This window comes from Mytilus californianus, unplaced genomic scaffold, assembly GCF_021869535.1.
Source record: "Mytilus californianus isolate M0D057914Y unplaced genomic scaffold, xbMytCali1.0.p SCAF_7, whole genome shotgun sequence".
NCBI lineage: Eukaryota > Metazoa > Mollusca > Bivalvia > Mytilida > Mytilidae > Mytilus > Mytilus californianus.
The window spans coordinates 91,427,061-91,533,624 of NW_026262723.1; the positions used below are offsets into that span (position 1 = coordinate 91,427,061).

General features: G+C 32.9%; 2 protein-coding genes and 1 long non-coding RNA gene across 6 annotated transcripts in view; 1 reads left to right on the forward strand and 2 right to left on the reverse strand.

The window, feature by feature from the left end:
- Positions 1 to 2,403: 2,403 nt before the first annotated feature.
- Positions 2,404 to 79,987, forward strand: LOC127708645 (trinucleotide repeat-containing gene 6C protein-like). 3 transcript variants are annotated; one of them, XM_052213687.1, is made up of 14 exons: positions 2,404 to 2,480; positions 6,778 to 6,841; positions 31,242 to 31,304; positions 36,884 to 36,949; positions 57,406 to 57,490; positions 57,930 to 58,064; positions 59,367 to 60,865; positions 62,954 to 63,055; positions 64,722 to 64,862; positions 64,968 to 65,051; positions 67,543 to 67,600; positions 73,413 to 74,813; positions 76,547 to 76,623; positions 77,575 to 79,987. In XM_052213687.1, the coding sequence occupies exons 5-14, from the start codon at positions 57,481 to 57,483 to the stop codon at positions 78,013 to 78,015; spliced, it is 3,948 nt and encodes a 1,315-aa protein (XP_052069647.1). In that variant the 5' UTR covers positions 2,404 to 2,480; positions 6,778 to 6,841; positions 31,242 to 31,304; positions 36,884 to 36,949; positions 57,406 to 57,480; the 3' UTR covers positions 78,016 to 79,987. The 3 variants fall into 3 exon arrangements, with proteins under 3 accessions (XP_052069647.1, XP_052069648.1, XP_052069649.1); XM_052213688.1 differs by lacking the exons at positions 2,404 to 2,480; positions 6,778 to 6,841 and adding an exon at positions 20,474 to 20,725; XM_052213689.1 differs by lacking the exons at positions 2,404 to 2,480; positions 6,778 to 6,841; positions 64,722 to 64,862 and adding an exon at positions 20,481 to 20,725.
- Positions 54,054 to 56,537, reverse strand: LOC127708759 (uncharacterized). The gene is made up of 2 exons (XR_007985365.1): positions 56,402 to 56,537; positions 54,054 to 55,933 (listed from the first exon to the last, which is right to left on the reverse strand). It is a non-coding gene; the product is annotated as an uncharacterized LOC127708759 (long non-coding RNA).
- A 16,129-nt stretch (positions 79,988 to 96,116) lies between the features above and the next one.
- LOC127708721 (enoyl-CoA delta isomerase 1, mitochondrial-like) overlaps positions 96,117 to 106,564 on the reverse strand; it is a 14,193-nt gene continuing 3,745 nt past the window's right edge. For both annotated transcript variants that reach the window (XM_052213840.1, XM_052213841.1), the window contains exons 2-8: positions 104,558 to 104,659; positions 103,592 to 103,719; positions 101,642 to 101,788; positions 99,363 to 99,458; positions 98,569 to 98,588; positions 97,894 to 98,072; positions 96,117 to 96,331 (exon numbers count right to left, since the gene is read on the reverse strand). In XM_052213840.1, the coding sequence (XP_052069800.1) occupies positions 96,162 to 96,331; positions 97,894 to 98,072; positions 98,569 to 98,588; positions 99,363 to 99,458; positions 101,642 to 101,788; positions 103,592 to 103,719; positions 104,558 to 104,659 (842 nt within the window). In that variant the 3' untranslated portion in view covers positions 96,117 to 96,161. The remainder of the gene's footprint in view (positions 96,332 to 97,893; positions 98,073 to 98,568; positions 98,589 to 99,362; positions 99,459 to 101,641; positions 101,789 to 103,591; positions 103,720 to 104,557; positions 104,660 to 106,564) is intronic.

Consider the following 106,564-nt stretch of genomic DNA (forward strand, 5'->3'; position numbering starts at 1 on the left):
AACCCCATCCTGATGTTGTTGCCCAATTTCCAAGTCTATCTACGTCTTCCTGTATTTTTTTACAATCATAGACGGTGTTGATTTCTCTATAGCAAACACAGTCATCGGCAAATAGTCTGGTATCGGATTTAATGTTTTCAGAGTTGTTGAAATGTACCAGAAATAATATACGACCCAAATACAGTGCCTTGCGGGATACCTAAAAGCACTGATGTTGTTTTTGAATTGCAATTAACCATCTTCTACTACGCATGGTGTCCTCTGTATTAAGAATGAGTCTATCCAATTTAATATGTTTGTTCGTACTCCATATCTACTGAGCAAGTTACATTTTAGAGGTTCGTGAGGTATCAAATGCCTTTTCAAAATAACGTATAATGTATAATGGTGTCAGTCTCGCACTGTTTCCCGTTGTCTATGGAAGTTAGCCAGTCGTGTATTACACTTACTATAGTTGTATCTCACAGCAGCTATGATGTTCTCTGAAGGCATGCTGTTTGTTGTTGAGTATAATTTGGTGTGATTTCAAAGTGTTGCATTAGGTTTGAGTATATGATGCATGTAATAAAGGTTAATGGTATGATACTAAACCCCTAACGGGAAGGATTGTGCCTGATATTCATATGATGGAGATATAACCTTTCAATCAGTTTAATTGAAGTCTGGAGCTGTCATGTCCGTTAACTGCTAGTAGTCTGTTGTTATTTATGTATTATTGTCATTTTGTTTATTTTCTTTGGTTACATCTTCTGACATCAGACTCGGACTTCTCTTGAACTGAATTTTAATGTGCGTATTGTTATGCGTTTACTTTTCTACATTGGCTAGAGGTATAGGGGGAGGGTTGAGATCTCATAAACATGTTTAACCCCGCCGCATTTTTGCGCCTGTCCCAAGTCAGGAGCCTCCGAGTAGCCTTTGTTAGTCTTGTATTATTTTTAATTTTAGTTTCTTGTGTACAATTTGGAGTTTAGTATGGCGTTCATTATCACTGAACTAGTATATATATATTTGTTTAGGGGCCAGCTGAAGGACGCCTCCGGGTGCGGGAATTTCTCGCTGCATTGAAGACCTGTTGGTGACCTTCTGCTGTTCAGTGTTTTCTGTTCTATGGTCGGGTTGTTGTCTCTTTGACACATTCCCCATTTCCATTCTCAATTTTAGTGATACTGGTCGATAACTACTAGGTATGGATCTAGCGTTCTTTTTTAAGAGAAGGCAGATATTCGCCTGTTTCCATTCACCAGGGATGGTACCACAATCAATGGATTGTTGAAAGAAGTGAGCTAGGATGTCTGCCGGATACCTCTGTTGACATATTTCCTTCAATACACGGGAATAGATACCATCAGTTCCAATTGCCTCGGTGGCATATGCATTCTTTAGCATTTTTTATACTCATTTGCTTGTTACATTGTTGTTCCTCATTTTGCTACCTAAACATTTAGTTATGCTTAAATTACTTGTATAGCAGAGATATATAAATGTATTATATGTCTCTGCTTGTAATGAATTAAAGGCAAAATCAACCATTTACTTAACGACTGCTTCGATCACCCCCGTGAGATGCTCGGAAATCTGCCATCCCGTGCGACACATTAAATTTCGATGAAAAATTAACCTAAATACCAAGAAATTGGCATTAAGTTTAATTCTCACGGTACATGATACGAATTTATTTCCGTTTATAATATACGGACTCGGAAATAAGTCGCCGAAACCCGAGACATATATATAAAAATACTTGCATTTGAAGCCTCAAAATCTTCGACATGAAAAACTGAGAAGAGGTACGAAAAATTACAGCACTGAGGACGATTACGTACTTCCATAGGCGGATTCAGGGTGGGGACCGCCCCCCCCCCTTTTGTGGGAAAAATTTGGTTGATTATATAGGGAATCACTGAAGCATGACTGTAGCGGGCCCCCTCTTTTGGCAGTCAGTGGGCCCCCTTATAAAAAGTTCTGGATCCGCCACTGACTTCTGCTTTCTGGAAAACTTGAGATTATATGTCATACCTTACGTGCAACTGAGACTACTATAACACATAATTATATATAGTTATAGTCTATAGTAGTCTCAGTGTGCAATAATGACAAAAAAGACAATTAGTCTCGATACTTTTATCAGGAACATATATACTGTTCCCAGCTTTTATTTACCTTGCTCTGATATATATATCGTATGGATAAGAGCAAGGACACATTAAATATGTGAAAAGAGTTTATAATATCAAGGAATAAATATACAATTCCTTGATAATATCAAAGAATATTTACTAAATAAAAATTAAAACACAAAAACACGAAATATTTAGAAAAAAGGGGGTCCATTCCCCAAGCGCCTGTGATGAAAACCAAAAGTGCAACTCAGGGGCAGGTAATTTAAAAAAAAAAACATCAGACGGAAGCCATATTGTTTGTAAACCATGAAGAGTGCTCAGCGACCATCTGTTTTGTTTACAAACATTCTAAGCAATGTAAATAAGAGAATTCTGCATTTTTATTTTTTAAAGTACAATATATCTCAATGCATTAATATAGTACATTATAATTGGCTTAGCTTTAGTTAAAATGCATAATTTGTATTAGGAAAAAAGAAGTGTGAGAGCCATACATACTTTTTTGAACGCACAAATAAAAAATCTATTTCCAAGTTTTCATTCAAGCATAACTCGCCATTCAGTCGGACATTTTAAAATATTTCCACTAATTGCAACATTTATGTAATATTGAGACATTGCAACATGACTTTAAGGAAAATATTATGAGCCTTAGGAATTATAGTTGTCTCGTGCCACTAAAAGCAAACTCGTACCAATAAAAGCAAACCTGTAACACTGCAAACTGGTACCATGGTAAATTCGTACCATTGCAAACTCATACCAACTTATTTAAATGCATTCAACATGATCAAAAGCCTTAGTTTCCTGGTCAAAAGCAATTAAGATACCACTAAGATCATTCAAATGCATATACTCCAAAATACTTTCCATTGACAATACTGAGGTTGTCTGATATTAATATTTCAGGTCCTGCGCCTGTTTGATTATTATCTAACAGTCTGTTAATCACTAGATAAGTTTTTGCTTAGGAACTTTGTAAGAATTTTATAATTGACACATAACAGACTTATTGGTCTCCATTGTTTGAAGTCTTTTCTACTACCCTTATTTTTATAAATTAATGATATAAGTCCTTCTTCATTGATTCCGTCAATTCTCTGTTCAAATACACAATATTCAATACTTCAACCAGGTCTTCCCCTATTATATTTCAGAATTTGGTATAAAAGGAATTCCTGATTCCATCAACTCCAGGAGATTTATTATTCTTGAATTCTTTTAATAATTTAAGACATTCATCTTGTGTTATAAACGTATCAAAGTTTTTTTTTTTATCTTCTTCTGTTCTTCTGATCAAGGTCTTCTAAATAATCAGGCATTGATTGTCTATCAATATTTTGTGACTTATATAAATCGGAATAAAATTCTCACAAAAACTTTTAATGAAGATTTGCAAAAATAAATCACAAAACATTCGTATATTGTATATTTTTAATGGTACAAGATCGCGATGATCATGTACGAGTTGACTTTTAGTGGTACAAGTTGACGTGGTACGAGTTGACTTGCTTCCGGCCTTAGTGGCCAAGGGGTCTACGCTCATCTATAGCAGAGATATATAGACATATAATACAATTGTATTATAGTCTTGACCTACATGTATAATGGTTTACTTTTATAAATTTTGACTTGGATGGAGAGTTGTCTCATTGGCACTCATACCACATCTTCTTATATCTATTAAGTGATTACTGCACAGCCTGTAAACAGTCATGCTCTCTCTATGGCCATTGGGCTACCAATAACAACTGATAACCATGTCATAGCTGAGTGGACTTGAACACCGGCAATGCACCATTAAAAGGAAAATCTAAATTTTGCTGATCAGTACTTGTTAGTACAATATTTATTTGCACAATTACATTTACAATATAAATGTTATGGTGATGGATGGCTGTTTAACAACCAGTGGCAAATTAAATGCATAATCAGGACGATACAATATGGTATGAATGTCAGTCCTGTTTTTTACTCGACCAATATGCTTAGCTGGATTTTTATTGAGCAAGTACACAAAACCTTAACAGGACACATTTTCGGAGTCCACTAGTCTTTGTACTTATCCCTATAAATGCTGCATGCAATATTGAGAAGCTTCAAATACCAATTTTCAAGTCTTTGGTTTGACCTAGCCAGAGTTAACTTAGATAATTTTCTGAACTGGTGCCTATTGTTTACCTTTAATACAAATTTTGAGTAAGGGGCAAACGATTTCAAAATTCCAACAAGAATCAGCTGTTTCAAAGGAAGCTCTATTTTTAGAAAGAAAGTAGATTTCCTAAAATTACAAAATTGTATAGATAAACTATATATGTAACAACAATTTATTGATTAGGGGAATTAACTTACTCTACAGCAAAAAAAAAGGGGTTGAAATACATATTCAAAATGCATAGTTTTTACATGATATTGGGTTTTTGACACTGAAATAGACAAATGGATTGGGTTTTTGATTGTTTTTATTGCATAATCAGGCAAATATGCAGCTTATCAGGAGCTCTATTTATTGAGAGGATCAATAAGTTTACATGAACTGTTTCTGAATTTACAAGCTCTTAAACAATATCACTGTATAAATTAAGATGTGATATCCTATAAGTTAAAAGTTTTCTACCAGTATCAGGTTTTCCAGGGTATTTTGGGAAAAAGGAACCTAGTCAGTTTTAGGAATTTTTTACGTGATTTTTTAGTGAAATTGGGATTTACCATCTTTTTTGTCTTCAAAGTGAAAAGGGTAGTTTCAGTAAGGATAACTTCAGGATTTTTTTCCTCCCAAATTTGGGTCAAAGTAGGGATTTTGCTATTGAGAATTAACCCTGTGGAATGCTAGAAAAATCTATGAGTATAGTTCAAACCAAATTTTTGTTTTTATCATGAAAGAATTTAGTAGAAATTTTAAATAATTTGAGGTAAAAAAATCCCTGATTAAATAATTTACCAGTTGCAATGCACATAGATTAAATTCATTTTATGATCATTTCTGAGCAGTCCCAATGGTATACATGTATGAGCATGATGAGACATTTATCAATATCTCATCATGGTTTTTGAGGAAATCCAAGGCTATCAAGTTACTGTTGTGTCACAATAAAACCCAAAAATATATGGTTTCAGACTAAAAGGCAAATTATCCTTGTCAATTTTTGCATTTACATGTAGAAGAATTGTATTTTGGAACATCTAGATCACCAAGTCGCTAAATGCTATGCCCATACCTCTAGATCTGTTGGTCTTTGAAAGCAGTGACTCCTATGAAAATAAGCTGTGTATTTTTGTAGCAGTAACACATATAAGAGTCAGGGTGTGAAAATATCAAACTTCTTCACTTGTCCATTGACAACTGCTTTACAAAAATCTATTTCCAAATCACTTTTCCCAGACATGTAGTTGTAATGTATTTACTTGTCATTCATATTACACAGACAAATGCATATAATATTTGCCACTGGATGTTACACCCCAATCCAATATCATAATCACATGCACATCTTTGGTATATGTAGAAGTAACTGTACAACTGCAACAAAATAAAAAGGTTCTGCCTTGTTAACTGTAAGATGAATTTAAAATATAAAAATAAGAAGATGTGGTATGATTGCCCATGAGACAACTCTCCACAAGAGACCAAATAACACAGAAATTAACAACTATAGGTCACTGTACGGCCTTCAACAATGAGTAAAACCCATACCGCAAAGACTATTATTTACCCTTTTATGTGCACAGACATATTTATACCTTGTGCAGAAATCAAAATGTTTTTGACCTCTCCATCCATCAGTCAGTCAGTCCTGTTCTTGTCATCGCAACTCTTACTAAAACCACACAACAGAATTTCATGAAACTTTGTAGTTTATGAGGACAAAATATGTAGATGTGCATATCCACAAGAAACTTTTATCACTTGACTTTTGTAGCAGTTATGAGTCTTTGAACTTAGGAATCTGGTGATATTTTGTTTGCCCAGAGACATTGTGGGGGTATGGGGTATGTAAGCATGCTCACAAAGGTTCTTTAATTGCAGATATATTAATTGAGTATTATATATTGCAAAGTGACTACCACCTTTCATTTTAGTGCAAAAGCATCTCATTCTGGCACATGCACATCAGGATTGAAATAAGGTCAACAACCAATGACAAGTTCAAACACCTACAACATGTACAATTTATACATTCACGTTTATTCCCAACTATTTAAGGACTTGACAATTTACTTTGATGACCTAGATATCATTTGGATTTTTTTGTTACTGGGTTGATGTCTCATTAACGTATTACTGTACATAACAACTTTCACTCATATCTATAATTGAAAATTAAAAGTTTTCAAATTATGTTTACTTTAGAGTGTAGTATATTCCCAGAATTTTATTGATTATAACCCCAAATTTTGAGGATGTCATAATCCTGTAAATTTATTGCGAAGGAAATAAAACCTCTCCCCAGAATAAGGATTTATTTCCTTCTCAATAAATCAACTTCACTTTTGGATACCATTTCACAAATAAGTCCTCTAGTGTTTTGAAGTTGATTGCAAATAGGTCTCAGATGTGGTTTGTGGAATTCTGTCTAGGTTATTGAAAAAAAAGAAAACAGTAGATTATAATAAACTCTGTGAAGTGTTACATGTTTCTGTCTTTTATTTTCAGTTGGCAAAGAATTCGTTTCACCCAGTTTTATAGGCAAGAAAGTAATTGTACCACAACTACTGAGGTATGTTTTAAATACAAAAAAAGAGTGATTACCTTTTGCTCTTGTTTTTTCATAACTGATCCTATACAAAAAAAGATGGTAAAAGTGAATGTTTTCTTATTCATTATATGTATGTTCAATAGAGAATATCGTATGGCTTTTTCAATATCACACCCGTATCAACCCGAGACACCAATATAATCCCAAGAGCTCTGCTCGAGGGATTATATTGGTTGAGGGTTGAGGGTTGATGCGGGGTGTGATATTGAAAAAAACATATTATATACCTCTAATACATGTTTTTTTCTTGAGAGAACATAATACAGATTAGGGGTTTGATAAAGCTTTTGTAACCGTAACTGATATCGATATCATCACGGATGGTTGATACAGCACGATTGGCATTGATTGTATTACACAAGCAATATACCTGTATTTACTACTAAGTATATAATAATGATGTTTATCACTTGTTATTTCACATGATTTGTAGCTGAAAGGCTGTTAATTGCTGTGTAATGTAAACTTATAAGATATACCAGTTAAATCTGATTAAAATACAGATCTGGTGTCCAAGCTTTGCTTACAAGGATCTGACAACACTCCATTTTTATACGCCCGTTTACGGGACGTATTATGGTATACCGTTGTCCGTCTGTCCGTCCGTCGTCAACATGTTGGACATTAACTCAAAAACGCTTTAATCAATTTGCATAAAACTTTGGTGAATTGTTTATATTTATTGACGTGAGCTCCCTTTCGTTTTTTATAAATTTTAGATTTTACGTTTCCGAGTTATGGGGTTTTATTCATTAAAAAAAGGGGGATTTTCCAGCTTTCGGACAATAACTCAAGAATGCTTTCACCAACTTGCAAGAAATTTTGGTTAATTGTTTATATCTGTTGACATGAGCTCCCTTTTGATTTTTATAAATTTTAGATTTTACGTTTCCAAGTTACGGGGTTTTATTCATAAAAAAAGGGGGGATTTTCCAGTTTTCTGACAATAACTCAAAAATGCTTTCAGCAGTTCTCATGAAACTTTGATGAATTGTTGATATCTATTGATGTAAGCTCCATTTAGAATTTTATAAATTTTATATTTTACAGTTCCGAGTTATGGGGTTTTATTCATTAAAAAAGGAGGGATTTTCCAGTTTTCAGACAATAACTCAAAAATGCTTTCAGCAATTCTTATGAAACTTTGGTGAATTGATTATATCTATTGATGTAAGCTCCCTTTAGAATTTTATAAATTTTATTTGTTTATAGTCTGACAACAGATTTACTAAGTATTGCGCAACAGCATAGTGTATTGCACAACAGCAAGAAATCTCTTAATTGAATATAAATTCAATTCATATAACCAATTTCAAGTTCTTTGACTACATTTATTCAGAAACCTATAATATGTCTAATATTTAATTACAATCCAAATTCAGACCTGTATCAAGCTTGAATATTGTGTCCATTTTTGCCCCAACTGTTCAGGGTTCGACCTCTGCGGGCGTATCCAGCTGCGCTCAGCGAAGCAGTTTATACTTTCTGTTCTGGTACTTATTACATTAGCCAATGAAATTTCAGCCTTAAAAATTATTAATCTAGCAAACTAAAAGTGTCCAAAAGGTAGCAATACACAGTTAGGTGTGTGGTTTTGCATTTTGGGCCAGGTGCATTTTTCAAATATGAATGTTATTGTGTAATAAAATTCATTTAAGACAGTTGATGACTATTTAATCCTTCAAAGTGGGTTAATAGGTACATCAAGATTATTATTTACATGTTTTATGGGCTACTTTCTCTTTGACTGTCCATACTTTTATATCCAAACTGGCCATAGGTCCAGAAATTATTGTAATGTTTACAAACTTTTTTTCACACAAACTTTTGATGCAATTTTACAAAATATGAGACGAAAGACATATCATTTTAAAGGAGTAGGTCCGGTAAGGGCAGATTTTGGCCTCAAATTTCAGGTTCATCTGATGAAAGATTTTGATCACTTTTTAAACACTAAAGTGTCTACTTCAGTCGATTTAATTAGTTTATGTGACAGATTTGAACTGATTTTATCATTAAAGACGCTCAGATTTAAGCTTAAATATGAAAAATCTATCAAATATGCCATAATATGTCACTTTTCAGATGGTTTTTGTCAAAAATGAAAGTGGCAGCAACCGTGTTCACTCTCAACCTTTATATATGTTATGTATTATCATCAAATACATCTTGCATTTAAATATTAAGAATGAACACAAATGCGGCCACTTCCATTTAAGACGGAAACCGTCTAAAATTTAACTATAATGCTAAAATTGTGAAGATTTTAGTAATTTAGCATGACTTAATGATGCTAATATCCGATATATATGCATTGTATTGTCAAAAACTGCCCATATTTATGTAGCAGAAGTATTCTACTTTCCAATAAATAGCTAAAAGTTTACATTTTAACAATTTTGTAAAACTGATATATTTTGGGGCCAAAAAGGGGTCTTACTGGACCTACTCCTTTGATCTCTTGATAGATATATATAAACAGTTTCAGAAATGTATCACTCCAAAGGATTGAAATTCTACTTTTGGCCAAATTTTGGGGAAATTTGTGACATCTTCGCACCCCTTTTTGCAATATTTGATAGCAAATTAATGCAGATGAATGATATTTGAAGTAGTATTAGCTTTGGCACATCATATTTCCATGGTGATTAGTTGGCCCCAACCCCTTAGTCATGGTTAGATAATTAATGGTCTTGACTTTTTAACTTTTGCATAGTTTACATGTTAAAGTTTGTGGTTAGGTCAGTTTAAGGGGATCCACTGAAGATAAGTCAATGATATTTAGTATGCAGGTCCCATTGAACCCTATTGGAATTCAACATTGCATCATGTTCTCTGTAAAAATTGACCAGTCTAAACTTAATTTTAGCATAGATCTTCTCTTTTTAATTGTTTCACTATTTGTCATGCGTGGGCCTTTTATAGCTTATACTCCTTTGGTGTGGGTTTTGCTTATTTTTGAAGGTGGCACAGTGCTCTATAGTTGTTTACATCCTCATCCTGTGGTCTTTGGTTTATAGTATTTTCTTGGCAATCATACCACATCTCCTTATTAGCACAGAGGGCCAGTGTTTGCTTTTGCCATCACTTGGCGTCCGGCGTCATCGCCTCTGAAACTACTTGGCCAATTGGCCACAACCCTTTTTGGGTATCTAGTTTAGAAAATGTGTCCAATGACCCTGCCTGCCAACCAACATGGCTAAAAATGCATGTAGAACATAGGGGTAAAAAAAAGTTTTGTCTGCTATCTTCAAAACCACTATAGATAGAGAATATCTGGCCATTGCAGAAATGTTGAGATTGATGAGCTCTACCTTCTGTCTATTTACATCAAAATTGTCAGATAACTTCTTCAATCTTGAAGGAGTTATGTCCGTAAAAGATGACTTTTACCGTTTATTTTTCAATTTTTCATTTTTCGCCAATTTTTGCATGGTGGAAATCGTCAGCTCCTTATTGGAACAGTTTCGCTTTAAATCAATGGCCTGATTTTTATCCTTTTTTTGCATTTTTGCCTATTACATGTATTATCTTGAAAACTATAGAAACTTTATCTACAAATAAGTCAATAATGTTGAAATTGTCAGTTTACTCGTAATATGAGTTTTTGCCGTAAAATGATGATTTTTACCATTTTTATGCCCCCGCCGTAGCGGTGGGGCATTAAGTTTTACCCTTGTCCATATGTACATACGTCCCAAAATTGGTTTCCGTTCTCTAACTTGAGTTTGCCTCAACCAAATGTAATGAATATCATACACAATGCTTATTACCACAAAACACAGATCAAGTTTGAATTTTGGTGGCGTCACTTAAACCGTTCTAGAGTTATGCCCCTTCATAAATGGAAAAAAAAAGGAAAATTTTTATTTTCTTCTAAATATCAAGTCATTTTTATACGACCGCAAAAAAATTTTTGTGGTCTTATATTGGTATGACGTTGGCGTCGTCGTCGTCCGGTGTCGTCGTCCGAAGACGCATTAGTTTTCGCACTCTAACTTTAGTTTAAGTGAATGGATCTCTATGAAATTTTACCATAAGGTTCAATACCACAAAAGGAAGGTGGGGATTGATTTTGGGGGTTATGGTACCAACAGTTAAGGAATTAGGGGCCAAAAAGGGGCCAAAAATAAGCATTTTCTAGTTTCCAGACAATAACTGTGGAACGGTGTATGGATCTCTCTGAAATTATACTACAAGTTTCCATACCACAAAGGGATGGTTAGGATTTGCTTTGGGGGGTTATGGCTCAAACCGTTTAAGAATTAGGGGCAAAAAAGGGGGAAAAACAAGGTTGTCCTGGTTAATGGACAAATACTTTAGTACAAAACATAATTTAAAGCAGTGTAAGGGAGATAAATCAAATACATCATTGAAATTATCTCCCTTACACTGCTTTTAAATTATGTATAAAGTAATGGTTAATGAACAATTAAGATAATTTAAAACAGTGTAAGGGAGGTAATCCAAATACAACGTTTTGGTTACTTCCCTTACACTGCTTTTAAATTATGTTTAAAGAAATGCATATTTATAAAGGAAGACCAGTAAAAATATCTGCAAATGTTGCATCTTTTTTTTTTACAAAAAAATCCATATGAAAGATTTGACACTATATTTTAAATTCTATTATAAAATAGATTAAGTTAGCACTATGGTAAATTTAAATGGGTAATTATGGTTGCAAACTCCATTGGAAATTTGAATTGAGATTATGACCATATCTTGAGGGAAAGAATTTTTTTGGTGAAAAAAGGGGGGGGGGGGGTAAAAAGAAATTGTGGGGGGTCAATTTTTTCTCATTTCAGATTTCAGAAATTAAAAAGAATTATTCTTCAAATATTTTTTTTTTTTCAAATTTCAAGAAGTAATCTTTAATTGCACAGTATGGCGCATTAGATTTGTAAGATCTTTGACCACATTTATTTATTTGTTATGCCGAATCTAACCGTGTATTTAGATTTTTAATTTTGGGTCCAGTTTTCAAATTGGTCTACATTAAGGTCCAAAGGGTCCAAAATTAAACTTTGTTTGATTTTAACAAAAATTGAATATATGGGGTTCTTTGATATGCTGAATCTAAACATGTATTTAGATTTTTGATTTTTGGCCCAGTTTTCAAGTTGGTCCAAATTGGGTTCCAAAATTAAACTTTGTTTGATTTCAACAAAAATTGAATATATGGGGTTCTTTGTTATGCTGAATCTAACCATGTATTTAGATTTTTTATATGTGGACCCGGCTATCAAATTGGACCATATTGAGGTCAAAAGGGTCCAAAATTAAACTTTGTTTGATTTCATCAAAAATTGAATTATTGGGGTTCTTTGATATGCCAAATCTGACTGTGTATTTAGATTTTTAATTTTGGGTCCCGTTTTTTAAATTGGTCTACATTAAGGTCCAAAGGGTCCAAAATTAAACTTAGTTTGATTTTTAACAAAAATTGAATTCTTGGGTTCTTTGATATGCTGAATCTAAACATGTGGTAAGATTTTTGATTATGGGCCCAGTTTTCAAGTTGGTCCAAGTTGGGGTCCAAAATTAAACTTTGTTTGATTTCAACAAAAATTGAATATATGGGGTTCTTTGATATGCTGAATCTAAACATGTATTTAGATTTTAGATTTTTGGCCCAGTTTTCAAGTTGGTCCAAATTGGGGTCCAAAATTAAACTTTGTTTGATTTCAACAAAAATTGAATATATGGGGTTCTTTGATATGCTGAATCTTACCATGTATTTAGATTTTTTATTTGTGGGCCCGCTATCAAATTGGTTCATATTGAGGTCAAAAGGGTCCGAAATGAGACTTTGTTTGATTTCATCAAAAATTGAATTATTGGGGTTCTTTGATATGCCAAATCTAACCGTGTTTTTAGATTTTTAATTTTGGGTCCCGTTTTTAAAATTGGTCTACATTAAGGTCCAAAGGGTCCAAAATTAACCTTAGTTTGATTTTAACAAAAATTGAATTCTTGGGGTACTTTGATATGCTGAATCTAAACATGTGTTTAGATTTTTGATTATGGGACCAGTTTTCAAGTTTGTCCAAGTTGGGGTCCAAAATTAAACTTTGTTTGATTTCAACAAAAATTGAATATATGGGGTTCTTTGATATGCTGAATCTAACCATGTATTTTGATTTTGGACATTGGACCATAATAGGTAAATTTAAAAAATTGAAGTTCTTAGACCACATTCTTTCTGTATCAGAAACCTATGCTGTGTCAAATATTTAATCACAATCCAAATTCAGAGCTGTATCAAGCTTGAATGTTGTGTCCATACTTGCCCCAACTGTTCAGGGTTCGACCTCTGCGGTCGTATCAAGCTGCGCCCAGTGAAGCATTTTATTAAATTTGGAGTTATCTTCCTTTGTCCATGATTATAGTTTAAATACATAAAAATTGCTGAATTTTTTGTTTCCGTTCTCTAACTTTAGTTTGTCACAACCAAATGTTATAAAACTTATACACAACCGTTCTAGAGTTATGCGTGTTTACAAATAGAAAAATTGCTGAATTTTTAGTTTCTGTTCTCTACTTAAGTTAGCCTCAACCAAATGTTATGAGACTTACACACAATGCTTATTACCACAAAACTCAGATCAAGTTCAAATTTGAGTTGCGTCACTTTTACTGTTCTTCAGTTATGTCCCTTTTTAACTATATGATATGCAAGCGGGGGCATCATCTGTGTCCACATATGGAGTTTTTTTTGTGGACACTATCCACATTTATTTTTATTGTGTTTTTGCCCAATATTTTAAAACTATACTAGGTAGAGATTTTTAAAGAACAAAAATGATCCCAAAGGCAAGATCTGCAAACAAGTTGATATTGCTGAAAATGTTGGTCAACTCTTAACATGAGTTAGAGCCTTTAAATGACAATGTTTACCATTTTTTTGTGTTTTTAAACGCCCGTTTATGGGACGTATTATGGTATACCGTTGTCCGTCTGTCCGTCATCGACATGTCGGACAATAACTCAAAAACGCTTGAACCAATTCGCATATAACTTTGGTGAATTGTTTATATATCTATTGATGTGAGCTCCCTTTCATTTTTTATAAATTTAAGATTTTAAGTTTCCGAGTTGTTTTTTTTTTTCATTGAAAAAGGGTGATTTTCCAGAATTCGGAAAATAACTCAAAAACACTTTCACCAATTTGCAGAAAACTTTGGTGAATTGTTTATATCTATTGCCATGAGCTCCCTTTCGATTTTCATAAATGTTAGATTTTACGTTTCCATGTTATGGGGTTTTATTCATTAAGAAAAGGGTTTTTTTCCAGTTTTCTGACAATAACTCAATAATGCTTTCAGCAGTTTTCATGAAACTTTGGTGAATTGTTTATATCTATTGACGTAAGCTCCCTTTCGTTTTTTATAAATTTTAGACTTTACGTTTCAGAGTTATGTGATTGTATTCATAAAAAAGGGGGTATTTTTCAGTTTTCGGTCAATGCTTTGAGCATTTATCATGAAACTTTGGTGACTGGTTTATATCTATTAAGATAACCTCCCTTTAGTTTTTCATGAATTTCTGATATGACATTGAGAAGTTATTGAACTTTATTCTTTGAAAAAGCGACGGTCATATCATGTGCTCATGGCGGAGCTGTTTATTGCCTATTATCTGGAAAACTGTATCATTTTGTTTTGAAGAGATAAAAAGTGGCAGCCTGAGGCTTTTAATCGTGATTGGTTTCAAATTCCATCTTATAAGAAAATCCAGTGCTGAATATTTTTCATAAAAACTTTAATGAATAATTCCTCATATTGCTTTGATTGGAAGAAAACCATTTTTTTTTTGTCTATTTCTTCTCTAAAACTGCAAGGACTAATATTTCTTTAACTTCATTTGATTTGGAGCTACTGTCATTTTTTGCTGGCAAACATGTTAGCAGTATTTGAAATTGTAAACAATGCATTAGGGGATATGACATTTTCTTTTTTGATGCCCCCGCCGTAGCGGAGGGGGCATTAAGTTTTACCCTTGTACGTCCGTCCCAAAGTTGGTTTCCATTCTCTAACTTTAGTTTGCCTTAACCAAATGTTATGAAATTTATTCAAAATGCTTATTACCACAAAACACAGATCAAGTTTGAATTTTGATGGCGTCACTTTAACCGTTCTAGAGTTATGCCTCTCTACAAATGGAAAAATTGCTGAATTTTTCGTTTCCGTTCTCTAACTTTAGTTTGCCTCAACCAAATGTTATTAAACTTACACACAATGCTTATCATCACAAAACACAGACCAAGGTTGAATTTTGGTGGCGTCACTTTAACCGTTCTAGAGTTATGCTCCTTTACAAATGGAAAAATTGCTGAAGGTTTCGTTTCCGTTCTCTAACTTTAGTTTGCTTCAACCAAATGTTATGAAACTTATACACAATGCTTATTAACACAAAATACAGATAAAATTTGAATTTTGGTGGTGTCACTTTTACAGTTCTAGAGTTTGCCCCTTTACAAATGGAAAAATTTCTGAATTTTTCGTTTCCGTTCTCTAACTTAAGTTTGCCTCAACCAAATGTTATGAAACTTATACATAATACTTATTACCACAAAACTCAGATCAAGTACAAATTTGGGTAGCATCACTTTTACCATTTTTCAGTTATGTCCCTTTATAAATTTATATGATATGCAAGCGGGGGACATCATCTGTGTCCCATGGACACATTCTCCATTTATTATCAAGAAGAACAAAGGCCATCTTGAATAAACTTGGGGTGCCTATAAAGTACAAAACAAAATAGAAACGAAACAAAAGAGAAAAGAAACTAAATGAAATGAAAAAAAAAAAAAACATAGAGAAAAGAAATCAATCAAAAAACAAAACAAAACAAAGGAAATAAAACGAAACAAACTAAATATATATCGAATATATTATAATAGGGAAACGAAATACATATATTCTCTCCTTTTTGCATTCAAAGCCTTATAATTGAATTTTGATAAGAAGCATTTGGATGATAGTGATCAAATAGTGTTTAACATCCAGTGACAATTATAACATGCATTTGAGAATAATTTAAATTTTGATGTAACACGTCTTCTGATTGGCTGAAAGTTTTTTGTTTATCAGCTCATAGACATAATTTTGTCATGTGATCGTGACGTCATCAACGTTTTTTTCATGATTTACTCTTAAAATTGGAATTTAGAATTAAATTATAAGGAATGACTGTAATATTTTTTCTGTCTATTCGAAATAACCTAGAAAATATGGTGCACACTATTAAATAACCCGCTACACGGGTTATTCAGTGTGCACCACTTTTTTGATGTTATTTCTTCATAGACAGAAAAAATATTACAGCCATTCCCTAAATGAGTACATGTTATGGTGTTTATGGTGTAAAATTAATTTTGTTTTATATTTCATTCATAAGGGTGCAATGGCACCCTTCAGAATTGTATTAGCTTATCTGGCCAAAAGTTAAGGGCCATCTGACCTTTTGCCTTCACTTTCTGTCTGTCTGTCCCTTCAAGTAAATTTTACACATTTTCATCAAACGTGGACCAAAATATAGCCAAACTCACAAGAATTCCTGATCGTTCATGGAAGGCCCTAAACAAACAATTTTTATTCATTTAAGAAAAGATTGATTTAAAAACATCGCTTGATTCTAATTGACAAACCCCACTCAGAAACTACACAGCGGATGTGAACCAAATTTTGTCTAAATTATCAAAGCACTTTTATTACAAGGCATACTTCTTTATCTAAGTAAGAGCAAGGATTTGTTTAGTAATACAAATCCTAGGTAAGAGAGCAAGAAGGAAATAATTTGAATTAAAATTAATTGTTATGGAGTATCTTTTTCATAGACGACAGATATGTTCCAATTGTCTTAACCACAATTCCTGCCCCAAAGTTGGTTATTGTGTGAAACCAGCGTCAATTTTGAGGATTTTTTGGCCTATTTCTTGACCTGGAAGTTAGAGGGATGCTGATAGATGTATCCCACTATAGTCTGCATGTGGACCCAAGTGACCACATTAACCACAACAAAGCATAGGTCTGAGTTAAACTGATCTGGGTACAGCAGTCTAAAGAATGTCATTTGCACAAAAAATTTGGAATTTCTTGATTTTTTTTTATTTTTGGCTTCAACTGGACCTGCAACCAGAAGTAGTCGTTCACTAAGTGAATTTCAATAATAAACATGATCAGTAGTTATATTCCTGCGGGTTAACACTATTTTTGAAAGATTTAGGCCTCTGAACTGCGTGTGTAGGACACAGAAGGGAAGCCCACCCCTCCAGAAAAACCAGTTTTAGCCGATTTCAATTTTCCAAGTTCGTATTTGAGCTCAAAATGCACCTTAAACCTGTGAAACATGTTAATCAATAGCCTTAGGTTGAAGGAAAATGCATCAACTTTGAAATTAATGTCAGACAGTTAACCTCTAAAAGTATGGAGACCCATTGGAGCCAAAAAAAAGGTATTTTGGGTAGAGGCCTTATTTTACGGCCCCTGCATGATAAGGGTTAATATTCCATTGGTCTCTTCCGCCTCTCTTGGTTCTAACTGCTTGAGTGGTCACGTGGTGGTGTGCAGGACTGAGGTAGCCATTTCAATACCTGGCCATGCCGTACGTAGTCAAACCAGAACTTGAAAATTGTTATTTTCTGCTTCCCCACTATTTGCAGTATTAAGGAGGAAGAATAACAACTTGTCTGCTCAGAGTCGGAATAATGTGTCCTGGTATGGTGAAATTTCGTCTTGCGTACTGTTTCCTAGTGCAGTAATACGTATAAAATCAGGGTTCATATTAAAATACCATAACATGTTCTTGTTCCAATATACATGTTATATTTGTCACTGGATGTTATCACTATCATCCAAATGCTTCTTGTTAACAATCCACTCTATTTTAAAGGCTTTAAATGCAAAAGGAGAGAATACAAAGTCATACTTTATTTCGTTACTATAAAATATTTGATTAATTTTGATTTGATTTCTTTATATTTCTTCACGATTTTGTTGATTTCTATTATTTTTTTTATTTTTTTTCGTTGGTTTCCTTTCTTTTTTTTTAGTTTAGAATTATATAGGCAGTCCAAACTTGGCCGTAATTGCAGGTTTAAAAAAAAAAATCTTAAATTTGTTTCTATTTGAAAAAAGCATTGTTGCCAGAGATCATTCCTAACCTGGTTGATCAGTTTTGGAGGCTGTTCATTTCTTACATCAAGATAAGATCCAAGGGAGTGATACAGCTAGGGCTCTTTGGAGCTTTTAGTTATACTATTCATATCCATAAACACTAAACAGGATCTTCAAAACCGACTTGATATACTGCATACTTATTGTATTGATTGGTGTCTGGATGTTAACTTGTCCAAAACAAAAGCTTTAATTTTTAACAAGCCTGGAAAATTTTTGAAGGAATCACTTTGTTTAGATAATGAGGCTATAGAATGTGTTAACAGATATAAATATTTAGGAAGAGTCTTTACTTCTAGTGGTCTATTTCAGCAGGGGAAAGAAGAGCTATATATTCAAAAAGTCCTTAAAGGCAAAATTTAAATTACAAAAATCCATGTCAGCTTGTAATCCAAGTATTGATACTGCAATTCATTTATATGATCACACAATAAAACCAATTTTATTATATTGTAGTGAAATTTGGGGTACATTTAAGATTAACTCTGCTGCTTGCAAGAAAAAAAAGTGATTATCTATTTGAATTAATTTACATAAATGATTATTTGGAAAAATCACATTTCAGATGTCTAAAGTATATTCTTGGTGTAAATAAAAAAGCCTCAAATTTGGCAGTGTTATCAGAGGTTGCAAGATTTCCTCTTTATTTTTCTGTCATTATATCTATGGTAAAATATGTACACAGACTTAACAAATTGGACGATGGGTACTTTATGATGCTTATGTTTGTAATAAAATTTTAGATGCAGGAAACATTAATTAAGGTATTCATCTATGAGATATGTACTTCAATCACTTGATATACAAAATTTGAATACAAAGCTCAATAAATTAATTAAATTTGTAAAATGTAAACTTTGCAACAGTTTTAAAACATTTTGGGTGGTAAAAAGATCTGATACCTTATAATCACAAGGTAATAGTAAATTAGAAAATTATTTCAACCTCAAGACTGACTTCGTAAAGGAGGCTTATTTATCAATTAAAGATTTTAATATAAGAAGAGCTATATGTAAAATGAGAATAAGTGCTCATGATCTTAAAATTGAGAAAGATAGATATAGTAAAAAATACATAGAGAGAACTCAGTGTCTATGTCATCACTGCCTATCACATGGATAAAATTCTATTGAAGATGAGACCCATTTTTCAGTAAGTTGTCCTTTATATAACAAACAGAGAAAATTATTATGGGATAAAGTAAACAGTTTTTGTACCAATTTTAAAGAATTACCCAAGGATAAAAAATATTTCTGACTGTTCTCAAATGAGCATTTACCAACTCTCATGTGCCTAGGAAATTGTATTATTAACTGTTTAGAAATAAGATCCAGTTGGATACAAAATATATAAAATAATAATTGATTATTATGAAATTATTGTAATAGTTATGTAAGACATATGATGTGTTAGGCTCTGATCCTGTCCATAACATGATAGTATTATATTAGGTTCTTGTTTTTTTTTTCCAATCATATTGTGCATAATATTGTTGTAAAATGATGCCCTTTATGGGTTCTTGATTAGATTAATAAAATTCTTATCTTTATCTTATCTTATCCACATTATTGTATTTCAAGCCTATACTCTGCATATAGCATTCTGAAAATAATGTTTGTTGAATATTTGCACTTTCAAAAAAATACTGTATGTGATATTTTATGAGCTCTGTGTGACCATGGTATGACAAAGTTACGATTTTAAATTTAAACATGACACTACAGGATGTCATATGCCATAAATAGTATCTTCGATATTGGGTCATTGATAAATATGTCATTAGTCTAACTCTTTTTTTTAAAGTTTATGTTACTTATTGAAATTCTTGGAAGAGGATATAAAGATTTTAAAGGAGTGTACATGTCATTATTTTGTATATATAATAAAACTATAATAAAATCAAGGACGTATATATATATATATATATATATATATATATATATATATATATATATGTGTGTGTAGGTTTGAATGTTGTTTTCAATTTAGACTTGTTTATATTTAGTCAGTAATATACATGAAATACTGAAGACAACAAGTTTTGTGCAGTTTAATTTCTTTTTCTATATTGAATTGTGTTTTAATAATCCCATGTGCAAACAATATAAACGTCGTTGGTAATTTGCGTTCGATTTTCTCCTGCTTTTGGCCTCCCACGCTTGTTGATATATTTTACCGTTATGGAACCTCTACACAATGTCACAAATCGTGATTAGGAATGGAAAATTTTTATCGCTTGTAACACGTATATAATGTTTTTTTAATAAAAGATATAGAGTGTGTAAAAATTAGCATCAATATTCTGACGAAGAAAATGATTTCAAAATTGTTTTGCGTCCGTGCAGTTTTTTTCTCTCAATTCTCGGGCACTTGTTGTTTATCATGTGACAGACTGGCGCATGCGTAATAACGAATAAACTAAATGTAGCTCGCCATGGGGCTGCTACACAGGTTGCCCTTGTCGAGCGAAAACACTAAATATTAGGATATTATAAGACTTTTAACAAGCAATAATAATGTCTCATAACCGGTGCTATATTTATGTATTGTAAGTTGTGACAATTGATTTGTAATTAACTTTCAAATCTGTGATATTCGTGCAATCTCGACAGGGTATTGAAGAATTCGCCTTCAACAAACATTTCATTCCGTACAAGCTAAGGTATGTTGAAATACATTTTAATATTTGTGCTCTTGATGTAAATTTTGTGAAATATTAAAGGATACAATGATATAATTGAAAGAATTTTCAAATAAGATAGGAGAGTAAGTAAGAAAACAGATCCAAGTCGAATTTTGTAGACATTCCGAGTGGGTTGTGGTCAAGGTTCAAAGACTGTTGCTGGCTTGGATACGAATATGCATGTCAAGCATAAAACGATATAGGTAAAATATCGAAACTGAACATGTGGAATGTTTTATTCCCTGGGTCGTGTTATTAAAATAAACCGCTAGACCAATCGTTTATTTTGACTGCCTAACGCAGACGTCAGCCATATTGACAATCGTAATGGAATGGCTGCCGGCGACATTATAAATTCAAAATGGTGGCCATGTCCTTGCATAGACCCAAATATTGGCTTTATTCCATATCCTGATGACGATTGATATATGCCCTTTCAAGAAATTATCTCATTACAGAGTTAAGGAACTATTTTTTACTGTCCAAGAAATATCTGCTTTTGTACAAATATATGCAACGGACAGGAATATAGTTTCAATAACAGGACTTTCGATTTGAAATACAGAGCCTGGAAGATTTATAAATTATATCTTTTTTCCATATAGAATTTTGAAAGTTGTATATCAAATTTTAATTATAAATGAAATGGACATATTCTTAGGGTCAAGTCATCTTTTGTAGCCTCCCCCTAAAAAAATAAATGCTGAGTGGTTTTGGTAAAAAAAAAAAGAAAAATGCACTGTAGTAGGGGCCTACCCTAGATCAGAAAGATATTTACATGATTTTTTAGACTAATTATGCATAGATAGGGCTGATTCCTATCATCAGAGTTTCCTGTAGGTAGATATTATTTTTCTTCAACTTGCATTCCTTGTTTTAACAAATTGCAGTGTTGTCGTCTTGTGTAAATTTGGGATCTAATGTTACCTTCAATATAAATTTCAAGTGTACCTTAATTTATCAATCCACATCCTATTTGAAAATCGACATATTTATTAGTGAACTCTTAATTAGATTAATGATTTTTACATTTATGGATACATGTACTTTAAAATTTCATTTTGTCAATAAAACTTTGTTACTGCCCCTTTTTGTGGTTCCCGAGTGCCAATAATTATATTTTTATCCAAAACATTGTTATCAGTTAAGTTAAACTGTTCAACAATGTGTACAACAGGAGCATAAATTCTTTAGTGAAATCAGTGTTTTCCCTAAGATATTTAAAATAATGGTCCCATTACACATTAATTTGACAGCCATGACAGATGGCAACGCTGGACATTTATAATCTAGTTTATGATGGTGTACCCATTTAAACTATAAACTTAAGATAGACATCAGGCCTCGACAATAACGCTTGTCCGATTGTCCGGTACCAGAGGAAAAAAAGGTCGGACAAGTAAAAGCTATATCAAGCTTGTCCGACGGGACAAGTAAAATTATTCTGCAGAAAATAAATTTAATCCAACTTTGATGAATAAAGTAATTATAAACAAAAAACAAGAAAAGAAGATTAAAAACAAGTATTAATTTGACCTGTTTACTTGCAAACCGATAATTTTAAACTGGTTCTTTGTCAGGTACTTTTTAATAGGTAAAAGGCATAATATCTCGGAAACCAGTTTTACTGATCCGAATCAGCGATGCGCTTTGTAGAAAAGGTAACTTTACAAGACACCAGCTCGGAAACGATTCATTCGGATCACAAGTTTAATAGACAGTTTGGCACCGTAGGAGACATATTTAATAGACATGATTAATAGACCGTTTGGCAACGCAGGAGACATTTCGGGACCAAGACAAATCAGTACCTGGTTTTCCTACCTTATTCTGTTGCTTTATAATAAATACCATACCGGTAATTTTTTTAACAAAAATATTTTTTAAATAAAAATGAAGAAATTATTTACCATAGAATTCACAAAATCATATTTGATCATATGTAGAAAGAAACAATACTTGCAATACGGTGACCTATAGTTGTTAATTTCTGTGTCATTTGGTCTCTTGCAGAGAGTTGTCTCATTGGCAATCATACATCATCTTCTTTTTTTTATTGATTGCATTTGAATAATCTTTTTTCAACTTAAACAACCAGGATACAAATCCAATGAGTGTACATTGACAGGCCTATCAGACGGTGCCTCATGTGCAGAGTCTGATGATACTTTGGCATTGATGAAAACTAGAACCTAAGCCCTGTGACATGACTAGATTCAGTTGTTCTCGACTCGTATTTTTGAAAAGTATTTCAAAAGATATAAATCAAATTCTGTTCTATTGTTTTAATTCATTTTGTTCCTTGAATCAACTTAAAATGCCAAAAAGGTTATTATTAAGATTTTTTTTGGACAAGTTACAATTTCATTCGGACAAGTAAGTTTTGGGTTGTACTTGTCCTACTGGACAAGTTGAAAAAAAAGTTATTGTAGAGGCCTGGACATTGAGGTTTTTCACAATTTCTCCTTATGCTTGTTACAAAGATGAATAATATTCTTGATTGGCAAAATATACACAGAGTACTCACAAGGATATTTTGAGGGGGAATCTTGGGACTCGTCACTTTTTGAAATGGTGAGTCCCAGCTTGTTCTGATGAGTCCATAGTCTATTTACTGAAAGTTCTGAGCAGAACCGTCTTAAATATCTTGTGTAGCTTTACTTCCTCAAATGGAATGTTCTTATACCCCTTCCATTCCAAACCTGCACAATATGGATCTTGCTCATTAATGTTTCCTTCAGCTTTTTGAAAGGGGTAGGGACATTTTTTTCTCGAAGGGCATTCACTGCCACTCAGCTTGATTGGCTTCTCATTTCTGGCACCCTTTGAGTGGAGGACTACACTTTTAGGGCACCCTTTACATAGATAATAAGGCACTGTACTGTTATGGATAGAGTTTTAAATTAAAATAGATCATTGTTTCATGTTTACTGATTGACTGGTAAGAAATAAAGATATGTATACAATGTATTTGGCTATTAAATGGATAGTAGCTACGATTTTCATTAAAATTATTTTTTTAATCTATATGTCGGATTTTGTACAAAAAGTTAATTAAGTATAAATAAAACCATCACTGTTTACTTTCCATTTAGCATTTAGAAGCTCTTTAACGTTTTACACCTGAATTTATTTTTTGTCTACCAGACAAAAATTCGATGTTAAGCCAACCCTTATTCATTTGACCTATGTTGACCTTAACCTCGGCAGTCCTCAATGCGCAATCGCACGTTGTCCCTCGAAGGAAAAAAGTCGAACAGAGGAATGTTATCGCAGGAATGGAATGTGTATTTATAGTTTCTGCTGGAAAAAGGAACAGAAAAGAGGTGCAGATAAGTTATTGTGAATTGGAAATAAATAACGGCGATGAGGTTGGTCATTAATTAGAATCACTTAAAAAAGTAGTCGACAATACGTCGGTTTGCGAAATGTTTACATTTCTAAACCATTCCAGATCACATGAAAACAAATCGTGATGTGTTCAAATCGTTATTGTCCAAAATACGTTTATAAATTTACAGGCAGTGATCTCCCAACTTAGCAGAAATTGAAAATAATCTTCTTGCAATTTAATATTATTCTTCCAGTGTATACTTCATGTTGGTCCCAATTCAATTCACAAACACGTGAATACAGTATCGGCATTGTTTTGTCATACAAATGTTAAAACAAGTGTATGATATTGCCCTCGATTGAGAACCTTGGGTTCAAATAATATGCAGGCTTTTGTTATATTTTGTTGTTTACATAATTTGATAAATGGTGTACTAATGTCAAATATGTACGTTTAATTTTAAGAAATTATCAAATATGTAAGAAAACAAAAAGCACATGTAAATATCTATTTATATCTTGGTCATTTCACTCACTGTTTCGGCAAAATTCAGGAAGTAAACCTGATGCATACATGTAATTAATGAGATGAATAGACACACAACACAATAATAATAATAAATTATTAACACTTCTGAGGTTAATTTAAACATATCAGCAATCTAAATGTTAATTTTTCGTACATATCTTTGATTTTAGCAGCTTTAAAATTTGGTCCTAATTTTGTCAAAATCATAGCTACTATCCCTTTAATTCAATTCCTTTTTGTAATAAAAATAATCACTTTTTGACTCCCCAAAAAGAATCTTGATAGTGTAACAGCCTCATTTTAATCAATAACTCCGCTAATAAACTTTGATACTGAATCCCTGTTGTCTAAGGATGTGTTGTGAAAGTGTCAAAACTCGCATGACGGTTGACCAAGAGCATATCCATTGCTTTAGCTGCACAAAGGAATTAGTGCCATATACCTTTTTGATCCATTACCTTGACTCATTACTATACAAAACTTTATTGTCCATTCATGCATTTGTCTGTCCAGTTCTGTGTTTGTTTTTCAGTCCCCTACAGACGAAGTCGAAGGGGACTTTAGGCCAGACTTAAAATATTTCTGTTTGCCCATAGTCCCCTACAGACGAAGTCGAAGGGAACTTTAGGCCAGACTTAAAAATATTTCTGTTTGCCCAAACCCTACCCACCAGTCTCAGGTGTGGGTAGGTAGGTAGGGAGGGAAATTCTTTTTTTTTTTAATACTTTTAGAGAAAAATAGGGGAAAAAAATTATTTTACCTTGTAAACAACTTTTAAAATGAAAGACTATTGTAGAGTGTTGTATAAATTGTCAGACACATATATGCCAGGATCTATATGTACTATAAAGATCTTTTTTATTAACAGTTTTTTTTTCAGCATTCCACCTCAATGTAAATACAGACAAACCTTTTTAAAACGTTTAAAACGTTGTCGTCGTCCGAAGACAGTTGGTTTCCAGACAATAACTTTAGTATAAGTAAATAAATATCTATGAAATTTAAACACAAGGTTAATAACCACAAACGAAGATCAGGATTGATTTTGGGGGTTATGGTTCCAACAGTTTAGGAATTAGGGGCAAAAAAAGGGGCCTCTAGTTGAAACACAAATTTTTTTTTTCCCAAAAAGGGCAGGGCACCATACCACGCCAAAACCTCCTGTAGGAAACACTACTCATACTTGAAGGCCATACTATGACCTGTAAATGTTAATATCAGTGAGGCAAACCCCTCATACCACATCTCCTTATACTACTAATACAACAAAGTTATTTGATTTTATATGCACATGTTGGAAAAATATATTGAATTTTATTAAATTCCATTGTGGTATCTCACAATGAAAATATTCAAAATGCAAGCAATGTAGTATTGTGTAAATTAAATAGATATCAATTTGTATTCTAACTTCATATTTTCCTATTGTCATGATTGTATTTCAAGTTTCACTTTGTTTTCAACATATTCTTCTGACTAATACATCGAATTAGAACTAATCCCTTTATTAAACTACAGTTGTGTGCACTATAACCAGTTCAAAACATAACATGATTATCAATTTAAATACTTTGGTTTGCAAGCTTCATAATATTAATGGCTATTGACAACTTTATTGTTGGTAAAAAGGTAAATATTAATTTCCTCAGGTTCTTTCACATTGGGGTAAGACAATCACCTTATCAATTACATCATTTATTTTGTTTCTCTGGGATTTAGCAGTAGTCACAAGCAATTGATGAAAACAGAGGTAAAAAAAAGGCAAAAATATGTTGTTATATTAGTTCAACTATCATGGTTGACCAAAGGGTTAGTGAAATTAAACCCTTCACCAAATTCAGAGCAGAAAGAAAACCAAATAGGCTCTCAACAGGTTTTCACTAAGGCGAGTCCATGAGCCTTTGGCTTGACCTATCTGGATGTCATTTCCTTCCTTTTTTTATGCCCAAGCCATAACGGAGGGGGCATTAAGTTTTACCCTTGTCCTTCTGTACGTACGTCGCAAAATTGGTTTACGTTCTCTTACTTTAGTTTGCCTCAACTAAATGATATGAATATTATACACAATGTTAATATCCACAAAACACAGATCAAGTTTGAATTTTGGTGACTTTTACCATTCTAGAGTTATGCCCTTTTTACAAATGGAAAAATTGCTGAATTTTTTCGTTTCTGTTCTGTAACCTTAGTTTACCTCAACCAAATGTTATGAAACTTATACACAATTCTTATTACCATAAAACACAAGATCAAGTTCAAATTTTGGTGGCGTCACTTTAACCATTCTAGAGTTATGCTCCTTTACAAATGGAAAAATTGCTGAAATTTTCGTTTTCTTTCTCTAACTTTAGTTTGCCTCAACCAAATGTTATGAAACTTATACACAATGCTTATTACCACAAAACAGATGGAGTTTGAATTTTGGTGGCATAACGTCCACTGTTCTAGAGTTATGCCCCTTTACAAATGGAAAAATTGCTTAATTTTTCTTTTCCGGTTCTCTTACTTTAGTTTGCCTCAACCAAATGTTATGAAACTTATACAAATTGCTTATTACCACAAAACACAGATCGAGTTTGGAAATTCGGTGGCGTCACGTCTACCGTTCTAGAGTTATGCCCCTTTACAAATAGAAAAATTGCTGAATTTATCGTTTCTGTTCTCTTAAGTTTGCCTCAACCAAATGTTAGGAAACTTATACTCAATGCTTATTATCAGAAAACTCGGATCAAGTACAAATTTGGGTTGCATCACTTTTACCATTCTTGAGTTATGTCCCTTTATAACGTTGTATGTAAGTGGGGGCATCATCTGTGTCCATGGGGACACATTCCCCATTTATTAATAATGGAGACCTAAATAATAAAATTATAATGCCATAGAATATCTACTTACCATTGGACTCTCCTTGACCAAAAAAGACGAGTCCTTGAACTCAACTTTAAAAAATCCTTGGTTAGATTCCTACTCTTCAGAAGGAAAAATACCTTCATCAGAATGCACAGAAAATTAATTGGTACTCAGAGACAGTAAATCCTGACATTGTTTAAGGAATTCTTTCTCGCTGCAGCAGAGGGGGCATTAAGTGTTACCCTTGTCTGTCTGTATGTACGTATGTGATGAAACTTACACAAGATGCTTATTATCACAAAACGCAGATCATTGAATTTGGGTGGCATTGCTTTTACCGTTCTAGAGTTATGCTCCTTTAAAAATGGGAAAATTGCTGAAGTTGTTTCCATTCTGTAACTTAAGTTTGCCTCAACCAAATGTTGCGAAACATATACACAATGCTTATTACAACAAAACTCAGATCAAGTACAAATTTGGGAAGTGTCATTTTTACTGTTCTTAAGTTATTTCCCTTTATAATGTTATGCAAGTTAAGCCATCATCTCCCCATTTATCTATAATTAAATGGCCACTTGGCTTGAAGTAAGAAGTAGCTTTCAAAAATGAAAAGTGATATATAACCGAAAGGGCTAGATTTCACAATAAAATTTTGCTGCCACAGGACTGATGCTAATTTTCTTTCTTGAAAATATTTTATAGATTCTTTTAGTCCAGTAGAATTTCTGTCAGTCTGATATCATAAAATCAATATCAATCATGGTTGCAAAGACTTTACCAATCCCCTTATTTGTATCACATCATGTAACATGAAAAACATCGAACTAGGGGTATATAATAAATTGTACAATATGGTTTTTATATGCCCGTTTACAGGACGTATTATGGTATACCTCTGTCCGTCCGTCCGTCGTCAACATGTCGGAAATTAACTCAAAAACGCTTTAACCAATTTGCATAAAACTTTGGTGAATTATTTATATCTATTGCTGTAAGCTCCCTTTCGTTTTTTATTAGTCCCCTACTGACGAAGTCGAAGGGGACTTAAGGTTTGCACTCCGTCTGTCTGTCTGTCTGTCTGTTCATCTGTCAGTCCGGCAAATCAGCTTTCCACACTTTTTTTCTTCGTTCTTGAAGATATTGATTTGATATTTGGTATATAGTTTTTATCATGACAAGTTATAGATCAAGTTCAAATTTTGTTCCGGTCTGATGATTAAATCCAGAGTTATGGACCATATCTAATGTTAGAGTACTATGTTAAACCATATTTCTGTACAAAGGGAGATACATGTAACTAATTTTTTAAAAGACATTAGTGGTTTAATTATTTGAAGAATTTTTTGGCAGGTTTGTCAGTTATTTAGTATAAACTAATTTTCTGAATGCTATATATATATAAAAAAAATTATGAAGGGAAATCCTTTAATAAGATAATAATCTATTTTTATTATGTATATATTTCAATAAATAACATTGTGTAGATAAAAGTTGTTGATATTTTATAGATAAGTTACAAATCTACATTAGTTTGTGACAAATGAAAGAAAAAATATTTTGGAACTATTAATTATATTTGATTATAATTTGAAAATAGATATACACTGTATTACATCATATCTAATTTTAGAGAACTATTAATCATATCTAATGATTTCTTCATCATGCTTATACGATATTGATTGATAATTGGTATAGAGTTTTATCATGACACGTCACAGGTCAAGTGAAAATTTTTGTTTCGGTCTAATAATTTTGTGCAGAGTTATGGTCCTTGGACTTGAAAAATTCACTCATATAATCAGTTTTCCACACTGTTTTTAGTCATGCTTGAAGATATTTACATGATATTTTACTTTTTGTTTACACCATGGCAAGTTATATAACAAGTTAGCATTTTGTTCCAGTATAATGAATTTTTACCCGGTAGGGGACAATGTATTGCCATGCAATACTCTCAGAATGCTTGTTAATTTTAGATTTTACATTTCTGAGTTGTGGGGTTTTATTCATTAAAAAAAGGGGGATTTTCCAGTTTTCGGACAATAACTCAAGAATGCTTTCACCAACTACCAAGAAATTGTGGTGAATTGTTTATATCAATTGACATGAGCTCCTTTCGATTTTTATATATTTTAGATTTTACGTTTCCGAGTTACATGGTTTTATTCATAAAAAAAGGGGGATTTCCCAGTTTTCGGACAAAAAATCATAAATGCTTTCAGCTGTTCTTATGAAACTTTGGTGAATTGTTGTTATCTATTGATGTAAGCTCCGTTTAGAATTTTATAAATTTTTCATTTTTCATTTCTGAGTTATGGGGTTTTATTCATTAAAAAAGGGGGGATTTTCCAGTTTTCGGACAATAACTCAAAAATACTGTCAGCAATTCTCATGAAACTTTGGTGAATTGTTAATATCTATTGATGTAAGCTCCCTTTACATTTTCATAAATTTCTAATATGACTGAGAATTAATTGAACTTTATTTGTTTATAGTCTGACAACAGATTTACTAAGTATTGCGCAACAGCACAGTGTATTGCACAACAGCAAGAAATCTTTAATTGAATATGAATTCAATTCATACCAATTTCAAGTTCTTTGACTACATTTATTCAGAAACCTATAATATGTCAAATATTTAATTACAATCCAAATTCAGACCTGTATGAAGCTTGAATATTGTGTCCATTTTTGCCCCAACTGTTCAGGGTTGGACCTCTGCGGGCGTATCCAGCTGCGCTCAGCGAAGCAGTTTATTCAATATCACACACTAGCACACTGGCCATATCAACCAATCAATATATTGGTGTATTGGGTTGATACAGGTGTGATGTTTAAAAATCATTATGAATATGATATTATTTATTTACATACTGTTCATGGCCATGTATTAAATAATTCAGAATTAAAAATCACAGCTTCATGAAATTTGATATCAAGTTTCATGTGATCATGCTATATTAAGCGTTCATCAACTCAACTTCCTCTTCAATACATATATATATTCTTACACACGACGTTCATGTATGAAATTTGTTCATTTTTTCTTGGGGAACTGAATCACAGAGTCTTGAAATTTGGTATCTAGCTTCTTGTGAGCATGATATTTTGTGTGTATTCACATCCAATGCTCATCAACTTAATGTTTACCTAATGTTTACAGGAGGGGTATCATTAGTAAGCAGTATCTCACAGTTCGACTTGTATAGACATGTTCTACCATAATTAATTGTCATGTCACTTTCATCATCTTCAAAGTGTGTCTGTGTTAGCTATTCACCTAAAACACACCAATCACTAATTTTCTTCATTGTTTGTTCAAAGAAAGTCGCTCATGGTACATAGATATTTAAATATTTTTTCATATCAGAGAGAAGCTGATATGTTATTATGGGTTTGGTTTATTTCTCAAAGAAAATACATAAAGCAAATTAAAAATAAATTATTTGTATTACATAAGAAAATGTGTATCAAATATTTCCTGAATTTTCAAAATATGTCGGGAAAATATTTGTAGGATATTACACCATTGGCTGTGTTGGGAAGATGGTCTTGACAAAAAGATTTTTTTAAACTTCATATTTTTCTGATCAAAGAATATTATGCAAGGTCAGTTTTATTGAAATTATACTAAAACTTATTTATAAACTGAAGGACAGGCTACTTTACTAAAAGCCTTATAAATATTTATAATGCATTTACTTCTTACAAGTGTAGTTGTACAGTGTTGTGTTTTTGCATTTCATTTATATTATTGAATGCCCTTTTCTCTTTGCAGGAGTTCCACATCATTAATATTGACCAAAAACAAACTCACTGCCTGATCTGCTTTTAATCCAAAGTAAGTGAGAAGTGTACTGAAGGAATTTGTATTCTTCAATATTTATGGCTTTTGGTTTTATACGACCGCAAAAATGGTATCAATTTGTTGTCTTCGTTCGAAGACATTTGGTTTCCAGACAATAACTTCAGTACTAATAAATAGAAATCTATGAAATTTAAACAAACGGTTTATAACCACAAAAGGAAGGCTGGGATTGGCTTTGGGGGGTTATGGCTCAAACCGTTTAGGAATTAGGAGCAAAAAAAGAGAAAAAACAAGGGTGTCCTGGTTAATGGACAATTACTTAAGTACAAATTACAGTGTATGGGAGGTAATTCAAACACAACTTTGAATTTCCTACCCTACACTGCTGTTAAATTATGTATAAAGAATTTTTGTATTGTCTTGAGGTGATTAGCTGTCAATTTCTTTTTAGCTCACTTGGCCGAAGGGCCAAGTGAGCTTTTCTCATCACTTGACGTCCGTCGTGGTTAGCTTTTTACAAAAATCTTCTCCTCTGAAACCACTGGGCCAAATTTAACCAAACTTGGCCACAATCATCATTAGGGTATCTTGTTTAAAAAATGTGTCCGATGACCCCGCCAACTAACCAAGATGGCCGCCATGGCTAAAAATAGAACATAGGGGTAAAATGTAGATTTTGGCTTATATCTCTGAAACCAAAGCATTTAGAGTACATCTGACATAGGGTTAAACTGATTATCAGGTCAAGATCTATATGCCCTGAAATTTTCAGACAAATCTGACAACCTGTTGTTGGGTTGCTGCCCCGGAATTGGTTATTTTAAGGAAATTTTGCAGTTTTTTGGTTATTATCTTGAATATTATTATAGATAGAGATAAACTGTAAACAGCAATAATGTTCAGCAAAGTAAGATCTACAAATAAGTTGTCATGACCAAAATTGTCAGTCGACTCCTTTAGGAGTTATTGCCCTTAATAGTCTATTTTTAACAAATTTTTGTAATCTTTTACAAAAATCTTCTTCTCTGAAACTACTGAGACAAATTTAACCATACTTGGCCATAATCATTATTAGGGTATCTAGTTTAAAAAATTTGTCCGATGACCCCGCTTTCCAACCATCATGGCCAACTTGGTTAAAAATAGAACATAGGGGTAAAATGCAGTTTTTGGTTTATATCTCTGAAACTAAAGCATTTAGAGCAAATCTGACAGGTGGCAAATATGTTCATCAGATTTAGATTTATCTGCCCTGAAAATTTTTAGACGAATCCGACAACCAGTTGCCGGGTTGCTGCCCCTGAGTTAGTAATTTTACAAAAATTTTGCATTTTTTTGTTATTATCTTAGATATCATTATAATATCTAATATCTAATACTATTAATTATGATTTTAACCTTATTTTACATGATTTCCAAAGCATCAGTAAATACAGGTGAGCGACACAGGCTCTTGAGAGCCTCTAGTTAGAAGTTACTATTTTAATAATTTAAAAAAGGCTGATTAAGGTAAATTAATTTTAGCTATGATTATGTATGTCATTTTCTATTTTAAGACTTTTATGATGTATTTAAATGGGTTATTATGGTTGTAAACTCCATTGGAAATTTTTTCTCAAGATTTCAGAAATGAAAAAGAAAATCCTTCAAATTTTTTTAATTTTTTTTAAAAGGGGGGGGGGAGGTCAATTTGCAACAGCATAGTGTATTGCACAAAAGCAAAAAATTGAATATCATATAACCAATTCTAAGTTCTTTGCCTACAGTTATTCTGTGTCAGAAACCTATTATGTGTCAAATATTTAATTACAATCCAAATTCAGACCTGTATCAAGCTCGAATATTGTGTCCATTTTTGCCCCAACTGTTCAGGGTTGGACCTCTTTGGTCGTATCCAGCTGCGCTCGGCGAAGCAATTTATTCATTATTGTGAAAATTGGGTGCTTATGGCAGATTTGCGTTAGTTTCACTGTAACACTTTTACCCATGTCTGTCCATCCACAGTCTGCAAATTATCTACAGGAACTACAAATCACAGCTTTCTGAAATTTGGTCTTCGGATTCATGTGAGCAGGCTATACAGATGATGCATTTTCGCATTCTTTATCAACTTCCTGTTTATCAATACTTAAAGATGGTGTATTGAACATTTGTTTCTGTAAAATTTATTCACAATTATTTTAGTGTCCGGTAAATTTAAGTTTGACATTTTTTATGAAAAAATACATATTAGTACTAGAGGAAACATGAATTCTCTTTTTTTAGAACAAACAAATTTTATATTTGGAAGGGCTCTTACTTGCAGATCTGGAAGCTTACAATTTAATTTAAATATGTTTTTCAGAAACAAAATTTTAAAGGTTTACTGTAGTTTCATGATGATGATAATTAATTTATCTGTATGAACTCATTAGAAAACACTGTTTTACTACAAATCTGTTAAAATAATATGTGTTATGTCTTCTGTCCGTGGACACTTCTGAGTACAAAATGACACCAGTTTATTCACTTCTACACATGTATAATTTTTTTTCAGAAAAATATATTTAAATCCTATTGCTTAATGACAGATTCTATTTAAATAAATTTAGTTTATTAGGATTAAAGACCTACCTACAAATTATAGCACCTGTTGTGACTGTTTATTAGCTTGGTCTAAAATTGAAGGTTTTGTACAAACAAAATATTTAACTTTTGAAATTTCAAGGACGAAAATGATGATACTTTTGACTTTTTATGCCCCCCGCCACTAGGCGTCGGGGGCATTAAGTGTTACCCTTGTCCGTCCGTCGTGTATGTCCCCAAAATTGGTTTCCGTTCTATAACTTTAGTTTGCCTCAACCAAATGTTATTAAACTTATACACAATGCTTTATAACCACAAAACACAGATCAAGTTCGAAATTGGGTGATGTCACTTTTACCATTCATGAGTTATGCCCTTTATAAACAAAAAATTGCTGAATTTTTCATTTCCGTTCTCTAACTTTAGTTTACCTCACCAAATGTAACGAAACTAATACACTGTGCTTATAATCACAAAATGGTCTTAACTTCATGAATCTGCATCTGTATGTGGAAGTTGACTCGCATATTTGCAAGCGGGGGGGGGGGGCATCTGTGGCCCTTAGAGACATTCTCCATTTATGGTCCCCTACCGATGAAGTCGAAGGAGACTTTAGGTTTGCACTCCATCCATCTGTCTGTCCATCCGTCAGTCCAGCAAATCAGTTTTCCACACTTTTTTTATTCCCCACCTAGGGGTTATATGTTTTTCGGTCTATGCATCCGTTTGTTCGTCCGTCAGTCTGTCCCACTTCAGGTTAAAGTTTTTGGTCAAGGTAGTTTTTGATGAAGAAGTCCAATCAACTTGAAACTTAGTACACATGTTCCCTGTGATATGATCTCTCTAATTTTAATGCCAAATTAGAGTTTTGACCCCAATTTCACGGTCCACTTAACATAGAAAATGATAGTGCAAGTGGGGCATCCGTGTACTATGGACATATTCTTGTTCAACATGCTTGAAGATATAGATTTGATATTTGGTGTATTGTTTTATCATGACAAGTTACAGATCAACTTCAAATTTGGTCCGGTCTGATGATTTTGAGCAGAGTAATGGTCCTTTAACTTAGAAAATTCACTCAAATAATCAATTTTCCGCACTTTTTTTGTCATTCTTGAAGATATTGATTTGATAATTGGTATATAGTTTTATCATGACAAGTTACAGTTCAGGTTTGAATTTGGTTTTGGTCTGATGATTTTGTGCAGAGAGATGGTCCTTAGACTTAGAAAAAATCACTCAAATAATCAGTTTTCGGCACTTTTTTCGTCGTGCATGAAGATATTGATTTGAAAATTGGGAGGGGGGGGGGGGGGGGAGGGTCAATTTTTTTCCCCCTCAACATTTAAGAAATTAATAATTTTCCCAAAATAAAATTGGGGGTCACAATTTATTTTGCTAATTCTTTGTATATAGTCTGAAAACAGATTTACCAAGTATTGCGCAACAGCACAGTGTATTGCACAACAGCAAGAAATCTTCAATTGAATATAAATTCAAATCATATAACCAATTTCAAGTTCTTTGACTGCATTTATTCTGTGTCAGAAACCTATAATGTGTCAAATATTTAATTAAAATCCAAATTCAGACCTGTATCAAGCTTGAATATTGTGTCCATCTTTGCCCATCTTTGCCCAAACTGTTCATGGTTGGACGAAGCAGTTTATTTAAATTAATGAAATGACGAGCGCTGGCAGAATCACTAATGATAATGCCAAATTCCAAATATTGCCTAAATTGTACATTGCTTACCATCTTTTGGTATGCATAGTGCGCATTTGTGTATTGTGCGCACCCCTGTATGGTCCAAGAAATTTGAGAAAAAAAGTTTTTTCTTCGTATAATACACAGACATTTTCCGGAAAGTCACAGCTCCAAAATCGGTAAAATGATGCTTGAGCGTGATTTTTATCGGCAAGGAATTAATGAGAAGTCATGATTAATATCACCGAAAGTATTTATTGTAGTTGAATAAAGAATTTTAATAGTTATCTTCTTTTTATAACCCACAAGTTAATGTTTGTCGTTTGTTGGCAAACAGGAAGTCTAAACTGGAAGTTTTTTAAATGGTCACCGATGTCGGTGAATTCCGTACGGAATACGTAATTAATACGGAATTGTATTATCTTGTATTATTTAATTTTATGTTATGAATTAGTGCTGAAATAAATTGTTAAAATCTCATAATTTTTATTTGTTGTTTGTTGATTCTAGCTGTTAATCCGGATTATCACACCTCAATCAATGGGTCTAATCGATGTCAAAACAATCAATGACAGGTTCACCTTGTTCCTAATTAAATTCGTTCAGGTTACAATAATGGGATAATCATGTTTTCAATCATAATTTCTTGGAACGGTTTTAAACAGTTGTTACTGTTTAAAAATTACAAAGTAGAAACGTATTTATAAAAAAAAAACTTCTCATAGACTAAATCATCACTTTACAATATTAAGTCACTTGACTGGCGATCACCTGATACATTAAAAAAAAAATGGCGGTTTATCCTTTCAAAACGAGCATGGTTTATTCAATTTTCATACACTTATCTTCTACTCTCCATGATGAACACATACAAAACAGTAAGTTATGACCACAAGAAACACAGAGCCTAGATTAACCGACAACAAAAGCTTCATGGTGTCTTTATTAAGACATGGCAAACTTCGGGATTGCAAACAGATGGACAAATTTACACGATAAACGAACATAACTACAGAGATATAAAATGTATTTTATTTGAATAAAAATGACATATCAAGTACAATAAGATACATATTACAAATATAACATGTAAAACATAATAAAAGTCGAGGAATTAGCGAAAAATTCCGTACTCTTCACTTCACCTGTTTTTTTCTTTGTCGGGAGTTCGGACCTGAAAAAAGGCTAAGAAATGTTTGTAGGCATATATAATGCGCCCCCCTCTTACAAGAAACATGACCCAGGGTATAAATGTGCGCACTATACATACCAAAAGACGGTAATACAAATTACAATTAATGCAGTTTAAAAGGAAAGCAATATTTTTCTAATTTCAGACTGTTGTTGTTATGTTGGTTGTGCTGCCATGTATTTATTTGTTAAATGTTGATGTTCTTTTATTGGTAAGTGTTAAAAGAAAAACATACAAAGTTTTGAATTGAAATATATTTAAAAAAAAAACTCAACCTGCAATTCAGAAATATGGTACATGTAATACCTTTAAAGAAAATCTTTGAAATAATCTGTTAATTGAATAAAGTACCTTATTTGTGACAAAGTGCAGGGGTCACCATCTTCCTGGCAATCAAACAGGGAGAAGTGAGTGGTCATAATAATGCTTTTCATGTTATATATTTGACAGCATTAGAAGACATTCTGGTTTTCAGGAGGAATTAGGGAAACACGAGGATTTTTACAGATTTATTTTTATATGACCGCAAAAAAATTTTGAGGTCGTATATTGGTATGACGTTGGCGTCGTCGTCGTCCGAATACACAATGGTTTTCGCACTCTAACTTTAGTTTTAGTGAATGGATCTCTATGAAATTTTACCATAAGGTTCAATACCACAATAGGAAGGTGGGGATTGATTTTGGGGGTTATGGTACCAACAGTTAAGGAATTAGGGGCCATAAAGGGGCCGAAAATAAGCATTTTTGTAACTTCCAGACATAACTTGTGTGTTAGCATATGGATCTCTTTGACATTGTACCACAAGATTCCATATCACAAAGGGTCAATGCTGGGATTGATTTTGGGGTTAATTGCCTCAAAATTTTAGGAATAAGGGGCCAAAAGGGGGCAAAAAACAAGCATTTTTATACGACCGCAAAAAAATTTTGTGGTCGTATATTGGTATGACGTTGGCGTCGTCGGCGTCGTCGTCCGAATACATATTGGTTTTCGCACTCTAACTTTAGTTTAAGTGAATGGATCTTTTTGAAATTTGACAATAAGGTTAAATACCACAAAAGGAAGGTTGGGATTGATTTTGGGGGTTATGGTACCAACAGTTAAGGAATTAGGGGCCAAAAAGGGGCCAAAAATGAGCATTTTCTAGTTTCCAGACAATAACTGTGGAACGGTGTATGGATCTCTCTGAAATTATACTACAAGTTTCCATACCACAAAGGGATGGTTAGGATTTGCTTTGGGGGGTTATGGCTCAAACCGTTTAGGAATTAGGGGCAAAAAAGGGGGAAAAACAAGGTTGTCCTGGTTAATGGACAAATACTTTAGTACAAAACATAATTTAAAGCAGTGTAAGGGAGATAAATCAAATACATCATTGAAATTATCTCCCTTACACTGCTTTTAAATTATGTATAAAGTAATGGTTAATGAACAATAAAGATAATCTAAAACAGTGTAAGGGAGGTAATCCAAATATAACGTTTTGGTTACTTCCCTTACACTGCTTTTAAATTATGTTTAAAGAAATGCATATTTATAAAGGAAGACCAGTAAAAATATCTGCAAATGTTTTCATCTTTTTTTTTTACAAAAAAATCCATATGAAAGATTAGACACTATATTTTTATTAATTCTATTATAAAATAGATTAAGTTAGCACTATGGTAAATTTAAATGGGTAATTATGGTTGCCAACTCCATTGGAAATTTGAATTGAGATTATGACCATATCTTGAGGGAAAGAATTTTTTGGGGGGAAAAAGGGGGGGGGGGATAAAAAGAAATTGTGGGGGGGCCAATTTTTTCTCATTTCAGATTTCAGAAATTAAAAAGAATTATTCTTCAAATATTATTTTTTTTTCAAATTTCAAATATTGAAAAATTTCAAGAAGTAATCTTTAATTGCACAGTATGGCGCATTAGATTTGTAAAATCTTTGATCACATTTATTTATTTGTTATGCCGAATCTAACAGTGTATTTAGATTTTTAATTTTGGGTCCAGTTTTCAAATTGGTCTACATTAATGTCCAAAGGGTCCAAAATTAAACTTTGTTTGATTTTAGCAAAAATTGAATATATGAGGTTCTTTGATATGCTGAATCTAACCATGTATTTAGATTTTTGATTTTTGGCCCAGTTTTCAAGTTGGTCCAAATTGGGGTCCAAAATTAAACTTTGTTTGATTTCAACAAAAATTGAATATATGGGGTTCTTTGATATGCTGAATCTAACCATGTATTTAGATTTTTTATTTGTGGACCCCGTTATCTAATTGGTTCATATTGAGGTCAAAAGGGTCCAAAATTAAACTTTGTTTGATTTCATCTAAAATTGAATTATTGGGGTTCTTTGATATTCCAAATCTAACCGTGTATTTAGGTTTTTAAATTTGGGTCCTGTTTTTTAAATTGGTCTACATTGAGGTCCAAAGGGTCCAAAATTAAACTTAGTTTGATTTTGACAAAAATTGAATTCTTGGGGTTCTTTGATTTGCTGAATCTAAACGTGTTTAGATTTTTGATTATGGGCCCAGTTTTCAAGTTGGTCCAAGATAGGGTCCAGTATTTAAACTTTGTTTGATTTCAACAAAAATTGAATATATGGGGTTCTTTGATATGCTGAATCTAAACATGTATTTAGATTTTTGATTATGGGCCCAGTTTTCAAGTTGGTCCAAATTGGGGTCCAAAATTAAACTTTGTTTGATTTCAACAAAGATTGAATATATGAGGTTCTTTGATATGCTGAATCTAACCATGTATTTAGATTTTTTATTTATAGGCCCCGCTATCAAATTGGTTCATATTGAGGTCAAAAGGGTCCAAAATTAAACTTTGTTTGATTTCATCGAAAATTGAATTATTGGGGTTCTTTGATATGCCAAATCTAACCGTGTTTTTAGATTTTTAATTTGGGTCCTGTTTTTTAAATTGGTCTTCATTGAGGTGCAAAGGGTCCAAAATTAAACTTAGTTTGATTTTAACAAAAATTGAATTCTTGGGGTTCTTTGATATGCTGAATCTAAACATGTGTTTAGATTTTTGATTATGGGCCCAGTTTTCAAGTTTGTCCAAGTTGGGGTCCAAAATTAAACTTTTTTTGATTTCAACAAAAATTGAATATATGGGGTTCTTTGATATGCTGAATCTAACCATGTATTTAGATTTTTTATTTGTGGGCCCCGCTATCAAATTGGTTCATATTGAGGTCAAAAGGGTCCAAAATTAAACTTTGTTTGATTTCATCAAAAATTGAATTATTGGGGTTCTTTGATATTCCAAATCTAACCGTGTATTTAGATTTTTAATTTTAAGTCCCGTTTTTTAAATTGGTCTACATTAAGGTCCAAAGGGTCCAAAATTAAACTTAGTTTGATTTTAGCAAAAATTGAATTGGGGTTCTTTGATATGCTGAATCTAAACATGTGTTTAGATTTTTGATTATGGGCCCAGTTTTCAAGTTTGTCCAAGTTGGGGTCCAAAATTAAACTTTGTTTGATTTTAACAAAAATTGAATATATGGGGTTCTTTGATATGCTGAATCTAACCATGTATTTTGATTTTGGACATTGGACCATAATAGGTAAATTAAAAAAATTCAAGTTCTTAGACCACATTCTTTCTGTGTCAGAAACCTATGCTGTGTCAAATATTTAATAACAATCCAAATTCAGAGCTGTATCAAGCTTGAATGTTGTGTCCATACTTGCCCCAACTGTTCAGGGTTCGACCTCTGCGGTCGTATCAAGCTGCGCCCCAGCGAAGCATTTTATTCTAGTTTCATGACAATAACTTGTGTGTAAGTGTATGGATCTTTCTGAAATTTTACTACAAGGTTCCATTTCACAAAGGGAAAGCTGGAATTGAGTGTTGTGGTAATTGCCCAAAACGTTTAGTAATAAGGGGCCTAAAAAGGGGTTTAAAATAAGCATTTTTATACGACCGCAAAAATTAAAAATTTTTTGGTCGTATATTGGTATGACGTTGGCGTCGTCGTCGTCGTCGTCGTCGTCGTCGTCGTCGTCGTCGTCGTCTGGCGTCGTCCGAAGACACATTGGTTTTCGCACTCTAACTTTAGTTTAAGTGAATGGATCTCCATGAAATTTCACCATAAGGTTAAATACCACGAAAGGAAGGTTGGGATTGATTTTGGGGGTTATGGTACCAACAGTTAAGGAATTAGGGGCCAAAAAGGGGCCAAAAATAAGCATTTTTGTAATTTTCAGACAATAACTTGTGTGTAAGTGTATAGATCTCTCTGACATTGTACCACAAGGTTCCATATCACAAAGGGAAGGCTGTAATTGATTTTGGGGGTAATTGCCTCAAAATTTTAGGAATTAGGGGCCAAAAAAGGGGCAAAAAACAAGCATTTTTCTAGTTTCATGACAATAACTTGTGTGTAAGTGTTTGGATATTTCTGAAATTGTACTACAAGGTTCCATATCACAAAGGGAAAGCTGGAATTGAGTTTGGGGGTAATTGCCCGAAACGTTTAGGAATTGGGGGCCAAAAAGGGGCCAAAAATAAGCATTTTTCTAGTTTCCAGACAATAACTTGTGTTCAAGTGTATGGATCTCTCTGAAATTGTACTGCAAGGTACCATACCACAAAGGGAAGGCTGGGATTGAATTTGGGGGTGATGAATCATAAGGGGGTTCAAAAAATTTGGGGGGGGAGATTTTTTTTTTTTTTTTTTTTCTTTTTTTCCTTTTTTTTTTCTTTTAAAATTTTCCATTTTAAGTTGATTATTTCTGATTTATATTTAAAAGCAAATAATAATGATATGGTAGGAGATACACACCAAACAGGATGTGTAAATTATTATATAATAAGTATTGTGCAATAGCAAGAAATTTTCAATTGCACAGTATTGCACAATAGCAAGAAATCTTCAATTGCACAGTATTGCGCAATAGCAAGAAATCTTCAATTGCACAGTATTGCGCAATAGCAAGAAATATCCAATAGCACAATATTGCGCAATAGCAAGAAATTGTCAATTGTACAGTATTGCGCAATAGCAAGAAATATTCAATTGCACAGTGTTGTGCAAAAGAAATTACTTCGTATAAATTGCTTATTTCTTGATCAATTTCAATGGGGTTTTATTCTTGAATTCTTGGGGTTCTTTAATATGCTGAATCTAACCGTGTATTAAGTTTTTGGATTTTGGGCCCCGTTTTTAAATTGGTCCACATTGAGGTCCAAAGGGTCCAAAATTTAACTTTGTTTGATTTCATCAAAAATTGAATTATTGGGGTTCTTTGATATGCCGAATCTAACCGTATATTAGATTTTTTAATTTGGGGTCCCGTTTTTTAAATTGGTCTACATTAAGGTCCAAAGGGTCCAAAATTAAACTTAATTTGATTTTAACAAAAATTGAATTCTTGGGGTTCTTTGATATGCTGAATCTAAGCATGTGTTAGATTTTTGATTATGGGCCCAGTTTTCAAGTTGGTCCAAGTTGGGGTCCAAAATTAAACTTTGTTTGATTTCAACAAAAATTGAATATATGGGGTTATTTGATATGCAAAATCTAAACATGTATTTAGATTTTAGATTTTTGGCCCAGTTTTCAAGTTGGTCCAAATTGGGGTCCAAAATTAAACTTTGTTTGATTTCAACAAAATTGAATATATGGGGTTCTTTGATATGCTGAATCTTACCATGTATTTAGATTTTTTATACGACCGCAAAAATTGAAAATTTTTTGGTCGTATATTGGTATGACGTTGGCGTCGTCGTCGTCGTCGTCGTCGCCGGCGTCGTCCGAAGACACATTGGTTTTCGCACTCTAACTTTAGTTTAAGTGAATGGATCTCCATGAAATTTTACCATAAGGTTCAATACCACGAAAGAAAGGTTGGGATTGATTTTGGGGGTTATGGTTACCAACAGTTAAGGAATCATGGGCCAAAAAGGGGCCAAAAATAAGCATTTTTGTAATTCCAGACAATAACTTGTGTGTAAGTGTATGGATCTCTCTGACATTGTACCACAAGGTTCCATATCACAAAGGGAAGGCTGTAATTGATTTTGGGGGTAATTGCCTCAAAATTTTAGGAATTAGGGGCCAAAAAAGGGGCAAAAAACAAGCATTTTTCTAGTTTCATGACAATAACTTGTGTGTAAGTGTTTGGATATTTCTGAAATTGTACTACAAGGTTCCATATCACAAGGGAAAGCTGGAATTGAGTTTGGGGTAATTGCCTGAAACGTTTAGGAATTGGGGGCCAAAAAGGGGCCAAAAATAAGCATTTTTCTAGTTTCCAGACAATAACTTGTGTTCAAGTGTATGGATCTCTCTGAAATTGTACTGCAAGGTACCATACCACAAAGGGAAGGCTGGGATTGAGTTTGGGGGTGATGAATCATAAGGGGGTTCAAAAAATTTGGGGGGGGGATTTTTTTTTTTCTTTTTTTTTCTTTTTTTCCTTTTTTTTTTCTTTTAAAATTTTCCATTTTAAGTTGGTTATTTCTGATTAATATTTAAAAGCAAATAATAATGATATGGTAGGAGTTACACACCAAACAGGATGTGTAAATTATTATATAATAAGTATTGTGCAATAGCAAGAAATTTTCAATTGCACAGTATTGCACAATTGCAAGAAATCTTCAATTGCACAGTATTGCGCAATAGCAAGAAATCTTCAATTGCACAGTATTGCGCAATAGCAAGAAATATCCAATAGCACAATATTGCAATAGCAAGAAATTGTCAATTGTACAGTATTGCACAATAGCAAGAAATATTCAATTGCACAGTATTGTGCAAAAGAAGATACTTCGTATAAATTGCTAATTTCTTGATCAATTTCAATGGGGTTTTATTCTTGAATTCTTGGGGTTCTTTAATATGCTGAATCTAACCGTGTATTAAGTTTTTTGATTTTGGGCCCCGTTTTTAAATTGGTCTACATTAAGGTCAAAAGGGTCCAAAATTAAACTTAGTTTGATTTTAACAAAAATTGAATTATTGGGGTTCTTTGATATGCCGAATCTAACCGTGTATTTAGATTCTTGATTATGGGCCCAGTTTTCAAGTTGGTCCAAATCGGGGTCCAAAATTAAACTTTGTTTGATTTCAACAAAAATTGAATATATGGGGTTCTTTGATATGCTGAATCTAACCATGTATTTAGATTTTTGATTTTTGGGCCCCGTTATCAACTTTGTCCACATTGAGGTCAAAAGGGTCCCAAAATTAAACTTTGTTTGATTTCATCAAAAATTGAATTCTTGGGGTTCTTTGATATGCTGAATCTAACCATGTATTTAGATTTTTTATTTGTGGACCCGCTATCAAATTGGTTCATATTGAGGTCAAAAGGGTCCAAAATTAAACTTTGTTTGATTTCATCAAAAATTGAATTATTGGGGTTCTTTGATATGCCAAAATCTAACCGTGTATTTAGATTTTTAATTTTGGGTCCCGTTTTTAAATTGGTCTACATTAAGGTCCAAAGGGTCCAAAATTAAACTTAGTTTGATTTTAACAAAAATTGAATTCTTGGGGTTCTTTGATATGCTGAATCTAAACATGTGTTTAGAATTTTGATTATGGGCCCAGTTTTCAAGTTGGTCCAAGTTGGGGTCCAAAATTAAACTTTGTTTGATTTCAACAAAAATTGAATATATGGGGTTCTTTGATATGCTGAATCTAAACATGTATTTAGATTTTAGATTTTTGGCCCAGTTTTCAAGTTGGTCCAAATTGGGGTCCAAAATTAAACTTTGTTTGATTTCAACAAAAATTGAATATATGGGGTTCTTTGATATGCTGAATCTAAACATGTATTTAGATTTTAGATTTTTGGCCCAGTTTTCAAGTTGGTCCAAATTGGGGTCCAAAATTAAACTTTGTTTGATTTCAACAAAAATTGAATATATGGGGTTCTTTGATATGCTGAATCTTACCATGTATTTAGATTTTTTATTTGTGGGCCCGCTATCAAATTGGTTCATATTGAGGTCAAAAGGGTCCAAAATTAAACTTTGTTTGATTTCATCAAAAATTTAATTATTGGGGTTCTTTGATATGCCAAATCTAACTGTGTATTTAGATTTTTAATTTTGGGTCCCGTTTTTTAAATTGGTCTACATTAAGGTCCAAAGGGTCGAAAATTAAACTTAGTTTGATTTTAACAAAAATTGAATTTTTGGGGTTCTTTGATATGCTGAATCTAAACATGTGTTTAGATTTTTGATTATGGGCCCAGTTTTCAAGTTGGTCCAAGTTGGGGTCCAAAATTAAACTTTGTTTGATTTTAACAAAAATTGAATATATGGGGTTCTTTGATATGCTGAATCTAACCATGTATTTTGATTTTGGACATTGGACCATAATAGGTAAATTAAAAAAAAATCAAGTTCTTAGACCTCATTCTTTCTGTGTCAGAAACCTATGCTGTGTCAAATATTTAATAACAATCCAAATTCAGAGCTGTATCAAGCTTGAATGTTGTGTCCATACTTGCCCCAACTGTTCAGGGTTCGACCTCTGCGGTCGTATCAAGCTGCGCCCCAGCGAAGCATTTTATTTAGTTTCTAGACAATAACTTGTGTTCAAGTGTATGGATCTCTCTAAAATTGTATTACAAGGTACCATACCACAAAGGCAAGGCTGTTATTGAGCTTGGTTTGGGGGGAAAGGGGGGTGGGGGTGATGAATCATAAGGGGGGCGGGGGTCAAAAAAGGGGTAATTTTTTTTTTTCCTTTTTTTTTTGTTTAAAATTTACATTTTAAGTTAGTTATTTTTTATCACGAAGAGAAAGTAGGAATTGAGTTTTGGGGTTAACTGCTCAAACATTTATGAATAAGGGGCCAAATATTGGTCGAAAATAAGGATTTTTTTAGTGTGCTCTAATGTTTAAGGAATAAGGGGAAAAAAGGTTAAAAAACAAGGGTTTCCATTTTAATAGACAAATAATTGAGTAAAGAACATTATTTAAAAGCAGTGTAAGGTTGGTAATTCAAACTCATTTAAATATCTCATCTACACTGCTTTTAAATTATGTAAATTGGAAATTTGCCAATAACTTTATTGTTAATAAATGCATTGGAAAGTTGCCAATAATTTTAGTGTAATAAACTTCATTGGAAATTTGCCAATATAAAATTTTGCTGATGAAGGTTTTTTGTTTACCTTTAGCCTTGACTATGAAGTCATTTTCTATTTTTATAGCCTTATGATGTAGTAGAATTATTTAATACTTTTATGATATGTTTAAATGGGGTTTTATCATGTTTATGGTTGCAAATTTATTGTTTTAGTATAATAAACTCCATTTAAAATTTGCCAATAAAAAAAAATTTTGTTTATTTTTAGCTATGATTATGATGTCATTTTCTATTTTACTTTTATGGTTGCAAAGAAATTTTTATTTTTAGATATTACTGTTAAATGATGCTGATTAAGGTTTTTGCTATGTTTAGCCATGACTATGATGTCATTTTCTATTTTAATATCTGTTATGATGTATTTAAATGGGCTTTTATGGTTACAAAGGAATTTTATTTTTAGATATTACTATAAAATGTTGCTGATGCTGATTAAGGATTTTGTTTATTTTTAGCCATGACTATGATGTCATTTTCTATTTTAATACCTTTATGATGTAATTTCCATTTTTAGATATTACTGTTAAATGATGCTGATTAAGGGTTTTTTGCTATGTTTAGCCATGACTATGATGTCATTTTCTATTTTAATATCTTTATGATGTATTTAAATGGGCTTTTATGGTTACAAAGGAATTTTATTTTTATACGACCGCAAAAAAATTTTGAGGTCGTATATTGGTATGACATTGGCGTCGTCGTCGTCGTCGTCCGGCGTCGTCGTCCGAATACACAATGGTTTTCGCACTCTAACTTTAGTTTAAGTGAATGGATCTCTATGAAATTTTACCATAAGGTTCAATACCACAATAGGAAGGTGGGGATTGATTTTAGGGGTTATGGTACCAACAGTTAAGGAATTAGGGGCCAAAAAGGGGCCGAAAATAAGCATTTTTGTAACTTCCAGACATAACTTGTGTGTTAGCATATGGATCTCTTTGACATTGTACCACAAGATTCCATATCACTAAGGGTCAATGCTGGGATTGATTTTGGGGTTAATTGCCTCAAAATTTTAGGAATAAGGGGCCAAAAGGGGGCAAAAAACAAGCATTTTTCTAGTTTCATGACAATAACTTGTGTGTAAGTGTATGGATCTTTCTGAAATTTTACTACAAGGTTCCATTTCACAAAGGGAAAGCTGGAATTGAGTGTTGTGGTAATTGCCCAAAACGTTTAGTAATAAGGGGCCTAAAAAGGGGTTTAAAATAAGCATTTTTTAGTTTCTAGACAATAACTTGTGTTCAAGTGTATGGATCTCTCTAAAATTGTATTACAAGGTACCATACCACAAAGGCAAGGCTGTTATTGAGCTTGGTTTTGGGGGGAAAGGGGGGTGGGGGTGATGAATCATAAGGGGGGCGGGGTCAAAAAAGGGGTAATTTTTTTTTTTCCTTTTTTTTTTGTTTAAAATTTACATTTTAAGTTAGTTATTTTTTATCACGAAGAGAAAGTAGGAATTGAGTTTTGGGGTTAATTGCTCAAACATTTATGAATAAGGGGCCAAATATTGGTCGAAAATAAGGATTTTTTTAGTTTGCAACAAAAACTTGTGTTCAAGTGTATGGATCTCTGTGAAATTGTATTGCAATGTACCATACCACAAATTGAAGGTTGTGATTGAGGTGGGGGATGATGAATCAAAAGGGGGTTGAAAAAATGTGTGGGGGGTAGGATTTTTTTTTTTCCTTTTTTTTTCTTTAAAATTTTCCATTTAAAGATGGTTGTTTCAGATTTATATATGAAAGAAAATAATAATGATACGGTTATATATCATGAGGAACTGAAATTTAAAATTATGTATATTGGAAATTTAGGTTACATTGGAAAGTAATAATTGGCTTTGGTGGGGGGGGGGGGGGGGGGGGGGGGGTTATGGCTCTAATGTTTAAGGAATAAGGGGAAAAAAGGTTAAAAAACAAGGGTTTCCATTTTAATAGACAAATAATTGAGTAAAGAACATTATTTAAAAGCAGTGTAAGGTTGGTAATTCAAACTCATTTAAATATCTCATCTACACTGCTTTTAAATTATGTAAATTGGAAATTTGCCAATAACTTTATTGTTAATAAATGCATTGGAAATTTGCCAACAATTTTAGTGTAATAAACTTCATTGGAAATTTGCCAATATAAAATTTTGCTGATGAAGGTTTTTTGTTTACCTTTAGCCTTGACTATGAAGTCATTTTCTATTTTTATAGCCTTATGATGTAGTTGAATTATTTAATACTTTTATGATGTGTTTAAATGGGGTTTTATCATGTTTATGGTTGCAAATTTATTGTTTTAGTATAATAAACTCCATTTAAAATTTGCCAATAAAAAAAATTTTTGTTTATTTTTAGCTATGATTATGATGTCATTTTCTATTTTACTTTTATGGTTGCAAAGAAATTTTTATTTTTAGATATTACTGTTAAATGATGCTGATTAAGGTTTTTGCTATGTTTAGCCATGACTATGATGTCATTTTCTATTTTAATATCTGTTATGATGTATTTAAATGGGCTTTTATGGTTACAAAGGAATTTTATTTTTAGATATTACTATAAAATGTTGCTGATGCTGATTACGGATTTTGTTTATTTTTAGCCATGACTATGATGTCATTTTCTATTTTAATACCTTTATGATGTAATTTCCATTTTTAGATATTACTGTTAAATGATGCTGATTAAGGGTTTTTTGCTATGTTTAGCCATGACTATGATGTCATTTTCTATTTTAATATCTTTATGATGTATTTAAATGGGCTTTTATGGTTACAAAGGAATTTTATTTTTAGATATTACTTTAAATGTTGCTGATTAAGGATTTTTGTTTATTTTTAGCCATGACTATGATGTCACTTTCTATTTTAATACCTTTATGATGTATTTAAATGGGCTCCCATGTATTTAGATTTTTGGTTATTTATACATGTTACCAAATTGGTCCACATTGAACAAAAACGGTCCAAATTTCAACTTTATTACATTACATCAAACATTGAATTCTACATATTCTTTGATATATTGAAATTAATAAACAATTTAGTTTATGGATATTCCACCATAATAGGTAAATTAAATTTTTTCCAGTTCTTACACCACATTCATCCTGTGTCAGAAACCTATGCTGTGTCAAATATTTAATGACAATCCAAAGTCATAGCTGTATCAAGCTTGAATTTTGTGTCCATACTTGCCCCAACTGTTCAGGGTTCGACCTCTGCGGTCGTATCAAGCTGCGCCCCAGCGAAGCATTTTATTCTAGTTTCATGACAATAACTTGTGTGTAAGTGTATGGATCTTTCTGAAATTTTACTACAAGGTTCCATTTCACAAAGGGAAAGCTGGAATTGAGTGTTGTGGTAATTGCCCAAAACGTTTAGTAATAAGGGGCCTAAAAAGGGGTTTAAAATAAGCATTTTTTAGTTTCTAGACAATAACTTGTGTTCAAGTGTATGGATCTCTCTAAAATTGTATTACAAGGTACCATACCACAAAGGCAAGGCTGTTATTGAGCTTGGTTTGGGGGGAAAGGGGGGTGGGGGGTGATGAATCATAAGGGGGGCGGGGGTCAAAAAAGGGGTAATTTTTTTTTTTCCTTTTTTTTTTGTTTAAAATTTACATTTTAAGTTAGTTATTTTTTATCACGAAGAGAAAGTAGGAATTGAGTTTTGGGGTTAACTGCTCAAACATTTATGAATAAGGGGCCAAATATTGGTCGAAAATAAGGATTTTTTTAGTGTGCTCTAATGTTTAAGGAATAAGGGGAAAAAAGGTTAAAAAACAAGGGTTTCCATTTTAATAGACAAATAATTGAGTAAAGAACATTATTTAAAAGCAGTGTAAGGTTGGTAATTCAAACTCATTTAAATATCTCATCTACACTGCTTTTAAATTATGTAAATTGGAAATTTGCCAATAACTTTATTGTTAATAAATGCATTGGAAAGTTGCCAATAATTTTAGTGTAATAAACTTCATTGGAAATTTGCCAATATAAAATTTTGCTGATGAAGGTTTTTTGTTTACCTTTAGCCTTGACTATGAAGTCATTTTCTATTTTTATAGCCTTATGATGTAGTAGAATTATTTAATACTTTTATGATATGTTTAAATGGGGTTTTATCATGTTTATGGTTGCAAATTTATTGTTTTAGTATAATAAACTCCATTTAAAATTTGCCAATAAAAAAAAATTTTGTTTATTTTTAGCTATGATTATGATGTCATTTTCTATTTTACTTTTATGGTTGCAAAGAAATTTTTATTTTTAGATATTACTGTTAAATGATGCTGATTAAGGTTTTTGCTATGTTTAGCCATGACTATGATGTCATTTTCTATTTTAATATCTGTTATGATGTATTTAAATGGGCTTTTATGGTTACAAAGGAATTTTATTTTTAGATATTACTATAAAATGTTGCTGATGCTGATTAAGGATTTTGTTTATTTTTAGCCATGACTATGATGTCATTTTCTATTTTAATACCTTTATGATGTAATTTCCATTTTTAGATATTACTGTTAAATGATGCTGATTAAGGGTTTTTTGCTATGTTTAGCCATGACTATGATGTCATTTTCTATTTTAATATCTTTATGATGTATTTAAATGGGCTTTTATGGTTACAAAGGAATTTTATTTTTATACGACCGCAAAAAAATTTTGAGGTCGTATATTGGTATGACATTGGCGTCGTCGTCGTCGTCGTCCGGCGTCGTCGTCCGAATACACAATGGTTTTCGCACTCTAACTTTAGTTTAAGTGAATGGATCTCTATGAAATTTTACCATAAGGTTCAATACCACAATAGGAAGGTGGGGATTGATTTTAGGGGTTATGGTACCAACAGTTAAGGAATTAGGGGCCAAAAAGGGGCCGAAAATAAGCATTTTTGTAACTTCCAGACATAACTTGTGTGTTAGCATATGGATCTCTTTGACATTGTACCACAAGATTCCATATCACTAAGGGTCAATGCTGGGATTGATTTTGGGGTTAATTGCCTCAAAATTTTAGGAATAAGGGGCCAAAAGGGGGCAAAAAACAAGCATTTTTCTAGTTTCATGACAATAACTTGTGTGTAAGTGTATGGATCTTTCTGAAATTTTACTACAAGGTTCCATTTCACAAAGGGAAAGCTGGAATTGAGTGTTGTGGTAATTGCCCAAAACGTTTAGTAATAAGGGGCCTAAAAAGGGGTTTAAAATAAGCATTTTTTAGTTTCTAGACAATAACTTGTGTTCAAGTGTATGGATCTCTCTAAAATTGTATTACAAGGTACCATACCACAAAGGCAAGGCTGTTATTGAGCTTGGTTTTGGGGGGAAAGGGGGGTGGGGGTGATGAATCATAAGGGGGGCGGGGTCAAAAAAGGGGTAATTTTTTTTTTTCCTTTTTTTTTTGTTTAAAATTTACATTTTAAGTTAGTTATTTTTTATCACGAAGAGAAAGTAGGAATTGAGTTTTGGGGTTAATTGCTCAAACATTTATGAATAAGGGGCCAAATATTGGTCGAAAATAAGGATTTTTTTAGTTTGCAACAAAAACTTGTGTTCAAGTGTATGGATCTCTGTGAAATTGTATTGCAATGTACCATACCACAAATTGAAGGTTGTGATTGAGGTGGGGGATGATGAATCAAAAGGGGGTTGAAAAAATGTGTGGGGGGTAGGATTTTTTTTTTTCCTTTTTTTTTCTTTAAAATTTTCCATTTAAAGATGGTTGTTTCAGATTTATATATGAAAGAAAATAATAATGATACGGTTATATATCATGAGGAACTGAAATTTAAAATTATGTATATTGGAAATTTAGGTTACATTGGAAAGTAATAATTGGCTTTGGTGGGGGGGGGGGGGGGGGGGGGGGGGTTATGGCTCTAATGTTTAAGGAATAAGGGGAAAAAAGGTTAAAAAACAAGGGTTTCCATTTTAATAGACAAATAATTGAGTAAAGAACATTATTTAAAAGCAGTGTAAGGTTGGTAATTCAAACTCATTTAAATATCTCATCTACACTGCTTTTAAATTATGTAAATTGGAAATTTGCCAATAACTTTATTGTTAATAAATGCATTGGAAATTTGCCAACAATTTTAGTGTAATAAACTTCATTGGAAATTTGCCAATATAAAATTTTGCTGATGAAGGTTTTTTGTTTACCTTTAGCCTTGACTATGAAGTCATTTTCTATTTTTATAGCCTTATGATGTAGTTGAATTATTTAATACTTTTATGATGTGTTTAAATGGGGTTTTATCATGTTTATGGTTGCAAATTTATTGTTTTAGTATAATAAACTCCATTTAAAATTTGCCAATAAAAAAAATTTTTGTTTATTTTTAGCTATGATTATGATGTCATTTTTATACGACCGCAAAAAAATTTTGTGGTCGTATATTGGTATGACGTTGGCGTCGTCGTCGTCGTCGTCGTCGTCGTCCGGCGTCGTCGTCGTCGTCGTCGTCGTCCGGCGTCGTCGTCCGAATACATATTGGTTTTCGCACTCTAACTTTAGTTTAAGTGAATGGATCTTTTTGAAATTTGACCATAAGGTTAAATACCACAAAAGGAAGGTTGGGATTGATTTTGGGGGTTATGGTACCAACAGTTAAGGAATTAGGGGCCAAAAAGGGGCCAAAAATGAGCATTTTCTAGTTTCCAGACAATAACTGTGGAACGGTGTATGGATCTCTCTGAAATTATACTACAAGTTTCCATACCACAAAGGGATGGTTAGGATTTGCTTTGAGGGGTTATGGCTCAAACTGTTTAGGAATTAGGGGCAAAAAAGGGGGAAAAACAAGGTTGTCCTGGTTAATGGACAAATACTTTAGTACAAAACATAATTTAAAGCAGTGTAAGGGAGATAAATCAAATACATCATTGAAATTATCTCCCTTACACTGCTTTTAAATTATGTATAAAGTAATGGTTAATGAACAATAAAGATAATCTAAAACAATGTAAGGGAGGTAATCCAAATACAACGTTTTGGTTACTTCCCTTACACTGCTTTTAAATTATGTTTAAAGAAATGCATATTTATAAAGGAAGACCAGTAAAAATATCTGCAAATGTTTTCATCTTTTTTTTTTACAAAAAAATCCATATGAAAGATTTGACACTATATTTTTATTAATTCTATTATAAAATAGATTAAGTTAGCACTATGGTAAATTTAAATGGGTAATGATGGTTGCCAACTCCATTGGAAATTTGAAATGAGATTATGACCATATCTTGAGGGAAAGAATTTTTTTGGGGGAAAAAGGGGGGGGGGGGGGGGATAAAAAGAAATTGTGGGGGGCCAATTTTTTCTCATTTCAGATTTCAGAAATTAAAAAGAATTATTCTTCAAGTATTATTTTTTTTTCAAATTTCAAATATTGAAAAATTTCAAGAAGTAATCTTTAATTGCACAGTATGGCGCATTAGATTTGTAAAATCTTTGATCACATTTATTTATTTGTTATGCCGAATCTAACAGTGTATTTAGATTTTTAATTTTGGGTCCAGTTTTCAAATTGGTCTACATTAATGTCCAAAGGGTCCAAAATTAAACTTTGTTTGATTTTAGCAAAAATTGAATATATGAGGTTCTTTGATATGCTGAATCTAAACATGTATTTAGATTTTTATACGACCGCAAAAAAATTTTGAGGTCGTATATTGGTATGACGTTGGCGTCGTCGTCGTCGTCCGGCGTCGTTGTCGTCCGAATACACAATGGTTTTCGCACTCTAACTTTAGTTTAAGTGAATGGATCTCTATGAAATTTCACCATAAGGTTCAATACCACAATAGGAAGGTGGGGATTGATTTTGGGGGTTATGGTACCAACAGTTAAGGAATTAGGGGCCAAAAAGGGGCCGAAAATAAGCATTTTTGTAACTTCCAGACATAACTTGTGTGTTAGCATATGGATCTCTTTGACATTGTACCACAAGATTCCATATCACAAAGGGTCAATGCTGGGATTGATTTTGGGGTTAATTGCCTCAAAATTTTAGGAATAAGGGGCCAAAAGGGGGCAAAAAACAAGCATTTTTCTAGTTTCATGACAATAACTTGTGTGTAAGTGTATGGATCTTTCTGAAATTTTACTACAAGGTTCCATTTCACAAAGGGAAAGCTGGAATTGAGTGTTGTGGTAATTGCCCAAAACGTTTAGTAATAAGGGGTGGTTATGGCTCTAATGTTTAAGGAATAAGGGGAAAAAAGGTTAAAAAACAAGGGTTTCCATTTTAATAGACAAATAATTGAGTAAAGAACATTATTTAAAAGCAGTGTAAGGTTGGTAATTCAAACTCATTTAAATATCTCATCTACACTGCTTTTAAATTATGTAAATTGGAAATTTGCCAATAACTTTATTGTTAATAAATGCATTGGAAATTTGCCAACAATTTTAGTGTAATAAACTTCATTGGAAATTTGCCAATATAAAATTTTGCTGATGAAGGTTTTTTGTTTACCTTTAGCCTTGACTATGAAGTCATCTTCTATTTTTATAGCCTTATGATGTAGTTGAATTATTTAATACTTTTATGATGTGTTTAAATGGGGTTTTATCATGTTTATGGTTGCAAATTTATTGTTTTAGTATAATAAACTCCATTTAAAGTTTGCCAATAAAAAAAAATTTTGTTTATTTTTAGCTATGATTATGATGTCATTTTCTATTTTACTTTTATGGTTGCAAAGAAATTTTTATTTTTAGATATTACTGTTAAATGATGCTGATTAAGGTTTTTGCTATGTTTAGCCATGACTATGATGTCATTTTCTATTTTAATATCTGTTATGATGTATTTAAATGGGCTTTTATGGTTACAAAGGAATTTTTTTTTTAGATATTACTATAAAATGTTGCTGATGCTGATTAAGGATTTTGTTTATTTTTAGCCATGACTATGATGTCATTTTCTATTTTAATAGCTTTATGATGTAATTTCCATTTTTAGATATTACTGTTAAATGATGCTGATTAAGGGTTTTTAGCTATGTTTAGCCATGACTAGGATGTCATTTTCTATTTTAATATCTTTATGATGTATTTAAATGGGCTTTTATGGTTACAAAGGAATTTTATTTTTAGATATTACTTTAAATGTTGCTGATTAAAGATTTTTGTTTATTTTTAGCCATGACTATGATGTCACTTTCTATTTTAATACCTTAATGATGTATTTAAATGGGCTCCCATGTATTTAGATTTTTGATTATTTATACATGTTACCAAATTGGTCCACATTGAACAAAAACGGTCCAAATTTCAACTTTATTACATTACATCAAACATTGAATTCTACATATTCTTTGATATATTGTAATTAACAAACAATTTAGTTTATGGATATTCCACCATAATAGGTAAATTAAATTTTTTCCAGTTCTTACACCACATTCATCCTGTGTCAGAAACCTATGCTGTGTCAAATATGTAATGACAATCCAAAGTCATAGCTGTATCAAGCTTGAATTTTGTGTCCATACTTGCCCCAACTGTTCAGGGTTCGACCTCTGCGGTCGTATCAAGCTGCGCCCCAGCGAAGCATTTTATCTATTTTACTTTTATGGTTGCAAAGAAATTTTTATTTTTAGATATTACTGTTAAATGATGCTGATTAAGGTTTTTGCTATGTTTAGCCATGACTATGATGTCATTTTCTATTTTAATATCTGTTATGATGTATTTAAATGGGCTTTTATGGTTACAAAGGAATTTTATTTTTAGATATTACTATAAAATGTTGCTGATGCTGATTACGGATTTTGTTTATTTTTAGCCATGACTATGATGTCATTTTCTATTTTAATACCTTTATGATGTAATTTCCATTTTTAGATATTACTGTTAAATGATGCTGATTAAGGGTTTTTTGCTATGTTTAGCCATGACTATGATGTCATTTTCTATTTTAATATCTTTATGATGTATTTAAATGGGCTTTTATGGTTACAAAGGAATTTTATTTTTAGATATTACTTTAAATGTTGCTGATTAAGGATTTTTGTTTATTTTTAGCCATGACTATGATGTCACTTTCTATTTTAATACCTTTATGATGTATTTAAATGGGCTCCCATGTATTTAGATTTTTGGTTATTTATACATGTTACCAAATTGGTCCACATTGAACAAAAACGGTCCAAATTTCAACTTTATTACATTACATCAAACATTGAATTCTACATATTCTTTGATATATTGAAATTAATAAACAATTTAGTTTATGGATATTCCACCATAATAGGTAAATTAAATTTTTTCCAGTTCTTACACCACATTCATCCTGTGTCAGAAACCTATGCTGTGTCAAATATTTAATGACAATCCAAAGTCATAGCTGTATCAAGCTTGAATTTTGTGTCCATACTTGCCCCAACTGTTCAGGGTTCGACCTCTGCGGTCGTATCAAGCTGCGCCCCAGCGAAGCATTTTATTAGATATTACTTTAAATGTTGCTGATTAAGGATTTTTGTTTATTTTTAGCCATGACTATGATGTCACTTTCTATTGTAATACCTTTATGATGTATTTAAATGGGCTCCCATGTATTTAGATTTTTGATTATTTATACATGTTACCAAATTGGTCCACATTGAACAAAAACGGTCCAAATTTCAACTTTATTACATTACATCAAACATTGAATTCTACATATTCTTTGATATATTGAAATTAACAAACAATTTAGTTTATGGAGATTCCACCATAATAGGTAAATTAAATTTTTTCCAGTTCTTACACCACATTCATCCTGTGTCAGAAACCTATGCTGTGTCAAATATTTAATGACAATCCAAAGTCATAGCTGTATCAAGCTTGAATTTTGTGTCCATACTTGCCCCAACTGTTCAGGGTTCGACCTCTGCGGTCGTATCAAGCTGCGCCCCAGCGAAGCATTTTATTACCTGTTGCTAGACATTTATTTTGAGCGAAAATGTACTGTCAATTTAAAACACAATTATATACTTACCAGGCTAGGATATGTATTTCCCAACCTCCACTAGAAAATAAAATGGTGGTCGGATTACACCTTTCATATTTATTTTAGGAGACTTTTTCATGACAAATGTTGAACCTATATTACAAATTTATATCCTTGGCTGAATTGATAAGAAGTAAATTTGGCTTAAACTCAAAGCTAATTTCAAACAAGTCTTGAGATGAGGTTACATTTGTGGTGATAAACAATTCACAAGACAGGAAATTTTTCAACAAATACTCCCTGAATTTCATAATTTTGGATATCAAAATTTGTAAAGAATAGCAACAAAAATTTAATAAGACCACATGGATGAAATTTGCGTATATTTTTACACATTTTGAAATGACAAAAAATAAAGGAGAATAAGTGGTTTATTCACCTTTTATTTGGGATGGGGGTATAACAGAGAAAAGTAAAACATTTATAGTTCAATACATTTAAGATTGATAACTTGACATAATAAATAAATAATATGTAAACGTTTCAGTTTTATTTTTCAAAAAGCCTAAAGATTGCTGATAATATTTATTTATTTTAGGTTAATCCAGAACAAAAAGTGCTGTTTTAAGTGAAGTTTGAATTGTTTTAAGATTTATTTGTGCCAAAGGACAAAATGCAGCAAGGTAAGATTAGCTTATAAAGCATGTTGGGAAGTGTAGGTGTAGACTGAATAAGTCTTTTCCAGCCCTACCAATCTATTTAGGTTACCAAAAAAATCTTACAGAGAAAGTAATTAGATCATTTTTAAAGACAGTTTTTCCTGCTTAAGTCTAGAAAGATTGCATATTTATATTAATCAATATATGGTTCTGTTTGGGAATGAAAAGCAATTAACTTTTGCAGCTTTTTTCAGTAAATGAAATTTAAATGATAAGACCATATTTTATTGCACAATCTCTCAAATGAAAAAAAATGTGTGTCACTGTGGTTTAAGTCAATGAGATAGTAACCCAACAACAAAAACAACGAAGTTGTCTTGTTTTGAAGTTGAATACTTGGGTTTTGTGATTTGATGTTGAAATCTCATTAAGTATGATTAACAAATTTAACATTTAATTTCAGCTGCTAAACCAGTCAATATGAATAATCAAGTGAACAGTGGATGGGGGAACAGTGGCCCCATTCCTGGAGCCGGTGTTGATGAAGATGATGGGGGATGGGGTGTAGGACCACCTGGTGTGGGCAGTGGATGGATGGGTAACTGTGCCATAAATTTTCTTAGTTGTATGTTTAGATTGAACTGCACAAAGACACTGATGGTTTTAAGAAAAAATGGTTTAGTCATATGTTCAAATTAGAGAATTTGGTTATAAAGGAAAAGAAAAAGAAGATTAAAATATGTGCATGAAAAGTCAAGCTAAGACAATCATTTTATGGAATTTTCTATAGAAATATATATTGGACACAGGGTAGGCACGCCAGGGGCGGGCCCCCTCTTTCAAATATCCTAGAAACGCCCCATCACATGGAAATAACTCTGGATGGGTGTTTATTTTTGTTTGGACAGTTTAATGAAAGTGAAATTTGAAAACTGTAGTTGGTTTTCACCATTTTCAATTTGCTTTTCTGCCCTCCGTTTTAGTTTCAATTGAACAGCACTTAATCAGTTGACAATGATCAGCAAAATTTACAGTAAAAATGAATCAGTCATTTTTCTAAGTCAATGCTTGTGATTTTGAGTGATTAAACTGCATATTCAATACGTGGTCTATTAAATGTTGTATATCCGATTGTTATCCCATTAGCTCACCAGCAATCTGTGGTTCATTCTATAAGAGTAAGGGAAATTTTTTTTACAGAATCACCCTGTGTATACTATACTTAGGATTTGAAAAATATTTTTATAACTTTCATCAGTGTTTAAAAGTGTCATGTGCAGGAGTGGTACAATGAAAGTTTTTTTTCAATATTATTACAAAATGTTTGTTCTGGTAAAAGAAAAAGACTAAAATTGTATCTACTGCTTCTGTAATTACCCAGAAGCTTTTAGGAATAAGAGCAAGGACTGATTAGCTCAGTTAGATACATATGTACAAGTTTGATGATATATCATGTGAGGATTTGACTGTTGCTTTGAAAATGGCGAACATATATATATCAAGAAAATTATATATTGTGCAGATTATTCTGAATGCTAAATCCAGGTTTAATTTTTGAAAAGGTTGATTGGAAAAAATCCTTGATACTTCAAGTGATGTTAGTCATTTAAACAGAAGAGTGGTGTGCTTAATGTTAAGTTTCTTTTGTTGTTTAAAAAAAAAAAGTTTCTTTCGCCTCTAGAGGGTTTATATATAAGTTGCATTCTTATACCAGCTGTTTTAGATAGATTCATAATCTATCAGATGTGAAATATTTGTCTATCTGTGTCTGATGTTAACTGTTTACATATTACCAAATTGAACATTTCATGATAAAGTTTTGTATTATATATAATGTCTATATAAGGAAGACACATATTGATGTAGAAGTGTTCATAAACTGTTTTGTATTCATTTTTAGGTGCTCTAGCTGCTGCCAATGCTGAATTAAGTTCATGGCAAGGACCAGCAGGAGATTGGAAACCAAGTGTTATTGTAGATCGGAATGACAAGGAGGCTTGGCCTTCCATTGGAGGTGACAATTCCGAAACAACTTCAGACAACGGTGAAGATAGTGCCTCCGCCAAATCAGGATCTGTGATATCATCGTCCAGTCAGGACCACACTGCCCTTTGGGGCAACTCTCTCAATGGACTTGAATCGAACACTTGGGATACAAATCCGAACAGCTCCACTTGGGGCTCCTCATATCCTCAAAGTCTTTCAAATAATATGCAAGGAATAACTAGTATAGCTGGTTCTAGTGATCCTTCTAGAGGTTGGGGAAATGTCCCTGGAACCCTCCCCCAGGGACTTGGACAAAATCTGGGAGGGAATAGGCCACAAAATTCAGTGCAAATACAGCAGTCAGCAGCAGAAAGTATGCAATCGTCTCATTCCGTCTCTAATCAGGCTTCTTATGGTGCAAATACTTCAGCGTTCAAGCCTGTAGGTGATTCATGGGGTGCAGTCGGAACTATACCCAGTGATATAGCAGGTAAGGGCAATGGCAATAGTGCTCATCAAAAACCAGAAATGATGTCCGAAGTTGGATGGCCAGTTAATCCTCCACCCACTCCGATTTCGGCAAATAGTGTTTCAAGTTGGGGTGAAAGCACTGTTCCAACATCCATGGCTTCTACAAAACAACAGTGGCCACCAGATTCAACACAAGGTCTCCAACCTCAACCTACGTCATGGGCTCAGGCTGCCGGTAAAGGCCTTTCTACTAGTCCCTCCAATCCAGTGTCAAATCAAAATGCACAATCTCAAAGCATATCACAGTCAGATGTTCCTAGTGATTATCGTGTAGCCATCGATAGTCATGATGGTTGGGGTCAGAAACCAGTTCGTCAAGATACAGCATGGGAAATGGAAACCACCCCAAAAGCAAAAAGAAAGTTCCCAGCAACAGTACCAACAGTAAATCCAGAAAAACCTGCTGCAGCAGCAAACCCAAACAATAATAACAGCAATATGTGGAATAATAATAATGGAACTGGTATTTGGGAATCTACAAAAGAACCCCAACAAACCAGTTCATGGACAAGTGCCCCAGCAGGAAATTCTGCTCAGTGGGAGGATCCTCAGGCAAAGGATCCAAACACATGGACAAATCCTAATGATACAACCTCAAGTCAGTGGGGTGGGAAAACAGAAACTGGTTCTTGGCCAAGTGAACGTTCAGGTCAGTATGGAGAAGCTGGCAAACAAGAAGTAAATGATGGTACAGCGCTTTGGGGAAATCCAGGAGGTAAACCGACAAATTGGAACCAACCACCTAACAATCCCCCAAACTGGAACCAAGCACCACCACCGCCACCACCACCAACACAGCCACCTGGATGGGGACAACCACCTCCTCCACCTGCAAAAGTGGATGATGGTACATGTCTTTGGGCTGCTGGTTCTCCAAAACAGGTGTGTTTTACCACTAGTCATCTTTCTTTATTTTGGTAGTGACTGCATAGAATATTCTAAATCAATCTATATTTGGGTATCTTTGAAAGTTAAATGAGTATCTTTATACTGAAAAAAAAAATGTATGTTTTAAACCCTAATAAAAATGTGATTTTAAACAAATATATGATTTTGATGATAGATTGGTGTGAACTGTCCAAATGTTAAAACAAATACACCAGCACAAGTTGATTCAAACCATGCAATACAATGTGGATGAGTCTTCTGTAGGCTGACCTAGGCTTATTAGTCCCCTACCGACAAAGTCTAAGGGGACTTTCGGTTTGCACTCCGTCTGTCTGTCTGTTCATCCGTCAGACCTGGAAATAAGTTTTCCGCACTTTTTTTCTTCGTGCTTGAAGATATTGATTCGATATTTGGTATATTGTTTTATCATGACAATTTACAGGTCAATTTTGAATGTGTTCCGGTCTGATGATTTTGTGCAGAGTTATGGTCCTTGGACTTGGAAAATTCACTCAAATAATCAGTTTTCCACACTTTTTTCGTCATGCTTGAAGATATTGATTTGATAATTGGTATAGAGTTTTATGATGACAAGTTACAGATCAGGTTTGAATTTTTTTCCGGTCCAATGATTTTGTGCAGAGTTATGGTCCTTGGACTTAGAAAATTCACTCAAATAATCAGTTTCCACACTTTTTTTCGTCATGCTTGAAGATATTGATATGGTATTTGTTGTATAGTTTACACCATGACAAATTATAGAACAAGTTAGCATTTTGTTCCAGTACAATGAATTTTTAAGCGGTAGGGGACTATGTATTACCATGCAATACTCTCAGAATGCTTGTTTTTTTTCAAATTGGTATCATCTACAATAACTAACCGCTCTTGTTGATACTCAAAAGTTTATTTATACTTGAAGGCTTGAATGCTACAAGGGTAACAGTTTTGTAATAACATGTTTGTTGATTTTTGTTATTCAGATAAAAGGTGAGTAATCAATATTGCATTTAAAAAAAAAAATCAAAATACTACATGATGACATAGATTAAGTTTGGCTGACTTGACACACGGTTTCCAAAAAAAGAAAATTGAAACAGCTGATTGTTTTTTTTTATCCATCCTGTTTTAAACTCTCTAGAACTAGAACTTAAGTTATTGAAGCCAATCAAGGTATTAAACCATTAGGGAATCAGGAGCAATGCATTTGTTCAGAACACATGAAAAATTATTATGTCATACTTTTGATATGTATTCCATGAACTGACGGTAATACATACATTGATAAAAGTTTTTATGCCCCACCGTAGTGGAGGGGGCATTAAGTTTTACCCTTGTCTGTCCTTCCGTACGTCCCAAAATTGGTTTCTATTCTCTAAACTTAAGTTTGTCTGAACCAAATGTTATGAAACTTAAACACAATGCTTATTACCACAAAACACAGATCAAGTTTGAATTTTGGTGGTGTCACTTTTTCCGTTCTAGAGTCATGCCCCTTTACAAATGGAAAAATTGCTGAAATATTCGTTTCTGTTCTCTAACTTTAGTTTGCCTCAACCAAATGTTATGAAACTTATGCACAATGCTAAATTCCACAAAACACAGATTTAAATTCGAATTATGGTGGTGTCCCTTTTGCTGTTCAAGAGTTATGCCCCTGTACAAATGGAAAAAATGCTGAATTTTTCGTTTCTGTTCTCTAACTTAAGTTTGCCTCAACCAAATGTTATGGAACTTATAAACAATGCTTATTACCACAAAACTCAGATCAAGTACAAATTTGAGTATCATCACTTTTACAGTTCTTGAGTTATGTTCCTTTATAATGTTATATGCAAGCTGGGGCATCATCTGTGTCCCATGGACATATCTCCAATTTATTTTTAACTGACTTTGCCTGTGCTAAGGGAAAAGATCAAAAGCATAGCATGTTGCACGGTGATTTTTCTGTCTTATTTTGATAGAAAAGTCTACTATCAAAATGTAAAATTTTATGTACATTGTAGTATTGAAAAGTCCTGTTATAGCTGGTAGAACCTAGACAATATTTATACATTTCAGTAATTATTAACTTTGTTGCAGGCTCAGGCAGCTGGTTGGGGAGAAACAAATAATCAGTGGAATTCAGCAGCTGTAGGCCAAAAACCAAAGACACCTTCATGGTCTGAGGACCCCAGTGTCAAGGTAAGGCTGGGAAACCCTGTTGTTGGTGTGGGTACAGTCTCCTCCTCCCACTTGGGGCCAGATGGGGACAGGTATTGGAATCGCCCACCTGAACAGGGACCCAACCCAAAATGTACCTTCAACTGGGGTGAGGCCGACATGATTTGGAATACGTCTGATTATAATAAGGTAAGATCACAGCCAGTATTTGCATGAGTCACAAGCCTTCAGAGTTCCTCATAGTCAAACTCCCTATTTAAAACCATTATGAGGATCTCAGACCAATGTTGATTCCCCAGGGGAGGAGGATGCATGATTATTAATCTACATGTTTGTTGTTGTTTTTTTACATAATTGTTGACAAACAAGCTGCAGTCTCCACATTGTTTTTTTTCCATAACTTTAAGATGGGTTGTGCACTGAGATAGATAACATATTTTTGATTTTAGTTGGGAACATGCTGAGATGGTGGTGCATATATATTTTCTTTATTAATTGCAGTGTAATAATTTAATATAAGATGCAGGAATTTTTTTCACTAACACCTTATTTCTATTTTAGTTTTTCACAGAATAATGTTCAGTTCATAACAAAAATCAGCACAAAATAAATATCATTCAGGCACATTTTTTTCATTATGGTATTTTGGTGATAGTGAAATCATTTGCTGTTTAGACAGTAATTTTAGTAACCAAAGTGGTCTGTTTGTTGTTGGTTTTAAGAGAAGATATGAAAATGCATCAAATTTGAAATTATGAATTAACTTTTTTACAAAGTATAATTTTTATTGAAGTCAAATTGGGTCATATTTTATAATTCATTTTTGACATTTGAAAGGTAGGTAGGTGATTTTTTTTTACTTTACAAAATTCATGACATTCTTGTAACTAGCTTTTCGGTATGTTCATTTCACAATTTAAGTTTAAGCATCAATTGAATTTTTTTACATCACATAATTTATTATTGGTAAAATCTTCTCTCTTTTTTTTCCTCCTTTTTTTTTTGCTCTTAGTTGGCATGAGAAGGGGAAACACTGTTTGTCTATAAAAGTACAATACAGAAATAATCAGTACATACTTGCAAGTCAATATATGTCTGTTGTATGGCTCTCAGAGTCCAAATTGAGTTATATGGTACTTTAAAATAAAATAGTTTCATCACTAAGAGATAGATACACAAATCCTTGAAACTCTAAAGGATATCACGATGATTTAAAGTAGTGAAATTTGTACAATGCTTTCATTGTTTTTAGGGTTGTCTTTTTTGTTGTTGAAAACATCATATATATTTGGTTCATTGTAAACTGTTCAACTGTTAAAGAATAAAACCTTGTTGGGAATATTTTATCTCAAATGCTGACATTGTCACATGACAAATTTTGACTTTGCTGGCTTAATAGTTTTTGGATTTTTTTAAGGGCCCATCTTTACTTTTGTTTGTTGTTTTTTAAAAAAATAACTTGGGGTTAAGTTGGACTAAGAATTGTATTCTCCATTTATGGGTGTTGGGATTATAAAGATGAATAAGATAGTGGATTTTAAGTTTGGAATTTTATAGTTAATAAGGTTGACAGTATTTGCACAGATAAATGGTATTATTTCATAAGGGAGGATTTTCAGCTAGGGAAGGGCCTGAGAGGTTGATGCTGATTCTCGCAGGGTCCTGATGGATTGGTGTCTTGTTGCAGGATGACATGTTCTGGAATGAGGACAAGAGTAGTAATTGGGAAGATACAGACATGGGAACGTGGATGGATGAAACCCAAGAAAATAATTCTACTTGGAGCAGTGCCTCTGGTTGGATTAGGGGAAAGAAAACTTTGATCAAGGTAAACAAAGGTTAAGGAAGAGATACTGTAGCTTGTTTGTCAAAAGATTGTTTGTTGTGATGTGATGTGATTTGATATGGAATGACTTGTGTTATTTATTTTTAGGGTGGTGCTAGCCGATTTCCAGGTGGAAATCAGCCTCAGATGAGGAGTCGTATGATTCAGCAGCTAATGGAGCTTGGTTTTCAGGTAATGTTCACTGATACACAACATCTAACTTTCTGAATAGGATCATAAGTTGTTTTAAAAGTTTGTATTTTTTAGCATGCTGAAAGTAAAGTTATCCATTATTTTAGAATTATAAACTCAGGTACTGATCATAATTGCATATTTTTGCTGCTTTTAACTTGCATTCTATTCCATTTATAAAACTCTCTCAAATTTTTCATTCATTTTGTCTATTGACTTTGAAAATTTTACTCTGTTGTTATGTAAATGTTTGATTATGTCAGTTTGAGGGAAACCACTAATGTTAAGTGGATCATATTTGTTATGATCTTTTGACTTTCACCCTGCATCTTCAGATGTGGTTCCTTAAATTTGTATGGTTTGCATGTAAAAGTATTGCAATTTAGTTCCAACATTTCGCATTATACTATCAAAATTACATACAGGTGAGACATTTCCGTGCCAACAGTTACTACAATATTCAGGTGCAGTTCAAGCAGTTTGTTAAAAAAGGAAACTAAATTTCATTAATCCTGAAATATTGCCCATTTTTGGTTTTCTTTGCCTTAAGTAAATCAGATCAGATAACAAATATAGTGATTTATGTCTTGCAGTAGATGTTCATTGACTTTGAAACTTTACATAGTTAACATGTTAGTTTTTGTTTAGATAATTTTAAGGGGAACCACTTTGATAAGTCAATGATATTTGGTATGCCGTTGTATTTGCATTGGCATTTCCAGGGAGATTATCTGTCCCTGCACCTTCAGTCATGGTTTATTGACCTTGAATGTTTTGCATTATTTTACATGTTGAAATATTGCCATTTTAATTTCAACATATATACTATCAAAATTATTTGCAATCCTGTCATATCTCTGTGTCAACAGTTATATTAAAGTAACTAGGTATCATTGATAAGCTAAATTGTGGGATCCAATGTCTGGTGTCTGAGGTTGTAAATAAATAAATATTTTTATACTTTTTGATATCTCGCATTGCTTGATAATTGATTGCTTCTTTTTAATTTAATATATTCTTTAATATCTTTTTAAAAAAAAAGTTTTATTTTTAGTGACGTCCAGTTTCTCATTGATTAATTATATATATATATGTTTAGGAGGTAGTGACGAAACATTCTAAATAAACATTGTGTTACATGGCATGTAAACTTGACATTCTTCCAAAAATAACTGAAAAGAAAACAGCATACTTGAAACACTTTTATAAAGTTGATTGATTTTTGCCTTAAGATCAACTGGCCTATGGCCAAACATTTTACAAATAAATAATATTAAATTAATAAGCAGTCCAATGTAAAGAAATATAAATAATTTGGTTTTGAAAGTTTTATTGCTGATGTATACATGACTTATAATTTTTAATTGTAAGCACTACAATTATAGTTTGTACTGTATGTGTAGTTATGCAGGAAGGCATTTGAAAGTAGCAGCCCTAATATATGTTTAGTAGTGTCAGTTTACCAGCCTGCCGAAAATGGAAAGTTGGCATGCTCTTGATGCCCTTACCCATTCCATTTTATATTAAGAAACACAAAAATATACCCATCTGGCTTTAATTACCAAAAATAAACATTTCCAAACTATGTCTTTAATATATAAATTGGCATTTCCAGTGAAATATAGAAAAAAAATTGCAAAATCAAATATACACATGTACTCAATTCACAATGTTCATAAACATCATGTATATCTAACTATCTATTCCAGTTGGCATTAAATAAATAAGTCCTACTCCTTTATAAATGATGTAAAATGCAGAAATAATTTTGACCCTATGATTGGAAAAGGTGGCAAATGTTCAGTTTTAAATTTATTTCCCTGTGATTGAAAGAAATTTGTATGTTGAGCATCTTCCTGTCTAACCACTTATATTCATTATTCTCTTTACCTAGGGACACTTTGATGTGAACATAACAAACACTTTGTATACATCTGATATAGAGCCAAAAATTTGCTGTTTCTTTTTATTTTTTACAAAAATCTTGGCATTTAATATGAATGTGTTCAAAATCCTTTACTTCTATTGGTAACGTCCAGATTTAATAGTGATGTTTAAATAGTACCACCCTTAAATCAAAACAATATTAATAGGCCAATGAAAGTAAAAATGACCCATTAATACTGTTGTTTGAATAAGGGCTGTTCCATTTAAACATACATGGTACCCAGGGAAGGCACTTTGAAAATTGAGTAACCAACTATAGAGGAATTTAGAATTTCTCTTTACATTTTCATGGTTCAAAATAATTTTAACATCCACCCATAGTTGCGATTTCATAGTGTCTTCCCTGGGTCCCATGTATGTTATTATGGAACAGCCTAAGTAGGACATTCATCAAACTTTTATATATTTATTTCATATCTTCTTTGAATACAATCCAACATATAGTTAATCTAAAGAAGTTGGTCATAAAAGCAGATGGTACATTTCTTTCCAACTTTGTCTTACTTGTTCAGCTTAATATTTTTTTTTGTTTTATTTTTAACAGAAAGATGAGGCCGGGCAAGCATTAATAAGCAACAATATGAATTATCAAAGTGCTCTCGGTAAGTATATATATGGATATATATACATAGTTCATCTACGAGAAAAGAAAAAAATTGTGTGTACAGAAGATTTCAAGAGTGGAAATAACTATGACATTGTTTGGTTATTAAATCTATTAGGCCTAAATATGTAGTGGTTACACCTTGAGGGCGTTGGCCAGAATGGGTGTATCTTGTTTACACCAAGATATTATAGTCAATGCAGAATGATAGTTTACAATAATTTAGGAGGGGGGTCTTTCAGCGATTTTGACCATATGTTATTGAAAAGCATGATAAATGCAGGGTATCCAATTTCATTTGAAATCTTGATGTAAATATATATATTCGAATCCAGGTGAGGGAAGAACAAAAATTTGCGGAAGCAGATTTAATATTGTTGTGCTGATATTTAGAGTAATTGTATATATATGTCCAAATACTGTTTTGATTCCTAATATCACTGAAGAGACATTAATTGTCGAAATCCGGGTACGGTGTACTAATTTTTGCACTTCTTGTTTGCAGTATACCATCTTTTCCCCAAGTTTATTGTTTTCTGTTTGATATTAAATTAATATTTAAGATCCATTTTGTTACATTGGGTGATCATTTTATTTGGCAGTCAGCAGGGTTTAAGAACATCCGTTGTTCGACCTGCTAGTCAAATGCGTTTTGTTAAAATATACTTCACTTTTTTGGTCTTTTACAAAATGTTGTTTGTGCTGTATTTAGACCCCTTTACCAAGAAATTTGTTTTGCATGCACATATATAAAAATTGCGGTTTTTATCCAACGCAATCATAGGTTTGAACGTTGTTTTCAATTAAGACTTGTTTATATTGTTTTCGTTTGGGCTTGTATTATATTTGCCATCGGGTTTATATGATCCGTTCATCCTATTTCAACTCTTCAAAATTCAAGAATTTATCCTAAATTGAGGTAAATTATATGGCCTTCCAAATACCTTTTGATTCCTTACATCACTGAAGAGACATTAATTGTCGAAATCCGGATATGGTGTACTAATTTTTGCACCTCTTGTTTGCGGTATACCATCTTTTCTGCAAGTTGATTGTTTTCTGTATGATATTAAGTTAATATTTAAGATCCATTTTGTTACATCTGGTGATCATTTTATTTGGCAATCGCCAATGGAAGTCAGCAGGGTTTAAGAACATCCTTTGTTCGACCTGCTAGTCAAATGCGTTTTGTTAAAATATACTTTGTCACTTTTTTGGTCTTTTGGAAAATTTTGTTTGTGCTGTATTTAGATCCTTTTACCAAGAAATTTGTTTTGCATGCTCATGTATAAAAACTGCAGTTTTTATCCAACGCAATCATAGGTTTGAACGAACGTTGTTTTCAATTTAGACTTGTTTATACATATATATATATTTAGATTTTTATACGACCGCAAGAAAATTTTGCAGTAGTATATTGGTATGACGTCGTCGTCGAAGACAAATTGGTTTTTGCACTCTAACTTTAGTTTTATTGAATGGATCTCTATGAAATTTTACCATAAGGTTCAATACCACAAAAGGAAGGTTGGGATTGATTTTGGGGGTTATGGTACCAACAGTTAAGGAATTAGGGGCCAAAAATAAGCATTTTTATTGTAACTTCCAGACAAAACTTGTGTGTTTGTGTATGGATCTCTCTGACATTGTACCACAAGGTTCAATATCACAAAGGGAATGCTGGGATTGATTTTGGGGGTAATTGCCTCAAAATTTTAGGAATTAGGGGGCAAAAAACAAGCATTTTTCTAGTTTCATGACAATAACTTGTGTGTGAGTCTATGGATCTTTCTGAAATTGTACTACAAGGTTCACTATCACAAAGGGAAAGCTGGAATTGAGTTTGGGGGTAATTGCCCGAAACGTTAAGGAATAAGGGTCCAAAAAGGGGCCAAAAATAAGCATTTTTATACGCCCGTTTACGGGATGTATTATGGTATACCTCTGTCCATCCGTCCGTCCATCCGTCGTCAACATGTCGGACATTAACTCAAAAAAGCTTTAACCAATTTTCATAAAACTTTGGTGAATTGTTTATATCTATTGACATGAGCTCCCTTTCGTTTTTTATAAAATTTAGATTTTAGGTTTCTAAGTTATGGGGTTTTATTCATTAAAAAAAGGGGGGATTTTCCAGTTTTCGGACAATAAGTCGAGAATGCTTTCACCAACTTGCAAGAAATTATATTCTAGTTTCCAGACAATAACTTGTGTTCAAGTGTATGGATCTCTCTGAAATTGTACTGCAAGGTAACATACCACAAAGGGAAGGCTGGGATTGATTTTCGGGGTAATTGCCTCAAAATTTTAGGAATTGGGGACCAAAAAGGGGCAAAAAACAAGCATTTTTGTCGAGCCTGCGACTTTTGTCGCAGAAAGCTCGACATAGGGATAGCGATCCGGCGGCGGCGGCGTTAGCTAACTTCTTAAAAGCTTTATATTTTAGAAGATGGAAGACCTGGATGCTTCATACTTTGTATATGGATGCCTCATGTTACGAAGTTTCCGTCAGTCACATGTCCAATGTCCTTGACCTCATTTTTATGGTTCAGTGACTACTTGAAAAAAAAGTTCAGATTTTTTGTAATGTTAAATTCTCTCTTATTATAAGTAATAGGATAACTATATTTGGTATGTGCGTACCTTGCAAGGTCCTCATGCCCGTCAGACAGTTTTCACTTGACCTCGACCTCATTTCATGGATCAGTGAACAAGGTTAAGTTTTCGTGGTCAAGTCCATATCTCAGATACTATAAGCAATAGGTCTAGTATATTCGGTGTATGGAAGGACTGTAAGGTGTACATGTCCAACTGGCAGGTGTCATCTGACCTTGACCTCATTTTCATGGTTCAGTGGTTATAGTTAAGTTTTTGTGTTTTGGTCTGTTTTTCTTATACTGTATGCAATAGGTCTACTATATTTTGTGAATGGAATGATTGTAAGCAGGCCATAATCTTGCCGGCGAAATGACGATTTAAGTCGCCAAAGAATTTTGAAAATCGCTAAATCTCGCCGGCCGACTGACTTCATAGCGAAGTCAAATCGCTATCAAAATCGGTAAAAGGGAGACAACTTGTGATTGACAAGTCTCACAGGTAAAAAAAATGGCGGCTGACAAGGAAAATCGAGATTTTCGAAACGACCCAGGACTAATACTGTCAACGATCAAATTAGATAAATACAACGGCGACTTTGAACATCCTCGGATATAACTTTCAAAACTGTTCAAACGGAAAACTGACCGTCTGTTTAAGTTATCATTTTACGATAATTTTCATCTGAGGATGTTGCGTAATCACTCAGCTGATTTGTTTTATTTTTACAACTTACACGAGTCGATCAATTTTACTATTCGGTAGGTAAAAGGTTGGAATTAACGGTAGATTTATTATATTGATTGAATAGAAATTGAAATATAAAAGATAGAAAGACTGCTGATGGATAATGTGATGGCAAACGTACGACACTCGACCAGGTTGTGATCAGCAGTGGATTGTTTCTCACGACCATTTCGTTGATATGGATGATATTTTAAAAAAAATAGAAATTAGCTCTTTGTCGGATAATTAATATGCGATTGAAAAATATTTTCATTTATAGACTTACAATCTTTAACGATAATCTCAATTTACAACTAACCTATAAAATCACGGTCCTGGACATTCAATAATGTTTTACAAAATAATGACAAGTGGTGATATAAATTAAATTCCCAGTCATGTGAAATTCAACAGGAAAACTGGGAGTTATATTTTTTCTGGACTTAAATAAATTGAGGCAGTTGCACATGAATTTAATGCATCATAATCATGATAATATTACTAGGCTACTCCCTCATGTCCCAATCAACAAATTTTATTTAGAACACAATGGTATCAATAAATAAATAACAACTATATATTGTCTAAACCTTTTTATTAAGAACTTTCTATATATACATTGTGTACAATAACATATGAAAAAACTGCAAGTATATCTTTTATTGAATATAAAACAATTTCCTTTAACTTAGTTAGTGATAAGCATGAAAACACGATGCAACCGAAACGGTAATGGAATCTCACTTCTCCAAGAAATTGACAACTTCTCCCTTCTCTCTCTTGGAAGGAGAAGTCACTTCTCCCTCTTCAAAATCCTAGATTAGGCCCTGATTGTAAGGTGTACATGTCTAGCTGGCAGGTGTCATCTGACCTTGACCTCATTTTCATGGTTCAGTGGTCAAAGTTAAGTTTTTGAGTTTTGGTCTATTTTTCTAATACTGCATGCAATAGGTCAGCTATATTTGGTGTATGGAATGATTGTAAGGTGTACATGTCTAGCTGGCAGGTGTCATCTTACCTTGACCTCATTTTCATGGTTCAGTGGTCAAAGTTAAGTTTTTGAGTTTTGGTCTTTTTTTCTAATACTATATGCAATAGTTCAACTATATTTGGTGTATGGAAATATTTTATGATCTATATGTCAGTCACACAGGTTTTATTTGACCTTGACCTCATTTTCAAGGTTCATTGCTCAGTGTTAAGTTTTTGTGTTTTCGTCTGTTTTTCTTAAACTATAAGCAATAGGTCAACTATATTTGTTGTATGGAAGAATTGTTAGCTGTACATGCCTGCCTAGCATGGTTCATCTGACCTTGACCTCATTTTCATGGTTCATTGGTCAATGTTTACTTTACTTGGTTAATGTTAAGTTTATGTGACAGTTGTAATAAAGCTTTATATTTAGGACTATCAACATAATATCAATGATTAGTAAAGAAGGCGAGACATTTCAGCGTGTGCACTCTTGTTCTAGTTTCAGGACAATAACTTGTGTGTTAGTGTATGGATCTTTATGAAATTGTACTTCAAGGTTCCATATCACAAAGGGAAAGCTGGGTTTGAGTTTGGGGGTAATTGCCCTAAATGTTTAGGGATTTGGGCCCAAAAAACTAGCATTTTTCTAGTTTCCAGACAATAACTTGTGTTCAAGTGTATGGATCTCTCTGAAATTGTACTGCAAGGTACCATACCACAAAGGGAAGGCTGGGATTGAGTTTGGGGGTGATTTAGGGGGTTCAAAAAAATTGTTGGGGGGGGGATTTTTTTTTCCTTTTTATCCTTTTTTTCTTCTTTAAAATTTACCATTTTAAATTGGTTATTTATGATTTATATATAAAAGCAAATAATAATGATATGGTTTGAATAGTTTAATTAAAATTTTTTAAGTTCTTAGACCACATTCATTCTGTGTCAGAAACCTATGCTGTGTCAAATATTTAATCACAATTCAAATATCAAGCTTGAATGTTGTGTCCATACTTGCCCCAACTGTTCAGGGTTCGACCTCTGCGGTCATATCAAGCTGCGCCCAGCAGAGCATTTTATTAATTCTGAAGGAATAATGTTTAATATTAATTATACAGCATTATTGAACAAATGTTAATTTTGAAAATATTCAGAATGAATAAGTATAAGCATGGGAAAAAAATACCTTGAAAAATTGCTTTAAATTTTTTTATCTGTGAAATATTCAACAGTAAATTTGTGTTGATAGAGAAAATAATTAGTTTGTACTTTGGTATCTTGTGGATATAGTTAATGCACAACAGTTTATTGTCCTTGCTTTTGATTCTTGATTATTGGGTCTCATAACCAACAATCCTTAGTTCTACTAAGTATGTGTGTGTGTTATAGCTCATTGAATGGTAAGTAATCAAATGATGCATTTTCAGTTTTTGATAAAAATCAACTGTATGAAAGGGTAAAGTGATATTACATATTGGTTCATATATATAATATGATTGTTACTTAGAAAAATGTATTTTCAGCTGAACTTTACAAGCAAAAAGGTGCTACTTATAGAGATGATGTATTACTGGAAAGTGCCAAGTCCAAAGTGATAAGTGATAATGACATATCAGATACTCAGCAGGAAAACAATCCATTTGTGCCTAATCCAAATACTCCTTTTCCTCCACCAAATGCTCAAGCGTTCAAGGGACCTAGTCAGCCAGTCTCTAGTCAAACTAGTATTATGCCTCCGCAACAAAACAAAAAGCCTGCCGCTGGTCGAGCTCAGGCTGTCGCACAACAAATGGCCCAACAACAGATTCTCCAGCAGTTACACCTTGCCGTTAAGGCAGGATTAATCAGTCCACAACTTCTCAACCAGCAATTGCCTCCGTATATGTTGGTTCTACTCCAGCAGTTACTACAGCATCAGCAGTGTCTACAACAGCTAATCACTACCCAACAAGTCCTTCAAAAGAACAGTGTCTCTATGAACCCAATGGTTCAACGTCAACAACTTGAACAGGTCAATATGAAAATTAATACGATCAAACAACAAATTCTTATAACCCAACGTCAAATCCATGATGCTCAACGTCTTCTTATTAAACCTCAACCAACAGCAACTTCACAATCATCAACGGAGGATGCCATCTCCACTATAGAGTCCAGTCTCTCAAATCTCAACATGACCAACAGTCAACCTCAACAATCTAAACTTAGTCAGTGGAAGAAACCCACAGAAAAAGAGTCCAGTCCAGATTCTGGTGCTAATACAGAATATAGTGCTTTAAACAAGGCCCCAGGCTCGTCCAAAACTAGCCAGGCCTCATCACAGTCCAGTCTTCAGTATGGTGGTCTTGGTCTGACCCAACTTGGAGGAGATTCCACCTGGTCCAATGTGCCAGCAACTACATCTGCCTCTCAGAGTTGGCCTACAATCAGTGTCACATCAACTGGCACCACATCTATTGACGAGAATGGGAAAGATATTAAAGAATCTCACTTACCATCTACATCATCTTCTCTCACTATTAATGATGCAATACCAGAATTTGTACCTGGTAAACCTTGGCCAGGAATTACTCAAAAGAGTGTTGAGGATGATCCACATATCACGCCAGGAAGCTTCTCCCGTTCTCTCAGTCTAAGTGTCAATACCATCAGAGATGATTCTTTAGGATCATTAATCACTAAAACCAGTCCAAGTGAGTCCCTCCCGCCTATTAATCCTAAGAATATGTCCCAGAAGTCGTGGAGTGGCGGCGATTCCATGACTCCAACGTCTTTCTCCAACGAAGTATGGGGTGTGCCATTACCAAAGAACAGTGCCATGCAGCAGCGTCCACCACCAGGTCTGAAGCCTAACAACTGGTCTGGTGTTAATCGTCAACATTCCTGGGCAGGAACCAGAACTGACCCATCTTCTTTCAATTCAGGTAAATTAAAAATGTTAATTTCTCTTCAAGCAGCTGACAGAATTTCTCATTTGGAGTTAATTTGATTAAACAAGCACATTATCAAGTATTAGTCACAAATAACATAAAAATTTACTCTTCAGGGTAAATATTGGCAGCACAATATATTATATCAGTAAGATATAGCATCAATATATTTTTTTGATAAAATTACCAGCCTTATTCAATTGCATTGCTAAAAATATGGATTGATAAGTTGTACAAGTCGGTTTATACAAGAAAACAGCCTTTTAGAATAATGCCTTGGTCGTCAGGTGTTTAGTCTTGTTATGATACAAAACCAAATGGAAAATTTATTTAGTTTTATAATGTGGTGGTTTATTTCTTAGATAAGATCGTGTGTGAATAAATGATGCATGTGTATAGTCAAGTCAAACAAGATTTATTTGTAACTTCTCTTGCCTTAACCCTAGCAACTTAATAAGTGCCACAGATTTTCAGCTTGGAAAGTGGAATTGGTAATTAAACACTAACAAAATGAATAGATAAATCTTATAAATCACATTGACCTGCTTGTTTTGAATTGTTTACTAAAAAAAGTGACAGTAGTGTGTATTTCAATAGTATTAAACCAGAAATATCCATATTATGACTAAACAATTTTGGTACACAGCAATTATTTTCAGGTATTAATTTGTTAATAACAGTTTGATTATGTGGTTTTTGTCGAGCCTTCGACTTTAGTCGAAAAAGCGAGACATAGCGATCCTACATTCCGTCGGCGGCGTCCACAAATATTCACTCTGTGGTTAAAGTTTTTGGAATTTTAATTACTTTCTTAAACTATCCTAGATTTCTACCAAACTTGGACAGAAGCTTGTTTATGATCATAAGATAGTATCCAGAAGTAAATTTTGTAAAAATAAAATTCCATTTTTTCCGTATTTTACTTATAAATGGACTTAGTTTTTCTGCCGGGAAATATTACATTCACTCTGTGGTTAAAGTTTTTAAAATTTTAATAACTTTCTTAAACTATCCTGGATTTCTACCAAACTTGGACAGAAGCTTGTTTATAATCATAAGATAGTATCCAGAAGTAAATTTTGTAAAAAAAAAAATCCATTTTTTCCTTATTTTACTTTTAAATGGACTTAGATTTTCTGCCAGGAAACAACACATTCACTCTGTGGTTAAAGTTTTTAAAATTTTAATAGCTTTCTTATACTATTTTGGATTTGTACCAAATTTGGACAGAAGCTTGTTTATGATCAAAAGCTAGTATCTAGAAGGAAATTTTGTAAAAAAATAAATCCATTTTTTCCGTATTTTACTTTTAAATGGACTTAGATTTTCTGCCAGGAAACAACACATTCACTATGTGGTTAAAGTTTTTAAAATTTAAAAACTTTCTTATACTATTTTGGATTTGTACCAAACTTGGACAGAAGCTTGTTTATGATCAAATGCTAGTATCTAGAAGGAAATTTTGTTTTCTTCCAGTTAATATTACATTCAGTCTGCAGTTACAGTTTTTTAACATTTATTAGATTCATAAACTATCCTGGATTTTTACCAAACTTGGACAGAAGCTTCTTACAATCAGAAGATAGTATCAACAGGAATATTTTTATTGATTTACTTCATCATTTTTGTTGAGCCTGCCATTAACAGAAAAAGTAGGCGAGACACTGGGTTCCGCAGAACCCTTATGAATTTTTAAATTGTAACATTTTTTTTTTTAATTTTTACAGGGAACATGTCAAACTGGGATGCAAGGATGTCAAACAATATCACTCCTTGTTTAATCCTGAAAAATCTCACACCTCAGGTAAGTTGGCCTTTTTTAGTCCCCTACCGACAAAGTGGAAGAGGACTTTACGTTTGCACTCCGTCTGTCTGTCCATCGGACTGTCCAGCAAATCAGCTTTCCACTTTTTTTCTTCGTGCTTGAAGATATTGATTTGATATTTGGTATATAGTTTTATCATGACAAGTTACAGATCAAGTTCGAATTTTGTTCCAGTCTGATGATACTATCCAGAGTTATGGTTCTTGGACTTAGAAAATTCACTCAAATAATCAATTTTCCCAAAAAAAAATTTGTCATGCTGTAAGATATTGATTTGATAATTGTTATATAGTTTTATCATGACAAATTACAGATCAAGTTAGCATTTTGTTCCAATACAATAAATTTTTAATGGGTAGGGGACTATGTATTGCCATGCAATACTTTCAGAATTCTTGTTTAAATTTAGAAACAGCTTTTATCAGAAATAGATAAACATGAGGTTTATAGTGTATGTTTGAAATATCAAAATGTATGCATAACCTGAACCATGTAAAATTTATTTAAAAGTAGTGAAGAGAAAATGTTGAATTGAAAACGGTTTACATAAGATATTTCCTGGTAAATATTATTATGAAAAGAAATGGTCACATCCACATTTGACTTTCTAATTGTTTACTGATTATAAGGGTTGATTTTGCTTTATCTTTTTTACCATTACAGATTTGAGGTTTAAACTCGTAGAAAGAGACATATATAACAAGATTCTTAATCGTTGACTTATCGACTTTTAACACTACCATGTTGTATTGTTCTGTTGTTTAAACCTGTGATTATGATTTGATTCATTGATTCATTCGTGTTTGCTTAATGACTGTGATTATGAGAGAAAATTGTAAAAAGGAAAATAACAGGAATTATAATAATGACAATTACTCTTAAATTCTGTTTGAATAGGCAAATACTAACAAATATTATTTCATTTTACAGATAGATGGATCAACATTAAGGACCCTCTGCATGCAACATGGTCCTCTAGTGTGGTTTTATCTTAGTTTGAACAATGGCCAAGCCTTAGTCAGATACCACTCAAAGGAAGAAGCATTCAAAGCACAAAAATCGCTCAACACATGTGTATTAGGAAACACAACCATAGTAGCTGATTTTGTGTCCGACAATGAAGCGGCTAGATTTGCCATGACAGCCCAGTCATCTAGTCAGTGGCAGTCACAGCAGCCTAATAATTCTGCGTATCGCCAAAACAGCATGGGTGTTTGCAATGATTCATGGAATCAACCAGCTCAGGCTAACCATATGGCCAATAATTACAATTCGGGGGGAATGTGGGGTAATGGTGGAAGTGGTCTTTGGGGAGGTGACGACCACAATGCCAACTCTCTGCTCGGCAATATGTTGGGGGAGTCTATGTGACTGCCTCGTGATCTCTATATAAAAGCGGGTTAATTGTGGGGCGGATACAGTATTCCATTTGTTAACCAATGTGTTCTGAGTTGTTAGGTCAGAGATACGGACCAGCCCCCAACGATGCAAATACTTTGGTGCTCAATGCTTCCAAGAAGCACAGCACATTTTATTTTTTCATTACTTCCAATGAAGTATTTTAGTCTTTCATAATTCCTTGTTCTTGTCAGGTGGGCTTGGTCATGATAACCTCCACCTAACAACTCTAATTTATTGAAGGGTGTATTTAAGTGTGCACACAACCTCATTGTTTTATTTATGTCAAGACTTCTCAAAATGCCATGTGTATTATAATAATGTAAAAAAAAAAAAAAAAGTAAAAAAGTATAAAAAAAAATAATAGATATAAGTATATTGATGTTTATTTTTAAGATGTGTAAACAAACTACTGTGATATTGTCCACCAATCATCTGTGGGTGACTGTGATTCCACTTGTAGTGCTAGACGCCCACCCCCAAACGACACTGTGCCTACCTCAGTTTACGAGGAGAAGTCTCGCTAACTGCTGTCAGGTCGTTTCCATATCTTAAGCATAATTGTTGAGGCATTATATCAAAACATAGGATCTGGAACTCTGCCAGAAATATGTCGCAGCATTTTAGATTTTTTGTACATTGTGATAAGGATCTTATAATGGCAAGATGTTGTGTTATAGCATATTGTGATTGTACCTGCTTGTGGTACAGTGATAGAAGATTAACCATGTGAACACTTTGTAATTCCATTTATATTTTCCAGCTTTTAATTGACCAATTATCATGTTAAAGATTGCCAAAGTCTATGTAAGGTACTGAGGATCGGCAGCTTTTATCTATAAAGTGATCCATTTTTGACATGACATACATATTGTGCTCGTAGCATGCTTTTGAATTGTATTAAAATAAATGATCATCCAAAATTTTGAGTATTTGTAGTTGTTTGTAAGCTAGACGTTTTGTGGTAAGTTATGACTTTCTGACAAGTTTATAAGCATTCCATGACTACTGTGTTCATCAAACAAATATCACACCTGCATCAAGAAATTTCTATAGTATTTTTACTATTGGTAGATCTCCATATCTAAATGACTTGTAATTTTGAATAAAAATATATTGTGTTCATTTTATTTTCACAAGTGCTACTATAAGGATGATCTAGTTGATTTGTATGCTCTGTAGGAAGTTACTGATGTAAACCTCAAACAGTAATGTACAAACATGTTTATAAACTTTGCTTGTAGAATTAGACTGATATTATTCATATAAACTATGGCAGGTAGTTTTCAGTTTTCTATGATGTACTGAATTGATGGATATTTATTTGAAATGAATATTTATTTTCTGAAGTGCTCAAAATGAATGTAATTAATAAATGCACTAGAGTAATAAGATTTATATATTTATTTTCTTGTACATGTTTTTAGTTTTCATTAATACTAAGTCACAGGGATTATGGAATCCTAAAAATTACTTGCCATATTTACATTTAGCAGTTAGTGGTTTTCTTATGTTGTAAGAACAGGTTGATATTGAGCATTTTATTTAGCTGAAAACATCTGAAAAGTCAGGGAAAAAGCAAATAAATCAGTTGTAGAATGGAGATATTCATTCTGGTTGTTGTAAGACAGTTTTGTGTTATGTGCTAATCTGAGATTCTAGTGAAGCTACTATAGATGATCATTCTGATGTCAGGTGTGAAAAGTATGTTCAAACCAAATACTGAAATCCTATGTGTTTTATCTGTGCAGTTTTAATGTAAATACTACTTAATATTTTATTGACCAAATACTGGAGAGATTAAAGAGTCAGAAAGGATAACTTATTTGCATGATGAGTTTAGCTTGATTAGTCCAAGATTTTATGTATGATGATTGTGACATTCTCCAAATTTTATTTCTAATATTCAGTTGTTGTGTATCAAATAAAGGTTAATGGATAAAAACTGATTGTCAACTTTTTTAAACTAGCATAATGTATTATACAATATTAAAATAATGAGGTGCATTTTAATTGCCAATGAGACAACTATCCATCAGGAAACAAGAAAGAATATGTCTACTTTACATCAAATACAAGACATAAACAGTTTAACAATTTCTTAGCCTCTTTAGAATGGTTGGAACAGAAAAAAATAACCAGCCTCAGCAGAAATGTTCCTTACAATGTCCTTATCAAGTGTTTTAATTTGGGTACTGCTTAATTTGCAAATATGGATGGCTTTTGGTTGCCATGTCTTACTTCAAGTGTCTGTTTGTTTATACCTTGAAAAATTCCTCAAGACATCAATTCGAACAAAACTTGACAGATAATATAAATATAAAATGAAGGAGATGTGGTATGATTTCCAATGAGAGAACTCTCCACCAAAGACCAAATGACTTAGAAGTTAGCAACTATATGTCACTGTACGGCCTTCAATGATCATAACCCATACCAAACAGCAAGCTATTAAAGTCCTTAAAATAACAATTGTAAAACACGGCTCCCTAAATCTGCTTTCCTGGGCTGCTTAGGGATATTGTATAACACAGGAAATGTGAATAAAGCGATTTATCAATTTAAAAAACTAAAAAAAAAAAGTAAAATAATTCAAAGAGGTAACCTAACGGCCTGATTTATGAACAAAACAATTGATTTATAACAACAAACGTCAACCACTGAATTGCAGGCTCCTGACTTTGGACGACATGCACATATAGAATCACCTGACTTGGAACAAAAATAACAATAAAATGTTCCTATGAAGGTGTTTGACATGACTTGTAAATAAAAGGGCTGGATTTAAAATTTAAATGGGTTGTTAAATAAAATCAAATTTGGCTAAAAAGGGTCAGATGAGATGGTCCAAATTTCTTTCAATAATTGTTTACCCTATTGAAACCAAATTCTAGACAAGTTCTTTAGAGGGCTCTGAAACTTTAAACTGATTTTTTTTGAAATTGCTGCCATTATTCACTTGCCAAGCAGTACACTCGCTAGTTACAATACACAGAAAAAAACCAATGGGATTTTATGATAGAATGTTTTTGGAAACCTACAAAACAGGACTACTAAAAATGTCATTGGTTGATGGATCATCTGAAGTTGAAATGATAGAAAACTGATATAAGTAAAATCTGAAAAAAACCTTCTGAATTGTCCCTTTCAAAGAGATTGATTCATTAGTAAAATCGATGGAAAAAATATATGGGTTTTTCATCCAATCTACCGTAACAATTCAGAGGTTAACCACAGATATTTTTTTTTACTGAAGTTGGTATTTGCTATGCATAGTACTGGAAGATTCGACAGTCCAAAAATGTCCCCAGTTGAGTACAAAGTATAGTTTATGTCATACTTGTTAATGTAATTAAAGTTGACAGCTAGATGATAAGTAACTACATGTCATATGCTGAAAACCGGTGTTAAAATTACAATGGATAGAAAAATGCCTGTTCAGTGGAGAAATACACTTGCCAAAAGATTTAGAAATCTCCATAGCTCACTTTGCACAGCGGCATCTCCGTCATTAGACATTGATACTGTATCACTAACTTGTCAACACTGGTTGTGGGTTCGAATCCCGCACGTTGCAGGTGCATTCTACACCAATCTTAATTGACTGGAATTGTCAGTTTTCCTACGGACGGTCGATGATTCTCTTCGGCTTCCTCCGCCAATATGAACTTACCGCCACGAAATAGTGCTGAAATTCACAATAAAACACCAGTCACAGTTAAGAAATATGGGAGGAGGAGAGAAGGAAGTAGTAATACATTACCCTGGCTTTAGGTTGGCCTTTTGTGTACCAAATGTCATAAGGCAGGATTGGATGTAAGGGTATAATATATTTTTATATTTATTCATTAATAACTGCAGTGTGTATATTTACAATATGAATTTTGAAACAAATGGAAATATTTTCTTGATAATTTGAATAATTATCAAGAAAATATTTCCACTTGTTTCAAAATTCATATTGTAAATATACACACTGCAGTTATTAATTAAAAAGGCTTCTAAACTGTCATAAATTTCATGTAAAATGACCGTGGCCATGCATACTATAAACAAGCTCCTTTCGATGATGGTCGAGCCACTATTTGCCTTCAATTTCTAAGACAGTAAAGTACTAATATCATACACAGCTGTTTTGTCAAGGTCTTTATTATTAAAAAAGTGGTAAATTTAGATAATTTTAGTATTGACGCCTATCGGAGCTCTAGTCGCCTGTGGCGGAAAAAATACTACTGTTTTTCCCTATAGAGAAACGACATGTAGACACGTATAGCACCAAGAAAGTTATTTGTTGAAATAAATGCATAAAAAGAACATGCATATCTCACAGTTAAAGTTTGATAGGATATTGGTATTCTTTAAATAAACTTGACTAAATGTTTGCTTAAATTACATCCAGTGGCAAATATTTCATGTATGTTCAGGACGATTTTAACTGATATTTACACTTTTATAAAAACAACTAGTAAATTTTCAATTAACCTCAATTGAAAGTGTTCATGATTAGAATTTCATCGTATTAAAGATGAAAATTATATATACCATAAAATAAAATTGAGAATGGAAACGGGGAATGTGTCAAGGAGACAACAACCCGACCAAAGAGCAGAAAACAGCCCAAGGCCACCAATGGGTCTTCAACACAGCGATAAAATCCCGCACCCGGAAAATTTTTTTTAACTTTTTTTTTGCTAAAAAACATAAAATAATTGTGAAATGCACTAATGTCACTAATAATACTTGCATTTACTTCTTTGATCATTTCTTATAATGATAAGAATAATATTCCCTAAAAGTAATTAAATGGGCTACCTTTTCATTATACAAAACTTGTATAAAATTTTGCATGTTTTGAATAACATTAATAATTGCACGTTGCCATCTCTTTTCTATTTCAATTTACTTTTTTTTCAGATTTCGTAGACATTTTTTTTTCAATAATACAATCATGCAATTGTGTATTCAAATATTTGATAATAATCATAAAATTACTCAAATCAAAATAAGATTAATTAGACAGAGCCTTTAAAAAAAAAAGAAAAAAAAAACTTTTTGCATATTTTTCTTCAAGATGTCAACAAAACCACACTACTTTTAAAATTTTGATGTTTAAAGAACTCTTTGGTATAACAGAAATTAATATATTGTTTAAAACCTAACTAGATATTTAAAATGATATAGATGTAATTAGAAAAGAAGTTCACATCATAAAAATGAGAATTCAACTAAATAACAAGACCAATTTGTCTTTGAATACGGTCAATCTTAGTTGAATGAATATACGTCGTATTCATAAATAATTAAGTTTCACTTTCAAATGCTTAGGGACAACAGTAAACATTATTTTAAAATGACGATTCTTATACCATTTGATAGCAAAATTATTTGCCAATACTGTATAATTTGTTAATTTGATTTACAATAAAAAATGAATTTAATATGATTTTTTTTATAAAACATGTATACCTCGTAATTTGACATATCTCAAACAGAAGAGAACCCGACGTTCAACATGATAGGGACAACAGTAAATATCAAGATAAAGTGGATTTTATTACACCATTTCAAAGCTAAAAAATTGGTGAAATCTCTATAATTTATTAATTTTATATGAGATTTATAAAATAGACATAGTTTTCGTTTATTTATCTAGTGGTCATAATTCCCCCATAGACAATAACGTTAAAAAAATTTCAATGATTACGGTTCTCTGTGTGGTAGCTGATAAAGCCATCCAGCTGAGCTGTCCGCAATTCTTGTGTATGAACGGTTCCTGACTTGGAGCATATATATTTTATAGTTATATATAAAGTGCCAGGGTTTGACATTTTTTATGCCGAATTCTCTCCATTAATTGTCTATGGTATATTAAAATGATTGGATGGATCTTAACAGCTGCTGCAGTAGACCAATAACGAGAAATTCCAAATTCTAGGGTATAAGGCGTTACTTAACATTTCAATAGTCCTAGGCCAGGATTTTATGAACGGGAGGCGAAATTACGGTTGCCCTGGTAGAGGGTCCATGCATGGGAGGCTCAGAAGCTCCTGGATTTCAACAATTTAGCATCCAATTATGAAGTAACCAGACTGATAAATATCTCTCTATTCTAGATTAAGTTCTGGTTTCGTTGAACGACATACATAAGATACAAGACAAACAAACACTGAAGTATAAAGTTCTTCCGTTCTAAATATTGTAGGCTTTAATGTGGAATACATGATTGAATATGAAAAATTGACGTCATTGTACTACAGTACTAAATTAAAGCAATCATGTCACTGTCTAGTTCCGATAGGTTGTATGTGGCACATAAATAAATATGGTGCTTGAACTTCATGGCAAAATGTAGGTCAATGTCACTCAGTTACTCACTAATGGATATTGAAACAATATGATACTACCAAAGGCTATCCAGATGGGAAGTAAAAATGCTATACCAAATATATATGTTACTAGTATAAATGTACCTTAACGCAAAACCTAAAATAAATACAGAAATACTGACGGACTCTCATTTTCAATGAATGGTTAGACTAGAGTGGATTCATTAGAACCTTTTTCAGAGTATGTGTTTAATTAATGAATATGCTAAATTGCCATAGTCAATACAATATTAGCAGATTACGATAGTTTTTTTTTGTTTTTTTTAAAAGGAGGGCGTAGGCCCATTACGCCCACACCTGGACCCGCCCCTGTTAAACATGTTTTGTGAGATCTCAACCCTCCCCCTATACCTCTAGCCAATGTTGAATAACAAACACATGCACAGCATAACGCACAGTAAAACTCAGTTTAAAAGAAGTCCGCGTCCGATGTTAGAATAGGTAACAGAAGAAACTAAGCAAAATGACAATGATCAACATAAATTAACAAAGCCTTTAAGGACTACTGGCAGTTACCGACATGCCAGCTCCAGACCTCAATTAAACTGATTGAAAGGTTGTCTTCATCATAAGAAAATCAAGCACAATCAGTATTCTCCCTCCTGTTAGGGGTTAAATATCATACCATCATAAAATATACGAGAAGAACATAACCCGTATCATGCCAACAACTGGTTTTAGAATAAATGTGTTTAATTCCGATGCAAGTTTACAATTTACATCTAAATAATTCGTCACTTATTAATCGATCGTTTTCCTGTTGTTTGGACACAGCCTATTGTCTATGGAACAATATTTTGAAGCTACCTCTCAAAAAATTTGAGGAAGGAACACTATACAATAAGGAGTAGAATGCCGGTTTTGTTTTAATACAAAAAGAAAGTATGTGACCCTTAACATTCTGCATGAAGCGCTTCTGGCTAAATATGTGAGGGACAGCTGAAATTTTCAAAGACATTGAATTCAGACAATTCTTATTATTTACAGATTTTCAAAATAAAAAAAGTTGTGTTATTACCATTTTGAATCGGAAAGTAACATTTTTAACACAAAACTTCTGTAGAAATTAAAGCAATATCATACTACGTGAAATCATTTTACGTCACATAGCTGAAATTAACCTGGGAAACACGATTTATTTATTATTGTAATTGGCTTTGAACTAGCTTTCATATCGGTACTTTGTAGTCTTTTTATACGACCACAAATTGTACATTTTTCCTGAAAAGAAAATAATCTTCAAATTTACAAAAAAATTGGGGGGGGAGGGGTTTCAAAAGTTTGGGGGGGGGGGGGATTTTTTTTCAAATTTTTTTTGGGGGGTCGTCATGTATTTGATTTTCTAACCATCATCCATATTTACAAGTTATATCGTCAACTACTTTTATCAAATTACTCAATCTAATTAGAATATAGATCTCTGATTTCGATATGCTTATAGGAATCATATATTTAATATATTTGTTCGTTGATTTTTTTCATTTCCGATGAAAGGATTGGAGTTTGCCAGACTTCTTTTTGTTGAATATTCTGGCAAGTTGCGCAAGATTTAAAAGTGGTTAAAGCTGGCTAAAACCAGATGGCTGATATTTTAAGTGAGTGGAGTTGGTTAGACTTTTCTTTTATTCATTGACTGTGTCTACAAAGGACCACCCCCTACAGTCTTTTTTAGCTGGCTGTAATAGATATGTATGTTTCCCTGTATGACTCGAGCTTCTTCTTGTTTTTAGTTAATTTTTTTTTGTATTTTTCTAGTCTAAATATAGATGACAGGTCATTTGTTATGTTGTAACACACGATAAGTCGTGCTTATTACACCTCGTTTGTAAGCTTTTCTATCCTAGATCATTTATCATGTTGCTTACACTGATCTATTTCTATGCCTGCTAAACAGTGAAGCTGTTAGTCTTTGTAGTTTTTCGATTTTATCTATATTGTTTAACTGATACCGTTTCCATACTGTCGTGGCATATTCCATTTGGAGCAGATGTGGAGGTTTCGAAGTAGGAAACCAATGCTTCGACTGGCTTTACTTTTGATGGTATTAATTAGTTCTCCCCAATCTAGTTCATTTACGATGGTGCAGCTGAGGTATTAAGTTAATATTTGAGGCTCTAGAGTATAGCCTTGAACCATGTAATTACACTTGATTGGGGTTTTTCTTTTTTGTGACTGGGGACGCTTCGTGAGTAGAATGGGACTCCATTTTCCAATTTGCCGGTTCGTTCATGTTTTCTTGGAGTTTATGACAGTCGTTATCTGAGGAAATGACAAAAAAGACTACAGTATCGTCCACAAACAGTATCACTGATTAGTGGAGCCCTTGTGGTAAAAAAGAAATAGACTGGGTCCTAAAACTGATCTTTGTGGTACTCCAGACTCTCAGTGACTTTCACTTTGTCAGATGATTCGCATTCGACCATCACTACCAATGGCGGATCCAGAAATTTTCATAAGTGGGGGCCCACTAACTGCCTAAGAGGGGGCCCGCTCCGGTCATGCTTCAGTGATTCTCTATATAATCAACCAAATTTTTCCCAGAAAAGGGGGGGCCGGGACCCCAAACCCCCCCCCCCCCCTAAATCCGCCTCTGACTACTTGTGTATTGTTTGTGAGAAATTCCTTTATCCACCTGTTTGTCATACGTCTGATGTCATAATGGTAATGTTTATTGTCGAGACATATTAGGATTACAATCCGGCGTCAACGACGAAAACTATTTGTATGAAGCTTTATATTTCAGGCGGTGGAAGATCCGATTGATGCTTCATACCTTGTATACAGATGCGTCAGTATACAACCAACTTCCCGTGTGTCATGCCATTTGTCCTTGACCTCATTTTCATGGTTCAACGACTGCTTACAGACTATATTGTTTTTTCATTAGAATTGCTCACTTATAAAGAGTAAATTGATGATAACTATATTTGGTATATCTGACCATTACAGGATTTACATGTTCACCAGACATCGACCTCATTTCATGGACCAATGATCAAGGTTAAAAAACTTAGTGGTCGTCCGTATCCGGGATACTATAAGTGTACAGTACTATACATTAATTAATTTAAGTCTGTACGACAGGGATCATCTCACCTTGACCTCATCGGTCAATGTTGTTTTCTCAGATAATAAAGCAAAATGTTAACTAAATTTAGTGTATGGAATGATTGCAAGCTGTACAGGCCTGTCTTGCGGTGTTTATCTGATCTTATCCTCATTTTTACGTTTCATTGGTCAATGTTTAATCTTCATAGAAAAGTATATTTCTCAGGTACTATATATAAATTAGGTTAATATGTATTATATGTCTCTGACTATATGAGGTGTACAAATCTGTCTCTTAGTTTCGTCTGACCTTGACCTCATTTTGATGGTTCAAAAGTCCGAACTTTATGCGTTATGTTTTCACGCTTAAGTCCGATTCTCAGATATTACATTTAAAACGTTAACTATATTTGCGTATCGGGTATGATTGTAAGGCGGTGTTCCATACATCGTCTGACCTTTACTTTATTTACATTGATCATTGATAACGTTAATTTTATGTAATTCTTGTTGTGACGTCACGATAACCATTAATTTTCACTTTCCACATAATTCAATCAAGTAAAACAGTCGAGTTTTCCTAAAAACATATTCTGATCCCCAATTTGATGAAGAAAAAAAATTGTGGTCAAGCAGATGACAAAAAAAATATTCCGAATCCAGATTATCCCCATACCATATAGTTTTAAATTTTGAAAAAAATAATTTGATTGATAGCATCGAAAAAAATTTTAAAAAATGTTCGCGAAGTATGTGCGAAAAATATTTTCTGACTCAGACAAAAAACCATACCCCCACCCCCCCCTTGAAGTTAAATGGTTGCTCTCTAATAGATAGTCGACCTTCCCATGGATAGAAACAAGTGCCTGTGACATTTGTGTAGAAGTAGATTGTGGGACACCCTGTCAGTCTAGAATTAGCAGATCTGTTTGTTTTCTTTTTTCCCGATTTTTTGTGATATCTGAATGGATTCAAAGAGCTGTGTTTCACATGTTTCATTTAAAATTTAAAATGCACATCTTGGTAAATGTTTTCTTAGTTTTAATTTTGACAAATTGCACGACGGCATCGACGATTCATCTTTTGCAGAACATCCAATCTTTACCACATTTTCGATGAAAAAAAATTAACAATAAAAAGGTTATGCAAGTAGTAGGTACATGGATGAATGGATGAGGGTCTGGATGGAGTTTACAGAATAGAGAATAATGGGCCAACAGTGCAGAAAAATAGCCCAAGAAATAGAGAATAATAGGGTGCTAAAATATAAAGAATAAATAATGTTCAAAATTTATAAAGAATAGAGAATAATGTGCAAAATTTATAAAGAATAGAGAATAATGGGCAAAAATAATAAAGAATAAAGAAAAATGTCAGAAAAAATAAGAATACAAAAATGAAGAACTTCCCATCCCGGCAGACCCTAATGGATGAACTGTATGGGCCCCGCTATAGTTGTTGAAGACTTATGTGCACAGCCTGGTCAGGCACTTGTTTTATGTGATGGTAAAGGCCCCCTTTAAGTAAGAGAGAGGTGGCCTAAACCATTGCATGAAACAAGTGCATGTGGTATATGGTGACCTCGGTATTACCGGTAATATTTCAGGTACATTGAATGGTTAAAGTTTCTAAACACCAACAACATATCGTTGTGTGAATCTTAAAATGGTGTATTTCCTATTTTTCTAATTATTTCTATTGATGATAGACCATGAATATTTTTTTAACTGTGTAATATCCCAAATTCTGGACTGCTGGATTTGCGATTAATTGAGTTCAAACCATGCAAACAATTTAAGCATAGTACTATTAAGATAATTTTGATAACAATTACAGCAAAAATACCTGAAAAAAATAGTGGAGATACAACACTATAAAAATAACTAACTAGATGAATAAGCTACCATAAGCCAATGGGAGTGTGGAGATAGAACAGTAAAGTTCTGACAAAAACTTGTAGCGTGTAGAAATCTCATATCATAGTTGTATAGGGAGATAGACCATTGCCCTTGGATATCAAATATATAGCTATCTCCATTTTTATCAAAAGTAGACATATATAACACTATAAGATTCACATGACAATATTTCAAACTTTCCTGAAATTACAGAAAATAATTTTACAGAAGCTTCTTTATAATTAGCAGCTAGAGTAAAATTTAGGTTTTCCATATTATGCAGTATTTTACTAAGAAATTAATCAAAGACAATCAGTCATATATGGCAGTCGGGCTCATGTACAAATTATAAAAGAAAAGAAGAGGCAAATTCTCCTAAAATTAGCTATTTTGATTAGGTAATATTGCTAATGTATGTTAAAATTTATTTAAAACAAATTGGTTACACTTTGGCATTAATTTTTGATTTTTCTCTCCCAATAAAAGAACAGAGTTCCAATGTCCCCCACGTTGCACATGTTTTATCTATCCAAGGTACAAGGGTAATAACTAAAAAAGCACTTTTTTTTTGTTCTTTAAAACTTTTTATTAATATCTTAAGAGAAATGAAGGCTTCAGAGCAAATGCAGTGTGATTTCCAGTATAATTTATATTTCCAAGAGGCATAACTCTTTAAAAATATTTGATGAGAACGTATTTTCGAAAGTGTCAATGACATTGCTGATATAAACCTATGATATGAGTTGCATAAAATTCTGGCAAGAATTGAACACATGAGAGCGATAACATTGCAATTTTCCATATAATCAATATTTTCAAGGGGCATAACTCTTTTAAAAATATTGATCGGCACTGATTTTTGAACTCTTCAAGTACATTAATGATATAAACCTATAATATAAATTTCATAAAAATCTGGCTAAAATTGTACACATACGAGCGCTCATAAGGCAATTTTCCTTATAATTAATATTTCCAAGGGGTATAACTCTTTTAAAAATAATTGAACAGCACTGATTTTCAAACTTGTCTCAAGACATTGCTAATATAAACCTATGAATTAAGTTTCATAAAATACTGGCAAGAATCGTACATATGAGAGCTCTAACAATGCAACGTTCCATATAATTTATATTTCCAAGGGGCATAACTCTTTTTAAACAAGCATTCTGTGAGTATTGCATGGCAATACATAGTCCCCTACCGGTTAAAAATTCATTGTAATGGAGCAAACCAACCACTAAATTCTTCAAACAATTTACTAAAGAAAAGGAAAAAAAACCAAAATGTCATTTATCTTAATACAATGTCTTTTACAAATCTTTAAAAAAAAAAAAGAGAGTTATTTCCCTTTGAACAGAAATCTAGTAATTAATAAGTATTTCATCAAAATTTAATTCTAGGCAAAGTTAAAAAATTTGTTAATTCCCTTTCAACAGAAATTTAGTAGTTAATAAGTATTTCATCAAAAATTTAATTCTAGGGAAAGGGCTTTAACTGAACAAGGAGAAAAGCTAAAATCGTGAAAATCGACCTTGACCTGTAACTTGTCATGATAAAACAATACACCAAATATCAAATCAATATCTTCAAGCATGAAGAAAACAAGGCCATATGTTGCTCTGTTAATGTCTTTTCTGGCTTTAACATGTTTAGGGTTGCTGTCTCATAGAAATAAATGTATGTCCAAAGTCTCTTTTCATTCATGTCTTAATTAGTCAGAGTTTGAACAATTTGTGAAGGAATTAAACAAAGATGACTAAAGATTTTTAATTTTCAATTTCTCAGTAGAAATAAAAAAAAAAAAAAGAAGTGATAAAGCTCTTCCCTACCTATCCTAAATGTTCATGCCTACCTTAACACTTTTTATGGATATTTTTAGTTAATCATCTTTAAAGTCCAGACAATTTGGTTAAGGTTCATGTGGACCCTTTGGCATAAATGGCAGTGTTTTCACCTCCAAATTTACTCTGAGTACAGACATCACTGTGTATCTGGAAATTTTTTAAGATATAGCATGCCTTAGATGAATAAAATTAAAATGCATTTTATATTTTACAAAATTAATAAAATGCTCCGCTGGGGCGCAGCTTGATACGACCGCAGAGGTCGAACCCTGAACAGTTGGGGCAAGTATGGACACAACATTCAAGCTTGATACAGCACTGAATTTGGATTGTAATTAAATATTTGACACAGCATAGGTTTCTCACACAGAATGAATGTGGTCTAAGAACTTAAAAATTTTTAAATTACCTATTCAAACCATATCATTATTATTTGCTTTTATATATAAATCAGAAATAACCAATTTAAAATGGAAAATTTTAAAGAAAAAAAAATCCCCCCCCCCCCCCCCCCCCCCCAATTTTTTGAACCCCCTTATGATTCATCACCCCAAACTCAATCCCAGCTTTCCCTTTGTGGTATGGTACCTTGCAGTACAATTTCAGAGAGATCCATACACTTGAACACAAGTTATTGTCTGGAAACTAGAAAAATGCTTGTTTTTTTGCCCCTTTTTGGCCCCAAATTCCTAAACGTTTAGGGCAATTACCCCCAAACTCAATCCAGCTTTCCCTTTGTGATATGGAACCTTGTAGTACAATTTCATAAAGATCCATACACTTACACACAAGTTATTATCCTGAAACTAGAAAAATACTTGTTTTTTTGCCCCTTTATGGCCCCTAATTCCTAAAATTTTGAGGCAATTACCCCCAAACTCAAACCCAGCTTTCCCTTTGTGATATGGAACCTTGCAGTACAATTTCATAAAGATCCATACACTTACACACAAGTTATTGTCCTGAAACTAGAAAAATGCTTGTTTTTTTGCCCTTTTATGGCCCCTAATTACTAAAATTTTGAGGGAATTACCCCCAAAATCAATCCCAGCCTTCCCTTTGTGGTATGGTACCTTGCAGTACAATTTCAGAGAGATCCATATATTTGAACACAAGTTATTGTCTGGAAACTAGAAAAATGCTTATTTTTGGCCCCTTTTTCCTAAACTATTTTGGGCAATTACCCCCAAACTCAATTCAAGCTTTCCCTTTGTGATATGGAACCTTGTAGTACAATTTCATAAAGATCCATACACTTACACACAAGTTATTGTCATGAAACTAGAAAAATGCTTGTTTTTTGCCCCTTTTTGGCCCCTAATTCCTAAAATTTGCCGGCAATTACCCCCAAAATCAATCCCAGCATTCCCTTTGTGATATGGAACCTTGTGATACAATGTCAGAGAGATCCATACACTTACACACAAGTTATTGTCATGAAACTAGAAAAATGCTTGTTTTTTGCCCCTTTTTGGCCCCTAATTCCTAAATTTTGGAGGCAATTACCCCCAAAATCAATCCCAGCATTCCCTTTGTGATATGAAACCTTGTGATACAATGTCAGATAGATCCATACACTTACACACAAGTTATTGTCATGAAACTAGAAAAATGCTTGTTTTTTGCCCCTTTTTGGTCCTTAATTCCTAAAATTTGGAGGCAATTACCCCCAAAATCAATCCCAGCATTCCCTAAGTGATATGGAACCTTGTGGTACAATGTCAGAGAGATCCTTACACTTACACACAAGTTATGTCTGGAAGTTACAAAAATGCTTATTTTTGGCCCCTTTTTCCTTAACTCCTAAAATCAATCCCCACCTTCCTTTTGTGGTATTAAACCTTATGGTAAAATTTCATTGAGATCCATTTACTTAAACTAAAGTTAGAGTGCGAAAACTAATGTGTCTTTGGACAACGACGACGACGACGACGCCAATGTCATACCAATATACGACCACAAAAAATATTTTTGCGGTCGTATAAAAACTGAACTGGATTTTGCAATGCACATTTTTTCGATATAGCATGATATGCCTTAAAACTTTTCCAGATGCACAGGTTTGTCTGTACTCAGAGTAAATTTTGAGGTGAAAACGCAGCCATTTTAGCCAAAGGGTCCACATTAACTTTAAGCACCAGAACATTTCCCTATATACTAGTAGTCTAAGTAAAATATTCCAATATTTTTTTTTACTTTTTAACCTACCTACCCTTTTTTCTGCCAGAAGGCAAGAATTTTTAGGAATGAAGGGTAAAAATTACTTTATTTTATCAGTGGAAGGCAAAATTAAACATTGCATTGTATAAAGCATTGATTGTAGTTGATTCAACTATAATCATGTACAATGGAAGATAACTCCAATTTTAAAAATTACTTGATATTTAGAAAAAAAAAATGAAAAACTTAGCAATTTTTCCATTTGTAAAGGGCATAACTCTAGAACAGTAAAAGTGACGGCACCAAAACTCAAACTTGATCTGTATATTGTGGTAATAAGCATTGTGTATAAGTTTCATAACATTTGGTTGAGGCAAACTTTAGTTAGAGAACGGAAACGAAAAATTTAGCAATTTTTCCATTTGTAAAGGGGCATAACTCTAGAACGGTAAAAGTGACGCCACCAAAATTCAAACTTAATCTGTATTTAGTGGGAATAAGCGTTGTTTATAAGTTTCGTAACATTTGGTTGAGGCAAACTAAAGTTAGAGAACAGAAACCAACTTTGGGACGTACCCACGGACGGACATACGGACCGACTTACGTACAGACGGACAAGGGTAAAACTTAATGCCCCCTCCGCTACGGTGGGGGCATAAAAAGTCTGGAAAACTGATTTGCCTGACTGACGGAAGGACAGACAGACGGACAGAAGGAAAGAGTGCAAACCTAAAGTCCCCTTCAACTTCGTCAGTAGGGGACTAATAAATAGGAAATGTGTCCATGGGACACAGATGATTCCCCAAGCTTGCATATCATATAAAGTTATAAAGGGACATAACTGAAGAACAGTGAAAGTGATGCTACCCAAATTTGTTTGATCTGAGTTTTGTAGTAATAAGTATTGTGTATAAGTTTCATAATATTTGGTTGAGGCTAACTTAAGTTAGAGAACGAAAACGAAAAATTCAGTAATCTTTCCATTTGTAAAGGGGCATAATTCTAGAACAGTAAAAGTTACACCACCATAAATCCATCTTGATCTGTATTTTGTGGTAATAAGCATTGTATATAAGTTTCATAACATTTGGTTGAGGCAAACTTAAGTTAGAGAACGGAAACAAAAAATTCAGCAATTTTTCCTTTTGTAAAGGGGCATAACTCTAGAATGATTAAAGTGACACCACCAAAATTCAAACTTGATCTGTATTTTGTGGTAATGAGCATTGTGTATAAGTTTCATAACATAACAAAGTGAGGGAACGGAAACGAAAAATTCAGCAATTTTTCAATTTTTAAAGGGGCATAACTCTAGAATGGTTAAAACGTCACCAAAATTCAAACGTGATCTGTGTTTTGTGGTAATAAGCATTGTGTATAAGTTTCATAACATTTGGTTGAGGCAAACTAAAGTTAGAGAACGGAAACCAACTTTGGGACGTACGGACGGATGGACGGACGGACAAGGGTAAAACTTAATGCCCATAAAAATTTGATCGGCACTGATTTTCGAACTCGTCCAAGACATTGCTAATATAAACCTATGATATAAGTTTCATAAAAATCTGGCAAAAATTGTACAAATGAGAGCGCTAACGATGCAATTTTCATTATAATTAATATTTCCAAGGAGCATAACTCTTTTGAAAATAATTCATCGGCACTGATTTTCGAACTCGTCCAAGGCATTTCTTTTATAAATCTATGATATAAGTTTCATAAAATTCTGGCAAGAATTGTACACATGAGAGCGCTAAGGATGCAATTTTCCATAAAATTAATGTTTCCAAGGGGCATAACTCTATTAAAAATAATTGATCAGCACTGATTTTCGAATTCGTCCAAGACAATGTTATTTCAAGTACATCAGATAATAGGTGGCCAGTGCCCATGTGATAACCGATTGCTACATGTGTGTTAAAAAGTTGTATCTTAAAAGACTGTATGTCTTGCAACAAACTATTTTACAGTATATTTTCTTGTGCCAAATTTAAAGAAGAGTTAAGCTCTTATCATTATATATATCTAGTGCCTGACAATTTGAAAATTTTGTCTTCCTGGACAATATTGCTTGCAATGTAAAACAATAATGGCAAGGACAGAGAACTGTCTCACATTTGAAAAACACAAGAGTTTGAGTTTGTAAGTGCATGGGCGTAGCTTGACCACTGAATCTACCAAGGCAGGGGGGCTGGGAGCACAGCCACCCCTCCCCACAGAAGCTATTGATGTTTTGCAAATGAAATAGTATGTTTTATTTTTTATAAATCAGAGGAACAACAGCTGCTCCAATTTATTTCATCATAGTTAGGTTAAAATGCCTCCTTTGGCCAAGTTAGACTCACGATCTATAATACTGTTGGTTTTCTTTAAGTCCCTAATGGTATCATCAGTCCAGTAGTCATGACATGATTTATAACATTTATTTCTTAAATATTTCTTTAATAAACTATTAGAAATTAATGTTCCAATTCTTTCAAAGTTAACCATTATAACGGTATATGGTTTTGCTTTTTTTTTTTTTTTTTTATTTGTTCTCTTTTGATGGAAATTTTGAAAGATTTATTCAAGTTTTGAGAGTTGCTGCCACCTTGCTGATAACCTGGCTCTGCCATTTATTGTACTTGTGGATATTGCTTTTGGTTTTGTTGAAATTTTCTGCATTAGTGGAATATTAACGAAAAATGACAGATGCTTTACCTGTACTCTGAATGGTGTAAAAGAAGAACTACCCGTAGATATAAAAATATAATCTGATTATCAATTGACATCATCATGACCTATTTTGATTTCCTTTTTTTCAATTGTTCTAAATAGAATCCCAATGACTGCTGAACTTTATCCTGTAAACAAAAGTTTACAAAATTTTGAATATCACTATCCTGTTTGCTGCGTAATTTATCTGCTGTTTCTTGTCTCATTAATTGTTTTGATAATGCCCTGGCCATATCTGAAAAAAATCCAAAATGAATTGCTAGATATGGCTTATGACTGAAATCCATTTTATCCAACAGAAATCATCATAATCATCAAATCAAAGTATTGATTGTTGTTTGCTTAATGTCCATTGCAAATATTTCATGTACCGGTATATTCAGTACTAACTTTACAAAGTAAAGGTAACCTAAAAGAATATTACTTCAAAATATATGAAAAAAGTTTAAATTGACTTTTGATTCTTGTAGGAAGATTTCAGGAAAATTTTCAAAAATACATTCATGAAAATAACAGAAGCACCATGAGTGCATAAGCTGAGTTGTGATCTTTATTGATTTGTAAAAAAAAACACAGTTTTTTGTTTCGCCAGCGACAAAAGTTGCAGAATGTGAGACATAAGGATTATAATCTGGCGGCTGCAGCGTAAACTTTTTGTATTAAGCTTTATATTTCAGAGGGTTGAAGACATGGAGTCTTCATACCTTGTATACAGATGCCTAATGTTATAAGATTTCCGTCTGCAATATGTCTGTTGTCCTTGACCTATTTTCATGGTTCAGTAAATGTTTAAAAAAAGTTTGTTTTTTTTTCATGTAAATTTCTCACTTATTATGAGTAATAGGATTACTAGATTTGGTATATTGGTTCATAGCAAGGTCAACATGTCTGTCAGACATGGTTCACCTGACCTCAACCTCATTTCACAGATCAGTGATCAATGTTAAAAGTTTATGTGATTAGGTCCTCTTCTCAAATACTATAACCAATAGGTTGACTATATTTGGTGGATGAAATGATTCAAATTATATCATTCAGAGACAAAAAATTTGCACTTATTTCAGCCTATCAAATCTCTGTTTCAAAATCTATAGGAATATGGGTAATGTTATTGTTCATACCCAAAATGAAAATAAGGTCACATTTTGATTTTCCTTTGTTAGCCAATCACATTGTTTTGGTGAACGATTTTAATAATATTACCTAGATTGCATTTGATTCTGACAATGTGACCTTGACCTAGTGATGTAAAAATTAATAGGAATCTTCTTCATTACAATTGGCACTATCAAATCCAGTTTTGTAAAAGTTAGATATATGGTTCAACAAATATCATTTGGAAATCAAACGTTTTTCAAAATTTCAGTCTATCAAAAGAAGCTGTCAGCTATGACCTTGACCTTTGACCAAGTGACCTCAAAATTAAATGAGGTCTTTCTCTCACAATAGGATATTAACAAACCCAATTTGGTTAATATGTAGTACATGGTTCAATAGATTTAGTCCTAATGTTGCAGAGTGGCCGACATTTATTACTTTATAAGCAGTGGTCAACTTTGTTGAAACTATGATAAAACAGCAGTGATTACTCATTTCTACACTGATCTAAAAATTTATCCTTCATGGTTTTGTCTTCTTTAGATTTATTGTTCAGATCACCACCACTTTTCATGTCTTTATTCCAAGAAAGATTAATCTAATTTTCCCACTGAATCAAATGACCATAACAAATAATTTTATGTATTTGTTTGAATTAACTTGTTTGAATTTTTAAGCAGTGCAATATGATTTCCTTACTTGGTATTTTAACATATTCTAACAACTTCTTTTGAGCAGCTTCCATTATTTGCTCAGAGGGAACAACTTCATCAACCAACCCCTTCTGCAGAGCTTCATCTGTTGAGTATAACTTTCCAAGAGCTAATGCTATTTCTGCTTCTCTGTGTCCTACAGTATTACACATGGCATCTTTAAACCTGTCAATTTATTTATTTAACACTGTATTTATAAACTATCAATGAATCCTGAATATGAAACATTTCATTAAGTAAAACAATGTGAAGAAAAGAAATCACACAAGGCAATAAGCTATTTCAAAATCTGAGGGTCTTGTAAAATAAATAGACTAAAAGCTGTATAAATCAGGCCATTAGTTTTATCACAAAAAATAGAAACACCAAGGGGTAACGAGACTTTATTTTTCAAAAAATGTCTTTGAATATTAGATATTTTAAAGTAAAAAGAAAGACAACTTTTCATTAATGTCATTTGTTCCATTATTTTTATCCGACTTGTTGTTTTACTATGTATGCTACCTGTTAGTAATGTCAGCATGAATGACTACAAATGTAGTCATCGTCTTTTGAAACTGAAATTCAACTTATTTAAAACCAAATTGGGGGAGGGGCACAAGGTCACCTTCAACTTAATATATTATAAATATAATTTTCTTTTATAACTTTGTGTACTCACCAAAATGGAGCAACTATACCCTGAAATGTACAAAAAAATGTCTGAAATTAAGTCATTTCTTGTCTTTAAATAAATACAATTTAGGTAGATTATCTGTAGCCTGCCCTTAATATTATTCAGCAATTTGAATTCATATCATATTCACAAAAAAATACTAAATTCTAGTCTATTTCTTTAATATAATCCCCCATCATCTAACTGATGTTCTGTTTCACTCAAATACTTTTTTAGCAGATACAGCAGCACAAACATTTTGACAGGCAGTGTACTTGATGTCATTGGAATTTGTCTTGCTAAAGAAACATTTAAAACAACATGAACAAAGTCATCAAAAATGATAAATTTTACATATTTCTGATAAAACAATATCCAAGGTTTTACAGACCTAAACTGATCTGGCTATATAATACAGATCTGAGTTTCTTCACTAAATGTGAATAGATGTAGGTTGATAGTCTAGATCATTAATGTAGTAGCTACCATGTTACTCCCACCAACAAGATTTTGGTTATTTTTTCAGATTTTCAATTTTTCCTTCATTAAGGGCATAGCACATCTAAAAAAGGTATATGGGCCATGAATTGTGAATTTGAATTCTTGCTGTCAACCTAATTTGACTAGGGCAGTTTTGGAAAGTTTTCAGGGCCATATAGGCCAAAAATGATTGGCTGTAAAAAAAATCCTGACTCCATGCAGGATCAGGAAAGAACAGATTAAACAAAACAAAAATATATCTGTAGTAATTTTTTTATATCTGATAAAAGAAGCTAATCATCAGCATACATATCTCTTACCAATAAAGTCTCATTAAGGCCAATGGTGTAATTAGGAGCCATTATTCTGTAATCACATGATATAGATATCAAGCATCCACCTGCTGGACTGTGTCCCTAAAAATGATCACATTACATATTGTATAATAAAGAACCTTTGTGAGCAAGCTCACATATCCCACATTGTCACAGGGCAAACAAAATATCACCAGATTACTAAGTTCAAAGACTCATTACTCCTACAAAAGTCAACTGATATGTTCTTATTATCTACAAAGTTTCATGAAATTCTGTAGTGTGGATTCAGAGGAGTTGTGATGACAAACTGTTGCAGTAGTATATTTAGACCAACATTTTAAGTTCAAAGAGGCATAACTCCAAGAAAAAATATTGAATCATAATTTCTTGTCGATATGCACATCTACATAGTATGTTCTAATTATCTACAAATTTCCATGAAATTCTATCATATGGATTCAGAGGAGTTGCGATGACAAACTGTTGCAGTAGTATATATAGGCCAAAATTCCAAGTTCAAAGGGACATAACTCCTAGAAAAAAAAATTGAATCATAACTTTTTGTCGATATGCACATCTACATAGTATGTCCTAATTATCTACAAAGTTCCATGAAATTCTATCATATGGATTCAGAGGAGTTGCGATGACAAACTGTTGCAGTAGTATATATAGGCCAAAATTCCAAGTTCAAAGGGACATAACTCCTAGAAAAAAAAATTGAATCACAATTTCCTGTCAATATGCACATCTACATAGTATGTCCTAATTATCTACAAAGTTTACTGAAATTCTGTTGTGTGGTTTTAGAGGAGTTGCAATGAAAAACTGTTGCAGTAGTACATTTAGGCTGAAATTCTAAGTTCAAAGGGCATAACTGCTAGAAAAAAAGTTGAATCATAATTTCCTGTCGATATGCACATCTGCATAGTATGTCCTTGTTATCTACAAAGTTTCATGAAATTCTGTATTGTTGTTTCAGAGGAATTGCGATGACAAGAACAGGACTGACGGACTGATGGATGGATGGACAGAAGGACGGACGGGTCAAACACATTATTCCCTACAAAACTTCGTTCTGAAGAGTATTATTACACCATAATAACTAAAACTTTTCACTTAAGAACACTACTTTAATATTCATACAGATATAATAAGGAGTTGCAAAAAAAGAAAGTGAAAATATAAAAGTTGGGAAAATATAAGACATCTTTCTTTTTTTTTTTTCTTGATAGTAGGTTTCTCCGCTTTTTGGAGCACAGAAATATCTGTGTAAATAGTGTGCAACAAAATTTAAAAATAGTTTAAACCTTCTTCTGTATGTGGGGGCCAAAGTTTGTATTTTTGAGCTACACTGTAGAATATGGTCCATAAAAGCAAGCAGTTATATACACATAAACCCAACACTGATAATGTACAGCTTTCTTTAATTTAAAAGTCTAATATTGGTCAAAAGTCTATCTATTCTTTACACATTCCTTCACAGTTAAAAAGTCCATTTCTCACAGGATTTAAAACAACTGTTCTAACAACTGTCTTTGTAAGCCTTTCACTAAAAATGTCCTTTGTATACATTCATTCGATATAATGTGATACTACATTTACTTTGAACTCAAAATTTTCCTTAAAATAACTGTTTTAAGATTTATGAGCTTAAGTTAATTTAAATACCATAGGATTTATCTACTTTAATCCACATAACGTCTTTTGTGTTGGAGGAAATAAATTAAAAAGTTTAAATCCATTTTACTGTAAAACTTCTTGTAACAATCATGTTTGAAAGATTACCAGCTAAATTTATATCAAACATTCAGTCATCAAATCATCTATACATCTGTTTGAAAGTTTTGTTTGTACATTGTGTGCTACCATTTACTTTATTATCGCTATTTTACGAATTTTTCCTTTGATCTTGCTGACTGATAATTTCCAGTCTCAGCGGAGTCGAGTGATATGAAAATTATCGCTAGAAACTAAGGGAACATGTGCCGTTGTCAAGGAAATTAACAACGTCTTCATAGGTAAAATAGCGATAAACAGATTATCATTGGTCATCTCAACTCGATTGTACCGGCTCAAGCGAGAAAATCAATCTTGTTGAGATAACCAACGATAATATATAATTACTGCATTATACTTGTACAGTAAGCATTCACTTTTTGTTGTATAAGATGTCTTTCTTTGTTTAATCAAGTCTCTGTTTTCCTGTTTTATTGACTTTTACTCCATGTATTCTTTTATTTACATTCTAATTAGTATATTGTTAATACACTGTGACTTACATTTATTGCTGCAATTGTTGCTAGTGGTGTCACGTAAAGCTGTAGCCACATATCTTGTAATGCCCTCCAGAAACTATGTAGTCTTTCCTCATTAGGTTGGTACATTTCCAATATATCAATGCCAGCAGAAAATATTTTTGGTACATCCTGAAGAAAAATGTAAAAATATATGATACTCTCATCTTATTTTGCATTCTTACATGATGAAATTTTCTCAGTAATCTGCCATGTTAATTTACCACTTCAGACTATGGATAATTTCATAGCTAGAACAACAAAATAAAATAAAGGTTAAACCAATGGTAGAATATCCAGTGCTCAGGATATCATTAACTTATCAAAATGTTTTAGTGTATACTTCAGAAAATATGCTTGAAATTTGGCAATGTGAATTATTACACCATTAACATAATCTCTTAGCTTATTATTGTGAATTATACATGTTTTGAAAAGAAAATCAGAACATGCATTTTACTATAAAATAAACAGAACTGATCAATCCTTTCCCTTTGTATTTCTTGTCAGATCTAAGTCAACGATGGAATTGGTTGACACTTGACATATACATCTATGACATGTATCTCTAGGACATCACAACATTATAACCATAATTCTATTTCCAAATGAAGGAATAAATGATTGCAGAAGCAAACACTGATTTTTTTCAACATTTCGTCATGCCAGGGCCTTTATATCTTTCTATACGGTATGGATTTTGATCATTGATAAAAGCTGCCCTATAGTTGTTTCAATCGTCATATTGTCATATATATAAACAATATTAGAAATTTAAACTGTGCAATATTGATCACTAATGATGCCCTCGCTATAAGAATTTGGTAAACAGTAGGTTGATGAGAACTGGAAACGAAAATGAATCAAACAGTAAAGCATGAGCATATTCACACATGGCTTGATACTAAATTTCAGGGTACCCAGCTTACAGATTGGTAGTTCCTGAGAAAAATGTGATGAACATTTCATACATGGGCATTATTTGTAAGAATATATAAATAACCAATTTTAAACATAGTCAAATCTAATAGGTAAATTAAATAAAATGCTCCGCTGGGGCGCAGTTTGATACGACCGCAGAGGTCGAACCCTGAACAGTTGGGGCAAGTATGGACACAACATTCAAGCTTGATACAGCACTGAATTTGGATTGTAATTAAATATTTGACACAGCATAGGTTTCTGACACAGAATGAAAGTGGTCTAAGAACTTAAAAAATTTTAATTTACCTATTCAAACCATATCATTATTATTTGCTTTTATATATAAATCAGAAATAACCAATTTAAAATGGAAAATTTTTTAGAAAAAAAAGGAAAAAAATATCCCTCCCCCAAATTTTTTGAACCTCCTTATGATTCATCACCCCCAAATCAATCCCAGCTATCCATTTGTGGTATGGTACCTTGCAGTACAATTTCAGAGAGATCCATACACTTAAACAAGTTATTGTCTGGAAACTAGAAAAATGCTTGTTTTATGGCCCCTTTTTGGCCCCAAATTCCTAAACGTTTAGGGCAATTACCCCCAAACTCAAACCCAGCTTTCCCTTTGTGATATGGAACCTTGCAGTACAATTTCATAAAGATCCATATTTTTTTGCGGTCAAATTACATAATCGCTAGTCTTACCTTACCACAAACTTACCTTACCCTAAATTTAACATAAATCAGTGAACCATGCAAATGAGGTTAATATCAGGTAAATAATGTTAGATGAACATGCATCTACACTCAACAATACATATAAACCATACATAGTTTAGAATTTTCTGTTTATGACAGAGTGGTTCGTCAAATCAGCAAATTGGTAAAGTAGGCAAATTTAGCATTTTTTTCTTCTCTTCTAGATTAGTTCATGGGAGGTGCAATGATTTACTGGCATTTCCACATGTATATAAGTTTTTGACAAAGAATTTTAAATACATTGCTTACAGAAGTTAACACCAAGCCTTTACATTTCTTGTTTTGTTCTAATGTGACTATGGTACTTCTGATATCCTGAAGGAACTCAAGGTTCAAACTGTTCACTGGTTTTCTTTTCATTTTCAATAAAGCTATACCTGGAATAATAACACATAAAATGTTACACACAGTTGCTATCTTTATTATATAATGATTTCCCAGTTCAATATATGTATATATATTTATATATGTATTCGTAGACGTCACATACCATTTATGCAATGACATAATAGAACAATGACAAAAAAAAACATATGCTGTTTTAACAAATTATAATAATCTCAGTTTTCAGAAAGATCAATTCATAGTTTATATTTTCTTTGTATGTTTATATGCTTGTATGAATATTGTTAGTGTTTCATAAGCCTCTAAAGGCTGGCTGATATTATAATCTTTTGCTGAATTGAATTGTAATTGTGATGTTATATTATGTATATTGTATCAGGATGCACTTTAAATAAAATAAATCTAAAAAATCTATATATACACCATTAAGTTCTATTTTATTTCAGCACATACTTTATATTACTGATAAGTATTCCATTGAAAAATATCTTTTTAAAAATGTATGTGAGAGATTTCTTGGTCAACACTATATTTGCACTCATCTATCCATAATTTTTAGATTCTACAGAAAATTAAATAAAAATAGCATGTATTCATGTTATGGAAGCCATCACTGATTTTATGTTTACGCATTCATTAAGGGAATTCCAGATAAATCCTAAAATTATTTCTCATCAAAACTAGGAAAACATGACTAATTTACTCTGTAATGCAATTTTATCATTTTTATTTTTTTTTCATACCCCTGCCAGACCCTCACAATTTACTCTTCCATTTCACAGCACTTTTAAAAATTCTTTCTAAGCCTCCTTCTCTTTTTGCTTAAAATAAATTGGCTGCTCTCTTACAAGAAAAGTTTATATTTTATACCTGTCTGTTCATCTACAGAAACATCTAATGTTGAAGACATCAACCTTTGCCCATACTGCCATGTTGTCTTCCTAGGTATGAATCTTCTTAATATTGATGAGGCTGAAATAAGAAAATTGCATTATTTCAATATAAGACAACTTTACATATACTTGAAAAAAAACCCAAATCAAAGAAAGAGAGCATTGAAGTGACAGATGCAGGGTAATATCAACAGACGATCAAAGCATTGAAGTGACAGATACAGGGTAATATCAACAGACTATCAAAGCATTGAAGTGACAGATGCAGGGTAATATCAACAGACTATCAAAGAATTGAAGTGACAGATGCAGGGTAATATCAACAGACTATCAAAGCATTGAAGTGACAGATGCAGGGTAATATCAACAGACTATCAATAAAATGCTTCGCTGAGCGCAGCCTGATACGACCGCAGAGGTCTAACCCTGAACAGTTGGGGCAAGTTTGGACAGAACATTCAAGCTTGATACTGTCTGAATTTGGATTGTGATCAAATTTTTGACATAATATAGGTTTCTGACACAAAATAAATGTGGTCAAAGATCTTAAAAATTTGAAATCGGCACATTTAATTGTAATGGTCTGATATCCAAAATCTAACAACATGGTTCGATTCAGCATATAAAAAAACACCAAAAATTTAATTTTAGTTGAAATCAAACAAAGTTTAATTTTGGACCCTTCAAACCTTAATATAGACTTATTTGAAAACAGGGCCCAAAATAAAAAAATTAAATGCACAATAAGATTCAGCATATCATACAGCTATTGCGCAATACTGTGCAATTGAAGATTTCTTGCTATTGCCCAATACTGTGCTATTGAAGATTTCTTGTTATTGCACAATACTGTGCAATTGAAGATTTCTTGCTATTGCCCAATACTGTGCTATTGTACAATACTGTGCTATTGCGCAGTACTGTGCAATTGAAGATTTCTTGCTATTGCGCAATACTGTGCTGTTGCGCAATACTATGCTATTGTGCAATACTGTGCAATTGAAGATTTCTTGCTATTGTGCAATACTGTGCAACAGACTATTTTCATATTACCGACTTTTGACTCCGGATTATATAATTTTTCGACAGGTTACCTTTTCTGTGGTTAGACATCCTGGTACTCTTTCAAGTAAGAGCAACCAAAAGAAGAAATATCAAACACATAATCCGTGCAATTTGAGGGGAAGTTTTCTGTTTTCTGATTGAATCGATGAAAAGCTTGATTTTACTTTTTTACGTTGTTCTTACTTGACCGAGTACCAGGATGTCTTACCACAGAATAGGTAACCTGTCGAAAAAATATAAACTCCGGAGTCAAAAGTAATTAATATGAAAAAGGTCTATTGAAGATTTCAAAAATTTTGAAGAAAAAAAATCCCCCCTGAACTTTTTGACAACCCCCACCCCCCCTTGGAGTAATTACCCCTAAACTCAATCCCAGCCTTCCCTTTGTGGTATGGAACCTTGTAGTACAATTTTAGAGAGATCCATACACTTAAACAGAAGTTATTGTCTGGAAACTAGAAAAATGCTTGTTTTTGGCCCCTTTTTTGCTCCTAATCCCTGAACGTTTGGGGCAATTACCCCCAAAATCAATCCCAACCTTCCTTTTGTGGTATTGAACCTTCTGGTCAAATTTCATAGAGATCCATTCACTTAAACTAAAGTTACTGTCTGGAAACCAAATGTGTCTTCGGACAACTACGCCTACATCATAGCATTATACCACGCAAAAAATTTTTTGCGGTCGTATAAAAAGGGCATAGAAATCTAGCACTATCATAAGTTGCCCAATAAACTTGTAAAATACAAAAACAATACAATAAGTTAATTGAGTATAACTAATCAAGCTTTGAAATTTTGTCACATCAATGAATTTTTACTGCATTTAATGTACACTGTGCAATTAGCCTATATACATATAATACATATTGGAGGTAATAAGAGATGACCCAAAAACATTTGTCAATTAAAATCACAAAGT

Coding starts and splice junctions, on each gene's coding strand:
- LOC127708645 (XM_052213687.1), top strand. Junction 63,056..64,721: donor CTGAGGACCCCAGTGTCAAG/GTAAGGCTGGGA, acceptor GTCTTGTTGCAG/GATGACATGTTCTGGAATGA. Junction 76,624..77,574: donor TGAAAAATCTCACACCTCAG/GTAAGTTGGCCT, acceptor TTCATTTTACAG/ATAGATGGATCAACATTAAG.